The sequence below is a fragment of the Schistocerca gregaria genome, unplaced genomic scaffold, assembly GCF_023897955.1.
Source record: "Schistocerca gregaria isolate iqSchGreg1 unplaced genomic scaffold, iqSchGreg1.2 ptg000949l, whole genome shotgun sequence".
In the NCBI taxonomy this organism is placed as follows: domain Eukaryota; kingdom Metazoa; phylum Arthropoda; class Insecta; order Orthoptera; family Acrididae; genus Schistocerca; species Schistocerca gregaria.
The window spans coordinates 66,290-191,019 of NW_026062302.1; the positions used below are offsets into that span (position 1 = coordinate 66,290).

The following is a 124,730-nucleotide window of genomic DNA, read 5'->3' on the forward strand; positions in this document are numbered from 1 at the left end:
TTGTGTTTATGTATACATCATATACATGCTTACTGTAGTCTGGTAATGGCATTTCTTTTCCAGAAGCGCGCTTCTGAGACACTGTGTAGACAAAGGCCAGAACCTAGAACGACTGACTGCGCCAAATTTGACATACGATGTGTTGACCCTCGAAAATAGCAACCACTGTGCCTAGATATTTGAATTCACCGGCTAGGGCTGTATATTAGACACGTTGTTATTTTGTAACTTAACCAGAATACATGCTTTTCGTATTATCTGTATAGGTGTTTATGTCGTCGAACCAATCGAAGCCAATTCTTAACGGAATGTTCTTTACCTCTGAATGCGCTTTCTGTTTCATGCTGCTTCTGGGCCTCAAAGTTCCAGTTCAGACGATAACACTTTGCATATTCAAGATCCCTACTAACCTTGTCTCTTTTATCAAATACAAGCAAAACGAATTCTGGGTCATCTTTAAGCCACACAATCTTAGAAAGTGGGATTTTCGAATTCTGTTTTCTGCGGTACAATTACTCAATCAGTTCCTATTCAATTGTATGTTTATTTTTATATTTCCTCTGTTCGATTTTTCACGGATTCCGAAATTTGAAAAATCCGTCCATGGGCTGGGCACCATAATCTCGTTCCCTTACTAAAAATATCAGCGCTTATCTGAAATGCCAAGGCCTTTTTTTCAGCCGTTGTGCCTAAACTGCATATCGTACCTTTAATTTTTGGGCAAACTGAAATGGCTGCTTCCTTATATTTCAATGTTTTCTTAGCAGTATTGTGTTCAGCTGTGACGGCACGTCAACTTCATGCTCCCGCCCTTCAAATTGGCAACAGTACTTGATTTCCTGCCACCGAGTAGATATGTTGCTAATAGAGCGAGCTGAATCACCAGGTATTTATAATATTCTTCTATCATGGAAGACAGCTACAATTTCTCCAGAATGGTCCTGCAGAAAATCAGAGACTATTTATAGGCGCGCGTGACTTTCAAATTCGTGCCGATCTGCGGAACCGATTACATCCGCCAGTTTGCACAAGCTTTATGTCTCGAAGGAAAGCCGATTTTTTGACCAAAAAGAGGCGAGAAATTGCCGACAGAATATGCAGCTTCTCGATGCGAATATAGAGATGATATTGTTGTTTATATCCTAACGTCTATACATCATAACGTTCAACCGGATCGAGGCCCGTTGTTTTGAGACAAATCCAAGCAGGAAGAGCCCTTTTTGAATTTAAATGATTTCTTTCGACAGAAGAGTTGTCCGCATTTTGGTTCAAGCGAGTGTTTTTTTTTCTGAGCCGTAGACCCCCTCTTGATCTGTAGGCACAACACAATCAAAAACGATTAGATTTGTTGAAAAATGTGAATTTTTCATATTTTTTTTGTTTCTGTAGTCTGACATTTTTTTGAAAGTGCCAATGAAATGTATTGTATCTCTTTTTGATTCAGCCTTTTTTCTCGTATATTCAGTACCCAAAATTTATTCTAAAAGGCTGGCCTAGCTTTGCTGTCGAAAGCTTTTTGTCTTAGTTGCCTATGCAGCCATGCCCACTAGAATAAAGCTGAGGATATTTGAGGCAAGATGCCTTCCTGTTATGGGTTCCTCGAGTCGAAGCACCGACGCTTACGTTGAGGTACATTATTTTTTTTACAAAAATAGTGCCAGATTGTTTGTATTTTAGAAAGCTTGGTTCTTAATTCAAAGACATTTTTTTATAGATCAAGTTGTCGAATATCTTCAATGAGAAGACCGAAGTTATTCACAAATCTCTGGATCCAAAATGGGATCAAGCATTTTTGATCGAAGTGGCCCACGATCGAGATATACAGAAGCATCCTCTGGAACTCAAGTACGTATATTGGGGTAGCCTTCGTGGCTTCGACAAAGTTGGAGTCTTTCAAAAGTCCAGAGAGAAAAGGAAAAATACGAGTTTGGGCCGTGTGTGTGAGGCCTTATTGCCGTTTTTGTGTACACTTACTTACAACATAAAAACTGATAAACTGTGTATAGAGTTTGGGATAGAGATATTTTATCGAGCGATCAGCCAATTGGCGCGATATACTTGGACTTGAACAATTTGCTCGTCAAAGAGTCGACGAATATGTCCGGGTGGTTCCCTATTTTTGACACATTTCGGGGGGTGAGAGGAGAATTGCGAGTTTTTGTTTCGGTGGAGTTTTTTGGGAAGATGACAGGCGTTGGAAGTGAGACAACAGGGGCGGTCATTTTCATGCACTCTCACACCATCTATCAAAACATGGTTATAAAAGACGTGTATGGTTTTGTAGAGGAGTTGTTACTTGACGAGGATCCGGAATACGACTGGAAGGATTCGTTTCGCGCATCGAGAACGACTAATGACGCAAGGCAGTATTTGTTGTACAAGTTGTCTATGAAGCTTCGCAGACAGATAGGAGCTAAAGTGCGTGAAATGGATGGGAATGCGGTGGTGGGATATCATCAGCACATTGAGTTTGAGACTGAGGGCTGTGTGGTGGCTCGGGGATATGGTACGGCTGTTAGTTTGAAGCAAATTCGGCAGACGCATCCCCCTCTGCTCGGTTTACAGCACGACCTATCATTGAACAGTGGTGCTGTTGGAGTGAATGCATGTGGGTCAAATGAGGCGTCCTATTTTAGAAAGTTTTCTTCTGGACAGAATATGTATTCAGGAGGAACAGGTGGGAATTTCCTCAGCTTCGGGACGTCAATGGAGAGCGAGGGTACTGGCGGACAGCTATCAAATTCGTCCTACTCTGTAGTTTTAACGGTAGACACCAGTGAAGAAGATGAATCGATTCATTCTACGCTTCCTTCTAGCACGTCGCATCACTTGCACCAGTATTACCGCAGCAAGCTTAAAAAGAGTCACAAGGCGGCTAAAGAGTCTCACTTCTCCGTGCTGAACATGCATTCTACTAGCGTTCAGTTTTTGACGATGCATTCTCTGCCCTATCCAGTCGTGGTTCACGTTGCCAGTGTTTTGAGCTCGCGCTCTATCAAACTCATTCCAAAATCAAACAGAAACGAAGACAAAGACAGAACGGTACGAGATAAATGGTGGAGCGAGCTCAGACAAGAAATCAGAAACCACGCAGCATATCTTCAGTGTCATTATGTGCTGGGCTACCAAGAGACCACTACCATACACGATGACATTATCATTCTCACCGCTTGTGGAACAGCTGTAAATCTCAAGGTGCCGAAGAACGTTTGTCACTTACCAGCTCCAGCGGAAGCCGTTCATGAGAACACCTGCCCGAATACGTCTCCTAATCGTCGCTATTCGAAAGAATTAGCTATGCCCATTTCCAGCAATCGAACCAATAAATCCATACCTATCAGCAACAACAAAAAGCCCAACCGGCGAAACGATCATGCCGGCCATCCCTCTTCTTCGGAGTTTCCCGAAAAGCATTACTGTCAATTCAAGATTCTCAATGCGTGCGTTTTTTGTCATGTTCCGTACAAGCCCAGCAGAGCGCCCTTCCCCGTTCACCTTTCTAAGTGTCGACTCTGCGAAAGGAAATTGGTGCCAGAAATTCTATTGGCGACCATCGACCCACCTCCCGGCATTGCCATGATTGGACAGGGACAGCTCATCGAAGCGTGCGTCTGCAAGCTCAAGAAGCGTGGCGACCGAGAGTTTTCAGCCTGCCAGATTGCCGAGCTGATCCCGTTTCTTGAATATGACATTCACAAGCAAATTATCTTAAAGCTCAAGATTTTGGGCATGAACGCCTGCTTCAGACTACGAATTCAAATTCAGTTCAACGATACGATGATTTTCGGATACGCTCAAGGCACGGCTGTCCGCCTGGCCGCGCTTCCGAGGCCAAAGCCTATCTGCTATCGTGAGCAAGGATATTCACACAAACATCAAGCACTCTTGCAAAAACTCGTTCAGATCTCAGAAGAAAACACAAAATTGATTGACTCGCAAAATTTGTATATTTTTCAAGATAGCTATTTACCACCTGAAGCCTCCGTTCAGCTGTCTCTTCTCTGTCAAAAAGAGCATTCCGAGCATTCCAAAGAGGCTTCGCTTCACTCTAATCACAATTCCGAAGAGCTCTACGAGGACCTTACCTTCGACGAGCCTAGCCAACCAAAGTCCAACTCACTCAACCACCGCAGCTGCAATATAAATATTAACGACAAGTTGAACGACGACTTTCTGCATTCTCTCGTGACCGAGTTTGAAACCCCCAGATCGCCGGTGTTTACCAACACCCAACTGCCTCTCGTAGATTTCAATTACACGTACAAGATCATACAGAACATCGTTTCAATTCGCTTGGTCAACTTGATACCTACAAGGAGCCAGCTAAAGCTGAATCGAGCAATTGCCAAAATCTTTCGCTCATTCTACGCTTATTTGTGTTACCGCCTGAGCTCGTTTCTTGTCTCTCACGTCCTCGGCGTCAACTTGGACGTGCAAATTTCAGACGATGACTTGAAAATTTCCTTCATCGGGATGGCGCCTTATCGTACGCAGGACATGCAGTCCTCTTCCGAAAAGAACGAACATTGCTTCTCTTTCAACTCTTCTTCCGAGCAGCCCCTTTCAACGGACGGTTCTAAAAAAAAGAGCGGTTGCGCGTCGGAATTTTCGCTCTATCCTCAATCTCAAATGAAGCAGGACCTGTCAAAAGCACTCGCAAAAAAAATTTCAACCATTTCCAAGCACTACGTCAACATGAACCGCATCGAGACCAGGAAATTCTCGGCCGATAAACGAGATTCTAGACTATTGAAGCAAAAACTCTCAGATTCGAGCGCGGGTCGAGCTAACAACGCAGAGGATTCTTTTTCTTCTCTCAAATACTTTACGCATTCAACGCAAACTACCCTCTCGGACCGCAATCGACAGCCCTTTCTCTTTTTCACCAACAGCCATCCATACGTGGAGATCACCTCGTTGAATTGTACTCCTGGCAAAGTCGTCGACAAATTTTTAGGTACAATTCATCTTTCGTTTATTAAGGAAACGTCTGCTCTTAAAGAAATCGGTGGGATGCACGTATTTATACAAAACTTCATATTTGAAGTTCAAAAGATCGCCAAATCGCACGTCCTGGCGCTTGGCGGTAACGCTCTGACCAGTTTTGAGCTGGGCATCAGTCAAAAGTCAAGCAAGAATCGCGCCTATTGTTTAATGATTTTAACAGGAGATGCCTTGCTCGTCAGTTCTGGAGCCAAGCCGGACTAGGACGTCCTCGGTGCTTCGAAGTGTCCAGCGTACGAGAGAAGTAACTGCACTTGGTGCGGGCGTGCTTATTTTGGCACCTTTGCAGCTATAGTTTTGCCTTCAAAGATTGGAGCGGAGGTATCAGTTGTGGTTGAGGTCGCGTGGAGACTGGAGACGTTAGTTCGGTTTGGCGCGTAAGAAATGCGAGGTGTGCACTGGACTTGGCGTCTTTTTGAGATGGCCATTTTCAAGGAGACGTCGAACGCGTCGTGTCATTCAGCCGACATATTAGCGTAGGGACGGCTTTGGCGAAGGAACTACCTATTGGTCGACAGATACTGCTGAGAAAGCGCAGTCGTGTGTACTTAAAGCGGTATTGTTGTTCCGCGCGAGATAGTTGAAGTACAGGCACAAGACGAGAATGGCGAGCTGTTGGGCAGAGAATAAGACGTACGGAAGATAAATGAAAATCGGTTGTTTACTGATGGCCTGAAAAATAGCGATGATGACAGATCCGGCGATGCAGCTAAAAGTGGTTGTGAGGCTAAGAGAGCCGGTACCCTTTAGCTGGTAGGTAGTGATAATTTGCGGCATTGACTGCAAGAAGACGATAGTGATGCCGAGGATGTCGCAGACTTTTTTGATGGTTTTTACAATATTAGATGTGATTGAAAAGAGGTAGATACTACCGAAAGTTATACACAAGAAGAACAGTACTATAACATGGACGATGTGGAGGAGCGCGCGTGTGCTGCTTTGGTGTGGGTCTTTGTCAGAGTAGAAGTAGATTAGGATAAACCTGTGTCGAATAGCGATGTCAAAGGAAAAAATAGGGCATTAGCGTCGGTGGTGTAATTGAAAAATATTTGACTTTTGTCAGGGGTGTGTGCGATCCGCATACATATAGTAATAATTGATACTGTTCAAGAGTAGCTGAAGGAAGCCGATTAGGAATTGAATGCACTTCCAAGCGCCCTTTTTGAAAGCAAAGTCTGTATCAGAAAAGGCAGATTTTCCGGGACACATAACGAAATAGAGCTATAGTTTACAGTTTGACGGCAGCACCCGATGCATTCCCATATATGTATTAGATCGCCTAGCATGACAAATAGGCACCCGAGGAGTCCCACGGCGAAGTAGAAGATACAGACGCCTTCAGTAGATTTTCTAGAGATAATTTTGACAACCTTAGAGTTAGAAATCAGACGGTTAGGGTGCCGTTGTGTACAGAGAGTCAGCGAAAACTTGGTACAGTACTTGCGGAATGAATATGAGGACGATACCTATGATAATGACTGAGCACGGGTTGATTGTTATAGATAAGGTGCTGGTATTTGTAACTCTTTTAAATGTCCGGTTTGCGTACCTAGGCCGAACAAGAACTTGAAGCTGCTTGCTTCATTGAATTGTTCTATGCAGCTGTGCAGATCCATCTGAAGGATGCCCTCTCTTTTCTAAGTGTTTGGAGTGCGTTTTGGCTACTATCTTTGGAGCGGCCCTTGTCCAATAAAGCATTGAGAATGCTTGTGTGCATTAAGATTTTGTACTAAATAATTTGTCATGCGTGCGAAGAGGGCATAAAAAGTGAAAAGACGACAAGTTCGCGAAAACTCATAAATTGACGCAAGCGCATGATCCTCTCTCAGGTACAGAGGGCATGACGGGCAAGGTTTGAGAAGTTATCACAAGACGCAAGGCAGACGCTGAATTTCTGTGTAACATATAAGGAGGATACAGTGAGGCCTTTGCTTCTCAATGCTGACAAGAAAAGCAAGGCAGAGTTCAGACCACGGATTTTTTTGACAGGTATATCAAGCACGTAAATAGGTCTGTTCGTATCTGGTGTTATTAATAGTTTTTTACAATAGTTATTAGCACAGTGTTTGGTTTCATAGCAATTTCACGAATACAATTTGAATTGCACGAGTCCGTTTATTCTCGCCTCGAATAATAAGGGGTTTCAAAGCGACGCAGCACCGTTGCAAAGCGTCTTCACCGCGGCGCATCCCTTCTAGTAGGTAGGAAAGGTGCTGCCGATGGAAGGCAGAGGCGAATCGTTCAAGACGAACCCAGTCCGAATTTCGCGAAGGAGGGTATGGCGCCTCACAGCCGCGCCAGCAAATGGACAGCAGCTCGGGTAACCGACACGCCTTCTTCCAGAAACATTTTTTTTTAGTGCTGGTTTAAACAACCGAGAACTGCGGATGCGAATTATGGTTTGACGGGTCATGTTCGGCTTTTAACGAGAATAAGCCTATGTACCCGTCATACTTCAGAAGGTCCAATTTGGACAAAACAGAACATATCTGAATCTGCATTGCAGATAGGAGCAAGTAAAAAAGGGTCTATCTCGTTTACATGTGACTCAAAACCGAGCAAAAAATGACATGCTTTGAAGCTGTTTTAGGCTATACTAGAATAAGAAAAATTTTTTCTTTAATTTGTTTTCGAGGCTCGTCCATGATTATTACATGAGCACAGTTTTGAACGATGAATATGTCGACAAGATTTGGGTTTTCGTCACCGACCCTCCGAGGATTGACATCAACCTGTTTTCGTTATGGATAGAAGGCCTTTCTGGTGTGTGTGCGCATGTGTAATAGACTTGCCTCAAAAAAAGACTCTCTCTAGGGATTTTCCTCTATATTAATTTTCAGTCCTCTTGATCCCTCACGTATAGAGATTCAGGCTATGAAGTATCTGGGAATCACTCGGCCGCACAAGGCTGAGGACGAATTTTTATCATATTATGTGCGAGATCACTATATGTTGTTCTTCAATCTCATGCACTATCTCGAGAAGCCGTATCAGCTCCAAATGTGTGGCGTAGATGCTCACTCGGATGCGAGCTTGCTGCAGGAGCTCGTCATTAAATACTACAAGTTGGATACAGCGTTTGCTAGAGAGTTGTTCGGGAAACGGCTGCACGATAAAATACACAATTTTAGGGAATTGACAGTTAAAACAGGAATTTTGTGGCGTTCTTATCAACGTCAGTATCAGAATGTGTTGAGAATTTACAAGCGAATTGTAAAATGGCTGATGACTTCAGATGACCAGCTCTCCGATCCGCTGGTCGATATTTCATCCTCGTATCGTGGCAGGTACAGCGAGGAATGGTCGAGACGATATGAAGGGATCAAGATATCTATGGAAGAGGAGGAGGAGAGCGGGGAAAAGAGCTATTCGTCTGCATCCGGAAGCACACCGAAGGCATCTCCGACGGGTGTGCAGCCGTCTCGGTCTCAAAGCCGAGGACTGAATGGTTTGGTGAGGTTAACGCCCCGAAAGACTTTGACACGTTTGTGCGAAGAACTTCAATCGAAGTTTCAACTTCCGATATTGCTCGGTGAGCAATACTTCCGCTTCACCTATGCCTCTTATAACACGTTCGAGTTTAAAAAATATTTCAGCCATCTAGAGTATCAAGACCTTGATGCACTTGTCATGTTCATCATAGAACATTGGGGACTTTTTGACCTAGATTCCGCCACATGCACTTTGTGTACACAGACAGTTAATGCGGATGATTCGATATCGAGTCACAGCAACGAGACCAGTCACCTTTTTCCTAGTTCATCTATTCAAAATGGTATAAGTACCGAAAAAAACACCTTCTCTGCCAAGCCCAATGAAGACACCATGCTGCATCCCAAATGTCTATATACCAATATCTTGGTCATCAATCCCATTTTCTCGTCCGGACTTCGCGACTTGAAGACTTTAATTTTCAATAACAAGGGAGTGCTGGCAGCCTGGAGCGAGCGCGTCAAATCAAAGACGTGCCTGCCAAAGAGGACTCTCCTAGTCGCTTGGGAATCAAAGGTCTCCACCATTCTGAAGGCCATCTTCTCAATCAGTCAATCCACGCAACAACCAAAAGATTACAGAAAACTATTTTTTGAAATCATAAAGAAGATTGTCAATCCTTCTAAAAAAGCCAGACTAACCATGGAACAGCTCAGCATGCTCCTCAAAAATGCAGAGGCTGAAGGACAGGTTCTCATCCAAAATGCGAACTTGCCAGACAAAGAAACAAGACTTTCAAGTGTCTGGAGCGCCTATTTTGCGGGGCTATGCAAATGTGTTTTATATCTGAATAAAAAGAACACAATGGATTGACAAACTTTTTTATTTAACGGTCAATTTGGCTGTTGTTATTAAATAGATCGTATGAGTGAGTAATAACATGTAATTTCATTCTAACATATATACAGGACATGGGTGATGCTATTCTTCTTCTCTTCGCTCGATCTTTTTGTTGACCCAATTGTCCAAGTCTACTGTTCTCTCAAGCTTCTGATGCATTTGTCAGTTTTTTTTTCCGTCCCTAAAACAAATGGGGATGCGACTTGGTGAATTCCCCTACACTAAAATTCTTCACCCTCCAGATACATACTTTGACTTCTGCTTCTAAATCCCATCGATCTATCAAATCTTTTTCTTTAATAGGATGCTGTTTTGTGGTTGTGCTCATGCGGCTTACTTCTATCAGCTCACCCACAATCAAGGCTCCGAGCCCCACTACGATTACCATGGGAATACCAGCTCGGAAAATCGGGCTTCGGGCAGGTCTATTGTAATTTCGAAAAACGGTTTTCATGGAAGAGGGTCTTGTACATTTAAACTAGACATGTTTAAATTTGCCACTATTTTTGTTTTTTTTTTATTTTTTGTATATCACTTCCTTTTTTGAGGTGCTATTCACCTGCCGAATTCACCTTTTTCAATACTGCATCAAACATCATGGGAGACCGTTTCTCGAAGTTTCGTTGCGCTGTTTGATATTCCTTTTCTTCAGTGACCAATCTTATTCTTTTCAGTAGGCTGTTGGCCGCTGTCCGATCGTTGCATTGGGTCGCTCTATCTAGAAGTATTTTCAACGTGCCAAGTTTCGGCTCGGCACTGAGGCATTTCGTCAGCTTTTTGAGCAGATTTATAGTCCTTTCCATGGTACCATCTTCTTGCAGCCCTATCAAAATTTCGAAGTATTCCGGGTGGAGCCGGAATTTCTTGGTGAGCAACTTGATCACAGCGAAAGCCTTCGAATCCTGATTGATTTGCAGGTAGGCCTTGGCGATAGAAAGGTATGTGCTACGAGTGGCCTGACTGGAACTAGTGAGCCTTGAGGCCAGCCGATCGATAGAAGGTAAGTCGTTTGTAGACGCATAGAGTTTTAGAAGATGATCGTACACGTCAGTTGAAATATGTACATATCCTTTTCTCACAATTTCAAGATATTTTTCTACCATTGTTGTGTTTTTTTGTGAGCAAAAGTGGCACAGAATAATAGAGTAGAATTTTGAACTGGAGACAGGATATAAAGTGAATTTTTCGGCTTCTGAAAGTAGTTGGTCTATGGTGATTTGCTGATGCATCAGTTTCTGCTCAAGTATAACTAAGTGAATGAGGGGAGTTGGTTCTACCCTATACGCCTTCATAAGAGAAAAAATGTTTTTCGTTGGTTCCCATTTTTTGGCAGCTGCCTGAGCGCGCACCAAGTAGCAGAAGGCTGTCTCATTTGCTTGAAGGTTGTGCTTAGGGACAAGTTGTAAGACCTCATAGAATGTATCGAGGTCACCAATACGAGCCAGGATGTTCAGGCAGCTCAGAATGTGCTGGTATGTGGGTACGAGTTGTTTGGATTCCATGGTTTCTAACATTTGAAGGATTAGTTTGGAGGTAGAGAGAGGTTCGAGTGGTCCGGCATGTTGAGATAGACTGTCTAGTAAGATAGAGAAGATGTTGTCTGTGAGCTGTACGTGTTCTTCAACTTGGATATGCCTCTTCAAAAGTCTGTAAATACCGTCCATATCGCATGTATTACAATACATTTGAACACCGAGCTGGTATATGGAGGAGGCAGTGGGAATGTGGGTGCGAAAATACGAACTAGTCGAAGAGTACAAGTTCGTAGGTTCGGATTCGTACGGAATGGCTTCAGAAGATTTGCCCGCAAACTTGACTAGCGGGCTGATTTTTTCGTGGAGGTGTTTTGGAATAGGAGACAATAGATGATGTTTTTGGGGAGGAATGAGCATCAAAAGCCCCTCTTCAAATAGATCTGGTCGATCGTACAACGCACAATATTCGATGTACTTAGTCAATTTTTGTGCGGTAATGGCACAGTTGTGCCGTATCAGAGCTAATAGGATATTTCTCGCGCGGCTCAGGTGTCCAAATTTGGCTAGAAAGATCATTGATTTATTCCAGTGAGCTGCCATATAATTGCTGTACCCTTTATGCTCGTCTAACTCGAAGAGCTCATACACAGGTTCAGCCATTTTGTTGTACTGAAAAAACAAAGATAAGTCTTTCGAGAGTCCACTTGACACGTCTTTTTTTAGAAGATAAGGGACGAACTGCTTAGCCATGTCGAACCGTTTGAGGCATAGCATAGCTACTAGAACGTGAGTGAGACAACCCACCCAGAACGTGGGATGTGGCTCTAGAGTTTGCTGATTGGCAGCACCATACTTCAAGTACTGAGAGATGGTCAATTCCCATTCTTCCCTCCTGGAGAGACAGGAAAAAAGCTGCGCTAGGATTGAATTTTTTCGTTGTTCATAGGCAATTTGGTTTCCTGTGTGTTTGCGTGCCCTGTCAAGTAGGTAGTCTACCATTTCAAGACAGTGTTCTTTGCAAAGCGAATCCGAAAAGCAAATGTACAGATTCATCAATGTGTAATAGTCTACTTTATCGAGCCTCGTCCTGCATTTGATCCATAACGGCTGTATGGAATTGAGCATAGCATCGTGTGTGTGTTGGTTGTGTGGTACAAAGCTGGGAGGCTTTCCTCGATTCATCGAAGCTCTCAGTCGGAGCTTCTGCCTAGGAAATATCGGTGGTATTGCGCGAAGGCACAGCAAGATTAGACAGACTTCTGCTTCGACCCAGGGAGACACTTGGCACTTGCTCAGAGCATGACGCATAGTACAAGAAATGTTGTTCAGAGCGACCAATAATCCGCCTTTGGTGAACGAGCATTCTGCAGCTACCCTCCTATCACCTGCCCGCATCATTGTGCTACGGACAATCTCGTTTTTGTTCTGCTGGTGCAAATCGTGTTCCACGGTGCAATAACGAATCCAAAGGCTATTGTAAACGTAGTTGAACTCGTTGCTATGTGCCAAAATAGAGTCAAACAATTCAACCAGTAAATTTGGCTTTACCACACGAAGCAAAATCATGCCAATTCTTAATATCAATGCAATAGATTGTGAGGAAAGATAAGGTACCACTTTAGCGCCTGAAAATACTTCTTCATAATAATATTGTTTAAAACAAGAAATATTATATTGATAAGAAGCTACAGACGGCGCATGATTCGGACGTCGACTAACGTAAACCAACTTTCTTCCTTTAGTGAGATGATCAATGACCTCATTAACTCGACTCTCCATTTCTTCAAATTTATGTGACAATATTCCAAAGTCTAAATAATTGTACCATTTCTCAAGCTCCAAATCAACCTCGTCACCGTTTTTATCAGCCATTTTGAACTTTGAAAAATCAACGTCTTCACAAGACAGACCAGACTGCATCTCATGCTCTGTCGATTGTGACAATTCACAATCTTCAACTTCGCCTTCTGCTATAGCACAGCTCATTTCTAATTGTACGTCGCATTCTGTTCCTTTGCAACCTATCTCTTGTATCGCACCACCCCTCTGTAATACATTTGATGCCCCTTCGAGTAAACTCACTTCTCCAGCCTCAATTTCTCTCCTGTGGTGCTCGCAAAAAGACTAGAGTTTCAAGACAGATCAGTGTGTACATGCATACGTCTCTAAAAAAATTTTGCGCAATAAATCCGCCAGGTACGCCTGCATCTCGTCCACGTACCCTTTTCCCTGCTGGATTACATTTTAACGATTGGTTCCTCATTCTAGACGTAGGCGGTCTGCAACAACTCCATCTCGGTCGACAAAAGGCTCGATTGGCCATTTGAAGACCGAATTTGTTTCGCATATTTCTCAAGCTCTCGCTGCGGCCATTAGCACTTTTCCTGAAGGCGCATCGTAGTGTACACAGCATGCCGATGACCCCTCTTGTAGATCAGCTCGGCCAAGAAACCAACCTCTTTACCAGCTTCTCATCGGTCTAAGAGAATGTTTGCCGTTTTATACATAATATATATATATATATTTTTTTTTGATACAGCAGCTTCGGCCGAATCAAGTCTTCTTTTTTTGGCTTCGTTTCGAATGAGGAGTGTTTCAATTGTCTCGCAGCAGCTTGTACTTTCTTTTGTTGGTCGACTCTACTTCTCGAAGCACAGACACCTCTAACACAAACCTTCCCTAACAAAGCGTAAAACAGATCTCATCCGCAGCCGTCTCTCGTTTCGTCGACCACCTCATCGCGGTGTGCTCGCCATAGCTAATACTATTTTGGTTTTGGAACGATTTTCATAAACAGATATGTGAAAATAAAAGCTATCATGGCAAACAGGATAATCATCCAATATGTCCACATAGAAGTGCGTTGATACCGAATCAAGCCTCCGAGTGTAGATGATGCCTTCCCAGACAAAAATGTGTTGGTGTCAATCTTTGCGCGCATTTCGTTCCACCTTTCTGAATCGACTGAAAGTCTATGCCTCACAGACGAAGCAGATTCCTTGATCGATAATGCTAACTCAACCAATTCATCGCTAATCTCTTCTTGAACCCGTCTATCTTTTAACAGTAAATGATCGATGCTGGTTGAACTCTCTGTCGCGTCCTTCTGTCTAGAAGCCTGAAGAGAATCCCTGTCATCTCCTGATCGATTTTCGGTCGAAACAATTTTTTTCTTGGAAATCGAAGAATTTACGGCAGCGCCTTCGACCTCACGTCCTATCCTAAGACGACTTATCTTCGACTCTTCTGATCCTAAATTCGAAATCATGTATCAGCTATACGTATTATCAAGAGGCTCATAGCGCTTTTCTTCTCATACCTCGCTGTTCATCTGTCGCTTTTCTTACTGTTAGCTCATCATCGGCGCCTGCATCTATCAAAACCCTTCTAGCAGGTTTACCCTTGTAAAGGGTATCAAGCGCACGTTCTTGTCCTTTTGTTTGATCATACGCAGTTTTAGAATTCAAAAACTTCAACACACTATCTGAAGCTACCCCCTCGATACGATTGGATTCTTCCGGAAGGCAAGGAATGAGCGTTTCAATCTGTTCTAGTGATTCGATTCTCTTCCGACACTCTTTCAGCCACTCAGCAGAAAGTGATACCTTTTTCAGAAAAAAGTCAGCGCACCATGTCAGATTGACAGGTTACCTTATACACAAGTGTACATCATCATCTTTTCTCTTCGAACGTGCATCGAAGTCGTTCCCTTCCACAGTGCCAGAGTTACATTCTCTCTCCTGGTGTAGTTGATTCCATTGGGTATTTAGCTCGTTCAAGTACTTTGCGCGATATGGTGTCAGTCAGCCTCTTATTGGTGATCTGTTTTTAAACGCAGGAAAAAAAAATCTACTATTCTGAATTTGCTCATGTAAATGCGCAACAACGACCCATTTTTATCTTCAACGATGAGCGTAGAATGGTCGGTTAGTGTAGCAAGCTGCTTTATAGAAGACGCAAAATTTTCAGTGGACCTCAACATCCGCTTAAAATTGATAACTTTGCTTTTCACACCCATGAGGCTCAGAAGATATGAGCAAAGCCAAAGAAGAAAGGCGAGCTCTTAAGCAAAAAATAATGGCGAATTTTCAAAATATTTTAACGTCACCAACAATTGTGTTTCTAAATGAATTCTTTTACAAGGACACACCTTTGTACGGTGAATCAGCTGGCACTTTACTAGGGTCCAATCCAGATTGATGCATCATAATGGCTATTTCAAATAAGTAATCGTAGCACTCGCACATGGTTTTCGCTAATTCCCATGTTTGCCCCCATACATACACCCCATGCCGGCGTACAAGAACTGCATTTGAATCAGGATATTGATTCATTGCATCGGCCATTTGGTCTTTCAAGTCTTTTTCGTGTGGGGTATTCTCTATAATTGGTACGACTAGCATATCGTAGTAAGCAAAATTGGTAGTATTTGCCCCGCGTTTGATTCCCTTGATCATTTCTTGGTGAGTGATTCTAAACTCCTTTTGACAGATGAGTGTTGCCATAACAGCATGTTTCGAGTGTGTATGAATGACAGCACCTGCATTTCTCATCGTATAGGCGTTGAAAAACAAAGGTGTACACTGACTTGGCTTCAACTGCAGATTTTTCGGACAAGATATCAAGACATGTTCCGTAGAATAAACGAAGAGATCTTCTGGTTGAATCCTTTCTTTTTGCACGCCACTAGGCGCAATATAAATACGTTCTCTAAAAATCTCGCTCGAGTTATATTTCTGTTTTGATATACAACGACATTTGTGTTCAATGAATGCATTTCAGAATTAATTGTGCCACAATGCCGGGGATGTATACAAAAGTATGATCACCCTACTTGCATTCCAATGCATGCTTATCATTTCCGTTTGTCACATACCCTTGACGAATGCTGATTCCGCCTCCCGTTCCCGTCACCCATCCTTGGTGATACATCAGCCTGCATAGCTCTGGTATCAATATGCGCGGCAATTCCTCCTCACTCTCGTGAAAGACAAGGCTATTGCCGCACTCGCCGGCGACAGTATGGGACATCAAAAAGACAGCTTTGACCAGAGCGGTACAATTTTTTTTATTTTTTGTGCCGCTGTTCGTCTATCATTTGTATATGAACATATTCTTCAAAAAGCGAGTTTGTACTGGATGTACAATTTCTTTCACATGTATATATGACCACTGTTCCGAAATTCAGATTGACTGCCATATCTTCATGCGCAGGTTTTAGCGCCACAATAAGTCCAGGTACAAGTTGAAGTTCAAAAACTCGCCTTGAACCACAGTACTTGCAGCAAGGAATTGGCTTTGGTATTTGTTTCTCACAGCACCATAGGGGTTCATAGCCTCTCCAATATCTTAGGCATTGCTCTGGTGCCCTTTGCAAACGCTTCTGAAATCGATGAAAGGGTTTGTCGGATTTTTTGAAAGATGACTCATAAACTTCACCGGCCCACGAGCCGGGTTTGTCATAATCGGTAAGGTCGTATTTTTTAAGAATGTCCTTTTGCTTGAACTCAAACTCTTCGCGACTGGGCTCTCTGTCAAATTCAAGATAAAGTTGCAAAAACTCACAATTGCGTTTTGCTGCTTGACTGTTATTATCGGAGACCATATTTTTAGGGACTGAAAGTAAGTCTTGAGTTTCTGCATCTGAATTCTCGATTTTATCTGAGTCATTATTAGTATGGGCGTTTTTGGAATTTAGGGGCACTTGCTGACTTTCCAATTTGTGCAAATCGAAAGAAGTATCGGCCGAAATAGGTTGAAGGGGGGGGTCAAGTGTCAGCTCGTCTATTGGAATACTTGTATCGTCTTCGTGATGAGCTAAATTCTCGTTCTGAGAGGTATTCCAATTTGGTGCAGCGAACAAATTGGCAATTGAGTGCGTTTTTTGAACTGTATGAAAATGTAGAGAATTGGATACAGAAATCGGACGCTGATGATTTTTTGGATTGTCTGAGCAAAGAGGTTGGTAGCGATAGGCTGCCCAGCTTAGATGTGTAAAATTAAGGTGAGTCTAGTGGTACAAAAATTCGGTGAATTATAAAAATTCACATACATTCCTTTCCCTTTTTCACAGCACTCTTGCTTATTACAGGCAAACACAAGCAAAGTCCTAAGTTGATCATCGTCCGCGCCTTGAGGGTGATTTATGTGTGGAAGGAAACCTGGATTTTTGCCAAGTGCGGCTGACACCGATGAGGGTGATGTGGCTGGACACAAACTTTCCGGTGCATGCACTTGCACGACAAGGGTCAAGTCCTGACCGCAAGAAATGCATTTTTTGATTGGGCAGTTACACACGCGAGACAGATCATGAGCAGGGGTTTGCGGAAAAATACTTTCGTTAGCAGTGAAAATTTGTTTTTCACCCTTCTGCGAGCATAGGCCATGTTCCGCTTTATTCTTTAGCGAGGAGTCCAGATTCTCTTGCGTCGAACGGTAGATTCCGTGAGCCTGTCCACCGATTTTTGAAATATACATAGAGTCCTCGTCATCATTTTGAAAATGTTCTCCAGAAAAACCCAAATACATCGTATCATCAGGTTTCAGAAGTGAAATAAACTTTTTTGATAACAAATTTTTTTTGATTCTTCTAGTTCTTATTGTTTTTGTTTGCTTGCATTCCATACTTTCTAGCCAGTGTACGATATCCGGACCCTATACTATGCCATTCTGGGATGGTCCTAATCCATTGTATGTAGTCTCCCAATTCAATCTCTCAGGTGTGCGCCAAACTCTATATCTCTTTTCAGAGTTTGGTACATATTGCTTGGCGTACAAGCACGCATTCTGGTCTCTTGTAGCTATCGTCGCACTAGAAGTGCGCCAGTCACGTCGAGGGTGAATGAGAAGAAGGATAACCCACATTCGCGTTGGCTGTTTCTAACTTTATCTTAGTGGCAAAAAAAAGCCTCCTGTGACTCTGAAATTGAACAAGCGCCGTCATAAATATGACTCCGTTCAAGCACACTTGAAGAACATGCTTAAGGGAGAGCTGCTCCGAGTTGGAGACGATGCAAACATGCGGTATGCCAAAAATTAGAAAGTTGTTATTGCAGTGACTTGACCCCGATCAAGAGAATTAGTAATACGTATTTGCTGACGTGTTTCCTCCCGTTAAGTGAAGCGGTGCAATTGAAGGAAGGCGTTGTCTTAGAAGAATGGCTTTCTATGAATGGTATGAAAACTGATGAGGTGAGATGAAATTTACACTAACTTTTTTTTTATTAGTCATAGAAGCGCACAACACTCTTCTTCTTATATATGGGTTCATCTGTGAAGATTGTACGAAGGAGACATGCCCGATAATGAACGCCGGAAACAAATACCACTACCTTTGGCCAAATGAGAAGGAGGGTAAGGCGGAGTCCTTGAGCGCCCCAGTCTACATCGAAAAGCTTTTCGGTTGGGTCGCATCACAAATAGACGATGAATCTGTCTTCGCGACAAATGGTGTCTATTCAAAGGCGTTTATCCCAACGGTGAAAAAAATTGTCTCAAGAATGTTTCGCGTTTACGCTCATATATATTATGAACATTTGGATGCCATTAGGTCCAATAACGCAAGGCAGCATTTGGATAAATGTTTCAGGCTTTTTTACTACTTTGTCGACACGTTCAAGCTCATATCAGAAAAGGAACTCGTTCCACTTCAGCCGCTCATAGATCAGCTAAGCTGAGGAGAAGACGTACAGCCCTCTTCTCTGGCCCAAATGTGTCCTCCTCAACGCATTTCACAATTTTTTTTCTCTGGAGAAAAGCATTCGTGCAGCTGTGCGATATATATGTGTACACACCTTGTATTAGAAAGCGTTCTATATTTGTTCCATACACATTTTGTACAGAAAATGAATCCCCCGTTGTCAGCAGTGCCTACATTATACTATGTATGCAAGAGCACATTTTCTTCTCTGGTCATCTCCTCATGCGTGACGTATCTCATACGTGCTTCATATCCTTACTTGGCCTTCAGAATTAGGTTTTTGACAGACAGCCTCGTAGAACGATTTCCCATGAAAGACGCCTGTATGGCTTACGCCCTCAGATGGTGGAGTTCGACTCCCGAGAGTTTTGGAGAGTGCCGGGAACGCCTCTTCCGTAACGGAGAGTCTGTTGGCTGATATAATGGGACCCGGACCGACTTTGATCCAGTCGCTGTCGTAATTGACGGGTACCGTGGTTTTCTTAGAAGATGATATTTCTGGAAAAGATTCGGATTCTATTGAAGGGGGATCATAGTCTTCCAGATAGGCTATGCTTGTAGAATTTGCATAGGAGATAGGCGAACGGACTTGTTGTCTTCGACGGTTCAACCGCTCTTGTCGAGCTTTTTTTTTTTGAAAATTTCTCTTCTCTTCATTAAACCCTGTTAAATTATCATCTTTCAAGACGGAATCCATTTCTATCAGTGCGAACTTGACGACGCAATTAGATGGGAGGTGCCATAGATAGCCGTTCTTTCCGTAAAACTGGTAGTGCGTTTCTATGTCGACGACCCTCCCCTCAACTTTGACAGGAAGACTTTCTTTCTTCTCGTATTCCTTATAAAGCCACGAAAGACACATTTTGTGCAAAAAAATATACTGTCCATCATCGCACTGGTAGAAGAAATGATACGGCTTCTCTTCCTCAGTTTTAGCATGGGAAACATCAACTTGGTTTAAAGAGCAGGAGGGCAGCTGCTTGAAACGGTGCTTTGTACTGCTACTCGCGGTTTTCGAAGGATCGTCCGAGCTATGCTGGGTCAAAAGACGAAATGCTTCTTTGGCCATCACGTAATACGGTATGACACCATCGTCACTCGAGGCTTCCATTTCTCTGATGGCTCTATCTATGTTCTGTCCCTCTTCTTCTAGCAAACTGGCCAAATCCTTATCTGTCAACATCACCCGATTGAAGACAGAATCCTCTTCCTCCCATAATGGTAGGGAGTTCGGTGCATCTGTCTGGTGCGCTCCCTGATCCACTTTGTACACCCTCGTATTTCGAGATGCTCTCTTCAGCAGTTGAAACGTGATGGTGTCTCCAGGCGCGTAGTTCCTGACTCTCACCAACAACACCGGACGAAGGTCACGCAAAGGAATCGACTCCATCACACATACAGGACATGACCTCTCTCTCGAATCTTCGTGAAACGTGAAATAATGAAAAAGACAAGAGCAACAAAACATGTGGCCACATCGAGAAACGTTTGGGAATACTGGCATCGATAAGCAGATGTAGCAAGTGGGTTCTTCTGTGTATGAAAGGACTGCCAATAAAATAGAATCCCACGGTATATTGGCATCTGGATTCGATAAGTTGTTCTTGACATCCTTGCTGTTTGAAACGATGAGTCGGTATCTGAAACGGACCCAATAGGTTAATGGAGTGCGCGTAGCTTTCCCCTCAGGCACTTGCACCTGTGAAGCCAGAAAAAAACGCACGACAAAGGGGCGTGAAAAAAATATCACACTTGCGTACACAAAACTAATTTTACGCACCTTGACTGAACATATCTTTCCTTCCTTTGGGTTTGTTTTCTGCGTGTTCTGTACTGACTAGACAGGTGCTCTGGATTAAAATCATATTTGCCACTCGACCGGAAGTGATAGTCAAAAAGAAACTCAATTGGGCGTATCGATTTCTTACCGTGCTGCCGCTGATGCGAAGATCCCAAATGAGCGGTCAAACTTGCTGTACCCTGCGATAATTCGGCGGATTTATGCGTCGAGGTATCTGCACACTTTGCTTGTCGCGAAGCTCGATGATCCAGACGGTTGGCAGAACGGTTCGTACACACGTCTTTTTTGGTGTGTGTATTTGTATAGACGGTCTGACTAGCGTGACTTGAACTATTCTCAGACGCACGGCGACCATAATAAGTATCACCGGACTGAGGCCTGGTATTGGCATTCAGAAAGGTACCACCCTCATTAACTGTCGATGTGGTCGATTCTTTGTGACGAGTTTTCTTTACGCGGTACTTCGCCGCTTTAACAACCCTTTCTTCTTTGCAGCCACCATCGACTACGCGACCACCCCTATTATATTCAATGTCTGGAAGATGAATTGTTCGTGATACAACGTGCTTTTCATCATCTGGAACATTTGATTCATATTCATCCGCAACAGCACGACAGACAGCACTATTCTCTTCCATAGCGCCGAAACATGGTGGGCACCATTCAATCGTGTGATGCTTTGCTACCGAGCCTTCAGCGAAAGATTTAACTTCTTTTTTAGACTAGAACAATAACTGTTCTCAGCTATTTCTGCGTAAACATGGTTTTACGTTTTTTTTGTGTGAAGCAGATATTAAAATTTTCGATCTTTCTTACCATCATCTCAAAGTGCGGTTGAAGGCAAGAATGTGGGATGACACAAGAATTCTATTCCGACCTTATGTTAGATGAACAGCCTTACCCGTGGCTGAAGAATTGGCCACCCAAAAATTTCTCCTTTTTTTTTCAAGCGCAAAAAAATAGATTTTGTGTGTGCTGTAAGAATCTCCTCGAGGGAAAAGCTGTATGACAAAATGTGTTGGGAGATTGTGTGAATAAGGAGCGTGGATGACAGACGACCACTTGTATCGCTGCCTTGACAGCTCCTTCTAGAGAGGTATTTTGCGTCCAAGGGGTTGGGGCTGTTTGAATGTATGCGTACGCGAATTGTGACTTGCATAAAATTCAAAGCAAAGCGTATAGGCGTAGATCGCCCATCACAAAGTCATAATAAGTAAACAATACAATGTATATGAATGCCTAACATTTTTACGTAAATCTACAGTGACAAGAGTAGTATTAATTTCTGGATCCTAAAACCAACCTACGAAGGCGCGACATTTGTTTAGAGAGGCCTTCCCTATAAGAAGAGACTGTATTATCGTCCGTCGGTGAATTGGCTTCATTGATATTATTCAATTCTTTGTATGTGTTGACACGACATAAGAGATCTTTTGTCCACATATCGAGGTCTTCTTTGTTATTGCAACAGAATTCATATGACTTAGATCGGCTAACAATAGTGAACAAGAATCTACTTGATTCCGAATCAGGTTCGGACTCGCCAGTGGTGACAACCTCGTCAACCTCAGGTAAAGAAATTTTTTGTATAACTTTCTGTGGCTCAGCATCGCTACTATACACATACAATATTTCGTGTGTAAGTTTGACAGGTACCAATTTCCATGAGTGCTTGTAAAGAATATTAAGTTTTCCATTTGTCCCTGCGCGAATGTCATCATATTGACTCATCATCTTTTCACCAAGTTTTTGAGCTATGGTAAACCAGGCCTCTTTGATTTCTAGGGTGATGGAGTCGCCTAGTATCTCTTCCAATGTTTTAACCAGAGAAACACTGAAGGTAGTAAACTGTCGTTCACCTACTCCATATATAAGATGAACAATAGCAATATCGCGTAGAGGGACAACGTACTTGATTGGGTCAGTGATGCTGGAAATTACGAATTTTAGAATTTTCATGAGATTTTGTGCCCTTCTTTTCATAGGAAATTTTTGAAATAACCTACGGTTCAAGGAATCCATACTGAGAAAGTGGGAATAGAAGGTGTCAAAAAATCTTGTCATGTCTTTAGATTTCGTATCAGTCAATTTTATCCAAGAGTTCAGAATCTCTTCCCTCACTCCTTGGGAATATTTTAATACCATAGAACCAGTGTTGTCTAGCATAGCACTGCTACTGTACATGTTGTAGCTATGAATTTGGTGGTGGTCTACACTCTGACTACTTGATAAATCCGAGGAGCTTCGATGATTACTATTGTCTCTGCGTGTTATCAAATCTGAATACGGACACATTAGCTCACTAGAGAAATTGCCTCGATCAACGGCACCAGTGAAATTTCCAGATAAGGGACGATTCGCATTTTCCAGAATATACTTAGAGATACAAACTTCTAGAAACAAGGGAAGATTCAGGCGAGGCAGCTGATCCAAGGGTATTTCTTTAAGCTTTTCAGAATCCAAGATTAGATTTTTCGTGAAAGTTTCAACATAGGTATCTGAGTCTACTTGAGTCAAGTTTTGGTCATCGATAATTTGCTTGAGAAGGTCCCTAATAGGAATTGGTTTTTTATGTTCAATCATCGTGACCACAATTAGGTGGGGTATAACTAGATTAAAAACTGCCAATTTTTTTGTATTTTTCACAAAAAATTTATGCAGTGGTGCCGTCGGTATTCTTTTTTTAGAAGTATACCTCCTACTCACTATCATGGTCTTCATGTAATGTGTGTAAATAGGACCCCCCACTCATCAACTAAAGCAACTAGGTTTTGACCCCGGTAATTATTCTCGCTGTCCGTCTTGGTTAGGCAACAAAAAAATGCATCCATTTACTGTTCTCCTCAGCGCGTTTCAGGACGAAATACCAGTAGTTCACGAAAGACAACTTGTCGTCAACCATTGCAGCTTCCTCGCTCTGTCATAAGAGGTGCAACTAAACAGTGTTTTTTTCCATTCGGAATTCAAAACACGATATCCATAAAATACACAGTTTGTGTCACAAAAAGATGCCCGCCTTCTCATTTACAAAATTTTTTATTTTCATCTCGGCACAAAACTTATGAACAATCTTACTGATCTAAGGCGTGGCGAACCCGGTCAATAGCGCCACTGAAGCTCAAATCTGGACGAACATCTACGTAGATAGAGGGTCTCCCCTGAGTGTCCTTTGTGCTGCCTTGATAAAAGTCTATAATATATCTTTGTTCCTTTCCACATCGATCAATTATCCAGTCATGACGGTCGAATGGAAGGACATATCTAGAAAAAATATGTATATGAGAATATTAGGAAAAAAAAAGGGACAAATTATTCATACCCCATCCAGCTTCTCAGTCTAGCTTTTGGCGAATAACTTTCTGCCTTTCCTTGAAATCTCAATAGCTTGGGCAACGGGCATTCTCTGATTTTTGTTGGAGGGTTAACAGAGCGCTTCGACCAAACGTGTACTACAAAGTCCACTTTTTGCCACCGTACTTTAAATGGTACTTTTCGTATTCCATGACCTCGCGCCAGCATTTCTCATTTACCGTATTGTGGATACCCACGATGGCCTGCATATCCTCGACTCGAGGGTCATGCCCTTTTCTTTTCATAGCATTAAAAAAACGCTGCGGAGAAGGATATTGCCAATACTGTTGGCCATCGGACCCGCCTTTGGGTATATTGGACGCGACAGCAATATTTGAGAGGCGAGGATCCTGGCTGGGATAGTCGGTTTTTAGTCTGACTTTTTCCTGCATGGGATGGTCCACAGTCTCTTTGTTGTGCCACGTCGTCCCCTCACCCCCGTTCAATTCTAACTCGGCTAGGTTGGGCGCTACGCGAGGCTCATGCTGAAAGGGACAGCTGGAGTTATCTGGTAATCCGTCTTCATGGGACATGTTGTATGATGCGTCTCACACTCTGAATGTTTTTTCAAAAAAAAAAATGCGCCCTTTTCTCTCCATTTGGGCGAGATTCTTTTTGGAGTTAGGGAGCAGCGCAAAAAATCGATGTCCTTCGGTCAGACTCAAAAAAGGGTGAGATGGCCTTTGGATGATGGGGTTTCGAAACGAAAAACAGTAATTTTGAGTGATGAAGCTGCAAGGCAAATTCTGCGCAATAAATTTGTGTGTGGTTTAAGTTTAGTCTGTCCTTTGACAACACGCGTGTTAAAAAAAAGTACATTTTTCTTTTTTATCAACTAATTCTGTATTATTTTGTTTCTTGATAGAGCACGCATCACCATGTACTTGGTCAGGTATGATGTTGACCTTTTTTTCATTGGAAATATACGTTCTCACATGAGTCGATACCTTCCCTAGCTAGCTACTCTATATAAAATCGGGCTTAATGTTAATGTGCTGCTGCATTAGAGTGTAAGCTAGGCTTTCAGAATATAGATATTCGCCTAGATTCAATGACGCTTTTTTTTTAGCTTGATCTACAAAAATCAGTCAAACGCAGACTCATAACAAATTTTTTTTCTGCTAATGAATTTCCTTACACAATAACAAGAAATGAGTACGATCGAGGAGTCAACACGTTTTCTCCTGAGGGAAGGCTGTGGCAAATTGAGTATGCGATGGAGGCTATTCAGGTACGACAATCAGGGTAACAAGTTAGTCGGTTCTATGTACAAAACTTATGTTGTCAAATTTTGTTTTTCAGCTTGGATCAACAGCGGTGGGTATTCAGACACAAGATGGTATTGTTTTGGCTGCCGAGAGACGAATGACGTCCAGGTTGACGGAACCCTGGTCGGTACAGAAAGTATGTCTAATGGATCTAGTCTCTAAATCTCTAAAAAATTTTTGATTGATGAATTTTTCAAGATTTTAGAAATTGATTCGCATATAGCATGCGCACTGTCTGGACTAGTTCCAGATGCAAGGACACTGATTGACCATGCAAGAGTAGATGCACAGGTAAGATAACCAAAAATGTTTAAGCAATCAAAGAAAATGTGATAGTTTATCACTTACTGTTTTTTTAAGAACTACTCTTTCAACTATTCTGAGCCGATTCCCGTCGAATCCGTTATACAAAGCATTTGCGATTTAGCTCTACGCTTTGGAGAAAACAACGAAGATGAAGACGTCATGTCGAGGCCATTTGGCGTAGCTCTCTTAGTCGGGGGGGTCGACGAGAAAGGACCTTTTTTGTATCATACAGATCCTGCCGGAAACTACACACAATATCTGGCGAAGGCAATAGGAAATGGATCGGATACAGCCCAGACGCAGTTGGAACAGCATTACCATAGAACAATGTCCTTAGAAGAAGCTAAGACTCTCGCCTTAACAATTCTTAAGCAAGTGGTCGAAGAAAAGTTGACGGCCGTAAACATTGAAGTAGCTGTTGTACCGTTAGGGACAAAAAAAATGGAATATCTTCAAGCAGAGGAAATCGAGGTAGGTATTTCATCTATTCATTTTTGCCTTGGTCTGAGATTATTTACTAAGGTTTTTTTCAGAAAATCGTTGCCAACACCTCAAATTCCGACTTGGCGAAGAGCAAATAATTTGTCTAGATTATTGTCTATTGAGACAACACAATGTGTCTAAATTTTTTATGGGTAAAAGCTATATCTTCAACGGCTAAGAGTAGTCACGCATGTTTCTCGCCATATAAGCATTTCATTTCCTAGCAACATTTACATTCTGACCTCGTCTCATGGTGAGCGAATTTTCCCTCTTTTGTTTGCGTCCGGATCAATTCCGATGTCAAAACTTCCTTTAAAAAAACTCAGGTCTCACCATACTTTGTATCTGAAATTTTTTACAGTTTCAAATGCGTACCACTGTTTAGATAGGCACCCCTTATCGAGCGGCTAACCGGAATTTTGTCATTTGGGTCGCGCTGACTGTTAATCATAGCCACATACATAAATGGGTATGCATAGATCAGCAGGCCGATGGTTGTGATAGAAAGAATAAGTCTATTCTTTTTGAAATTCATATTGAGACCTGATATGGCACAAACATTATAAACTAGACAAAATTGAATAAAGCCTTTCACAAAAAAAAGTTGAGTTAAGTGTTTTTTGTTTGAAGCAGGTCTGATCGAACGCAACATAGAGTGTCGTTAGAGAAAACCGGGGAGGAATGATTTTCTACCTCGTTTAACTGTCATCCTGTGGTTTGACTTCATTAAATGAAAACATCACCCTCCTCGAAAAATCGAAATGACATTCCGACATGTTTTCAGTATTCAATAATCAAAAGTAGGGTTTTTTTTTTTTAAATAAAAAAATAAATCGGCGGTGGCACAGTTGTTGCCTGCCAGCTTGTTCTCAAGAAAGTTGTGGTCATCCCCTTGCCGAGCATACAGCAGCATCGCAAAGTCTTTCTCTGTATATGTATATATAGACGTACGGTCAACTATTTTACTTTAACGTATTCTAGTCGTGGTACGTACCTTTATTGATGACATACTGCAGGACTATATTAAATTAATTAAAGCGGTGCCTTAATTTATGAGTCGTATCATTTTTTGCTGTTTTATTAGCTTTATAAAGCGGCAGGCTTCTCGGTTTAACAGCTTCTTTTCCTCGCCAAAAAGTACCATGGGTTCATGCCTTTCCAGCGGTATCAGCAATGTCCCTCCAATTGAGTTAAATATTCATTCAGAGCCGAATGAAGAAGAGAAGGAAATACACGCAACTTTGACCAAATTGCTGTCTAAGCAGGGCAAACTCATCAAAAGGTTGAGCGAATATAGCGGTTGCGAGAAGTATATAAGAAACGTACGATAACTTGAAGTTGTGTATACACCCTCACGGATCGTGATTACAGTGTACCAGAAGGAAAGCCATTATGTACATCTTGAAAGAGACATTCTGTTAAAGCAAAACATAAGGAGGATGCAGTACAAAAATGACAAAAAAATGGAATCGGTGTGACTAGGAAGGAGAGCAGTCTTTTAAGAGAGAATACGCACACAATCTATAAAATTATGTGTGGACGTGTGTGCATGTGGTTTTGTCTTTCTCATTCAGGAATACTGGACGATTTATCTTTTGCTATTTCTTACACAATTTGAGGTGGTGTAGGCATTATCTGAACCGACGCCCGAGACGGAGGAAGAGGCTTGGAACGCTGTGGAAAAGTCGGTAGCCCTATTGTACAAATTCTATGTATACACTTTGCGGTTGGATGAGTCGCTTGAAGGTCTGTTGTTAAAACTGTGCGAAGAAGGTGAACCGGAACGGAGTGTGAGAAATCGTCAGGCGACTATTGGATGCTTGGCAGCTGTATTACGCTTTGCAATTAACTTTGACAGGTTGAAAATGTCTAAACCCTCTATTCAAAATGACTTCTCTTATTATCGACGTGCTCTGTCGAGAATGTGTACACTAAGAAACGAATCATCTGCATCCAAGATGAAGCTAGACCTCAAGGTTAATGAAGACGTGGCGAACAAGATGAGTTTTCATTTTGCTTACCCTGTACCTACCATGAAGGTCTTGTCCGATAGAGTCACTCAGTTAAAAAAAATCAATTATATACCAACGTTATCTTTGATAGCAAATCTGTGCTGCGTGATGGTGAATAATCAAAATTTGTCAAAAAGTGACAGGAAAAGTATACTAAGTTTGATGGCAGGCTGCATTATTTTTGTGGATCATATTGCTCCAGGCGGCGTGTTCAATCGAAAATCATCTGTCTATATTAAGCAATGTCTCAATGCTATTAGATACTATGGGGGTGCAGATAGGGATAGCCTATTTAACGAAATTAGGTTTGCATCTTTGCATCTAAAGGACGAGACTACGCCTGCGTATGTAACACGTTTTTTTGAATAGGAGAGCTGGCTGAATCTATCACCTCATATCGGTACTTGGTATTCAAGCTGATCATACTGGCATTTCATATCAAGAAAAAAGAAAAAAAAATCGTCGATTGAATGTGTGCATATCACAATTTTATCATTGATCGATCAAGCTGACATCACCCGAGTATAGAGGCATCCTGTTGTGATACCTACTTTTTTCTTTTACCATTCGATTCTCCTCCTAGCCAGATCGAGCTCAACATTCCTGTTTGGATATTGCGGCCCCTTCTTATAGGCTGCTAAATCTTGACGTATCGATTCACCCCCAAGTCGTCCCTCGCCCATCGAAAAAAACTTTTTGTGTCGAAATATTAAACAGTTATCCTGCAAACATCATATACACCTGTGCGTGTGTATGCTGCGGATAGTGAAAGACTTTTTTTACCTCTCTCCTCCGTGCGTGTCCTTGTTTATCGGCCTTATCTTTTCCTTCTAACTATCTAGAACAATACCCATTGCATCATCTGCAGACAGAAACTTTCAAACCAATTTTAAAATCACAATTTCAAACATACCAAAAAGGGAGGTCTTCGCTAATCTCTAGATAACCTGATTCTGCGTGCTCGAGCTGACACACTGGACAAATGGTATGCGTCCGATTTGCACTCTCCCTAGACATACCAAAGCGACGTATCTGACATTGTAGTGGTATTTCTAGGTGGCTCACGTCAAAACAGACAATTTTTTAAACCTTGTCGGTGCCAGCCTAAACTTTCTAATATTCTCGTACCTATGGACAGCATGTTCTGCGCATAGTAATGCTACACTGCAATCTTCTAAACCCAGCCAGAAGGGAATCAGCCCAGCCCATTTTGAAATTCTTTAGTCGATGCTCAAAAGTATATAGTATACAGGAATTGTAGTCTCCATTTTTTTTGCTAAACGTCCCTCCAATTGGAAACACTTGGGATATTCAAAAAGAAATATTTTCAAAACTAGGATCTTTATGTGTGTGACCCTCAAGAATGATGATGTCGTGGTCTCATTAAGGATGGATCCGAATCATTTTCTCAACGCCACGCAAACAGTATCTGTACTAAATGCATGTAATGTTCGAGTCTGGAACAATTTATGTCATCTTGTTATCGAGCTCGACAAGATTTTATAGTTATTCGGGCAAGTGGTTTTATTTGTGTTTTGCTAAAAAGGATGTACAATTATGCCATGTCTATAGCAAGACACCAAGCTCAAATTCCCACGCTCTGACAGACTATCCTGTTGACCGCTTGTATCGAACTCTGCTAATAATCCAATTTGCTCGCACAAATTTATATTGATTGTAGGGCTATACTGAAATTTCAGCTCTCAAATGAATGAATCTACTTTGTATCAAAAGCCCATCCCAATTTACCATGTCTCCGCCCTACGTGCAAATAGATATGTGGTACTGGACACATACATTCACGTCAATTTTCTAGGTTTAGACGAATGCTGAATATATAGGCATGCTCAAAATCGACTGGGACAAGATAAAAATGTGCTCGTTATCTCCCTCATTTTCTATTTTCGAGAAACAAAATGTGAATATTTTTATTGCGCTATTGAGAAAAAAAATGAAAGCCAATGTGTACCTCTAAAATCCCCATCGAAGTTATTTCTTCCCTCTGAACTGCATCCTGAAGATATTCAAAGAGATGCTGTCGAAAGAATCGCTCTGCCGAAAAATCTGAAAAGTTTGGTTAAATTGCAGGAAACTGTCGATGTATAAGAAAAAGTATTCGGTGCCGGTGTCATTGTCTGTACCTCTAGATTCACTGATAACAATGACTTCCTTATCTAAATATACAGACAAGATCAGTCATCTATGAATGGACTATTTTACGGTGTCTGTCTTTGATTTAAAGAACAGAAGAAACTTGGTCAATCAATGTGCATGAACGAACCATAAATGAGCAAATCGTAGAGATCCCTGCGTTCTTTAATCTTAGGATCTGTAAAGCCGGCAAGGTAGGTTCCCGTGAGTTTCAAATCGTGAATCTCTTCTTCTGAAAATGTCTGATAAATCAATTAGCCTGATGAGACACACAACAACCAAAAATCATATGTATGTATTTTCGTACAACATAGGGTCTCATATTATTCCACCCTTGCATACAAAAGGCGAATAGATAGAGCACGGGTATTAGCCTTAAACAAGAAGAAAGTCTCTCATTGTATAAGGCAATCCTTTTCTTCATAGTCCCAGTGCTCCATATGTAAACGGCATCATCCTTGAAGGAGTTAATTACATCTAGTAGGAGTTAAAACAAAAGAAATTAATTTTCATTATCTTCAATTCACAGATCACTTATCATAAAGTTAGTTGGCTATAGATCAAAAGTTACCTTTGATCGAAAAAAATCGGAAAGGATCTAATTTTTTGAATAATGTCAAGTCGTATCTCTCAACAGGGTATGCCTCAAGAAATTGCATCCATGCATCCAGAAGCTGAACTGTAGAGCCAGTGAGGTGATATATTTCGGCCAAGCACTTGCAGGCAGTGCCATATTTTTCTGGATAATATCTATTTGAAACAACCAATATACAAAATGAAACAATATTTTGAACAGCTGATTGATCCACATCAGCCGCAACTATCTGGTAAAGCCAGACTGAGCCGAATCTTGAAAAAATGGAACGGCATGGTGGATTTATGCTTTCTTTCAACCCAGACCTGTTAATAGAAACTGATTTGATAGATGATCCTAAGGTCGGATAGCACCTAGCCAAATAATATAAAAAGGGGAATAACAAAATATCAAAGATACACAAAAGGGGAGTACAACATTGATGTACAAAAAGAGGAACACAATATTAAATGATACACAAAATAATAAGAGTGAGTTTGTCCTTTCTCTCGATAGCATACCAATTGTGTCGAAATCAATTTACTTAACCTACCATACCACGAGCACATCTCCATTTTTGTCACGCTCAATAACTGCGACGGCTTGAAAGCTGAGGTCGGTACAGTTAAGTTCCATAGCGGAAAATATTAAATTTTTTATGCCAAAAAACAGTAACTGAAAAATCAGTTGGGTTCACTCTATTGCATAGATTGTATGCATGCCATTTACATCAGTTTCAAATCGCGTATGCGAGTCTGATATTATTAAATTTAGGCGCACCTGTGGAGATGGATTGCCTGACAAGGTCGTCATAAAGTTGTTAGAAGATTACGGATCAAAGGATGCAATAGCCCTAGGTCTCGATAAAACCTCGCATTCTGTTACAAAGAAGGATAATCAAGTCACAGAAGATGTATCTAGAGCAAAAAAGCCTTTGGAGCCAATTTACATGGACTCTTGCTATTTAACGGCTAATTCAACAACAAAAATACCTTGCCTAATTCCATTACAAGCACAAAATGCGACGTCCCTATCGAATGACAAGTATACGTCTTTTTCAGCCAAACGTCGCTGCGCTGATTTGCCAGTTTCCTCCCCGTCTTGTTTCTCATTTAATTCTTCAGATTGCGACTCGCTACTCGACATCCCTTCTATCACACAAACCGATCAAAGTACGCTTTCTCCTAACATCTCGATAATGACTATCGGTACAGATTCCGACGAAAATGAAGTAGAATTGGCGTCTGAACAGGAAGGCCCTCAAATGCTAGAAAATAGCTCTGATTATTCCTTTAATAGTAAAAGACTGATTAACTTGGACAATCAACTCGATTTGCTTTCAAACACAAAACAACATTCAGTTTCATATCGTGAGCCTCTTTTCGAAGACGTTTCGCTAGATTTTAGCATTAACACTGGGTATAACTGCTCAAATCTGCAGTTAGACGAGCTCTCTTCCACAGACCAGGACTCGCAACATTGCTATGATACACAGGATCCAGATAGTCAATGGATGTCTTTTGATGCTGTAGTTTCTCTAGAGCATTGGAATCGTCTGTATATGTGCCCTGGTACAGTTATCGACCGCAAATGGAGGAAAAAAAAAAAAGAAGATTGGCATCAAGAAGTGATTATGGTTGTGGATTCCTCACTACAAGATACAGATTTTGGTGCATCCATCTGTGATTATATGAAAAAGCATCATTTGTTTTACCGGTTCGAAAAGCTGGCGCAAAGAAATACGGTGTCTTGGAGGCGTATCAGCAAGGAGCAAAGCGTACAAATATATACGAAGCAGCCAACATTAGAGAATCCTTCTATGCACCCGGTGGAACTTTACGATGTTTCATTGGAACACGTTGTGGTCGTTTTGAAAGGCAGTGAGTTTGCAGAAATGATCATTGAAGATGAGTGTCATTTGCTCAAGCAAATCGAAAAGAATTGTTGTCGAAACGTGGTTTCGTTTTTAGTTTTGGATTTTGAAAATGCTCGTCAAAATCGAAATATTCATATTCAAAATCTTACAATTAGGTCACTGAATATACAGTTATCCAAACGGATAAATTCTATAGTCTGCTTTGCGCAATGCGACTACGAGGGGGCGGCAGACATGTTGGCAAAAATGACGAGGTCCTTTGCACACAGGCCCTACAGATACCCAAAGCAGGATGGTGCGTTTGTTAGTCAGTGCTTGGTGAGTCCTCACTCTAAAAGCTCGCACAAGGGTTCGCGCGAGATTTGGATTCAAGCGCTGAAAGACGTTGGTCTTACAACAGACCAGGCAACAGCAGTGGCTAATGTTTACCCCAGTGTGAGGGCGTTGATGGATGCTTTCGAGGAGCCGATGTTGAGCGTAGAGAGCAAAAAAGATTTACTAATGCGAGTTGTTTGCGGAGGCAAAAAAAAGGCTGTTAGGCAAGAGGTGTCGGGTGCATTGTTTGAGTACTGTAGTCGATGCAATATTACAGAGCCATATGTGCCGCTCATTAGGTTGAAGGCTAGGAGAGATGTGCGTTGAATCAATTTTTTGACAAGATAGTTGTGGCCTTGCGAATTAAGCTGGGAGTGAAGATAGCATAGAGGGACAAGCACGGTAAAGGACGATTTCTTCTTTAACGTGGATTTCAACACTCGTATCTTTGTAAATAATATAGCTACGCCCAGTCTTAAGTGGGTAGGAGTATCCTGGTGAGTGGCCGGGGAATCGAGTGAGAATTCCACTTCCTCGGTATACAAGCACAATACTGATGGCGGGTAGTGCAGGCAAGACGTATATATGAGATTCCTGATCTAAGCGCAATAGACCAACTTGGAATTCTGAAACAGGGGGCGCATATATTCGTTCGAAAGGGGAAAATAGAAAAGAGTCTTGGAGGTTTTCGCCTCGAAGGATTTTCGGACGTTCTGCTTTGTAGTTGACAGTGTTGATAACCATATCTATGTCTTTGTATTTTTGGGTGAGTCCAGCCCGAATGACATTATCGCTTGCAGCCATACATTCGATGCAATCACCAGAAATGTAAGCGTGGATTGTGTTGGGTTTCAAAAACAATGCTTCTCCTGGAGAGAGTTCGATGACGTTGAACAGGAATGCACAGAGCAGTCCGGCGTCTTCAAAAAAGTCTTCAAGAAGAGCCTGAAGTACTTTTTTTAGGGCGGAGTCGTTTGGTTGGAAGGAAGGCATCCTCTCTAGAAGTTTTCTATGTGCGCATGAGAGAGTGTATTTGTCTGCGCAGAGGAGTGCCGAAAACAGTCTTTTCAGTGGCTTGGTATGTGAGGAGGCAGGACTGGTATCACATACATAAAGAAACTCGTTTACGATGTTCTTATCGATGACCATTGTTAATTCTGGCGTTTGTCGAAGAAATTCTGCAATTTCGTTGAGAGGTCTGAATCCACACATAACCAATGTATTCGTGAGCGCGATGACGAGTTCTGGTTTGTGTTTAGAATCTTTGTATATTTCTGGGTATTGTTGGTGAAGTTTCTTTGCAAGCTTGGCGTCTGGGTGTGTTTGTATAGATAGAGCTGTTCGAATTGAGAGCACTTTGAATAAAAAGGGCAAATGTATAGAGTTTGCTAGTTTGACGTGATTTGTGTTCCCGATAGCTGCATCTGCGTCTTTGTAGAGATGTGCAGCCAGCGAGTTTAGCTCAGGGTGCTCTTTTTTAGAAAAAGGTATAACTTGAGAAGGTCCAGAAGGATGTGTTCCAAACCACAGCTCTGTGGGTCCATAAAAGATATAGGTCAATTTGAAGGAGTTAGTTCTACCTTGGACCAAGATATGTTTTCGTGATTATTTTTATAGCACGTGCATACCGGCATAATGATCATCACTGGTAGAATCGAGGAATAGAGAATTAACGGTGAGCTGGCGGACGAGACTGTTATTCCCACGCTTTCCCCATTTGTAATTCTTAACAGATCCAACTATTTCGAAGATGCGCTCATTGACTCGATCGCTTCCACACTGCATGATTGCTATTTCTAGTGACAATTTAAAATTTTTTGACGTTTTAATATTAGGAAGCAAAGATTGCTGTTTCGATCCTCTAAAAAAATATCTAATTATTGAGTTTCGGCTTTTGCTGTTATTGAAATTTAGAGCAGCATTATTTTTTTATCTGCCGTATTTAGAACGCGATCTCACTGTTGGTTTAGCTAAGCGGCCTCAGATCTATCATACCGAACACCATGAACCCTAAAGTAGTACTCGTCATTTTGATATACATGCAGATGTTGACGATTTTGACGTCTGAGAGTACGACTGGGTGTTGAAATTTTTGTGTGGAGAGGAAAAAATTAACAGTTTGCCTTCCTCTTGTATTAATTAATATAGAGATAGACACGAGTGGGCAGTGTCCGGTGGGTTTTTATGGTCAGGACTGTACATGCAGCTCCGAAGACCTTGCTAATGTTACCAAATACGAACTTAAGTGCAGCAATGGCACTTGGGAATTTGTACGCAAGGCTTTCTTTCCTCTCTTTGCTTTTATTTTATTTGACACGTCTTTTGTAGCATACCGATGTTCAATTTGATTCGACACCTCTGAACATCATGTATGATACGCTGTCTGTTGATGGCGAGCTCAGGTTTAGTCAGGCGAATTTAAACTTGTCGGTTTCTAATAGCGGTGGTTCTGAAAAAATTGGAAGGCTTTTCGCAAAGACCTTACACTTCGAAACCGAGTCACAGATTCAAGTTAATTTTGAGGGTCTGGTCAGTACAGGTGAGTTGGTCTTCGCGAAATACAACGAAAGTAATATCACGACAAAGGTGGGCTTTTCGTTCTTTGATAACCTAAAGTATTGCAGAGAGGTACAAGTCTCTGTTGCACATGATATTCCGGACAAAAATACTAAGATTAACACCAGCATCATAAATATGACTGTCAAAAAAGATCATTGCGGTGCCGAGAAAGAAAGTGCGGTCGTGCTATTGGTTACCTATTGTATTATCCTATTTTTGGATGTATTACTAGTGATTCTTGCAATTACAAGTTTTTATATCAAAAAGCTGAGGGCCTTGATTTGGTACCCGAAATTCCTCTGAGCTGGCTTCTGTGTTTTCGACTAGAAGATGCCTGTTGGTGCTTTCTTGAAAAAAATCCCGCGAAAGGAGAGAACTCGTCAGAGAAGGCGACAGGATTTATTATATGTGCGTGGTACAAGGTTAGCATTCTTGTATTTTTCGCATTACAATTGAGAGAATCATGCCGCTTATTTTTGAGTTCACCTTGTGGCTTCCGCGCGTTGGAGAGGGGGTTGACGTGGACATCAAGGCATCGAGCGACTGGAGGAGAGCGTTTGAGAGACGATCCTTTCGATTTGAACGACTTGATCCGTTTTTTTGTACCAGTGGAGTGTCAGAGAGGAGAAGATGACGGAGAGACTCGAGAGCGCCATGAAGATTCCGGCCAGGATTGGGGATAGCGTGATACCCAGGGGATAAAAGACACCGGCAGCGAGTGGGATCTCGACCAAGTTGTATCCCATTGCCCAGATGTAGTTGAATTGAATTTTTTGAAACGTTTTTTTTGACAGGTCCATAGCCGTTAAGAGGTCGACCAGATTGTTTTTGAGAAGGGCGATATTTACGGCTTCCGTGGACATGTTCGTGTTTTGTCCGGCGCCGATGATGATCCCGATGTCCGCTGCTTGGAGTGCGGGAAGGTCGTTGACGCCGTCGCCTACCATGCCGACGACAGAGCGGCCGCGAGAGGTCTGGATTTCTTTTATTTTTTCGGCCTTGTCGATTGGAAGAGCGGACGAAAGGACGTTTTGGATGCCGACTTGTTTTGCGGCCACGTCGACTACGAAGTTGGTGTCTCCGGAGAGGAGCCAGACGTCGATTCCTTGCTTGGAGAGTGCGTGGACGACAAAGGAGGCGTCGGGACGAAGGCGGTTGGTCAGACCGAAGATGGCGACAACGACTCGGTTTAGAGAGACCAGGACGCACGTCATTTGCTGTTCTAGGACGAGCAGTCTGAGCTGGACTGAATCGGGGAGGTGACACTTGAGCTCGTTCATGAGTCGTCGGTTGCCGATGGCCATTTCGTATTGGCCGAGAGCGAGACACTTGATGCCCAGTCCGTCGAGTACGACGACGTTTGAGAGGTGTTTTGGTTGGAAAGACGCGTTTGGTTCTCGCGAGCCGGGCGCGGGTTGTACGAATATTTGCGTGGAGAGGTAGTGAATGATGGCCTTGGATATGGGGTGTTTTACGTTTGACTCCGCGGTGCGGACGAGTTGGTGGAACATCTGAGGATCCAGAGTCGGAAAATACTTTTCGAGATCGAACAGTTCGTACAGGGCGACGTGGAGAGTTCCCAAGGTGAGTGTGCCCGTTTTGTCGAAGCATATGGAGGTGAGTCGGTGCGCCGTTTCCAGGTAGCGCCCGCCCTTGAAGATGATGCCGAGCTTGGCGCCTACGTCGGTGCCTACAGCGACGGCGGTGGGCGTCGCCAGGCCGAACGCGCACGGACAGGTGATGACCAGAACCGAAATGGCGCGAAGCAGAGCGAACTGGAACGAGGTGGTGTTGTTGGGGGGAACAAATACATGGAACGCGCCCAACAGGAACCACACTACGAACGCGATGGCAGACAGAGCCAAAACAGTTGGTATCATATACTCCGCGACGGTGTCGGCAAACCTTTCGATCGCGGCCTTTTCGCCTTGAGTGTCTCTCATGTATTGCATAATTTGCGCAGCTTGTGTGTTGTTGCCCACACTGACAGCTCGGACCAAAATTGTGTCTTCTTCATTGGTCGTTTGTGCGTACACATCGTCACCGACGCTTTTCACTACAGGAATTGACTCTCCCGTAAGCACGCTCTCGTTGATGGTGGACTCCCCGTCGACGATTTCTCCATCCACCGGTATTACGTTCCCTCGCAGAATTCTGATGACGTCTCCTCTCTGTATCAAGCGCGAGTCGATGACTCGGTCCGGTCCCGCTTCAACGAACCTTCCGTTTCGAAACTCGCCAGTCGTCAGCAGGTAAGTCTCTTGATTCGTCTTGGACAGACTGCGGATGGTTTTGCTGAGTTTTCCCTTCGCGACGCACTCCAAATACCTCCCCGTCAACACGATGGGAATCATCATGCCCGGCACGTCGAAAAAGGTCTCAGGATGCTCCCCGGACGACGGGTTGAACAAGTAGGACAGCATCACGAAGAAGGAATAGAAGTACGCGCACAGCGTCGCCAGCAATATCAGCATGTTCATGTTGGACCTCTTGTTCTTCAACGCCGTCCAACTAGACACGTAAAAGTGGTCCGCCACCCAAAACTGAATCACAGTCGCGCACGTGAACATGACCAAGTCTTCAATAGACAAGACGTAAACGCGCGGCTTCATCAGCGCCTCCGCGACTTCAGGGAACCACATTAACCCCATCAACAACGTCACCAATCCACCAAAAATAGCACATTGTACCATCTTTTTTTTGTACATGGCGAGTTCTTGTTCGGCGACAGGACTTTCTCGTTCGTCCGCGAGCGTGGTACCCAGCTTGTACTCCCCTGACACAATGGAGAGAATGTCGCGCGCGCCAATGTGCATGGAGTCGTACACCACTCGAATTCTGTTCTCCTCTTCTATTTTGACTTCTTTGATTCCTTTCTTCTCGCACAAGTCTCTCTTCAACTCATCCCCCGCAACCTCCAAGCTGCCGGACCAAACACTCAGCAACAGCACGTCTCTCCTCGTGACCAACACCTTAGCCGGATACCCCAATTTGACCAGTTCGAACCGTATGTTTTCAGGCGTCTGCAAATGTGTCACGTACCGAACCTCAACTTGGTTCACCAAAAACCCAACGTGGACGGACACGACTCCAGACAGCCCCCTCAAATGCTCTTCTATCTTGCTCGCGCACGACTTGCACGTCATGCCCCTCACATTGAAGACCACATAGTCAACTTTTGAAGGCGAAGAACCATCCTCTCTAAAAATAGAAATGTCTCTCAACTCTATGCCCTCGTTCGCCACGCCGTCGCCCAGTCTTTCTGGTGAATACCGCCCCAGGTCCACTCTATATCCTTCTGCGTCCCTCACTTCTAACGAGAGCACTTTATAACCTTTTCAAATTACGTTGAACTGTGTTAAACGCGGACACTATACTACGTTCCTGACACTTCTACGTGCACGCAACGCCCTGAGCAATACTCACCCCCCCCCCATCTGCACCACAACATGCACCACACATACAACCAACAGCACATAGACATGCACAGCTCTCCCCCTTTTTTCACGCGTATATGCACCTACCTAAACTTTCCACGGCCGACCTAACTTCCTCCAATCTTGCCTTTCCGTACACCGTGGCACGCTTTCGAGCAAGGTCCATCTGCACGCTATCCACGCCGTTCACCAGCTTGACGACATCCTCGATCTTTTCGCAACAGCGCCTTGAAACATTTACAACGTCAGCACGCGTCGCCTGTTTATTGACGTTATGCACAAAAATCAAATCCAGAGCTCCTTCGCCCTGTGCTAACGTATAACTACCTGCACTTCACGCCCTCAACCGCCACCTCTAATATTTCCATACTCTTTTCTCAGCCTCAAGACTAAAATTCATTATTGCAGGAAATTGAAATTTTCACCTCTAAAAATACTAAAAATGGATCTAATCTTCTGTACCCCTTCCCCAGCCTGAAAACAGACTATCGCTACGAGAAATAGAGCTCTTCACCCCTGAAACATACTAAAAATGGATAAACAGCCCTGATTGCAGTTCGGTGATGGAATTTTTTTTTTATTTATTGAAGCGTAGAAATAATATCAGACTCGCCTAGTACACAAAAAATGAATGTCAGCGAATTAAATGTGGCGATCCTTGTGACGAGAGAACCCTATTGTGGCAGCCATCGACATTTTTTTTTTGCGCGGCAGAAACTGCTTTGCAGTGTCCTAGAGTATTCTCAGAAGATGCCACACTCCTCGCACAGCACACACGCCTTAAGTCTAGTTGTCACAAAACGTACCAGGATCTACAACGACCATGCTCGACACGCGGTATTGCTTACCGGCTGCCGTCCCCAGACCAACGTTGTTTCCATTGTAATATAGAATGGCGCACTTGGACAGCATGGCGTAGTACTCAAGCTCGGATTTTCGAAGCGGAGGACAATTGTTTGCAATCACCAAAAGCTTGGCTAAAAAAAATTGTATTAGAGACGGCCCCGCGCTGACTCCCTTTCGGGGTGACTCAGCTGCACCATCAAATGAGTGTCAGCAGGACTTAAACAACCCGCGCGACGTACCGGCACCTGTTCGGATAACCTTCAAAGTGCTGTTGTACCCCAGCGAGCATTTTCCTGACTTGACGACCAATTGAAGCCGCGAATTGATGTTTTCTTGTGCACTTTTCTAAAAAGCAAGGTTAGCGCAATCAGGGATCCTCTTTCTTCCATAAAGCTCAGTAGTCGCGATGGGGATTATTTAAAAAAAGCGAAACCAAAAACGTTCAAGTCAAGCAACCACCGCAAAAACTATAACAATATAGGGCAAGCCTAAACCCTACCTGCTTCTTGATGGCCATCTTGTAAGAAATATGAGATAAGTTAAAAAAAAAAAATCAAGTCGTCGAAAAAAAAGGCCCACATAAATCTGTCTTATTCTCTCTTCGACAGAAAATCCTGTGGATCAATTTCCTGAATTCTATTCTTTCCGCAAAAAACCTATATGCAGACTGCACACAATGTTTAACTCAATGGTCTTAAACATGGCCACATTATATGTCCCGAAACACCTAAGAAAATTCAACTTTTTTCAAACGCGCGCACCTGAGCGCTTGTCCGAAACTGATGTCACTTGTGCTCACTTGCCGTCCGTCCCGCATGCGTTTATACACACGAACCCTTCCGCACGCCAATCATATAAGCTTCAGCCTCCCCTTTGGTCTATTAAGGAAAATTTTATAAATTCATCTATTTCCGCAGACTCGTTTAGTCCATCAATCGAAGATCTTAGAAAATATGCCAACATAGCGTATCTGAACCTGGAGGAAGAGACGCTATCAAAACTGTGCGCGCAACTAGGAAGCTTGTCCGCATTGTATAACACGGTCAACGACTTCAAGATTCAAAAACATGTTTCCCCACTCTTTACAACTTTAGAAGAATATCCTCTTAAACTCCGAGCAGACGATGTTTTATTAGACAAAGAAAACAATGAAACGGAGCCAAATTCCTCTGAACAACACATCCCACCGGTGCTGGAAAATGCAGCTGTAAGACACGAGTTCTTTTTTGTCGTGCCAAAACAAAAGCAGCCGTGGGAAGAAGACACGGCATACGAAGAAGAGGCCGAAGAAGAACTGTAGTTAAAATGCAACAACGCTGAATCTGTATGTAGTGATCAGCACGACTCCTGAAAATAGACGGCAGTGAGTTGAACCCAAAAGCTGCATGACATCGTAAAATAGGCGATATCGACCGGCCGGCACAGAGGCCGCATCTAATCTCTGGATTTGGCAACGTACAAAATGCGTCTATTCCTAAAAGTTGCTTTTTCAAAAAAAAAAAAAATACATAACACAGAGTCGCTCGACACGTACTGCGTTCAAACCAACAGGTATCGGACTTACGTGATTTGCAGATACTGATTCATACAAAGCTAGTAAACATCTAAAATATATACATGTAGTATAGAGGTGCATATTTAATCAATAACAACTAATTATGTTATCTGAATTTGGCAATATTAATAAATAGGCTAACTTAATGCAAGGCTGTGACTATGAGTATGATAATAGATCTTCATCAGATAATGTTGTTGGATATATGTATGCAAAACACTAATTCATGGCAATTTTATACATATATATATATCATAATATGTTTATTAGATGAATTTGTATTACTTATTTGTTAATGCATCATTGTATGTCACATTTGAACGAGGTGACCACATTAGATAGATAGATATGAACATCTGAAAGAATTATATGTATTGTCAATAGAATATATATATAATAACGGGGCTTAATAACGGTAGTAGCATATTATGTGCAATTTGAACGGATTTTAGAAATAATAAACTATTAAAATACATGCTAAATATAATAATGTGGTGTTATATATAATGGTTTCTATAATTTATACTAAATATAGACATTTATCTGATTCAGATATGCATAGAGATGATATTGCTAAGCAATATAAACAGTTGTACGGCATAATAATAACTATGCTACAATAATAGAATTATATGTAACACTACCAATGTAACGGAAAATGTGTCTGATAAAATACACGGTTGTATGGAATTTTTACGTGCATAACATGAAATATGTAATAGTATCGATAGTGACATACAAGTTACATATTGTTGATAGATAAGTATAGATTATGAAAGTAGGGTGAGTTTTAAAGTTTGAGGGTGGATAGCATGATATAGTGAAAGGAGTGTAAGGGCAATATGATGGTAGAATGGAACTGTGTGGATAATATAATATATTGAAGTGTAAATAATATGTAGGTACTACGATAACGAGGTAAAATAGGATAATGGAAAAAGATGTGTACGATATAATGTGAGAAGAATGCATAGATAGTATGGGTGATATAAGAATAGGTATAGATAATACGAGGAAAAATAAAAATTGAACGTCGAAATGAGACGGTTGTAAAAACAATCAGTAAAATTCTTTCATTTACAATTCAGAGGCTATAAATGACAGAGATGATGACACAGAAAGTAACTAACGTGAATAGTTTCATGTTGAAACTATCAAAATATTCACTTGACATTCCTATGCCTGAAGTGAACGATATAGTGTCTGTGGATTACAGACAAGAACTCATTCAAAACTGCACAGTGACCTCAGTAGAAGGCGAGAAAAAAATTACTGTAAAGAGTGATATACTTCCAGAAGAAATAGTAGTTGAACGTGATGATGTACGCGATCTGAAAGTGAGTGGAGAGATCAAGAGGCTTTGGGAAGAAACTCAGAACCAGGCTAATCCTGAAGGAGTAGTGTGGTCAGATTCAGCAGTAGATTCAACATTACATAGCCGATTGCTGAAGCATATAGAAGAGTTATGTACAAATGAACCAATTGATTACCACCCGGGTTCTGGAACAATAGTTCGAGATCTGGTACATCCGTCTTTGTATTGCTATGTAAAAGGGGTGAGTAAACTAAAGCGGCCGGCTCCGAAAATTACAGGTTTCCCAATAATCGTTAAAGATAATTGGGGAGGTGGTACTGCACATGATCGGTTTGGGCGCAGTTGGGAAGAGAGTAAGTTTCAATGGTTGCCGACCCCTTTTTTTGTGAAAGAAGATGGAAAAGTAGAAATTGAAGGATACATTAATAACTTGGACCGCAATAAATATCCTAATTTGTATGAAGATTTAGGTGAGCTATTCAGTTCAGCAATTCCGTTTTTTGAATGGTCACTTGGGTATCTAGAAAAAAAGGATTGGTTCAATCTAACTATTGAACAACCATCATATTTAGAAGATGAATGTAACCCAGAAGAAGAACATGAGGTCGTTCGTAAAAGTCTGTTAAATAGACGTTTACTAGTAATAACAAAAATCGCATCATATACTTTGAAGCCTAACGAAAGTCATGAGGGTGTATGGCATGTAGAAGGGATGAGCCATGAACATGTAGTTGCAACATGTTTATTTATATTGGAAAGAGATGAACGGCTAGAAAGAGAAAAGTTACTATTTCAAAGAGAATACACTCAAAGTGATGCTGGGTATATATATTGTAATACAATGCAGTACCCCCCAACTCAGATATACAAGATAGTGAGGAAAGGCGTTATCCCACTAGGTTCTCTTGATACTCCTCAGGGACGGCTGATAGTTTTTCCAAATTCTCATATTCATAAGTTAACGAACTTGAGGTTGTCTGAAACCCAGCATAGTTCAGCACGTAGAACGATAATAGTTTTTTGGTTAGTAGATCCTGATGTTGACGTGATTAGTACAGAGCATGTTGATCCTCAACAAAGTAGTATGTCTCATAGTGATGCTATGGCCCATCGCTTGGAGTTAATGGAAGAACGCAAAATGAATAAGCAAAAATGGAATCGTAGAATAGTTAATCTTTGCGAACATTAGGTTCGAATTGCGATCGGTGTAAAAAATATACTAGGTTTGAATAACGTAAAATAGTAGCAGTATTGGGTTAATATATAATGATAAGTAATTGAAAAATTATATACATAGTTACGAAGTCAATATTTTTATTGGTTTGATTAATAGTTGTAACCGTCGATGAAAAAGAATTAATATTGATACAATTACTCTTTTAGTAAAGAATAGAGTGTAAAGGCTTTAATAAATAGAATAAATAGATTTAAAAAGTATTAGGTAATATAAAAAGAAAGGATTATATAAGATGCTATATATCTGTGTTAAATATGTGTATGATACAATATGAGTAGATAGATGGAGACAGGAGATTGTGAACTACGAAGGATACATATACATTGTGTGAAGTATGAATGTACAGAAAAATATGTATAGATATGTAGACATAGAAAATAAAATGAGAGATTGAAGTGAATAAAACAGAGACACACATGATGGCATAAGAATTATAATACAGGGTGGTGTGATAATAAAATAGGATAGGGTAATAGAGTAAGGGGGATATGGAAAGGTATGATATATATAGTGAGAAATGTATGGGTAGTATGAAAGAGCTGTGGGTGTGTATGGATAGTATGATAGCATTTAAATGTGTGGGTAATATGCAGGTATCATGATGGAGAGAGGAGTGTGTAGATAGTTGTCGTAGATTGAAATGTGTATGGATATTATGAGTAAAACGAGATTATGGATTGGACAGAGTAGGTATAGATAACATGATATAAGGAAGATAGTGTAGGTAGTATGATAGAGATCGAAGACTTAGATGGTCAAATGTCACTTTCGCATATCGCCCGTCATCCATGCATTTTTCAAGGGCGCCCGTGGCATACCCTCTCTTTTTAAGAAATTCCAAAATGAAGGCTGGCCCCATTTCTAAAAAGCATTCGAGAGTACCTTTTAACCACATCTAGCGCGAGCAATCCACAATAAAGAGCTCCTAGAAAGTTGAAGCTGACTTCTCTTCAGCCATCAAAGCTGCCAAACAATGCGACACTTAAACTATCGAAACTTCAATACGGCATCCTGGTGAGTTTTAAGACGTGTTCTGCTGCGGAAGAAGCTATGTATTGACTATATTCATTATTTATTGATCTGAAGGCCCATTGCTTCGGTCGTCCTGAGCGCAAATTGAAAAGGTTAAAAAAAAGTTCCAAAACAGCAAAAAAACGAGTTTCAAGGCGTGAATACCTTCTCTAATTGCTGAGACGAGATTTCAGCAGTTTTAGAAACAGCTTCCCATTCGAAAGATATTGGGAACCCATCGATGATGGTGCCTTGTATAATGGCCTATACGCGAGTATCAAAGTCAGTTAAAAAATTTCAAACTGCTCTCTAATATAAAGTTAACTTGTACCACTTTTTCGGCGGAGCGGCGGTCTTCCATCTGAACGCGCGCTTGGGAGCATTCTAATGTAAGGTCAACAACTTGGCCATATTGCTTAAATATGCAGTGTTAATTTCGACGTTTCATACAGCTGTCTTCCAACGGAACGAAATACGTACTTGAAAATGCTTTTTGAGCCTATCCAAATCTTGAAGTTCGCTCGGGATGTTTTTCAAATAGAATGCCGTGGACCGTCTATCAATCACGAACATTCGGTGATCACGCTCTTTAGACTTATCAGAGCTGAGCGTCCAAACATTTTCTCGATGCTGAGCATTGCCACTACTCAAGTGACCCCAACTGTTTATCTTGTAAAAAGAATAGGTTAGAGCAGAGCTATGAATGCGCCATCGCATATTTGAAAAGTCATTTACTCACCTTCTGAGACGAGGCTGACACCTGGTGGTCAATTGGACCACTCCTCTCAGGTATATCTTTTGTACCTTCCGTCGACCTTTCATCAATCTGCGGCGAGTCGAACGAATCGGCGAAGGTGCTGGTAGGGGGTTCTTGGTGCGAGTCAGACTTAACACTGACAGTAGATAGAATAGATTCGTTGGTGCAGATTATGGTCTGGAGCTGATTTCTGAGAAGGTCGCATTTCTTCTCTAATTCTTGTCTTTGTGCTTCAGACAATGATGGATCTTTCAGTTGTACTTTGTATCGTGCCAAAAGTTGGAAATCCATGTCTGCCTTGGCTAGATTTCCTTTTAAATGATTGGTTCTTTCGGAGAGGTTCGATTTGGGTGCGGATGGTGAATTGTAACGCACGGCCATGTTTCGAGCCGGACGGTAGGAATAGGAGGGCACCAGAGTTGGCGGCAGCACTGGGCGACATGCCGTGTAAAATGATAAATGGCCGTCAGACTTGGGAGAACGCCTCTCTACGGCATGCTTTGCAGGCAATGGGGCGTGCAATTCAGTATTACCGCGATCACTGTGTGTGTGGTCAATTTCTGTCTTATTATTTGCCCAAAAGACTTTAACAAAACGATTGTTACAAATAGGCAATGAAGAAAAAATAGCGTTTTGAGCTTCTCGGTGAGTCTTGTATCTGATACGTGCACTATTTCGGTCCAAAAACGTTTCGATATTTATGATTTTACCGAATTGCTTGAAATGAGTGTTCAAGTTCTCGATGTTGTTAATGTATCTTGGGATATTGACAATGTCTAATACCGTGTTCTGCGGGTCCTTGCTTCCCCCACCGCTGCCAGAATCTGAATGAACGGAACCTCTGGCCGTCATTCGAGGAATGTTAGAAAACGAACCGTTTCCAAGTCGAGGTGAAAAACGCGCATGATGGTCATGAGATACTTTAGGGTGGCGAGACTTGTACGCATCGAATTCTGTATGCTGTGAATGGTGATTCTCGACCTGCTCTTGGCGATTCATAATACTAGCGGATATGACATATATATGCAACGGTCAGAGATGGTAAGTTAAGGTAAAAAGAGCAACTAATTCAACGATATGTAATTGTCACCCTTTTTGCAAAAAAATCGCTCGTAAAATTTGTCTCATACCTAGTATCTTTACCCATGCGATCGTATTTTCTGCCCTCGTAACTCATCAACTTAGACGATTCTCTGCAATATTTTTTGTCTAGTTCCTTCATGTCACCTCGATCCTTGTATGAGCACTCCTCGTTTTGTACCCAATCCTGCTGGTCGTAGCCATAATGAAAACCTGCTACTTCATCTTGTATATGTCGCTTATGGGTTTTTGTTTGCTCCTCTCTATCTGGTGGAGACAAGGATCGGACTTGCCTATTTAGAAGGTGAAGTTCGTTTAACAGCTTCTGTTCAAATATCGGAAGATTATCCAAATCTTCTAGCATCAAAAAGATACGATCTATAATTGACTTGTTATCTTAACAGTGTTTTCGCAACCCACTGAAAGTCAGACAAAATATCATCTCCGGCAGAACAAAAAAAGTCTCTTTGTGTTAATCTATAAACCCCTTCATATACCCCAATCCTTGCATTTTTACAGATAGGCGGCATTCCAACGAACCATTTTCTAAAAAAGGCGTCAACTCCTCCATGCACTTTTGCTTCAAATTGGGCCCTTCATTCTGTTCAATCAAAGATAGAGCATATTCTGCTAGTTCATTAGGTTCTGATAGCGTCCTGCATTTAAAAAAAAAAAAGAGTTAGGCGCGCCTGACGTCTATCTAAAAAGGCTGTGTAAGAGCCAAATAGATAGAGAGTAACTCAAACTTGTCGAGACGGAGTTCCCGCCAGCTAAAAAAAAACGTGAAAAAAACAGTCTTATAGTACAAAAGGCACTCAAAGTCTTGAATAACCGTCATACGCTGGGGTAAAAATGCGCTCAAGATAGTTTCGGAAAGGGGCTTTTACTTGCAGCGGTATTTTCATATTCAGCTGAGACCCTTTAGTAAATTGGTTTTGTTAAATTCTATAGGGACTAAAAAGATCGAAGTGTTAATTACAACCTTTCAGTGGTCTATAACACAATAAAGTCCCAACTAATTGTACATTTAAAAAATTTCAAACACCACTTGTATGGCCTGCGTGTATGCAAGGCTATTTTAATTTTTGCTTACATATTCTGCTAGTGTTCAAGATACTTCAAGAAGGCACAAGCAATTTATAAAAATTATAGTACTTTATTTGTAACGCAATCATGCCCAAGACAACGCGAAAAAGACAAGTGACTAAAAGATCTCCTATTTTCTTCTTAGGTGTGCCTAAACACGTATCTATTGTTACCCAGCACAATAGAACGCTGTTTTTTCAGAACTTCTGTCTGTGCTTTGTACATTCTTCTCTTGAATGGTCGGTCCTTACATATCAGAAGTATATTCAATACGGGTTTCCTGCACGAAAAATACCGAATTCTCTTTAAGCCGCATAATCTTGATCTCCAATAGAACCGGGAGACCGAAAACAATCATAAACTCCAATGCCCTCTTCTATAAATTTTGAGTACAACGTAGAAATGACAACCAAAAATTCAGAAAACAGAACAGAATCATCCGTCGCCGTTAATTCGGAGGCTTCGTGCAGCGGAATATCTAATCAAGCAGAAATCCTGCACTCCAGGGCTAATGCAGAGGATAACCATTTTGTCAATATCGGTATGACACAAAAAAAAACCTTTTTTTTCATGATCTTTTAACTTGCCCCTATGGGTTTTAATGCAGGATACGAAAATTGGCTTTCTGCAAACCGAGAATGGACTAAGAACACATATAATTCTAGAAGAAAGTTTAATGAAAAAAAAGTATGTCTTTTCTGTTGCTCATAACCATAAGTTAGTCCTAAAGACTAATACGCTTTTATTTAGAACCGCTCTCGAATTAGCACCAATCCAGTACGTCAAGAGGAAAACTCCACCTTCTCGGCAAAAAAACAGTGCACACAATTTTTTATAAAGCCACAAATACTGCTTTCATCGTGTACCAATGTCCTCACCACAGCATTTTAGCCTTATCATAACTTAAACGGCATCCCTCTTACTGAGGCGATAAAAGTAGTTATCCATGTTTGGGAGAAAGAGGACAATTGAAACACACAAACTACTAAAAGTCATTTGTGTTTCTTATAACGCTCCTAAATACGTCAAATGATGCATGCAAATCTGATGTAAAACGTGATGAAATGTATTGCACAATAGCATGAAGAAGCAGTTCAAAATAGTTTGATAATATTTCCAACCCAACAAAGAGTGTACATTCTATTGACATGTCTAAAGCCAATTCAAAGAGTAAAGGGCTCAATTTACACACTTTCCTGATTGTTTTCTCATAAGCTAAATGAGTGACTTTCTGATCAGTTTCTCTATAAATTTGATAGTTAATATAGCACGCCATCGGACTTTATAAAGTACATATGTACTTCAATACGAAGAATTCAATTAACTTACTAATATGCGGCTTGCTGATGCGCATCCCACTGAGTCTTCGCATGAGGGAAACATTCTGTGCAATAAACGCTTACATTTACGGCGAACGACCCTATCAAAGTTGGCAGAATAAGAAAGCCATCAAGATGTGTTGTATCAATTCGCTACAATCACACATTTTTCATGAGTTGAGGCGTCTCTGATGCTCTCTTGTACATGCCTCATGGAACCGCCAATCTACACACTTGAGCATACAGAACACATGCATTTCAGATGATAAAAACACTGCGATATATCCAAGCTTACCGTTGATGTACACGCAAAAAGTGACCTTTTATGTACGCAATGGCGCAGATTGGCGATTTGATACAAACTTTTAACGAGCTCGGAATTATATATTTTTTCACGTAATTGCGCAATTCTATGGAAAACATAACGAAGCAATCTAATGAAAGAGATAACCTTTATTATTTTTTATTGAAGGTTGCCGAGAGCGTGAAACGATGATGAAAATAGTTGATCGTGTAGATGAGGAGAACACGGTTCCTGCACATTAAGAGATAGTCTGTAGTGCCAAAATAGCAGGCCCGCTGTTTTCGGAAATTCATCGATATTAAAGAGAAACATATAAATTGAATGTATTCTAGAAAATATTCGATTGTAAGAGGAAAAAAATCTTGATGTCGACGATTTAGGCTTAACATAAATTAGCAACACTTGGGATATGATTTTTTTTTTTAATTTTTAAGAGTTCAGATTTTACTTTGCTTCAATTCGCGTCCACCAGTCCGGGAATTTGTTTTGTGCAGATGTGCATCGCGCGATTCCTCTTTGAACAAGATCAATGAATATTAGTGCAATTGCCGTAAGTTTAATGATATGTTGCACATAACTGCAGATAATTTTTTTTTAATTCTGACTCGACCGGAGATGATATCGATTGCGATGGTTTTAACTGATACATAGAAAACCGGGGATATTAGAGGCTTCGTTTTCAATGGGACTTGCAGTCCAGAATACACCCTTTTCTTTCAGCTAGGCGCCTTCGACGTTATAGCGCCACCGTGCATCCTCGCTTCAATGCACACAAGAACGATCAAAAAGGAGGAATCAACTCAGGTCCGGAAATGGTATTTTCTTTCAAGAAATCTTCAAGGTGGAAGAAAGAGGCTCGGAAACAAGATAGTGTTGATCGATATGCTAGACAATTCGAGGAGATTCTGCTGAAAAAGCTAAGTCAAAGCCAGGAAGACCAAGCTACAACAGATGATGCTAAGGAAAAAAATATTGGTGGTTCACCAAAAGTTAAGTCTATTCAGAAAAAACCTGTTAAAAAGAAAAAATACGTTTATTGGGTTCAAGGTGGTAATCGGGTTCGTATAAGTTGTCGCCTTCTAAAATTATTACGTAGTCAAGTTTTGCCGATGCTGAGCGACACCAGACTTCTTTCTTCACTTGGTGATTCTATCATCAAGCCCTCTCGTCCAGACATCGCCCCCGAGTCCATTTTTTATCAAAACAATGACAATTCTGATTTATCGCCGACGCAATTGAATTCGATAATTGATGAAATGGCAGTAACGAAAGTATACTATGCTCGTCGATCCAGCTTTTGGCTGGTTCTCTTATTTTTTCTCATCGGAGCTATCTATGAGATTTATTTACTTCTGTGCGAGCATTTTTATGCCGATCCAGAATTAGGCTTTATACGTTTGAGAACAGACTTCGAAAAACTTATGTATCCAATTCCTTTTGTAACTGACGAGTCGGCCTCTATTAGTCTGTCAAGCCTAATAAGATTACTAGGCTCGATGATCTTTTCAGTCGACCAACGTACAACCAAAGAACTGGTTAAAAAACTACGTGTAATGACTTTTATTTGGCAAACCAGATACCTGGTCGCTCATTCATACGACGCCCGGCTATGCCAACTATTTCTAAATCATTTAGATTTGAACCTAGCGGTATCGCCATACTTTCTAAAGTCGTGCAAGCGCCTGCTTTTTGAAATGTTTCAAGACGATATCAATGCTGAAACATGCATTCAAAACAACGCCGTGTCTATTTTGCTCCAAGCCATGCAGAATAGAAAACACGTCTTCAACAAAGAAACACAAGAAGATGACGTCTATGCTAAGCTTATTTTCATTTTACTTTCTTCAGAAAAGAGAGTCAGTCTATTTTTAAACCGAAAATTTGAAGACTTGGACGCTGATTTTGAAAACTTAGTCATATTCGCGGATCAATTTCCACAAACGGTTAGCTACATCCTTGCTTCAATGGCATCCTCACCTGATTTTAAACGTATCCTCAACTCATATAGAACTCAAATTGTCAATACGATCGTCGAATTTCTACTCAAAGACCATGACTATTCGACAAGTCAGCGCGCACAATTCGTCAAAGCACAATTGTACAGTGAAGAGTACACAAAATGGCCCTTTTTAAAATCAGAAGCAACTTGCACCTCGTTTACCTTGAAAAGAATCAATTGGTACCTCCTTCCGTTAGGAATTCCCTACCTATTCACGAGGTATTATTCCTTTGGTATGTGGAACAACTTTGGTGCCTTGCTACCACGTCAAAGGTTCTGGCATGTACTCCGCCGTACAGGAAAAGGTTTTTTGGCTATGACTTCGATTCTGGTACTCCAAGCGAAAACTGATTCAGTCGTGGACATTTGCATCGATCGAATCCGAAAACACCTGAGTTTGGCTCCGACAACTTCTTGGACGGACGGAGACAGAGACCTTATTACCACCGCCGATATGTCGTTCGCTATCAACGTCGCAAGTTGGACCGTCCAAACAGGCTTAATATATACCTGCCCCTTCATAATTGTACCTATTTTCATTGCGCATCTATAGAAAAAGAAGAGAGCTCATCTTCTCTGAAGCGGCAGTCAAGGCATCGGTTTTCACTTTCTGTATAACTACTCTGTACATGTCGAGCAACTAGCCGTTTGAAACAAAATTTTTTGAAAATGTACTCGCCAAATTCTACTGCCCAATTCGCGCACTACAAAACCTACCTGAAAAAACTTCAAATTGGTAGCTTGCTTCTCATGTCAATGCCTTAAGGAGTGACTCGAATGTTCGTGATACCTTGACCTGGATTCATGGTGCGGTGGACTCAATGAGTCACGGTCGCTGCTGTATTGTTGGTGTCTGAACTTCGACCTACGATGTGACAGGTCTGATGACGCGCGACTCTCATCATGCTCGGGGTCACAATATTCCTTGCTACTGGAGGGTCTATTGGTATTATTGCCATTCTCGGTGCGCAGATGGCGGTCTCTGTAATCATGTAAATGGCGACTCTTGTAATAGCGATGAGTATATTGCCTCTCATCTTCTCGATATCTCCTCTCTTCAAAATGCGATGTATGCCACCGATATTTTCTTTGATCATCGTACCTGCTCATTTGTTTTCGGCTTTCTCTATAATGCTCGTTGTGTGCAGGAAATTCACGTTCCCTCCCCGAATGCGCTATCTTTCTGCTGGTTTCCTTTTCTTGATAACTGGCTACCGAAGAAGACGAAGCCGCTACGTCCCTTCCGTCACCGATCATGTCGATGTCTGGGACCATTACGTTGGTGTCCGTCAGCCAATGTGGGTTGGAATCTCTGCCATCTTGATGCGCTAACGGACGAGAGCCGCTGTCACGATTGAGTTTCCTTGATGCTCCAATTGCCTGGCCATCACGTTGGTAAAAAGACGCGCGCTTGGTCGGCTTCAGGTTCATAAGCGGGTCGTCAGATTCCCGTTGAGGGCGAGAAAACTGCCTTTTCGGAGATGAATAAAATTCGTCCGGTAGGGAATAAGCTTGAGAAGAAGAATGATGGTCATCTTTTTCCTGGCAATGCGAGCCTGATTCTCTACCATCGGTCAGAGTATGTCTTCTGCACGAACGAATTTTTTCCTCAACCTTGGCCAGGCCTTGTTGAGCCTTCTGGTTATCGGGTTCTAGTTTCAGAATTCTCTTTATATATTTGTAAGCCTCTAGAAACAGACCTTTTTGATAATAAATCGTCGCAACGCCCATATATGCAGGAACACATTTAGGGTCTAAGTTCATGGCTTCTTTGTATACTTCAAGAGCTCGAGAATCCTTTTGATCGTAATAAGCCCTTCCCATCGAAACCAAATCCAAAGCCCAAAAAATAGATTGTTTAGAACGCAGTTCTTCAATACCCTGATCTTTAAAATCGCAAATTTCTAACAGAGATAAATCATCCCGAATTTTGTAATACTGAGTTATCGCCAACATAGAAGACGGATTGTGAAATGATTTGTCTTCTCTCAGCAGACTATTGTAGCTCTTATACTCGGATCTAAAAAGTATGCGAGACAAACGTGCGTTAGTTTTTTATCAATTCTCTTTAATCGACTCTTTTGTGTCTAAATCTTACGTCTCTCTCTCTTCCTCTTGGTTATATCCCTTTTTTTGTTTTTGCATGCAAAAGAAGAGGTGTGCACAAGCCACGTCAATTTATACTGGTTGGAAAAAAAAAAGTTTACAAACACGTTACCAGACAGTGCCTTCGAGATGTCCACGGAAGTCTGACCGAGTTCGTCGTAAATGACACCAAAATAGGCGATTTATGGTTTTCAGGTACCGACACCACCATAGCTTCGACAGAAACGGCCATGCGCAGCAAAACAAATCAGAACTTGGAACAGTATCAATAATTCTTAAAGCGTTCTATACTCTGTACCTCCCCTATCTAAAACCTACTTACCCTTTACAAATATACCTCCCCTGAATTTCTCGGATAGCGGATCATTCAGTCCATCGCTCAAAAACGCCTTTGGACATGTCGCCTTGATGTTCAGTAAATCCATATCTGAAAATATAATGCTTTTTTCTTCAAGCACACCCTTTACATCCATTGACCAATTGCCCTCTATAGAAACTGTCAAGTAGCCCATCAATATCATATTAGGCCTCAGGGTTTGGTAAATGTGCTTTCTCTTTGTGTCATCGTCGTATTCAAAAAAATGGTCATCGTTGTCTGCTGTCTCGACTACTAAATTTGGTACCGTCTTCGCAAACCCTGCATCCAAAAACTGGTGTTCAGAAAGCTTTTTTGGCTCATATAGTTTGATATGAGGAGCTGAATCATCTGTTACATAGGAAAAAATGCATCGCCTAAATCTTTCTATATATGCAGAATCTTGACATTTCATTCTTGCCCATTCCGAAAACTTTGTCTCAAACTTCAGCTGATCTACATATTTTGACAGAATGTTTAAAAAACAGTGTTTAATGTCCAAAAAAAAGAAATAATGTGCATACTCTCTCTAGCAACATTGAATCTAGAAGATTTTAGATGTGTAAGTGGTGGCTTTTCAATACCTTCAGCCATTACTCTTGGAGCGAATGGACAAAACCTTTTTAAAATCTGATTTTTTTTATAATTGCTAGGGCAATTACACAAAATGAATTATAAGAAAAGGGTTCTTTTGGGCGCGCAATACTGCTTTGCAAAAAACGTACAACACAAGTCAAGCATTCCAATTTACATTTTTTTCGCAAATGAATCAAACATATTGCCATCGTCTCATATTTTAGTTTTAATGCTATTGGAAGTATGAAGCCGGCAGGTAGAATCCTGAGAATTTTGTTGCAGCTAGTCACAAATCCATCTGAAAGATTTCAAAGCTAACAGTAAAGAATTTCTGTTATCAGCTAGCAACCCCACACATTAGTCTCAAGACTGTCACCTCCCTGCTCATCCAAGTCTTTTTGACATCCAGACTCTATCACTGTTGTTAATTTGGTGATGCCCACCGAATACGCCTAATAAAGCTCTTAACTGCGTCTTAGAGAGTATGTCTGCATTAGAACTTAGAGATGTGACAGCATGACACTCTCGATAGCCCAGTTTTTTGTAGAATTCTCGTTTAAATGTGGAAAGATATATAGATGACATCCGCTTTCTAACTTTCCCCAAAAGGTGATTGAGAATCCAATCAATCATATACGATTTTTAGAAAAATTATCTGTGAGCCTGGCACCAATGGTAATGCTCGTTTGATGATCTTTCTATTAGGTATTTATAGAAGACAACGTACTCAATGGCAATATGCTCTGCCTCCATCATGATAGCTTTCCCATATCCTTTACCCCTATAATTTTTATCTACAATAACTGGCAAATGTTCATTAATGACTAAAAATTAATACTAGGCAGCTTGCCATACAACCCCAAAATGTTCATAGTGTAACTAATTGAATTTAGCTGTTGCAAGTGTAAACAGAGATTGCGTTGTAAGCTCTCTCTTTAATTTTATGATCATTTGGTTCATTCTCTGTACCTGATTCAACTAAAACACCTTCTAGCTCACTATCCACTCTGGACATACGACAATGAGCAACGCATTGCTTATGCTCATTAACAAGAATAAGGTTGATCGGAAAATTGTTGTTCGATTTTTTCAAGCTTTCGAGCCTAAACCAATAGAAAGCAAAACGTCAAAAGATTGAGCCATACCATGAACACTACATGACGCCTTTGCCAAATTTATAAGCTATATATATACAGTAGGGCTATCTCACCTTGTTTTCCTATTGAATTTGGGCCATTCCTGACCTAATAGTGCGAGCACCTGATCGAGATAATCATCTAGGCAATCATGCAAAAATTCGACCTGGTAAAATAACCTTGTATCATTGGAATTGTCTAGGAAAATCAGACCTTCTTAGCACATTTCTTCTATGAGCGCGTTCATTAAGTTTGTTAATACCTAACATGCTAATGCGAAGTCTTTCTTTTAAACTACTTGTTTGCTCGAAAACGGTCAATTGAATGGGCTACAGCAAAAGAACTGTAATTGTGTTAAAAAAACTGCAAAACGCTGTAATGACCAACTAAAGAATAACATTCAAACAAACTTTACTGTCCTCGTAATGAAGACGATTTTTCTTGCATAGACTTCACAAAAAATTTGAAAAATTCAAATGTTAATAGACGGGTTGAATTGGCATTTTTCAAATGTTGTTAATAATGTAATTCAAACTCTGTTCAGGGTTTGACTCGAATATGAAGCGTACCTTCGTGTGACCTCGACTTAAGTTTTAGAAAACCAGCGACCAACCTTTTAAAAATCAGTAAAAATCAGGCTTATGGCCATTGATTCGCCATTTTGAGTTCCTAAGGTCTGAATGGGTAACTGTTACTTGGCTTCTCTAATTCACTTTTCATTTTATACATCTTTGTGAAAAGTATCAAAAATTAGTTCTCTAACAATTTATTTGCTAATGGAGTTAGTAACACGTTCAGTACAATCAAAAAACTTCAATTTCATATTATCTAGTGACTGACTAAATGTAATTCTGTTGTGTATATGCGGCTGGATTTAACAATAGACCACCAGTTAGCCAGCATAAAGTCCATTTGCAAGTTTAAATCAAGCCACATAAATTCGGTAATTCCGTATAGAACTGAAAATTAGAATATTGGTGGCGATAAAACTGCAATTGAGAATGCGTTCTAACGGTTGAATGATGTTGTAATAATCAATTACTGGCAGAATTCATCAGGCAGCTATCACGAATCTTTGCAGATTAGAATTTGGTATTTTCAAGAAGCACATTATTTCCGATGCTTGTAAAACATTACCTAATGTTGTACACTGGTGTGGATTTTGAATGCTCCTCATTTGCTATCCGTACTAGCAAAATTACATGAATTAGCGTATCAAATAACATTGATAACTATACAATGTTTCAAGAGCTAATTTGTTATATTGGCTTGGTTCTGTTAGGCAGCACAGCGGTTCTGTTTCAAAGGATTGAACAATTTTTTTAATGTATTGCGCACTTAGTCCGAAAAATGTTGTTTTAATACCAAATCTACAATGAATTAGACTCCGGCCACAAATCTGCATAAAGACCAAACTGTCATAATTTTTTGGTCTAACTATCCAATATCATCTAGGGTGCTGTGGTCATCAAAAACTAGACACCTGAAACAGATACTTTGCGGATGATCAAAATCGACGTCTGAAACCTTGTTGATCACAGGCATCTTCGTGTAGAAGGGTATGACATCAAGTCTGTACTAGCGGACAATGTTGAAGAAAATTGAATTAGAATTCTGAGTTTCATATGTTCAGCAAATTTTATCGTTTCACAGGAGGATACGCTGCCATAAAATGTTAAAGCGGTTACATCAAGTTCGAGGCGGCTTTGTAGATTTATAAGCGCTAGCTTAAACTTTGTTTAGTATCCCTTTTTTGGATAAATAGATTAAAGTTTCGCATTCTTTTGTCAGTTCTGTCATATGCGGTGCATATAGTTTTGGTTGGTTTCACTGCCAATCATTTGTATTAATCTCTATGGCATTGATAATGCAGGCATGGTTCATATTGTAATTAGCCTGATTTGACGACGTTCTTAAAAACCTGGTGTATTACTAGTTCAGGTGGCAACAGATAATCTGGCTCTGTAAAACAACTACAAATTCAAAAGGTGTATTGAAAAATCCCATCGAGTACGGGATATAGGCTTTATCAAAGCTGTTTTTATACTGACTATAAAGAATCTGCAGGACAACGCCTATCAACACAATAGCATTTCATATATCATTTTTTCAGAGAGTTGAACTATGGCCAAGTGCTAACGCGGTCGCTTGAGTTGCAGATATTTGAAATGGCGGTAGACCCTGAATTTTTATGTCAACAAAGCCAAGCTCAGAGGAGCACTATAACTGTTTCAAGCACAAGCCTCCTGATATCCTTTATCACAAGTTTGATTCTCATCATATTTTTCTTGATTATTCGCTTGGTCTTCAAAAAACTTTACGGGTCAAACGTCTACAGCACTTCATTTTGGGGATGGATTTATCCGGTCATATTTCGCTCAGATAGAGAAATACTGAGAAGCCATGGACTAGATGCAACGGTCTATTTGGTGTTTTCACGCGCCATTCTCCATGTTTCTCTTCTGCTATTGCTCATTACCATTCTCATCTTTGCTCCAGTTTATATAGACGACAGCTTGCGTCACTCCAGAAGCTTCAAAAGCCTTTTATTTCACACTCGTTGCGATTATCTCTATGGTTCCGATCAATCAGAATCCTCTGATACAGCATCTACCTCTAGACTTTATATCCTGTTTTTGTCTCTTTTACTGAACTCTTCTCTATGCTATTCCTACTTGGTAAAAGTCTATCTACAGTATGGGAGACTCAAACATGAATTTATGGAATACTATCCTTCGAATTGTACGAATGTTGTTCGGGGCATCCAGACATGCATCTCAGAGACTGAAATCAAAAAAATATATGAAAAGCTGTTCCCAAATCAAGTATTAAGAGTCTACAGAGTAGCCAATACACTTGCGCTGTCTTCAGCTATCTCAAAATACAACAGGCTGATCGAGAAGGTAGAACGACAAGAGATAAAATTTCACAATGGCGTTGACAAGTTGTCTCAATTTACCTGGTTCAGGTCCTATAAAAAATGGGCACTCAACAGAATTCAGAAAAGGCTCTTCGAGTATCGAAAGCAGCTGGTTTCACTTAATCACAAAATCAATTCGTTGAGAAGCAACATGACCTACACGGGGATTGTATTCGTGACCTTTAAGCAGCACTCGCCGGCGATAATGTGCCGACGGTTAAACATTAGATTAGATGGCGTTTTATGCTCATCTTCGCCAGCGCCCGATATAAGAGACATCAGGTGGAATTCGTTTTCATATACAAACCTGCATCGTTTTCTCCATAGGGGGATTACATTTGGATTGGTGTCGACATGTTGTCTACTTTGGTCTTTTGTCGTTACGTTCGCTCAAGGATTGAACAATTTAGGACGGCTATTGGAGTTAGATGCATTTTCATGGCTCAGATTTCTGTATGAAAAGTACCCATCTCAACTTAAAAACATTTTCGAGTTAATTCCTTCTTTGTTCTTATTCAGCTTACTATCTTTGCTGAGATATTTGCTACAAATCGTAGTCAGATTTGAACTCCCATTGACGCGTACTTCCAAGGAAAGATCGTACACATCCAAGTTGTACTACATTCTCATCATCAATGTTTTTTTGGGATCAGTTGCCGCCGGATCCGTAATTTCGATCACTGGGATGCAGTCTATAGCAGAGAGACCAATCGATACGATAAGACAGTTGGGACTATCTGTTCCAGCTCAAGCTGGGTTCTTTATCAATTACTTTGTCATCAACTCAGTGTTGTGGAATATTTCTATCGTTATACAGCCAGTTCGGCTTATGAAATGGATTTACTACAACTATATTAATACCACAGAAACACCTCAACGGACCAAGTGGCTGAAATCGCTGCCAAGATTTTATTTTTATATTGAATATAGTGAACAATTGCTTTATTTCAGCATTCTAATCACATTCTGTTCATTGGCACCTATCATTACACCTTTTGGCGTTTTATATTTTGGTTCAAAGTGGATTGCATCTCGATATTTCATCTTATTCCTTCATTGTAAGAGATACGAAGGATTTGCCTCTGCATGGCCTGATGTGTTCAATTGCGCTTGTCTGTCCATCCTCATCTATCAAATTATCATAGCTGGGTACTTTATGTTGTTCTCGGAGCTCACCATGGTCATCATGACATTTCTTTTCGCTGTTTTTACGATCTTCTATCGGTGGCTCGTCAACAGAATAGCATCCAGCATGATTAGCAGCAATCACATCGATTTTTATGGCGGGACGATGATCGAGCCTCAGCCTAACCACAGCGAACCGTACGAATATAAAATTCCGGACTGTAAATCCCTGAGCAGTCGTCATCAAGAATTGGTTTGATCTCAGACAAATTTGTGCCTCACGATTTTTACAGGGACCTCTCTACTCGCACCTAATTTGAGAATTCGCCCAGTTATATGCTACTCTCATGTATAGCGTGCGCTGCAAATACAATCAGGGCCAGCGCTATCAATTTTATTTTTTGTACTAGATTTTTGTCGCCCTTTGATATTTTGACACAAATCCCACTTCTTTCAAATCTTAACTTTTTACCTCCCAGCATGGTAATTTGTCTACTCGAAACAGTCCTGTATCGATTATCTGACGAGGTTGTAGGTACTTCTTTTTAATAAAAGAAAAAAAAGAATACAATTTGCCTCTCAGGTCCTCCGTGTTATTATCTGCACAGCCTTCTTTTCTCAATGGCCTCGGTTCAAGTTTAAACTTTGTGAGTGCATTGGTAACTTCGTTTTTTACATTGTCCGAGCTGTCATGTTTTTTCTTGACGCACCTTGATTTGTGATTTTGCGCGCTTTTTGTAAAACAATTGCTCACTATAACTTTGATTTCTCACGCACCCTCAAGCTAGAGTTCTGTTGACTCTGTCCCCCTGGGATTTCTAGTATTGTTCTACTCGAACTGGTCATCTATTTCTAGCTGGGTTAACGTGTTAGTTTGTATTGGGCTTCCTTTGCTCCTACCATAGCAGCGCTAGACCTTAATGTTCTCTATATCTCATTAAATTCGACAAAACACAAGACGTCCGATCCCTATAAGAATAACAGCACGTAAAGTTCTACTCTCTGATATATGAATGCCAGTTTGACCCCTCTCGAAGGCCTAGATAACAATACCTCATGCGACACGGCTCGAAGACTTTCTTCACCTGAACTCGACAACACAGCGGTGTCAAAAGCGAGGGGCGAGGGACTCTGTGGGTTTGACGAAGACTATTGGTCTGTCGGTTCTAGGGCAAAGAAGGTAGTGAAATTGCAGGCATATTTCCGCCGACTGCTTGCATGCCACCATTACCTCTTAATTTGTACGTCACACAGCTTGTGCCGGCTACCTCCAGTAGAATGGGCGATACGGAAATGAGGTTTGCGCACGGTTTTGGGACAAATGCGATCTCCGTGTGAAGGTGCGACGTGACGCAGAGTTTTCGTCACTTTGTACCTGAGTGCGAAAGGGGCGGGTTCGCGGCGGAGAAAGGGGTTCCTTTCGGAGGTCTTCACGGTGATATACGTAGAAAAAGGATATGTCGAAGGCGGCCCCGCATTTACTGTACCGTTTTTTTTGGCGTGTGGACACAATGGGGCCATTAGCTGCTTTTTCCTCTATGTATGCATGCGAAACAATTTTTGACATATGAATTTTTATTCCAGCCAAGCTCCAACAAAAGAGGGCGTGTGTTTTTGCAGAAATTTGGCACTCCGAGACGACTTATTTGGAGGGGCTGATGTGCTTGCTGCAGTTTTTCTACTATCCACTGATTAAGCAGTCAACTCAGCCGAACCGCGTTGCGACGTTTGAGCAGACCAATTTTTTGTTCGGGAACTTGATGGAGCTGATCGGGGCGTCCAAGTCGATGGTGTCTCAGTTCGCGCGCGCGTTGTCCGGCTTCAATTCGTCGACTAGGGTCGGGCACATCTTCATAGACAACTACGACATTTTGGTCAAGACGTTTACGGCTTACGTGGATACGTTCGAGGAGGCCAATAATCTTTTTCAGACGTTGAGGAAAAACGACAATTTCAAATCTTGGTTGCAGAATATCGAGTACAAACAGTGCGACTTGAGTTTTGAATCGTACTTGGTCATGCCTATCCAGCGCGTGACGAGGTATGTCATGTTGGTGAAGGAGCTCGTTCGCCAGACTTGGGTGGATCACAATGACTACGACACGTTGGTGCAGGCGTTGGGGGCGTTGGAGATGATGGCGAGACATGTAAATGAACACAAACAAAAGCTGATTAACGAGCACAAGGTCAAGTCGACGTTGGATCACATTGTAGGACTGCCTCCTCTGGAGAGCAACGTGGACCGTTTATACATCACGGAGGGTGCTGTGACAGACTTGCAAAACGACATTCCGGTGATGCATTACATTTTCTTGTTCAGCGACGTGATGATTTGGACTCAGCTCGTTAACAAAAAAAAGTTCGTTTTTCGAAAGCTGAATTGGCTGAAGGAGACGACGGCTGAGAGTGGCGTGATGACGAGCTTCTCTATCACTACGAAGGACTGGTCCACGACCGTGTTTACGAAGACCAAGGAAGAGCAAAATAAGTGGCTAGCTTACTTAGAAAATGACAACTTCATTCCACCTTCTCAGGCGCCCAAGCTAAGGCGTCCGGACATCGTCTTTTTGGACAAGGGTTGCATGAATCACGAAAAGCCCAAGAGCATCGCTCGAAGAAAGGCTGAGGTAGGACTTGCTAAGACACTGAAGAATACCAGCTTAAATCCCCCAAGCCGCGTTTCTCCGTCTGAACAAAATCACGAGAAATCGTTCGTTCTCAGCGCGATCAACCTATTCGAGGGCAGCTTGAAATTGAACGCGTCTTATTCCGAGACCCAGTCGTCGACCGAGACGAAGGAGCATCGCCGAGTTCCGAAAAACAATCCGCACACAGGAGGGTATTCTACCCTGAACTTCGAGCAGCTGTTCTCGAGTTCCTCCGACAAGCGCTCGCAACACAAGAAGAAGAAAGAAAAAAAGCGCTCCAAGCAAGAAAAAAAACCGATTTTGCCCGGGGATCTTTTATCTGAACTCAGGCATGCGAACGCGCTCGAGGGAGAAGAGAAGCAAAGATATTTGCGTAAGCTAACTGAGGAAAAGGACCTTCCGCCGAAAATCGGGTCGTCGAGTACCCAGGAATTGACAAGAGACGCCGTTGATAAAGGGGTATCTAGTCCGACCTTAAAGACGTCAAAGAACGGCGTTGTGTATAACACCATCAACCTAACACAGGTGCAGTCCAAGAGGCCTCAATCGGATAGGTCCAAGAAGGATGGAGGGAGTGGGAGCTTGAGGGGCTTTCTGAGGTCGCACAAAAAAGACAAGGGGGTGGTTTTGGATAAGCCAGAGACAGGGTGAAAAGCTGCGAGAACATGTAAAAAGGCTCTTCGCCAGAGGGGAAAAAAAAACGAAGCAACCCATAATATTTTTTTTTTAGATTGAGACAACTATTTAAGCGAAGACGAGACTGTTCTCATCATGGTAGCAACGCTGGCAGTGGGGGAAGCGTGCCTTTTTCGAAGCGTTCGCCCCTCATCGCGGGGGCGGTCGCGTTGTGTGTTCTGGGGAGTATTTCGCGTATTTCCTCGAACATGCGCGTGAGGTTCTAGACGACTTCCCGTCAGCTCACGTCACGTTCCTACCTATACAGACCCGACGTTTTTGCAGTTTCGAATTTTTTTAATGTTCGTAGTGTAGGAGCGGATGTCGGCACTGATATTCCTAACGCTCAACCGAGTGGCTCTTGCTACGATGAAGAGTGGGCCAAAACTTGTTAGTGACAATTTTTTTTTTTTTTTTCTTGGAGTTCAAGCCAGGTGAACACGTTCATGTTTTGCACAGCGCCTAGTTCGAGCAGCTTTTGGATCATTTCTTGGTTGCCGCCATCGGAGGCTATTTTTAGGGGGGTGACGCCGGAGTTGGTCATCGCGTTGACGTCTGCGCCGAGGCGCGAGAGCTTTTCTGCCCAGGAGACGTCGTTCAGAGAGGCGACGAAGTGGATGGGCGAGTACCCGTCGGAGGTTTTGGCGTGTGGATCTGCGCCGAGTTGTAGGAGGGTGTTGGCGAGGGGGAGCAGGCCTTCTTCGAGGGCGTAGTGGAGGGGCGTGATGTGGTCGTTGGTGGCCGCATTAACGTTCGCGCCGAGTTGCAGGAGTGTATCGACTAGGGGTAGTTGGCGAGTTTGAATGGCGATCATGAGAGGGGTGAGGTTGGAGGAGTCGGCGGCGTTGACGTTGGATCCCCACTGGATAAGTTGGTTGGCCATGTCGGATTTTGAGGCGGACAGGGCCAACATTAGCGCGCTGGATCCGTCTTGATTGACGCGGTGAAGGCTGGCGCCGCACTGGAGCAAGAATCGAGCGCAGTCTATGTGTCCGTTCTGGGAGGCCAGTAAAAATGGAGTCCAGCCTTCTTCATTGGAAACGTCTACGGCGGCTTTGTGTTTTTCGACCAGGAGCTTGCAGATGTCCAGGCAGCCTTCCAGACTTGCGAGGTGAAGCGGGGTGTTGGAGGAGTCGTCTGCGGGTTGAGACAAGGCGCCGGAAAGAAGAAGAAGCGAAGCTACATTTTTGTGTTTTCCTTTGACAGCTACGTGGAGCGGGGTTAGTCCGTGCACGTTCGGTCTGTTCACATCCACACGGTAGTCAATGAGGCACGAGACGACATCCAAGTGCCCTTGTTCCGAAGCTAGAAAGAGCGCGGTCTCTCCTGAGTTAGTAGGAAGGTCGATCCACTCTATTTTGCGCTCCGAAGCGAGTTTCAGTAACAACTTCGAGAGCGCGAGGTCGCCCAATTCCGCGGAGATGTGCAGACACGTCGCGCCTTCCTGGTCTGTCAGGGAGAGATTGGCGTGGCTTCGCAGCAGCAGGGCAACCACTTCCGGACTCGCGCGGTTGGCGACCGCTATGTGAAGCGCCGTGACTCCAGAATCGTCGCACTCGTTGACGCTTGCGCCGTGATCCAGCAAGAGAGAACAGCAGGGGGCGCTCGATCTGGCCGAGGCTATATGGAGCGGCGTCATTCGAGAACTATTGTACCGACGAACAAGTTCGGGATTGACCTCGAGAAAGTGGCGCACACAGTCTTCCCCTTCGAAATAGCAGCTTATGTGGAGCGGAGATTCCGAGGACTGCGTGGCGGCATTGTACCGGTCGCAAAGCAGAGCCAGACATTCGACATGCCGTCGGTCGATGGCGGACTTGAAGTCGGTACAACAGGTACAATCTAAATTTGACAGGTGTTCGAGAGAAAATTCTGGAGCGAAGTCGCGCGGTCGCAAAGAAGATCCAAGACTTGGCACCAACTCGAAGTTGGGCGAACCCTCGGTAGAGGGGGCTGTGGAACTGCTCTTCTGTAAACTGGCGGCTTGACTCGGGTGAGAACAGCCGACTTTCTCTCGGCTCGGCGGATCGCGGCGCATTCCAAAACTTTTTTTCGCGTCTAGACGTTTGCACAACAACCGCTCTTCTGAGGCCAAATCCCTCGCGCCAAATTCGCCGGCCTTCGCCCCCGGCATAAAGGGCTCCAGCGCGCAATCCTCCGGCACCGTCCTCTCGTCAGAATTTCCGGCGCGCTCTAGAACGGCCCTGATGGGGACAGAATTCTCCGAAATGTCAGAATTTTTGGAATCGGCGACGCGGACGTTCGCAAAATAGGTCCCGTCTTTTTTTTTGAATAGCTGGTCAAACGCCTCATGGTCCAATCCAACCGGCAGGTGCGACGGATTGGGCAGGTAGACGACCTGGCTCGGCTCGTCACTTTGCGCATCGTCTAAGCTCGCGGCGAGGCCGCGCTGAGCTCTTTCGTCCAGCATCCGCGCCACGTCGACCACCGCATCCTCCGAAGCGGGGCGGTCCGACGCCAGTGACAGCTCGAGCAGGCGGTCGATGCCTGAAGAACTCAGCTCGGATGCGCGAGGAAAAGCTCGCTTCTGGGCGGTCAGGGACCCCGTGATATCCCTCAGCAGATCCAAGCTGTCCAGGCTCGATACCAGCCTTCTGAGACCGCAAACGACGTTCCCACGACCCGCTGCGCCACTCAGGTATTCCGACTGAACCTCAGGATAGGACAGGCTCTTTTCGATGTAATTTCTCAGTATGTCGGGAATTTTTTGTCCGTCCTTCAGGTGTTTTTCAAATTTTTTGCCGAGCTGCGTCAGGCGACCGCCGCCGGTCCGAAAGTCGCCGGCCAGTTCGTCCTCGAGCTGCAGCAGGATTTTGTGGACGCGCCGGTTTTTCCGGAGTTTGAGTTTTCGCTTTTGCTGGGGGGACGGGGTCAGTTCCGCGCGCGGAGGTGGCTCCGGGGAGAAAGGGACTCGGGGCGGCGTACGCGAGAGGCGAGTGGGACGCGCGACGCGTGGTACGCGCGAACGCCGGAAAGCGGGGGCAGGCGCGCGTCTTCCGAGCGAGGGAGCACCCGAAAAAGAGGAGGAGGGACGAGGTTTGAGGCGGCGAGAAAAGACCGTATCATTTAAAAAACGGGATAAAATGATGCTTTTTTAACTAATAAGACAGGGAACCGTTAGAAAAATTCGCGTTTTTGTCAGAATTTGTTGTACCGTCGTTTGTGTTGTAATAGATGTTCGGCAAAGAAGTTGAGCTGCCCAAGACAAATTCGGAGACGGGGCTGATGGAGGTGGTGAACGAGTGGTAGTAGGAGTTGCCGCTTTCGGTGTAGGTAAGGTAGTCAAGGGAGTTTTGGAAGTTTGAGTTCGGGCGAAACAATTCCGACTGCTTTGAGTTAGCGGTGGAGGAGGGGTCCTGAGAGTCAGACTGGTAGGAGTCCGAGGGGATTGTGGAGTAGGTTGGTTCGGGAGAAGTTTTTTTTTTTTTTGGGTTGAGCACCAAACTAGCGGGAAGCTCGTTTTGGCGTTGAAGGATGAATTGAATTTTGGAGGTCAAGCCGCCGAACAGGCTCTTTTTTTTGTGCTTAGGTACGGCGGGGGGGGGGGAGGTTTGTTCTACCTCTTCGATTTTTTGTTTTAGCTGGGAGCGTGTGTTTCGGAGCAGCGCACAGCTGTACAGGATGCCTTTTTTGGCCCAAAGTTCGCGCTCTTGCAAGAAGCTCAAGAAAAGTTGCGTTTGCTTGAAATAGCTCATAAAATTTTTGATTTCGGAGGACTTGTACCGGATGAACCTGTCGTAGTTGAACGCCCAGTCGAAGTTGTTGGGCTCCCCAGAGAACAGGTCGATCCACTCCGGAGTGTTGATTTTGTTTCTGCCGGTCATGTGACCGTTTTCGTCCAGGCGCTCGAAGTATTTGTGGTAATGTTTAAAAATAGACACAAAAAATCGCAGGAAGCAGCGAGCGACGGAGATGGAGAAGAGCGCGTGTCTCCTGCCGCTGCGAATCACGAGGTTCAAATTTCTCACGAGCGAATCGGATATGGCGGTGGGCAGGAAGTCCGGCTGCGCCGAGGGAGGCCGCAGTATTTCCACGTTGTCCAGGTCGATCAGCAACACGTCCTCCTCCAGGAGGGAATAATCCAGTTCCGGCAGCGAGCTGGACAAAATGCCGATCAGGTACGGAATCGGCGCGTTCAAAATTTCGAGCATGCTGTGCGGCAAAATGGGAATGTAGACGTACTTCCACGTGAACGGGTATGCCAAGTTGAACATGGCGGCGAGGCAGCCGGAGAGCTTCTCGAGATCGCCTGACACCAAGATGACGTGTCTTTCCAACAAAATTGCTTTGAAAATCAGCATGAGGTAGTCGATGCCCATGACTCGAACTAGATCTTCGTAGGAGACGTATTCCAAGTACTCGTAATCTTCGCAGCTCCTGGTTATTCGAAAGGTCTGCGACTTTATTTCTTGGCCCTCGTCTTCCTCGCGCTCGGGCACCGAGAAAGTCTTTATCACGATCGTGTTGCCGGGATCCGGAAACGGCTGCGCCAGCACCGAATGAAGGAAATTGTACACGTTCCTGTCGCCCTCGGAGAACTTCAGTTCCACGATGTCCAACACCTGTGAAAACAGGCTGAACGACACGCTGCATCGCCGAACGCCGCAAGGTTAGAAAAGCCCTAAGTTCAATTTTTTTTTGTAGCATACCAATAACTTGACAAACAATAGCACTCAGGCCTTTCGGTATGATTTTTATACCAATACCTCCTGCAGTAGACCTGCTGCCTCGATCCATCCTCCATAGTTAGCACGAACGAAAACGTTTCGTAGTAATCGCGTTCGGGGACCTTGATGACCGGCTCTGGATAGCAAAATTTCGGAATCACCGCGGCGCTCCGCAACGAGGCTTCCTCTGGAAATCGAAAGAGAATTGTCGTCTCTAGACGGCCAGGAGGTGAGAAAGAAAACGTTCGTTCGGGGTGAGAGAGAAACGAGCCCTCGACGCTGGCTCGGCGAAACGAGACTACAGAGGACAGACACGCACGTGCACACGAGGGCTACTGGACAAGCCATTTGGCAACACAGAACACGACGCGCATGTTATACATGTCAAACAAAATTCGCCAGAACGACCGATCGTGCTATGCAAGAAAAACGCGATCAGTCGACGAGGCAAGAATTTAAGTTGGCACATTTTGAAAGCGCTCAAATTGTACCCCCCCTAAAAGTTAGGCGATAGCTCCTACCATTTGACTCGAGTAGCGAAACCCTCAAGAAACATTCGAACAATTCCTGTTCCTGTACCATAGGTGCCTTGCTGCTGCGTACACGCAGCCAGCTTATTGAAGCACAGTAGACGTGTGAAATGGCTGAGGGGGTGATTTTTTTGGCATAAATGTGTATACAAAAAAAAAGGCAAGCCGTGTCGCAGGCGTCTCGTTTGGTGGACGAAGTAGGGCTTTCGGAGGTGCTGAAGAGCTCAAGGGGGAACAGTGAAAAAGTCACACGCGTGCAGAGCGTCCAGGGAGCTCGAAGCTGTCGGGGCGCGGAGCGCGGGTGGAACGCTCAACGAGTTTTTGCCGTCTCGAGACCAGGAGGAGGTTGAGGTGGAGGCATTTTCGAGGCGGTGTTCGTTTGGAAGAACGAGCTATGAAAAAATGTGCGGGTGTGTCGCACGCACGCATTTACGATTGCCGTGAACAATTTGGCAGAATTTTCTCGCTGGGCACTGGGAGAGAGCGATTTGAGCCTTGAGCTGGCGCGTTAGTCGTGAACTTGTGGACCGGTCGCATCCAAAGGCAGAGAGGGAGTTTCGCAGGTTCGTGTAGATTGCTGACGAAAATGGAAAATGAATTGAAGGAGTCGCAGACGCGGGATTGGTTCCCGCCACAAGGCGAGTACAGAACAGGTAGGTAAGACGGAGGGCGCGGGCGAGGGCGTTCGGCTGACGCAGTTTCTATTTTTTGTCAGGGTTGCGCGTGTACAACAGCTTGACAAGGAAGAAAGACGAGTTCGTCCCGACGAAGGGGAAGCAGGTGAAGTGGTACGTGTGCGGCCCGACCGTGTACGATTCGGCGCACTTGGGCCACGCGAGAACCTACTTGGGGCTCGACATCATTAGGAGAATTTTAGAAGGATATTTCGGGTACGACATGCAGGTGTGTATGAACATTACGGACGTAGACGACAAGATCATTGCGAAGAGTCGGCGAGTGTACCTGTACGAGCAGTACGAGAGAGAGGGAAAGCGGGATGGAGATGCAGAGCTGCTGCTCGAGGCGATGAGAGGTAGAATAGAGGAGCTGAAGAAGCAGTGCGAGAGGTGCAAGGAGGACGTGAAGAGTGGCAGGCGAAACGAGAAGGAGGCGAAGCCGGAGTGGGAGTTCTACGAGGGGAGGCTGAAAAAGGTGATGGAGCTTGAAGAGAGACTGATAGAAACGAAGAAAATGGGGGCGGAGGCAGCTGAGGCGACGGACGGTTTGAGAAAAGAGGGACAAGACGTGCTGAGTGAACACCTCGACAAGTTGTACGGGCAGACGATATCTCACGTAAAGATGAAGGAGATTACGAGCAGGCACGCGAAGAAGTATGAGAGAGAGTTTATGAGAGACATGGAGTCGTTAGGCGTGAAAAGACCAGACGTTTTAACTCGCGTTTCTGAATACATGGATGAAATTATAGAAATGTGTTTGCGATTGATAGAAAAGGGTTTTGCATATGAGAGCGGAGGAAGCGTGTATTTCGACATTGCGGCTTACGAGTCGTCTCCGAGCCATGTGTATGCGAAGTTGATGCCGAGCGCGGTGGGAAATGACAGGTTGCTGGAGGAGGGAGAAGGGATGCTGGGATCGACCGGGAAAAAGAAGTCGACCAGGGATTTTGCTTTGTGGAAGAAGGCGAAGCCGGGCGAGCCTGGCTGGGAAAGTCCGTGGGGTCTGGGTCGTCCGGGGTGGCACATAGAATGCTCCGCCATGGCCAGCAAAATTTTAGGAGGTGTTTTGGACATTCATGCGGGAGGAGTGGATCTGATGTTTCCTCATCATGACAACGAGCTGGCTCAGAGCGAGGCCTATCACGGTCACGGGCAGTGGGTAAACTACTTTTTGCATGCTGGGCACCTTCATATTGACAACTTGAAGATGAGCAAGTCCTTGAAGAACTTCATTACGATAGAGGAGGTCTTATCGCAATATCCGGCAAGGCAGCTCCGAATGCTGTTTTTGATACAGCCATGGGATCATCCGATGAATTACCAAAGAGATGATCCAATGCGAGAGGTCAGGACGATCGAGAAGACGTTGAGGGAATTTTTCATGAAAGTTGAAGCCGTGGTAGATGTATGGGACTCGAACGAAGTGCAGCAAACATTGAACGACGAACCGGAGAAGGCTGGAATTCCGGAATTCTGGACATCCCGCGATTGGGAACTTAATCAAGCGATTTTAACTGCTCAAGAACTCGTTCACGCGTCTCTCTGCAACAACTTTGATACGCCGTCCGTTCTCCGTCACCTGCTGCATCTCATCAGTCAATGCAATATCTACCTGGAACAAAACGCTCAAAAGAAGGCCCTTTTGCTGACCAAGGCGGCGTCCTACGTCGTTCGTATTTTCTCTGTTCTTGGGATTGCGTTGGACCCGGGGAGTCTTGGTCGGGAGTCTGAACCTCAGCAACACGTCATCTCAAAGAAGCAACAGGAATCGATTGCTCGCCCCTATGTCGCCGCACTGGTCCAATTCCGAAAAAAAATTCGAAGTTTCGTTTTCGACCCTTCCTTCTCGTCCGTGGATCACGCTGCTCTGCGACGCAGCCTTCTCTCCATAACGGATGAGCTGCGCGACACCGTCATGCCGGAACTCAACGTAGAAATCGTCGACGACAAGGACTTTGACTTTTTTTTTGTGAGCAAGGAACAAGCACAAAATGAGCGTCAGTTAAAACAGCTCGAATCGCAATGTCTCAAGCTTTCTTCGCAGCTGTCCAAGCAGAAAAAGGAACTGGAAAAGCTCACCGAAATTTCCAAGCCGCTTTCCGAATGGTTCCAAGAGAAATATGGCCTGGCCATCGAAGAGCAAGGCAGCACATACAAATTACTTCAACCAGAGCTCGTCGACAAACTTTCTAAGAGCAAAAAAAAAGAAATGGACAAACTCGCCAAAAAGCACCAAGAAGCACATCAACGCTACTTAGAAAAATCGAGCGTAGAAGGGGATTTGCTGCAGAACCTTAGAGACTCGGTAGAAGCGCTCACTAAGCAACTAAACGACATCAGCACAAAAAAAGCACTTTGAACCAAGAACTGAAGGTTATTGCAACGCGCTGCCGGTGTCCTGTACTCAGTCAAATACACGACGCACTTGGTTACATTGCATAATAGCTAATTCGGCACCCATTTGAACACCATCAACATCTCATCGCGCAAATGATCAATTGGCATTCAGCTATAGAATGAAAATGACATCATGTCGCGGAAACAAAAAAATTGTCAAAAAAACTGACTAATGGACCAACACCACTCCGCGTGCCTCTAAATTCATTTTTTTTCCTTTGTATACATACACATATATATATATATATATAATTTGTGTACATATATGTATATATATATTTGGCTCGGAGCAGGGCAGCCATCATGTAATCTTCTCCCATGTTTTTTCCTTTAGTCAAGCAATCGTTTGATTGCGCTGCCATAAGAGCTGCTTGGCATCTTCGATTTTTTTCTGAAGTCTCTGACGAATTATCAAAACATGCCTGGCGTTGTCTTGCCCGCGGTGTGCCATGCCCAATGCGCGTTTTTGCCTCGTGCTCTCAACTTTCTTGGAACTTTATTAACAGCTCGTTCGTTTCTTGCCATACACTCTATCTTTTTCTCTTTCTGAGTCTCTCTTTTGCGCCCTCAACCTTCTCATCAGGAGGTGCTAGCCCACCATAAACAGCTGCGGGAACGGCCGCCTGCTCGATGAGGAATTCACTCGTAGTGCTGGGATTAGACACATGCGCGGAAACGTCTCGCTCTTCGCTGGTCAGTTGCTCGGCGTGAGCGGCCGGAAGCACGAGCGATTCGGCGTCGTCCATATCTAAGGTGATCTCTTCAGCATTCAGAGAGATATTGGCTGACTGAATGTCTTGAGACTCAGGAGGAGGTTCAGAAACAGAATTAGTAGAAGTGGCGCAATTGTCACCTGTTGAACTACTAACGGTGTTGTCTGCGGCGTTAAGGTTAGTGCCTTCGTTTAGCGCCTTGGCCTGTCGCAGTAACTGTTCACTGATTGCGAGGTTAATGGTATGTCCATATTGAGTCATGACGGATCGACGGATTCTCAGCATCTCTTTAAATGTGTCGGTATTGCCGTGGGTTTCTTCAAACTCTTTCCAAATCTGCCAATATTCAGTATCGGCTCTGGGATCGCAGAACTGAGCGCAGTGCATATAAATGGCCCGCGCTCGATTCAGCTCGCCCAGGCGGCGTTCCAGGGAGGCGTAGCGCAAACAGTAAGATCGAATGTCCTTGTCTGGAAATGTCTGGATGGCCATCTCGAAAATCTGTCTCACCCTCGCAATACCGAAAAATTGGGCCGCTTTTTTCAAAAAAATGTTCATTATCGAGCTTTTTTGAGAATCGGGTACGACTCGAATCGCCCGCTCGTAAGCGTACATAGTGTGGCGCGCCATCCCATATTCCTCCTCAAATTCTGCGTACATCAAGTACAGCGGCTTTGCATATTGCGGCGGCACATCTTGAATCGCTTGTTCACACACGCGAGACAGATGTTCCAAATACTGCCCGCGATTGCGTGCTATGAATTGCGACAAATAAGTCACCCACAAATCGAAAGCATGGGGAAACGGGAAGATATCCACGCCGCGCTCATACACCTTGTAGCTGTCTTCGAAGCAACAGTGTTCTTGTAGCCACTGAGCGTAGTTCAAAATTGTCAAGGGCGTCGCAATTCCTAGTTCTAATATTTTATCGTACACCGCTCGTGTTGACTCGAACGTTCCGTAGGATTCTTCGATGTCTGCATACAGATTCCAGAGGTTGATTTGGAGAAACAGGAGCCGCTTCGGAGAAAGCTCGACGTCAGAGAAGGACTCATCGCGCAACTGCTCTTTGTGCGACGAAAGTGTTGTACGGGATTTTCTCGACTGGCCTCCCTTTTTCTTGTCTCTGAGTTGCTTTATAATCATTTTGTGGTCAGGAGGGATGGCCGTTGCGCGCTGTATAAGCTCGCGAACGCGAGAGGTGTCCATTTGTTCATCTGGCGATTGCTGGTCAAGAAGCAACAATTCGAACTCCAGGTAGTCAACCCAAACCATTTCCAAGTGTTCGACCGACTTAAACGAGGCCTGGACGGCCTTTTCGTAAACCTTTCGAGCGCTATCAACTTGGCCGTGGTTGGCCCAGAAGCGAGCGAATCGAGTCCACAGAGTGTACGGCTTTCCGGTTGCCTGCAGGGGATCTAGAGTCGTCAGAGCACGCGTGAATTCGGCTACTTGTTTTTTTGGGTCATCGTGGTACAGGGAAACGCGTCGGTGCCATTCCATCGTGTTATGGCAGTTTTGTCGGAGAAGGACGTCCGAAAGCAAAAAAGGTTGGCGAGAAAGAAGATCCTCATAGCGAGCGAGGTGCAAAACAAAGTCGTCCGAGTTGAGCAAAGAAGATGCGGAAGGAGGAAGAGAGAGCGTGACGTCTGCATCCGTTGTTTTGGGTAGCCCTTGCTTGGAATGGTTTTCGTCGTCCAGATCCATTTGATTAGACGTCGATTTTTCTTCATTGGCCCTTGTACTTTCTTTTGCTGATTCCGCATCACTTGGTTGACTCGTCTCTTCCTCAGTGACGTTGTTCGCCAAACCCTCTTGTCCGGGCTTTACTTCCTCTGCCAGAACAGACTTCAACTTAAGCGATATCAACTTGTATTCAAATTCCGTGTATGCATCCCATACGATGGCAAAGTCCCTCATTGTCGAAATAGAACGCAGTGCTTCCCAGAAGATGCTGTAGGCCCTTGCGAACTCTCCCAGACCTATGTAGTATCCCAAGAGCAGGACCCACAGCCTGCCTACCTCGTGTTTGAATTTCTTGCATGCGGAATACATGATCGATTCTACCGGAACGGTTATTCTGTCTGGGTTTTGGCTTGCCACTTTGCAGAGTTTCATCCAAAGATCGTACTTCGTCTGCTTTTGTCGGGAGACGTAATGTTCGTCGTTTATCAGGTCAATGATGTACCGAGCCGCCTCGTCCGGCTGGTCGGCGACGTCGATCAAAAAGTCAATGTACGGCTCGGCCTCATGAGGCTCAAATTTCAAGTAGCGACGATAAACGCGAATAGTCGTTTCAATTGGAATGTGTTCTTGGCGGACGAATTCGACGTAAATTTTCCAAATCCGCTCGTGTTGGCTAACCGGCAAAGCCATCAACGCCTGGTCGAACGAGCGACGAGCCAACACAACCAGCTTGCGCTTGAAAGATAAGAATGTCAAGAACATGATCCATATTCGGACCATCTTGTGCATATACGCCAATGCGCGCTCGAACACGTGAATAAGCTGATCGAAATAAGGGTGAACCACAGGAAAGTTTTCCAGGGCGGCCTCGCGCTCCGCGAGGTAATGGTACCATAGCTTGTAAGATCCTGGAACCTCGGACAACGCTCGCTCATACAGCCAAAAGCGACGATTGGGATCCGACGAGTGCAGATTTTGGATGTATCGCCACCAGGACGGTACGCTATACGGATTGCTCAAGACGTCCTCCTCGAAGGGAAGGTCCTCGTGGTCCTGAAATGAGACGAATGGAAGACGGTCAAACGATGCGGAAACTAAAAAAAATTTTTTGCAGAAAATGATGGCTCTTGGCTGGAGGAAGAATAAGACGGGTCTCAAAGTTCAGCTGATTTTGTACCGAGCACGGGAGCTCTAAATTGGGGTTGGGACAGACGGACGACGTACGGGTTGAAAATCAAAAAACATAGTGCTTCATCGCGGGGAGGAGAGAGAAAATGAGTGTGCAGAAGAGACATGTAGAGGTTTCTATTTAAAAAAAAAATTTTCGCGCTCAAAGCAGAAAAAAGAGTGTATACTGCTAGGTTTGAGATGGTCGGCGTTTCGATGGAGTCGAGATACGGGTTAGGGAAACAAATGAGTATCTTTAATTGGCGAGGACTCAAGCGCACACGGAGAGCGTCAGGTTGAATCAACGAGAGCAAAACAAGAAGAATAGTTGGCTTGCTGAAAGTCCATGGGGTCGATGAATAAGTGCTTATGCCACTCGAGGCGATGAGCGCCAATCGTGCCTAGATCTTTTTTTGAAGATGTACGGGTACATATGTGTATGATGCATGTATGGTGATTGTAGGAAAGGCAGAACAGGATCTGTTGGTTCCACCAAGTGATGCCGGAGCAGAGTAGTTGGGTGAGGTCTTCGGATTTGTGACAGAAGGCGATGTAGAAGCGTCCTAGCGAGTCGATTAGGTGGTCTGGTTTAAAGTCGGGGGGGACAGAACGAAGGGAGAGCAAGGCGTCGGTGCTATAGGGGAGTTGGTTCCAGACGTGTATGAATTCATCTAGGGTCAGGAGGAATGGAGTGACCACCACATTTAGAGAGAGGTGGTAGGGCGGGCTGAAGTAGGGTATTGGAAGGCGTTTTTTCAAGAAAAGGGAAGATGACGATGCGGATAGAGAACGAGATAGGAGAGAGTTGAGTGAGCGAGTAGACGGATTGGCATTGGATGGTGGCGGAGGGATGAACGGGTCCTTTGAAGAGGGGTTTTTGGTGGTAGTCGAAGAAATAGGGTTTGACGCTGCCGTTTGAGATTGCGTGGATGGACAATTTAGGGATTATCGACCCGGTTATGTTGGTTAGTTTGACGTAGAGCGTGCAGCGCTTGGATTTGTTGTTGGGGACGCAGAACATCGTGATTGAGAAAGGGTCTGACGGAGAGCACAAGGAGGAAATGGTGGATGGGTTCGGTTTGGCCGATGTGGGGGGGCATCTGTCGACGAACGGCCAAAAGAAAGGGAAGAAGTTACGTTCGAGCAAGACCAGGTGGCTGACGGATGAGATGCCGTGGATTTGTGGGGTGTGTTGTGTATATTTGGCGTCAGAGAACGTCGAGCGATTTTTTGGATAGTAAAAGAAGTGCTTGGAGACAAGCAGGTGTCCGTGGTACGGAATGCTGAGATAGGAGACGGGAAGAAGCGGGATGCTTTGTAGGGAGGTGCAGCCGTGGATGATGTGTTCAAATGGGATAGAGGAGATGTCTAGCGAGTAGTTGTTGCAGTATTGTAGAAGGTGTTGGTGGATTTGTTCTGATAGCGCGCATTTGGTTTTAGAGGGGACGCCGGGGTTGAATTTGGATGGGGCGATCTTGAGGAAGGATTGAACGAATTCTTGTGGAAGCTCGGCACAGGAGTACAAATGGGTAAAATAAGACAGGGCGTCTGAGGTGGGGGGCAAGCATTCGCTGTGAATGACGTAAATGCATATCAAACAAGCCATGACCAATTCGTGTTTGTTGTTATCAATGTTTTGTTCGATGCTGAGTGAGACGAGTGCGGACATTAAGATAAGCAAGAGGCAAGTGATGTCTAGGCTTGATCTTTGGCTGAGTATAATGATGGGGGAATTGGGTGCGGAGCTGGCGCAGGAAATCGAGGACATGACGTTTTGTAACGTCTTTCGGTGTTCTGCAGAGAGCGACAAGGTTTGACTTTTAAAGGTGGCGCAGAGAATGCTCAAAAATCTTTTTTCTAGAACTTCCCACAATCGGTCCACAGATTTTTGAAGGAGCTTGTGAGGCACGTTTTTCAACAAGACGTAGGAAAAGTGCAAAATGATGGGTTCGAGTAGGAACGGGTCAAGGTTTCTGTCTAGAGCGAAGAATAGGTTGTAGACAAGGGTTACGTTTGAGGGGGATAGGTTGAGCATTTGAACGAGGTAATCGATCAGCTGCAGGTACATCTGGCCGCAGAACGTGAAGGTGTATGAGGACCAGTTCAAGGAAGTTATGAGAGATTTTGCGGCGATCTGCAAAATTTTTAGCCATTTTTCGATGGAAAGCTGGAGCCATACAGACTTGTCTTGGTCCTGATCGAGGGTCGGATTTTGTTGTTGTTTTTCAGTTTTGGGGGTCTGATTTGCAAGTGAGCGATCTTCGGAGCCGGGCGGTGAATTGTCGGCTCCTAGCCGGGGGTCGAGTTTCAGAAAGAGGAAGGGTGTCAATTTAAAGTTTCCCATCATTTGATTGGAGAAGGCCTCCAACAAGATTTTCAGCAACGTCCCAAACACCAAGTCCGAAAGTGAAGCTTGGGGCTTATCGATTAGCGTTTGGATCCAGGGGTGTTCGAAGAAGGACGATAAAAAGTTGGCCAACGAGTCTAGATAATTTGCTTTTGGGAATTTTTGCCTCTTGTTGTCTCTGTTCCGAGAGTCCGCGCCTGAGGGGGCAGCACCAGATGAATGCTCGACCTGGACGGCGCTGTGCGTGGCCGGTGAAAACTCAAATATTGACGGTGGGAAACCCAGTGCCAAGAAGACGTTTTGAAAAAGTCGATAGAGAAGCGTCGGCTGCGACGTAATTATCTGACAATGGTGTCCGCAGATTTTTTTTAAGACAAGAACGGACATAGGTATGATCAGATCGAGCGGTATCATGTACAGAGAGTCTATTACAGTTAGCAGGATTCTATAATAATCCGTTGACTGAAGCCATTTACGCGATGACAGATTCAACAGAGCTTCGCAGGCCGTCACGACCCAGCAGGCCTTGAAGTGCGAGCAACAGGATAGGTTGAGAATTCCTGTCGCGGTTTCGAATATCAGGGCTTCGTCTCCGCTCGACAAAAATGGAATGAAATGTTTTTCTACGACGTTGCTTATCAATTGCTGGAAGCTGGTCAGAAAGTGAATCTGTCTGTATTGAAAATTGGTGTAAAACGATTTGATGTTGATGTAGATCATGTGAACGACGATTGGCAAAATGAAAAGATATCGGGAATTTGGTTCCACGAGTTTAATGCGCTCTAGGAGCTCCAATGTGTGCGGCGCCAGTTTGACCATTAATATGTGGATGTGTTTATTCGTGTTGAGAAAAGGAGATTGAAAGGTCTCATCGGAGGCCTGGAAGTCCACGCCGCAGTGAAGAGTCTTGAAAACGTTGCTCAGAATCTCATAGATGTGCGACGCCCCCGGTATTTTCAGTGTCTGGTACAGTTCGGACACGTTGTCCATCGGTTTGATGCACCAGTCATCCATTAGTGCCGTGCTGCGACGACCTAGGTAAAACAGATCCGAATAAACCGCATTTATTGCTTCTAAAACTACTTTGAGCACTTTGGGACTGGAATCGTTCAGCGCTCTGTCTGCAAGCAATGACCAGCACGACATATTGAACGACGTTTTGAAGATCCGGTTGTCGCCATAGAGGAGCAAAGTCGAAATTGCCTGCAGCGCTGCGGCTCGAATGGTGATGTTTTCGGCGGTATCTTGACTTTGGTTTACGGGGCCCTGGGCCAGTTTGAGCAGGGTGATGTCCGGTCGGAGCAGCTTAACGGCAATGGGTCCGGGGATGCAGTTGAAGAGTCTGATAGCTGCCAGCTTCAATTCGCAGTTAGGGTTCGCTAGATCTTGACGAATGTACGGTACAATTTTTAGCCTAAAAAATCAAGGATTGTGTAAGAGGGTACAAATAATCAAGAAAGACTAATTGAATTTCAGACTAAAACGGCCTCTGAGCGGTATCTGACGAGACATTCCTCGTCTCTTGCTCAAAATTTATTGACACGAATTTTGCATTGCACAATGCGCCTGAAGGAGCGCGAACGCGGTCTTTGCGTAAAATAACCGGCGCATCTGTAGACATCACAGCGACTAGTTCTGTTTTTTTTTGGCGTACCATTGTTCAACTGTGAGTGACATACATCTGATCAAATTGTAAGCTAATACTTTAATATCCTGATTTGCGTCTATTAAGCAATGCTAGCAAGAAACATGTCAGACAGGAACAAGTCGCGCGGCCGTTTATTCACATATAGAACATAACGTTTCAGAATAGCGTATAGAGTCGCGCACCTGGGAACACGATGCGTTACCTTTTGTAAAAACTCTAAACAGAACGTCAAATCTTTGCCATTGATTTGGTAAAACAAGCACTTTTGGATCGTAGAAAGAGTTTTCAGTGGATCGCTTAGAAAGGCGGGCTCTTCAAGGGCTATCTCAGAGAGTAACTGGCATTGGAACTTGTTGTCTAGCGTGAAGTTGAGAGAGTACATTGTCTAACAGAAGGGAAAAGGAAGTCCGAATAGGCGAGCATGAGCTTGTCAGAAGTCGGTAGAGAACACCCTAAATTCAAAGATTGGGAAAGTTGGGAATGCGATATTTAGTATACAGCGTGATATTTGAGTACAGAATTATTTATAAAAAAATAGGTTGACTAGTTATTATCGTTATTATGTTGGCAGCCGACCGCGGCCTGTATCGTGAAATTCTCGAGGTCACGCGGATTGAGATGGCCCCGAATTGGAGGATATGTGAAAGAGAAGTGGCAGAGGGGTTATAGGCGAGGGCGGAATTTATGCGAGCCAAGTTCACAACGACGGCGATATAGATATAGTGCAAATTTTGTATAGATAAAGTTGTTGTCGAGACGGGGAGCTGTCTAAATACGCCGCAACGACAGCATGTGCAACATAGACCGTTATAGAGTGCCACAAAAGCGCGAGTTTGGATAAAAAATACACTAAGGGCCAATCAAATTCAGCCCTTGGGAGATTAGATTCGGATTTTGAAATTGGGCAGAAGGCTTCTCCGATAGGTGATTTACTCGGAAACGGACACGTTCTCTGTCTGGCGGTCAAGTCCCTTTTTAAATCACGAACAAAAGCCAGGCCTGAGTACGTAAATGACTCCGTTGTGAAACGAATCCATTTATTTAAGTTGTGGGACAAATCGAGACAAGGGCCATTGTGCTAGGCATAAGATAAAGTCACAAATAGGCTTGCCACGATCAAAAAAATGTACGACTATTTATGATAATTTTGAGAAGTTTTGCGCTGATTGTTTGTTACAAGATAGTACAACATCTGTTTATTTTTTCTGCTTGTGTCATAAAGGCCTTGGATTGCAAACTTAGGTGCTCGCTTTTTGCTGCGATGTTCTCTAGTTTTTCGCCGCGTTCCAAGAGACTGTCAATGGATTTTAACAGAATTTGTTTGGTTGCTTCCAAGTCCTTTTGAATTTTTAGTAATTTATCAACCTCTTCAGGTTTTTGATACTTGGTAAGTAGCTCGCTGAGTCCATCGACAACCATTTCTTTATCTTGTGTTACCTGTTTCCATTCGGAATCTGGCACGGTATTCAAGAAAAGAGTATATGCTTCATCAATGAGGGTGAATGCCACGCGGCCAGGATATTCTTCGTCGGATAGAACAGCAAGACAAAGGCCATTTGAATATGTGTGGACGTGACATAAATGTTCTTTGTGTGAAACTGAAACTACAACGCCGGGTTCTGTGCGAGCGACGACAGTACGCGAAACGAAGGAGGCGACCTCTTTGGCGCTACTCCGATACCAAAAGCCAATATCACTTAAGTCGTAAGCAGACGCCAGGAGTATAGGGTTGGCCCCGTTAGAGCGAAAAATGAGTAGCGATATGAGTTTCATAGAAAGGAATGTCAAAATATGACCGAGTATTGAGAAACGAAATACAAAAAAAAGGAGACGTCGAATACCCAGGGAAGTACGGTGTTTGTGAGACAAGCGACGAAAGACATTATTGCTTTATATGTGAAATATACAGGGATGTGGGATACGAGGGGAAGTGGTAGACTGCGAAAAAGGGGTGCAGCTGAGGTTTGCGATTGACATGCGTCAAGGAGGTATCCATGGAGTAGAAAAGTTACACTGAGAATTTGAAGCCAAAAACGGAGAAAAAAATTGCGTAAATTTTGTTTTTTTGCCGAAAAGGTAGACTAAATGGATATCTAATTTTTTCTATGTGTTAGACATAATTAGTTTATGTATGTCTTTTCTCAATACTATTGATTCAATCTATACGGAATATGGAAAAACATAACAACTGTATGCATGTTGATAGGGAAAGAACGGCTTGAAAAAAAGCCAGTTTCATCGTCCGATGGTCAGGTTTCGCTCTGCAAGAGTGAAGTGAGGCAAAAGTGACCCTAAGTGCTGGTTCTATTGCTCGTAGAGGGATATATAATTACTCAAACCGTGTCTTAAATTTAAAGCTGATAATCCTGCATTTACTAATACGACATATATTTTAATCTAGCCATCGAAATGACCATGGATGATTCCGCAGATTCCGAAAGTTCGGAAGAGAGAAGTTGGATCAAAGATTTTTGTTCCAGGCCAGAAAACGCATATTTTGTAGAAGTAGATGAAGGTTATATTATGAGCGATTTTAATATGTACAAGCTTCGTAAGAAGGTACCGAACTACTCGTATACACTGGCGCTAATCCTGAACCACTTGGAACAGTTTCAGCTGAAAATGCTGCAAAGAAAAAACATGTTAAATTCACTTCAAAAAGATGCGGAATTTCTGTTTGGGCTTATTCATGCTCGTTTTATATCGACCAAGCCGGGTCTATGCATGATTTACTCTAAATATAAAAACAGAGTTTATGGCACATGTCCAAGATACTATTGTAAAAAGCAGTGCTTACTACCACTTGGAATTACAGATCAGCCAAATGAAGAATCGGTGAAAACATATTGCATTTGTTGTCAGGATGTCTATCATACAGATTCTTTGTACAAGGGGGTCGATGGGGCCTTTTTCACGACTTCGCTTCCGCACATGTTCACTCAGATGTTTGCGGCGAATCTAGTGTTTCACCCAAAAATTACCTATGTACCGAGGATATTTGGCTTTAAAGTCCACGGAGGGAACCGAGAGGTGGTGCAGGCAAGGAGCAATCTGGTTGTGGGGAAAGATATGGAAAATGACGTTTTAGATAAACAGGAGTTAGAAACAAATTCACATGTATAAAAGCGAAAAAATGAATACTTGTCAGTTGCAGAGTTTTTTAATTCACAATGCTGTCGCAGAATTGCAGGCAAAAAAGATGCCGAGAGGAATGTACGAACGACTGCTAATGAACACCGAGATACCGGATTATCTCGCGGGTGAAGCTATTGAATTGAGGTGAAACGTATACACAGGTGACAATATCACATCTCTAGTTCAGCAGAGAAAGGCCAATAGCAAAATGCGCTGTTAGCGCCTTTGCAAATATTTACGAGGTTCGACAAATACCAAGTATCTGGGAGGCTTGACGGCAGCATCGTAACTATAATCTAATTTTAGAGCACATAACCGACGGTAAAGTGGTACATAGTATTTTAGGACAGTTCGAAGAAAGAGTGTAAAAAGAAAAATAAAAAATTGAGCAGTCAACTCAGCTTGTGTACTACAGAATGATGCACCTTAGGTGGAATTTATTATTAACGCGCTTACGTGTAGTGGGGTCTTCAAAACTAGGACGCATTTCTAGGATTTTTGCATAAGTGTGATCTCTTTTTTTTTTAAGATGAGCATCCACATTTTTTACAACAGAAAGGATGGAGCGCTTGTCGTATCCCCAAAAGGAGGGGAGAGGACATGGGATGGCGTACGGAGTGGAATGAATAGAAGAGGACATCCAGGGATGCGGTTTGATGTAGTTGATGTCAATTCGACGAGCGGGGTCGACTTCGAGCATGAGAAGAAGCAGATCTCGGCATGAGGGTGGAATCCAGTTTGGGATGAGGTAGCGACCTTTAGAAATATCATCGAAAAGAGCTAAGATATTGGAGTGGTTGGAGAAAGGATATTCCCCAACGATCATAATATACCTAAAACAAATTAAGAATTAGATCATAAAAAGCAGTAAACACAAGAGTTTTTTTCTTAATCTATGATCAGACAAGAAAATTACACACTATCCGAAAATTCATCAGTAATGATCAGTCCGCCCGTCGGAAAATGTCATCATGAGTATGAAGAGGGGGGTTTCGTTAGATACGAAGTTGGAAACGTACAGAATAACTCCGGCGGACCAAACGTCCGATTTGAAAATAAAGTCAGAGTTTTGACTAGAAGCTTGAGATGTGAGACTCGACACGGAGGTCAGTTCAGGGGCCTGAAAAGCTGGGGAGCCAATTCCGATGTAATGCGATGGCTTGACATGAAATTGGTGATGTTTGTCTGCTTTTATCACCTTGGCGACGCCAAAGTCTGAAATTTTAGCGTTGCCAGTACTTGTCAATAGTAGGTTGTCTGGCTTGATGTCACGATGAACTATTCGCTTCTTCTTTAGATACACAAGCCCGGATATTAGTCCGGAAAAAATATCGCGTGCTTGGGCGATCGGAAGTCGATGATTTGGCGCGGCCTCCAACAGTCGGCACAAACTCCCACATTGAACCCATTCGTACACGATGAAGATTTTGTTCTTATCCAGCACGAAGCTCGACAACACCTTGACGATGTTTTTGTGATTGCATGACTTATGTATGTTAATTTCCCTTTGAACCAACGCTTCTCCGTCATTCAGCCTCGCCAACAGCTTCCTCTTAAAGACCTTCACAGCCACTCGACTCTTGGTTTTGATGTCGATTGCTTCTCGAACATTAGCATAGGTGCCTAAAGTTGCAACTGCCTGTAAGTCAAAAAAAAAAAAACCATTATCGCATATATGCAATACACACGCATGATGTAACCACACATATACACTTTCACACACAAATATGTACTGTACATACGATACACGCACGCGCACAACATCTGATTACAAAACGGCTACAAATATCGGAGACCGCCCTAGACGGTCGATAGCACAAATATACCGCTTTGACATCGCACCGTTACGCGCGGCGCGTGGATTTAATTGAGCAGGAGCAGATTCTCGTCAAGTCCGAACACCGCGCTGCAAAAACGGGGCATACCTTCTCCAATCACCTTGCCAAAAATGTAGTGGCTAACAACCTTTATTTTCTCTTCTCGGAGTTTGAAGTCGGAAGAAGAGTTCACCTTATGACACCATGAACTTAGAAGACTATCTGTACAGCTCGTATTTACAGTATCGCTGAGCGTGTCAGACGGCTCTCGTTGGGAATGGTTACAGTGGCTCGAAAGTTGCGGAAACGGGTCGGGCGGCCGAGAAGTGGAGGCGAGACCAGAACTCCGAGTTTCTTCGTCGGTCACAGTGCTTCTAGAAGACGACGCCGAAGCACCCTCGTTGAAGGCAAGCTGTTCATCGCGATTATCAGCGGCTTTTTCAAGCAAATCCGCATTGTTGTTATATAGAAAAGAGGAGGAAGACAGTCCGTTAGTAGAAAGGGGTTGAGTATTTGATAGCGCCGGATCCCTGCAAATGTAGCGGTGCTTAGCTCTGTGGTCGTTGCTTGCTTCGTCGTGCAAATTAGTTAGTTTTTTATTTTTCTCAAATTTTACTTTCCTAGCTTTGTCGAAAAAATAGCTGTCATGTCGCAGAGAGTCATCGATCGACGGACGAAAAATAAGCGTGTCGCTATGTGACGCTTTGGAAGACGGATCGGTACAAGGCGTGCGGCGTAGAATGTCTGAAGATAGAATTTCAGGTTGGACCTCCAAATGACTCGCGCTATGTCTGCCTCTAGACTGATAAACGGAACCTAAAGAACCGGAGAAATGACAAAATTGAGTGGTTTTGTCAGCGGTAAAATTGGAATCAACGGAACACAGACGAGCTGTCAAATACCCATAATGTACGGTACCTTCATTAAAACGACTGGACATAAAGACATCGCCTGTGTTGGCACCCAGGTCAAAATTATCCCTGTCACCATCGTCATTTGTAACGACACCGCTAGAATTATTTTTACTTTCGTTGCCACCGCGGTTGGCCATAGTACTATTTCGGCCATCGCCTATGGTCTTATCTGTATTATCGCTGCCATTCATCGCACCGCTACAACCATCGTTGTCATTGCTAAAACTGTCATCACTATCACTGCTATCGTCGCCACCTCTTTTAGCGTTACCTATCTCGCTATTCGGCCTTTCGCTCGTTTTATTAATCTTAGTGCTACGATTTTCATCGCCTATTTTATCGCTGTTGCTATCTAACACCAAAACTGCACAATCTCTGTCACTTCTGCGTCTTCCACTGCCCTTCTTGGGCTTCCCGCTTTTTCTGATTTCTCTCTCATCCGCTCTGCTCTTCTCCCTGTTCGATTTTTTGTACTGACTTTTGTATTTTCGACCACGAATTCGGTGCTTCGCTACTTCTTCTGTTGAAATATTCGTCTCATCTCCCTTCACGAACATCGATGTTTCAAATTCCTATAGCCTCTTATTCTCTTGACTCTCTGCGCATATGTTGAGTATCCTCTGGATGGCTGCGTCGCCACCACTGTGGAATGTTCTAAAAGAGCTCAAGCTGGAAAGATTCAAAATGAGAAATTACATATGCGTATACACGACCGGAATACTTAAAAATAACAATGACGAGGCGTGACTGTTAAGAAGAGAGTCTAGTATGTGGATTGATTACGAAAAAAAACATCAAAAAAAAGAGCAATGCACTAATTGCTCTGCTGCGCTAGGAAAGATAAAAATAAGTATTGCCGACGCTTCAAAAAGAAACCACCATGCTGTAGAAGGCGCCATAAGCGAACGTACGAAACTACTGCACCGAATTGATCCGGGATGGAGACATTAGAGAGAGGTGCATGCGCACACATTTCAGTTCGTATCGAATAATAACGGTCAGCTACATATCATCTGTATATCATCCGTCATATGCACCAAGGTTGTGTGTAAGTGCTAAGGCTTTGGAAGGAAAGGGAATGATTCTGACTGGCTGTTGGGAATCAACAACGTGATTCAATGCATAGACTCAATCAGATCGTAGAACGGTCTCATTGAAACCGGCAAGTCGGCCCGCTTCTACAGGGGCTGAGCCCTGGCTACAGAACAAATCTCAATATTAATTTTTGAGAAAACAGCCGTCGAAACAGAAAGCTGTATTTCTGTCTTCAGAATACTGCAAACGCAACCAAAAACAGGACTTAAGTCTGATTTAGCCGTACCCTACCTGTCAAGAACACACCTGTACCTATCGAAAATTAGCTAGCGGTCAATAAAAAAAATACCCAAATTCTTGATGGCGGTTAGAGATCGGGTGATGACGATTAATCGCGCTCGCCTAGCTCAGGGTAATTCTTAGACTTCACAAAATGCAAAGTTCAGAGGAAAAAATGGCTATATTTTTTGACAAAGACTTGATTTTACATCCTTTTTATAGCATATTTTTGTGTATTTGCTTTGAATGTTGATAAAAAACAGATTTAGACAGCGACGTATCTTCTTTTCTATTCACATCTTCATGTTACGCGCCCCTCTCAGCTGCTTTACTTTTTGATACTGCTGACGCCGTCTTTGAGCCGAGACTTTGAATTTTCTGAATTTCTCAGCGGCGCATCCCAGGTTGCGTTCCGATAGGTGGCGGACTTTGCGTTGAGCTTCAAATCAGGATAGACAGAACTTGTACCCTTGAGGGTTAGCGAGTGGTAAGCGTTAGAATCGCGTAAAAAGGGATTTTTTCTAAGTAGGTCCTTCTGGTTATCAAGCACGGAAATACGCCTTGTGCACGCGTGCAACTGAGTCAGAATTTTGTCATATCGAGAATCTTTTTCGAAGCAGCGCTCGAGACGCGCCTTTAGGGCCGTACGTTCCTCGGCCTCTATTTGCAGCAATTTGTTGATTTTTTCGAGCAAAAGCTTGTCTTCAAGGTTTTTGTCTTGGATTTTGGCCAGCAGGTCCTTGATATAAAAGTTGAAGCTTTGCGTTTGAAACAGCGCCGCAACGAACTTGCGGTAGTGTCGAGGGAAGAGGGAGACCAGTTTTTCTGACTGCTCTCCAAAATTCTCTTCTGTTAGCTCCAGCTGGTTGTAGATTGTCACATCTCGAATCATGTTTGTCAGATCCTCAAGGTAGAAGTTAAACAGCTTGGCGGCGGACTTAACAGACGCCAGCTGAGCCGCCGTTGTTTTCAGCGGATTTTCCTTCAGCACGTTTAAATGACAGGTACACTCGAATATGTCGTAGTTGATTTCGCTGGGCTGTTTTTTTTTGCGGCCAGAAGAGTTAGATGCCTGGTTGCTGGACGGTGCCGGCTCTTGTATGTTTACTCTCGCGCCGGGACAAGGGGTTGGGACGTCTGAATTCGCTGGTCGAGAGCCCAAACTTTTTACCAGCTGCTCCAAGCCAACCACTAGATTCTGCGATTCCGGTAGAGGTATGAGTTGCGATACGGTCCACGAGATGCTATTGAACGGAAGAATCGATTTTGGCGTCGTTTTAGGAAGAATCACTGATTTTTGGTCTATATTGATTACCACAAAATCGTTCATGTTTCGGTTACTAGGCAGATGCGTCATTCCTACGACAAGGGGACAGGGCGCGTCGAGAATGTCACGCATGTTTGATGGCAAAATTGGGATAAAGGCGCCTTGCCAGACAAATGGGCGAAGCAAGGGAATCAGCGAAAGTGCTACGGCGGACAAAATGCCCAAATTATGGCATACCAACGCGATGCGCTGATCTAATACCATGGCATTGAAGTACGTCATTATGTTGGGCACAGATAGCACCCTCAAAAGGCACGCCACGCACCAGTCCGACAAGCTGGAGACATCATCTGGGGGCGGACAGACGAATTGAATAGTCCGGATTTCTCCAGGGATGGAAAACGATAACGTAGATCCCATTTTGGCTATTTCTTGGCGGCGATATGCTTCCAGGGTCTGGCGAATGAGGCCGCTCGCCACGTCAATGTTGTTTTCGCCGTAGTTCGCGGAAGATTCGAGTTGGGATTGGCGATACAATCGATCTCTGGCCAGTAAGGAGTACAAAACCGAAAAATGAAGCTGAAAAAACGGAAATCGACTCACGAATATATAGCATCGTCTGCTCGACGCGAACTTGACCACATTTTGCTTGATCTGTTTTTGTTGTCGCCTCTTTTCGGTAGTCGACAACGCGACCGGCCGGTGGTGGGCCATTTCGTTCCTAAACAAATGTCGACTCGATTCGCCCGTAGTAGATGAGTTCTGCGACGGTGGAATGATTATACCAGGATCGTTCATCAGCTCGTCGGTGTAAACGCACACGCCATACATGAGACACTCGGTCGTCATCACGAAAACAAAAGAATGATTCGGCTCTTCCAGGATTGCCGAACTCGCAAACAAAATGGATAAAACCTCATTCGAATTCCATTTCGAGACCGAGCTATATCGGACAGCAACGCCGTCCGGGAAGGCGAAAGAACAGACGTTCGGATCCACGTTCTGGCGCTGGTCGTCGGGGTAAGTGTAGAGAATTTTCGGTTCCAGTACGTTGAGACCTTCCACAAAGTCCGAAAAAAAATCCGGTACACCAACTACCACGAAGTACTCGTACAAACTACTGCCGAAGCAGGCGGGACTCAGAGCCGCGCCCAGTGTATAGGTATTTCTATTTAAAGCAGGGAGAAAAGAAGGTGTGATCAGTTAGAGCAATCCTCGAGCCCGTACACCTCGGTCAACTTGAATACGGCAAATAAGTAGACACAAACAAATAGGCACCCTTTAGGAATTGAAGAAACCTCTCCCATGAGAATCGGACATATAGACCGTATTGACTCGGCCTTTCGTGACGGACAGGCGCAGCAGCTAGAGGGAGAAGAAGCAGGTTGACTCTTGTTAGGAAGGAATTGCAAGTCGGAGGCGCATGAAGGCACGAAAAACAAGCACAAAGCAATCAGATACTTTTATATGTGTATATGATACACATGACGGACACGTCGTACGTAGAGAGAACGGACGTAATTCAAACAGGCATTATCCCTGACTTCAACTCTTTGGTAAGGTGAATACGCGAAGAGGTGAGGTACAGTAGCGTTCGCATATGAGCATAGAAAAGAGGGGCACACTACGAGTCACAATACGATTTAAACAAACATGGTCTTAGAGGCTGCGTTCGCGGAAGTGTACAAAGCGTGTCGGAGAGCGCGTTCGCTCGCACAAGAAAAGCAGCTCGCTGAAGAGAGACGGTATTAACGGAGCACTCGAAGCTACAAGGTTCGCGGGTAGCCATAGCTCAACGGCGCGAGCTCTGACAAGTTAAAGTACCTAAAGGAAAGCAAGTATGTCTCGATATGAAGTGGACAAGTTAAGAAGGGTAGGGAGGAAGAAGCATACAATCGCGGTTGTACAGTTGTGTAGCAGGAGGACGAGAAGTGAGATGTTTAGTTTTGAGGCAAAAAAAAAAAAGAGGCATATTTTTAAAAGATTGTGGGGCTTGTGATTCATTACACAGCACACATTATTGTACGGAGACGAGGCACAAAAATGGCCCTTTCCTAACAGTGTATTTATCGATGGCAAGCAAGTTTGTGCGAGGTACGCGTTCGGTCTCAAAGACGACGCGTTTTTGAAGGATGGTTTAAGCACATTGCAGGGAAGGGTGTGTGCGGCAATTTCTGGGTGGTAGTTGCTCTTACGCGTTCACGGGTGGCGGAGCGGCATCCATTGCAAACGGAACTGGAACAGCGCATAGTCACTCAGTAAAGCGAGGGGCGGCGTTTGAGCTATGATGACAGGGCGTGTGTGTGGCTTTCCTACGGCATGTGTGTGCTGTGTTTTTATATGGCAAATTCAGTATTACGTGCGAGTCGAGTCGAGTGTTTTTTTTTCTAAGACCAGCTGGATGATTTGGCGCAGATTTTTGACGTAGTGAGGCTGCAAATGCTGTCGAACTGGGTTTCGAGTGGTCTCCCAATCTTCCTGATTTTGAATTGGTAGGACGATGTGCTCGAATCTAGCTTGATGCGCTGCCAACGCTTTTTCGATGACGCCTCCAACTTTGAGAACGTATCCGTTGAGCGCGAGTTCGCCCGTCATGCACCAAGTCGACTTGAGCGGTACGCCGAGTGCCAGAGAGACGAGAGCGCACGCGATGGCGCACCCGGCCGACGGACCGTCTTTTTGTACGGAGGCGTGAGGTGCATGAAGGTGGATTGTAGATTGGTGAAGCACAACGTTGTGGGGGTCTAGACGTCGGACCAGGTTTTGAGCGCAGATGAGGGCGATGAGACTCGACTCCTGCATCGTCTTCAGAACGCTTCCCGTGAACAGAAGAGGAGGTAGTCGCGGGGAAGTTGATTGGGGATAGGAGTGGTGCAAATAATGTGTGTGTGGTGTGTGTGTAGGTGGTACGCGAATTGGATGAGTGCGGGCCTCTATGACGAGAACGAAGCCACATCCGAGCGTGGTTTTGACGAGTGACATGGAAACGCCCACGGGGAAGGGGAACTGTGACGTGTGGTAGTAAGAGCACATGGGCTGGGGTTCCGGAGCGCCCAGGAGAGGGCGTAAATCCGAACTTGAGATGCTGGTAGAGAAGGGTGATGTTGCCAGCATTTTCCGTCGCTTGTCATGACTGTCGCGCCGCGGTTCAACAGGGTTCAGAATTTCTGCCCTATCTCCTTCTCTTGGGGAGCTTGTTTGAAGTGCTTCACGGATCAGTTTGACGGCAACCTTCCGATAGAGTTTTTCTAGGCAAAGCTGCAGCTGGCGGACTCCAGATTCATGTCTGGTATAAGTTTGTACGAGATTTTCCAAGGCACTTGAACTGATAGAGACATTCGGGAGTCCAGTTTTTCTTTGGATGTCGGGTATCAGGTGCCTTTCGGCGATGTGGATTTTTTGGTCTTCGGAATAGGGGAGAACGTGAATCACGTGCAATCGGCTGAGAAGAGGCGCTGGAATAGATTCGGTGGAGTTGGCGGTGGCAATAAAGAGGCAGCGACTCAAGTCAAAAGGCAAATCTATGTAATGGTCCAAAAAAGAGTTGTTTTGTTCTCGGGACAGCAGCTCGAGCAAAACAGGGCCCACTGGCTTGAGGGTGTGCTGATCGTCTATTTTGTCGAGTTCGTCTAGGATGACGACGGGATTTCGGCATTGAGCGCGGCACAGCGAGGTCATCAACTTACCGGGGGCGCTGTTGACGTAGGTTCGACGGAAGCCGCGTAGGTCTGTGGACTCTGTCAAACCCGCTAGATGAACGACCCGGCGGCCAAGCGCTTCGGCGATCGAGAAGGCAACCGTGGTCTTGCCAGTGCCAGGCGGGCCGACCAGAAGGAGTGGCGTGGATTCGATGGAGCGGGTGCGAGTCGCATTGGCAACCAAATAAAGAATCGAGGTTTTGACGTGGTCTAAGCCAAAATGTTGAGAATCTAGTACAATTTTTGTGTGTTGAATATCGAGTACATCTGAGGTTTCTTCAGTCCAGGGGAGACGAGCTAGCCATTCGATGTAGTTCTTGGCCAGGGCGTATTCGGGGTTCGAGGGGTCTGCTTCGCTCATTGCGGAGAGTTCTTGGTCGATGCGCGACTGCACAGAAGCGGGCAGGTGCGAGATGCGCTTTGCTAGGGAGGCGGGAAGATCGTGTCGGCGCTTGGAGTTGAGGCGAGTTTGGAGGTGGCGGACGAGTTTAGCCTGGAAGAGCTGCGTTTGTTGGAGCTGCTCTGACTCGCGAATAGAGGAGAAGAGATCGAGGGCGACCAAAAGTTGGTCTTGAATCGAGTGGACGAGCTTGGCTTTTTGTAGCAAGTCGTTTTCGAAGTACGCGCTTTCGAGTTGAGCGAGGATTCCGAAAGGGTCTCGGGGTTGACCGCTGAAAAGGAGGAGTCGTTGACGAGTGGTTTCAGCGATGAACAGAGCTAGGCGGTTCAGGGCTAGGTCGGCGAGTAGGAGGTTAGAGCAGGAGTGATTGGCCAAGTCGCTCAAGATGGCCAGATACGAGGGACAGCTAGTCGAGAGTCTGAGGAGTGTTTCTTGAACAAGTTCTTCGAATTCGGACGAGGGGCTCGAATTCGTCGACAGGTTGAACGGGGTGATGGGTACAACTTCGCCGGGTGAAACAGATGTGGTTTGGACGCGGCGGATGAAGCGTCCCTGGACCTCCAAGTGATCTGAATGACGTACGAGGGACGATACAAAATAGAGAGCGCCCACGATGGGCGGGGAGGGAGAGAGGCCAGGAGCATAGAAAACGGCAATTGGCATTTTTGAACGCGCATGGTGTCGGATTGAAGAAACAGACGTGCGTATGAATTCTGTGAGGGGCCAGGTTGCGTTCAGGTCAAGAGAGAGCAATGGGACGAAGTCGGCGTGATGAAGAGAAAGGGCTCTTGGGGGAGTTGCTGGAGAGGTGGCATTAGAGACACAGTTAGTTGGATATATTGGCGTACGTGAAAACAAAAATGTACCAACGTTAAAAGCGTGTCGCGTCTTACCTTCTTCAAACAGGCGCGTTGAACACAGCACGTGTCATACTGGTTCAAAAAGCATGGGGGATTTATCTCCATTTGATGAGGTTCTCTCTCTATCTGCGCAGACGACAAATTGAAACTCAAAGACAGCGCACGTTCACACAAGGCACCGCGACACCCGTCAGATCTCTCCGCCTGACCTTCTCTGTGGCTGGCCGCGCGTTGCTCCGCGCGTTCAACGCGGAATATGCGCGGGAGTGGAGGAGGGAGTGAACGCGCAGAGCTCGACGACGTGGAACGTAATTAGACAGGTCCTGAGCGGCGACGTTGTTTTCTGGAGCAGCGAGGCCGTCGCTGCTTCGTGTGCTGAACCGGGTGGGTTGTGCGACGCCCGATGATAGATTTCGGTGGTGGTCGTGCCGTTTTGTGTTAGTTCCGCGCGAATCGAGCGTTTTGCGCGATCTGACTTTGTGCTTTGACAAAGTCACGTCATGTGCGCTGGCCGAGCGGCTCGAGCGTGGATTTGTCTGCCTCGCGAGGGGCACGCAGACGGGTTATGCGGGGGATAGAAACGTGCGCGTTTCGTCGCTCGGGCGAGTTTTCGCGCGCGGTGCCGAGAGATAGTGTACGAGAGGGGGGGATACACACACACGATCGAGATTTGCGACACGTCTCACACACACTTCGGATCCGTACAAAAGGACAGCCATTCGTTTCTCCACAGAGGGTCCAGACCCTGCTGCGTGGAGCGTTCTTGGCCTCGCGTTTTGTTTCGAGCGGGCATTGCTTTTTTCCCTGCGGTTCTGTTGGCTCTCCCTCTTCTGCCCGGTTTGCTCGATTGAACGTCCTCTGTCTGAAGTGCTCCCGAGTGAAGGGTTCGCCGCGATTTCAAGTGTGGGCGCGCGAGTTGGAGAGGGGGCTAGAGAAAGAAAGGTTTGCGGTTGAGGAGGTGCCCGGCGCGGTGTATTGCAGGCAAGAGTGGCTCTGTGTGTTCGTTTGGTGGGAGAGAGCGTCAGGGCGACGCCCCGAGGTGCGTACGTGTAGAGGGGCGGAGGGGGAGAGTAGGGGGGGCGTAGGCGCGCGGCGCGGGGGGCCCGAGACGAGCGAGGGACGCGCCTTTTGGAGATGGGGGGCGAGCAGAGAGGGCGCTAGGAATTGCATAAAGAGGTACGGGACGTGAAGCTGAGCGCAGGGAATAAAAAAACGTCACTGAATGTTATTTTTTGCGCGGAAGCGTTGATTTTTTTTTTTTGCAAAGCGAACTCGACGCGAACTCTCACTGCAAGAGGGGAGAGGTTTCGTGTGTGCAGGCGTGTGTGTGGTACGAGTGAGGATGTGGTTGGCCCTTTTTTCGAGTTTGGGGCCGTTCGAGCAGCAGAGCGGACGGCGAGCGGCCGCGGTTGCGCGCGTTTGAGTTGGATACGCGGAGGGGGGACGCACGCGGGTGGGGTGGTGGCGGGGCGAAGTCGAGGTGAGTGCCGCGTCGTTGAGCGGGGATGCGGAGAGAGCGGGTTGCCGCGGTTTTGGTTGGTGGCTGAGGGGGACACAGAGCGGTGCGGTCGGCAGCTCGATGGGGGGGGGGGGGACAGGCACGAACTCGGCGAATTCAGAGAAGTTTGAAAAATACATATGCCTCATATATGAAAAATATTTATTCAAATGGAGTCAAAATAGAAACGTTGTCTAGAGAACTGGGTTGCAAGAGGTACATTGTGTTACTCTTGTCATCGCGAATGGGAAGGATGAACTACCGAGACAGAGTGGTGATGAACGAGCGAGCTGTGGGAGAGAGCCAAGATGAATTGGGTCAGGAAGGCGAAGAGATAGCGAGTTCTTCAGTTCGGCGTGATGGGCCCAGATCGAGTGATTCGTGGAGCGACTGGGATGACAAAAATAGATGTTTGGATTACATATACAGCTTGTACATGAATGGCAAGGACGGGCCTACGGAGACGGCTATTTCGGCGGACGCGTTGGGTGGCGGTGAGCCGCGCGCGAGAGATGGGAACGGGGTACGTTTGAGTTCTGATTTGGTTAGCGTTGAGGGGAGCGGTGCTGGTCCACGTTGCGTGGGACATGACGAGGTCGTGGGGGCTCCTGAGGGGGGGAAGGAGTCCGCGATAGTGAAAGAAAGCGCGGTTTTGAAGGTGACAGGTGGAGATTTTGAGAGCGTTCGGGAGGCTGCCGACGCGACTGAAGAATCGACATTGGGTGGTGGAGGGGGGAGAGAGGTCGAAGAGTCGGGTTTTATCGGCACGGGCGGGGTGGTGGGTGCGAGTCGCAGTGGAAGTGGCGAGCTCGGACGTGCGGACGTGTCTTGTGCGTCTCGTGCGTCTCGTACGGATTTTGTGGGGCAGCGCGGGGCGAGAGGTGCCGAGGTGGACGGCTCTCACGCGTTGGGAAGAGCCGGAGAGAGTCCGAAGGAGGAGGAGGCGAAAAACGAGTTGGATTTTTTTAGCGACGATATCGAACAGATCTTGGCGCACGTTGAGCGGCTTTCGGACGACATGACTGCGACGCGCGCGACCGCCTCAACGGCTCACGTCGATTCGAAAGCAGGGGGCATGGAGGAAACGGGGGGAAGCGCGGTCAGCGGAGAGCACGAGAGCGGCAGCGACAAACTGGCGTCGCCGCAGACGCGAGAATCCAAAGCCACAGACGCTCAGTTTCTGCGGATCGAGCGGGAATTGAGCGGCCTCACTTTTCCGCTGAAGTCCGATAAATCAGACCTGTCTCACGAGAAGGAGACCGACCAGGCGCCTGACGTCGGCGGGCTCGACGGCCGCCTGACCACCGAGATCTCGAGCAACGACATAAAAAGGAATTTGAGCAGAGTCGAGGAAAAACTGGAATTTCTGGTCGAAGGTGAAGAGGCAGCGGAAGCGGCGAGACCCGGTCGTCCCAGTCAAGCTCTGCCGCGAGACGACGCCGCCGAGCTCGACGCCGGATCTAGCACTTCCGGCTCCGAAGTCGCGGAGGGCACGGCGAGGAACTCGGACGCCGTTTCGACCAGCAGGGTGTCCAGCATCGCGGACTTTCACCCCAGAAGCGACGTCAAAAGAGACGCTGAGACTCCAGCGAAGACGGGAGAGGAAGAAGCCCCAAAAAAACCTCCGGCTTTCGAAAGACCAAGAAACCAACTTCTCTCTAGGTCTGTGTCTCTGCGTCAGATGCCGGTTTCTGACACCACCCCGCACATCGTCAAGAACGTCTCCTTCAGGTCTAATCTGAACCTTTTGCTATCTCGCGGTCCCGCTCGTCCACCCATCGCGCGCAGCGGCACGGGATTGGGAGGCGGCGGCCAAGACGCGACAACCACCGCTGACCGGTCCGATGGCGGCGACCAAGGCGGCAAGTTGCAGCACCTGACCATCAGACGAGTGAAGAGCCGAAGGATCTGCAGAGCGCCGAGCAGCACGTTTCTCTCTTACCAGAGGTCCATCAGTAAGCGTGATTTACATATATAAATACAGCACGAAATCGTTGGTTCTGTGCAACCGCCACTGGGCCCTTAAAAAAAAAAAAAAAAATTGCCCTGGTAAAAAGCAAGAAAGAAAAAAACCGCTCTAGACCACCCCCCACCGATCACCTCTCTCTTCATTCCTGCATCTCTTTGTTTGCCTGCGCCATCCGCTCCATCTCCCGCAACTCGAACCCCAAGTCCTCCTTGGACACGGTCCGGTAAGTCTGCTTGATCATCCGCGTAATCGCCTTGATCTTGCGTGGCTCTGCCTTCTGAATCCACACCGCGTAGTCGTCCAGGTACAACTGCGTCAAGTACCTACCGCCCAGCTCCGCCATGTCGCACAAACGCTTCAATTCCAACAAGCAACACATCAGCGCACACCTGCCAAGCGAAAATATCTGTATGACATCTCTGCACACCTTCTGACACAGCACCCAGCTTCTGTACAGTGGATAGCACAACGCGCGCCGGTAGCTGCTCACGAGCACCTGCTGAACTGTGTAATGTAAGTCAAACCACGACAGCGTCGCGCTGAGCTTCGCCACGTTCCAGTACGATTCTGTCGAATTTTCTCCCTCGCATATTCGGTGGTTGAACGCGTACACAAAGACCAAGTCGATCAATGACAAGAAACACGCCCATTCCTCCGCGGGCGTGTATAGGTACTCTCGTCGCGGAAGACCGCGCAAGAGCTGCGCGTAAGTCGAGCTCTTCGAAAACAGCGAACTGAAGGGCGCCGGCGTCGTGTCGCCGTTGTGTGCAGGTCCCGAAGAATGCTGGCCCTCCGCGCCGAGCGGACCGGCGCTCGCAGTACCTACGCCGCCAACGTCACCGCTCTCGACGCTGCCCCTATTTTTCAGGCCCGCGCCCGTGTCTTCATTCCGCCCGCTTGTTGTACCAATACTGATAATTGTGTTGTCATTTACAGAAGAACTGTCATCGATTTGGCTTCCTCTCCCTGTGACGTCGCCGCTCCGAATACCCGCACCACCACCGCCACCGCGAGTGCTCGCCGCGCCCTCGTCCAACGCGCGGACGCCATCAGCCGACTCGGTATGGCGGCCGCCCACCGCGCTGTCGACGCTCACCTCGCGCCTCGCGTCGCTGCTTTCCATTCCCGCCGTATCGGTGGCAAAAACGCCCTCGCTCCCACTTTCGACTCTCATCGCGTCTCTGTCGCGTCCGCCCGTCGAACTCTGGTCGCTCCCCAGACCCTTCGTTCCCCTAGCCTTTCTGCGCCTCCACTCAACGTTCCACACGGTCTCGTACTCCATGACGCTCTTGAACTCCTCGTTTGGCTCGAAGAGATCGGCCAGATAGTGATCCACGTCGAACTCCAGATTCTCCTTCTCGATTCGAAGCTCGTGTCTCTGTTGAACGGTCAGGCCCTCCGGGTCCGGATTGTCTATGGCCTCCAACAGCCACCACTTGTATTCGTTCTCAGAAGACGTGCAAAAATCCTTAAAATAGCCGCGATACCTGCCCAAAAACCCATAGCCAAGCGAGGCGGAAGAAGTGCAGAACCAAACCCTCATCGCCTCGGGGTCGAACGAGAAATCGGAGGGACCCTCAGTCGCCTCGACGGCGCATCCAGGCTCGTCGTGAGTCTCGACGACTTCAATAGAAGGAGGCAGACGACGCACAAAAGATTCAGAAAAAATCGAGTGGAGCCGATTTGAACCGGCGTCAGAATCGCCGGACCTCGTCGCGTCGTGCTGCTGCTCGCGCGCTGCGCAACCATCGCCGTCGCTCTGCCCACGACGACCGCTAATGTTCGCGTCGCTTCCTGTCTCCACCCCCTCGCAGGTCGCATCATCCAGAGGCCTCAAACAGCTGTAAGGGGACAGCAAGCTGGACAAGAGGTCTAAATTTTTGAAATATTGTCCGTGAACTTTTTTTGAAATCTCCACTTTCAATTCCCCATTTTCGACATCGTAATGGGCCCTCTCAGTCCCGTCTTCCGCTATTTCGCAAGGAAATTCAAGCCTGCATCCGCGACGAGAGCACGGCGCCGCATATCCAGGCGAGTCGTATCTTAAGCGTTAGCAGAAGCACTCAGGACTTCGAACTGACGTCTCTCTCTCCGCGAAACATCGACCGCGACGCGTAACTCGCGCCGTACAACCGAACCGCGTGACCGAGAGGCAAAGCCTCCGTCAGGAAAAAATGCAGCTTAGGCGGTCTCGACCTACCTCAAAAAATAGGGCTTGCAATAAAACTTGAACAGGTTACATCCAACGTAGAATTCGCACTCTGAAGTCTTTAAAAATAAGCACTCTGCGAAGAACGGGGGTGAAAATACGTAAAATTTAGCCGTACTTTGATGCACTTGAGCTTCATCGTGATAACAATCTTTTCATCCGTCTGCGCGACATCGAAGCGCGGCGTAATCATCTGACCGACAAAAAGGCCAACCCACGGCTATGCATAAAAAAAAGTGGACCTTGTACGGGAAAACAAATTCATATGCTCTGTGACAATCACAATATACACACATAACTTGCGTTTTTTTAGCTATGCCGTCATCCGAAAAATTGGTTCGGCTCCAACAGCTAAACGCGCGCTTCGTTCCAACCGACAACCAAATCATCGCAAAGGTGACGAAAATACGAGGGGGCGACTTAGTCGACGTAGAAACGCCTACTAAAGAACACCTCTTGTGCGAAATTCCAAACATGTACAAGAAAAAAATATGGATCAAAAGGGGTACGACAGCGCCATTAGCGAACTTCCCGCTAATAGAGCTACTCGCGCAAGCGGCCATCGAGTGAGCGCACGTTTTGAAATGTAAGTGTCTTGTGACAAAACCGGTGATTTTCGAAATCGACTGCGGAGAGAGAGAAAGAGATGAGCGTGTGCGTTAAAACGATATGAAACTTACCAAAACCATCTGACGTTTCCAGGCAATTTTGTGGTTGTCGAGCTGTTTCCTGGGTCTGCTTCGAAAACCTCTAATAGCCAAAAAGTCACCGGAACCCTGGTTCACATTCTGTATGCGGATTCCATAAAAAACTTGCGGAATCAGGACAAATGGCCTGACGCGTGGCGATCCGACGAGGCGCTGTCAGGCAAATCAAACACAACATGCGGGGCAGTATCAGCCAAAGCCAATAAAGTAGTGGATTTCGGACCCGATGATGAAAATAGTGGCCTAAACGCCATCCCGCGCAATCTCAATCGGAGGATGCCAAAAGTCGAGCACAGTCAAGGAATGCCAGAAAATGATGAATAAAAAAATATATATATAGCGAATAACGTCACCTCACTCAAACGACTCTGATAATTGAACTTTTACTCTGGAGAAGAAGAACACATTTGTATCCCATCCCACACATCCAGAAATCCTTGTGTTCCCTTTCATCCCCTGTGTGCACCTGTCGAAAGCAGTCCGCGCGTAATGAGATCCCTTGCCATACACAAACTGTCGAGTTGTTCGGTTTCAGATAAAATGTGCATCTTTTACATTCCACTGAGCAGCATCATATGAGCGCACCCTCCTCTTCTACGCCAGCCATTTTCTCGACTCCGTTGAATAATATAATCGCCATTTTTATGTACACGCCCTCTCACACACATCAAATACATTGATACGTGAAAAACAAGCGCGGGCTATTTATGAGAACCGTGTAGTTCTTCTTTCAAAAGGTCGACGTGTTTTCGAATGCCTTCTAGATCTCTCTCATCTGTATTCTTCTTTAATATGTGTGGTCGAGAGTAAGACCTGTTCAGCCTCTCCTCCTCTTTCTGCAGCCTTTGAAGCTGTTCAAAAGTGAGTTTCTTAATTCAACGCGTCACCACGGTCTAGGGACACACCGCACGCATATTCAAGCACGCACCTCCTCCAGCTGAAGCCTCTTCCGAACTCGCTCCTCATGCTCTCTCACAGCCTGATTTTCTATGGCCCTCTCTTTTTCGCTCAGTTTGTCTACGCCTGCACCCAGTTTCTCTGTATGTACACCACGTTTGTGTGCACTTGCATTCCTGGAAGCACCTCGCGTCGTGCGAGCACCGGTAACAGCGCCTTTCGCGCGAAATAGACAGAGACTCATCTCGACCAAACACGGATGAAATTAAATGCTGCACAACTATGAAACCTGTTCTGTATCCAAACACAAAAATAAAGGGTTAAAAAATATATTATTTTCATATACAATAAGTTTTACTATATAATACCTCGTTCACGTTCGAACGTGAATGATTCTCACTTACCAACTGCTATACTATAAAGAAAACGCAGACCAACTTGGCTTTGAGGTATGGATAACACTCTATTTTTTTTTTTCGCCTGATGGAGCGAACGCCGAGCCGTTTATGCAGTGTGCATAGCCCGTATGCGTTATTTTTCTTTGTCTAGAACAACCACAATCAAGGAGTGCACTACTACCATCGAATTTCTCGGCGTGCGCGTCGTCGTATCTCATAGTGTGTCATATATTATTTGCGAACTCAGAGTCGTCCCCCGGTGCCCTGTAATCCACGGTCTATGTACTCCCTGTCGTGCTAAACAGTCGCAACCTCTATCCTCAAAGAGTCTCGCCAGGTACAGCCCTGTGTTGGAGGGGATTTTGGAAAGGAGCTCGTAGAGCAACGAACGAATTGGAGGCAAAAACTCATTTTCGTAGCGATAGACATGTCTGTTTTTATATACGTGGCATCTGACTGACTGGGGCGTCTAGATGTCAAGAAAGCGGGCTATCCCTGTCAGAACCCGCACAGCGTCCTTGTGGAGGCTAGTAATCCAGCTAGTCGACGTATTGTGATACAATTTTTTATCAAGGATTTATGGGAATGGTAGTCAGCGGAATGTGCATCCAGGCCGGCCAGAACTTGGCCTCACAAATGAGGTCTCGAAGAGAGAAGGCAGTTTGAATGCGAGGGACTGGGGACGATCGAATGCATGTGGTTTTACAGTTGTATACTTTTAGATATACACGTCAAACATGTAGCGGAGCAGAACACAGTCTATTTGATTCGTAGTTTGTGAGAAGTGTGGGTGTTGCTTGTTCTGTGAAGTTTACCATTGCTGTGGCCAGGCGAGTATGTGAATGGAGTGATGGCGAGACGTAGTTACGAGTGTGGCACAAGGATGGCAGGCAGGCTTGTCCGTTTTTTTTTTGCTTTTTTCGCTTCAGCAGTACACTTTGTTCAGAAACTAACATTTGTTTTGAAACACTGATACCTTACTCGTTGACTGAATCTTGGCCTGGCCTGATTTTTTTGCCCTTGGTGCTGTCGAATTTTGAATCCCGCTCTGCTACTCCTCGGACATGTATCTCTAGTGCTGATGACCAGTGGACTTTTTGTAGTCATTATCACTGTCTTCATTATCTTGTAGGATCGATCATACGGTGTCTGTCACTTGGCCGTGTGGGGTGAAAGTTCAACTGCTAAAAACCTATACGCGAAGAGAGTCCTATCGTGCTACACCTCTTCTCTTCCTAAATATGTCTCATACGATTGGCGACTCTATAGATAGCTCCGCAGACACATCTGAGAATTACAGCTCGGGTGCTTCCAAGGACGGTCACAGTGAAGACGATTCGAAAACTGGTGCCGCGTTGAGCGAATTAGATAGCGTTACATCTGCGTCCAGGTCTAGGTCTAAGGGCTTTTCGATATCAAGGGGTTCGCTGAAGATAGCCGGTCGTCATAAATTGAGCCAAAAGGTGTCGTCGAACAGCAAGGAGACGGGTGAGAAAGCTTCTAAGCCTGAAGTTAAACAGGATGCTTCCAAGTTGCTCGCTCATCAGAGTAGCCCGAGGGACCTAGGGAGTCGATCTGATACACAGGTTTCGAAGTTGCTGGATTTGGTGGACAAGGAGACTTATATCATGAATGAGTCCGAGGAGTCCGGCTCGCAGGAATTGCACGCTGCCACGCTGGAAACGCTTATATTTTTGTTGCCGTTTTTTAAGACACAAGAGATCAAGGCATTTTTGTATACATATCGCGCCGTGTGTACCCCTACAAAGCTGCTGAGTCTTATTTGCGAGGCGTGGGAGACGTGCGATCAGAACCTCGCCGACTCAAACACGCTTCAGGCGTACCGTCTGAGGACATTTAACGTACTTAGAACGTGGGTGATGATGTACACACAAGATTTTGATGCAGACATGTTTTGCCGTTTGCGCCAGTTTGTTGCATCCATTCCGTCTAGCCAATATTCGGAAAGCACAAAAAACTACATGATGGAGAAGATTGACCAGAGGTTCAGTGCCTGGAAGCAAGACAAATCTTACAGGAAGGAATCAGATGCAGTTTTTGAAGTATTGAAGGCGTTTGGCAAGAGAGGTGTGACGAACGAACACAGCCACTCTATTACAAGCCGCGTGCTTCGACAGAGTGCGGAGGCCGGCCAGCGTTCCGTGGGTAAGGACGTACAATTGGCGCCGTTGGCGTCTTACAATAGAATGGGCGGTGCGGGACAGAATCGAGAATTGGACATCAAAACAAGAAATAGCATGGCAGCGACCTATTCTTCTGCGACCAAGACGCAGACCCTTGGCGGAACCCTGTCGCAGCCGCTCGAGAAACAAGATGTTCCGTTGTCGAAGAAACAAAGGCATCCCAGGAGTGGTTCAAACAGTGCACCTCTGAAATCGCGCCTGTCACTTGGCTCCTCGTCGAGCAAGAAGGCGACGATCGTCGACAAGAAGCCGCATATCATGTCGTACTTGGAGGACTTGGTGACGGCGATATCTCCAAAATCTTTTGCTGAACAACTCACTCTAGTTAACCACAGCGTGTACAAATGTATCACTCCCAGCGAATGCATCAATCAGGCGTGGGCACGCGAGAATGGGAGATATCACGCTTTACACATACTTCGTTGCATTGATCTGTTTAACATCTTGTCGGTTTGGGTGACCAACCTTGTCATTTCCATTCCGTCCGTGGATCAACGCGCTGTGGCGCTTAATTGGGTTATCAAGTTGGGGTTCCATTTGCACGAGCTACGTAACTACCACTCGCTGACTGCCGTGATCGCGGCGTGCGAGTCCGCACCTATCGCGCGTTTGAAGAAGACCTGGTCGGCTGTCGAACCCTCGAGCATAAAAATGCTGGAATCGTTCAAGCAGACGATCAATTCCGAAGGCAGCTTCAAGAAGCTACGTCAACTGATGAAAACGGGAGCGATGCCTATAATGCCCTACATTGGTATCTACCTAGGGGATCTGACCTTTATTGAAGACGGAAATCCTGAGATAATAGACCACAACGGCAAACCCTTTGTAAATTTTACGAAAATGAAGCTGCTTGCCAGAGTCATTGACGATATTGTACTTTACCAAATGGAAGACTATAAGATAGAGTATGACCCTCACGTCATATCGCTGCTGGAAGACGAATTTAGCATGGAGTTTCCATCTGACAAAGAGCTATACGAGAAATCACTTCGACATGAGCCGCGAGAAGAATGAAAACTAGACTTCCGAAAGTGTGTATGGTGAGTTGGAACACCTGTAACGATAGCAAAGTTATTGTTTTGGCCCCCACGACGCCAGCCAGTATTGGGCCAGATTACGAGAGCCCTGTCACCAAGTTAGTAAAACGCAGCGAAAGGGGGAGATAACGCGGAGGGAGGAGGGGGGGCACCAGTCCGTTTGAGAGAGCAAAAGGTCTGTCAAATGGAAATGCAGAATTGCGTACACATTACACAACAAACATGCTTCTTGTGACGACGATTGGTCTGAAGAGAGAGAGAGAGGTACGAGTAGTGCGTGCGCACGAGAACATGTAGCAGAGGATGTGTTTGGACGTGCTTAGTGGACATTCTTTTGGTTAGTATTGAACGATAGTAGGTGTAACAATTTTTTATACTGGTTATGCGCGACTTCAAAAAGAGAGGGACCGAGCATGCCACTCAAGGTCTGCCCTTTGCAAAAAGGTCTCTCTTTCGACGGCGGTGGCCGACAGGTCTAATATAGTGAGAACAAAGAAATGGAAGTTATGTTCTAGGTATAGAGCGAGGTTGTGATCCATTGCTGTGATTTGTCGCATGTGTTCGAAAAAAAAAAATAGGGGGTCTAGCTGGGCGTCAGGGGCCGATTTGAAAGCAACGTTCGAGTAGGATTTTTAATACCCTGCGATTACAGTGTGAGGACGGTGACGCCGACTTGGGGGTGTTGGCTGAGTTTCTTCTGTTTCATTTCTTCAGATTTGTATGATTGTTTCAAAACTTTTTTTTCTTCTCTTCGTTTGCGTCGCTCTGATTTACAGTTTTTCTTTCTCAATTTGCGATCATTTGGGTCCTCTCCCTTTGGTCGAGCGACGCCCATGTTCGTTCCCTTGCTGGACGAGTCGAATTCAAGTACGGATTCCATTATTTGTTTCAGTTGGATTTTTCGCTGCTGCCGCTTTTTTTTTCTCCCGTGTTCCAGGACGTATTTCGGAATTCCTTGGCGGCTGAGACTGAATCGATGGGACAAGTACTGGGTCACGTCGACCAGGCGGGGCGCGAGAGATGAATTTTCGCCGAGGTCGGTCCACTCGACGTACTCGACGTCCGGGGGATTGTCGGTGTTGGCTGGGTCGCAGTGGGGAGGAGGACCGTGATCGACTCGGAGATCATCGCTTAGAGAGTCGGAGTCTGACGAGCGTTCGTAGCAACAGGAATTGGTGAGATACGCGTCATCACCTTGGCCGTCGTCATCTGGCGCCGTAGTGTGGTTGCTGTCATCTGTCATCGTACCGCTGCTGCTGTCCATTGCGGCGTCGCCAGATAAGCAGTTGTCTGAGGTGATGTTGTTGTTTTCTTCGTCGTTCGCGCTTTCCTTCGCGAGAACGCTTGTGCCCCCCTCTTGGTGCGTTTGCCGCATATGGCGGTCATCTGGGGGGGGCGCTGGTCTCGAGTTGTCGATTCTCCTGGACCTGGGGCCTTTTTGCTGAGTTTCGGGCTTCAGTCCCAACAGGGTGGCCTGGCTCAGGAAGTCGTCCAGCTCGCGCTCGTAGACGGAAATGTCCTGCAGCCCCAAAATTTCCTCGGAACTTTGAGAATTTTCGTAGTCGGCGAGAGTCGATAGGAAGCGGTTTTGGGCGATTTTTTTTTCGATAGGGAGGGAGGAGGTAGGAGCGGCGTCGGGGGCGGTCGCGGCGCGTAGGCAGGTAGAAGAGGGAGTGCGGTTGGAGTGAACGAGAGTCGCGCTGGAAGCTGTCGAATATCCTTTTTGGTGAGTTAGTCGTTGGAATTCGGTCATTGCTTGAAGACGGTTGTGCTCCGCCAAGTCGGGGTTCCAGGTTGGGTCATCGATGTCATCCAGGTCATCTAAGGAGGATTCGTTTTGTGGAGTGTGGAAGGACTTGAATGAGGTCGTAAGATCTGGACATTCGTCGTCGAAATCGGTTTTCGTCGAACGGTTTGCTTGTTGAACAAAGTCATCGTCCAAACCTGCATGGACCTTCTGGATGGAGACAGACAGGTTTTCGTCCAGCATAGTGACCTCTTCTTCGACCTCTCCGTTCTCTTCATCGCTTTCCAGCAGGTCGAGCACCTCTCGGTCTATTTCTTCTCCGCACGATTCGTTGTTTAAGAAGTTGACGCCGCTAGCTGACACCTCGGAGAGACGTCCCAAGTCGACAGAGACGGTATTGGACTCGCTCCCAATCACGCCCTTCATGAGATCGCCAACTCGCGAAACGACTCCGTCTCTCGACAGGAATATCGCGTTCGGGTCCTTTCCGCCCTCAATCAGGTGCTGTTCATAGTCGTAGTCATCCTCGCCGATGCACGTCCGGTCTTCCAAAAAGGTGCGAGCTAGAGACTCCTCGAGACTCAACGTGGCCTCGGCGACCTCGTCTGGACCAAGCAACGCGCCCACCTACATAACGGAAAAACATTTGTTGTTTGAAAAGTTTTGACGGCACCTGTCATAAATCACATACTCCGTCTCTATACACGCGCATCACATACAAAGTGTGTCGCCGATGTGCCTCTCTCTCCCCATTTTTTCCCCTGAGAGCCGCAACCGAACGACTACAACAAACGCAAGCGCTGTATGCCCTTTTTCACAAACACGACGCACGCCCCCGCACACTCCTGACAGAGAGCACTCACACCGGAATGGTCTCGCATCTTTCTTCATACATTCAACGAACTCTTTTTTTTCCAGCTTTTGGGCCTCTGATCTCTGACAAGCTTCAACGCTTTTTTGGGCGCACCATCCGCCGAGCTGAGTTCCCCGATGGGCACGTCTACCAGTTCGTACCTCACGCAGTATTTAGGATCTATCCATTTTTTGCCCTTTGGCTTGAGAAAATTATTGTGCAAAAGCAATGGATTTCGTCAGTGCCCACTCAATAGGGAGTCCTCCTCTTCGAGCCAGGCACGAAGACTGCGAATTCAGAGGTGGTCATCGTCGCCGACGCGACGCAGCCGGTGCAGCAGGAAATTCTCGGCGGGCGACCGCCCTACGGATTCGAGAACGCCCGCCGAGGCATCTAGACTCCGAAGGCCGGTTTCTCTCAAACGAACCATTTGAATCTAGGGTAGGTGGCGGATTCACGGCGAGGGAACTAGCGCGAGAAATACTTCGGCTAATAATTTTCTCTGCAAAAAAAAAAAAAAAATTACAGATGTAAACACGCTTTTTTCTGAGCACTACCTTTTTTTTTTTGAGCGCGAATTGAAGGAACGGCCGCACGCCCTTGAAAAAAGCTGAGCGCTCGTTGTTGTTGAAGCGTCCCGATTCGGCTCTAGAAACTGTGTTTTTTTTTTTTTTTTGCTTCCACGCGTCAAGCCTCGATTTCCCCACTACCCTTTCAAGTTCGACCAGCCATGATAGAATGCCACGGAGGTGACTCTGGTTTTCTGGTAAACAACTCCACCGAGTACACGGCTTCTGCCGGCGCTTACTCCGGGGGCCGCCAGCAGCACACGTCCTTAGTTCCCGTCACCATTCGGCAAATCCAACTTGCTCAAGTCGACACCGAAGACTACTTTTTGATAGACATGCAGAACGTGAGCCAAGTCCGCGTGATCGGCCAAATACTCAGCGTCCCCTTTGCCACGTCGAATTTAACTCATACGTACATCATTGACGACGGAACCGCTAAGATCGACGTCCGCGTGTGGCTTCACGAAGACGCCGATGGCGTCCTTGACTACCACGCCAGCAAAAAACACGAGTGGCGAGAAGGAGTGTACGTGGTAGTCTACGGATCCATCAAGTTGAACGCCAACAAGAGGTCTATTGTCGCGTCGCGTATGAAAACCATTACAGACTACAACGAAATCGCTCATCACTTCATCCAGATCATCTACGTTCACCTATACAACACCAAAAAGGCGGCCGGCACCCTCGATGCCGGCAACGCATCGAGCGCAGCTTCGAAGAAGGACTCCTACGAACAGTACGCGAATCCCTACAAGATACAGAAGCACTCAAACCGGCAGACGGAAGACGAGCAATTGTGCGGAGAGACCGAGAAAAAAATCATCAGCCTGTGCAAGAACTCACCTCAACACGGCATCAGCATCAAGCAGCTCTGTGACGCTTGTCCGAACGTGACCCAGAAAGAGATGGAGACCACCCTCGATAACCTGTCGAGAGTGGGGCTAGTTTTCTCGACGATCACCAATCACTGGAAGGCAGAATGAAAAAAAAAAAAAAAAAATCGCCCTTTGAATGCCATTTCGAAAACCTGCAATAAAACCGTTTCCGTTGGCGATGCCGCGAAGGGGGCACTCCACCGCCCCATTTCTCGGCACGGCCAGCCAATCTGCAATAATATTCATAGCTAGCGTATACAAATAAAGACCGCGTGAACGCGCGAGTCCACCACCACAAATTAGCTTTATTTCTATCAAAACGGGCCATAAGCTTTTTTTTTTTCCAAACTTTTGCACAAGTAAACAAGTTTGCACACACAAACATGACGAAGTTTGCACATGTATCATAGAGCGTCCAGCGCTCTTTTTGTTCTCCTTTTAAGTCCCGTTTCTAAAGTCTGTCGCCGCTATTCGAGCGCCTCCCTCCCCCTCCTTCCCACCACAAGCCCGTCCGTCACTTCTCCTCTACGTCTAAACTGTCAAAATCGTCTAGGAGCTCGTCTAAGCTTATTTCCGGCCACTTCTCCCCATCCTCCTCCGACGTGTGCTCGCACGCTTCCATCGTCTCTGCGTCGGACACCTCCATTTTTTGAGGGGCGTTGGAGCGAGCTTCTCCACCTGTTTTTTTGTACAGACAGACGTTCTTTCGCGCTTCTGCATCTTCTTCCAGCTCCTGCAAAAATTGCTCATAGTCCTCTTGCTCTTTTTCGCAGTCGCTCGCGTTCATGTTGCGCTCTACTTCGAACTCCTTCGCGAGCGACTTCAGCTTCCAATTTCTCCTCCCCCTTCTCGCAGAAGGACACCTCTTGACCAGTATGACGTCTGGACGGTCCTCGTCCGCGCGCTCGCTGCCCCGCCTCCTTTTTGAGTACTCCGGCACCTCGGACGCCCTGTTGATCGTCTCCAAGTCGTACCCAAGGACCTTTTGACCCGCTCGAATCCATCTTCCCAAATGTGACAAAACCTGAAACTGAGCATCGCTCCGGCCCAGGTCCGACATCCTTGCGACGGTGACGTAGCACAACTGGTGGTTTCTAGAAGAAGACGGTAATGGAGCGGACGCGAATTCTACATCCAAAACCAAAAATTCAGTCAGTTGAGCCTTGGTCGCTAACACGTGAAGCGGCTGAGCCCAAAACTGGCTCGGCTGCACCTCCCGCATCATCAACGTCGAGGGATCTATCAGGTGAATCACATTGGATATCTTGGCCACCAACAGCCACGGACTCATGCCGCCAAAGTTACGACGCTGCTTCGTCGACAAATACACCAAATCCTCTTTGCAAACCGGAACCAACTCGACCGGAATGCTCCACTTGTACTGGTACGTGTTGCTCTTGCAGTCGTGCGTCACAAGCTTCTTGTTCAGGCTGGAGCGCGCCGGCACGAACGCGTGCAAAAAGTCCACAAAGTGCTTCGCGTGTGTCAAAGACGAAAAATAAAAATCCAGTCCGTCTCGAATCACCTTGATCGACGATATATAGGAGTGAGCGGCATGTCGCAAAATCACTTGCTCCAGCCACAAAAAAGTACGCTTGTGAGCCACGCGCTGCCGAGCCTGAACCACGGCCGTCCACATGTTCTCGTCCCCGCCTGCTTCATATCTGTGACATTCAGGACAAAACAAACTCGAGACCAAATATTCAATCACAAACGTTTGCTCGAATATCATCGACTGATACACCTGCTTTTGGCACTGTAACTTCACCTTCAGGCGCTTCGAATGGGGCTCCGTGTACACAAACGAGGCGTCAACCAGCCTCACCTTGTTGAGATTTTTAATGCGCCTCAGGCAAAACATCAGCAGCTCCTTGCTCTCTAAACCACACTTCAACCAGCGATTCGGCGGCTCATGGTATCTTCCGCATCCCTTGCACCACTGAATGCTCAGCTGCTTCGAAATGCCCTCAGAGATGTCTACTTCGCAACGTAAACAACTCACACACATGTTCGCCGGGTTCGGAGGAGAAACCTGCCATTCGTAAGTTGTCAGTCCGCTCAACCGGCTCGCACATACAAACAGAGGATGCGCACACGACGCGTCTCTCGCTCTGCACCGCCCTTCCCTCGCGCTGGCCGGCCCCCTCTCACGTACCTGAGTTCCGCACACGCAACATGCTCTACACAAAAAAAAAATTTTAACACAGAGGCACAAGCACTGCCGTCAGCAAAATCGCACCGATTTCGGCATCGTCCTCTCACAAAAGCGCCTCAACCCCCGTCTTTCTCTCGGAGACGTCGTACTGCCTTAAAGCAGGCCCCGACAAGGGGATTGCAGGCACCTCTCTCGAACTGTACCGCCCCCGATTGCCCCTCCCCTTCGCACCCGTCGTCCAAAAGCCTGGAAGATCATACGTACACCGCGGCCACTGTCTGAGAACCCCAGTCATGCGTCTCCATCTCTGTTCATTCCGACTACCTCTGCGAGAAAAAAAAGCAGCAAAAACTCCTCGCGCAAATTTTTTTGCTGGATAAGTTCCAGATTCTTCTCTTTTCGCGTCTCAACGCGTCAATTCCCCTGCGCGTCGACCATCGGACTCCTCTCTCAAGGCGTCCACGCGCGGCGCCCAAATCCGCGCGGAGAATCTTTCGGCACGCATCCTCGAAGACCCGCGCAAAAGGGGCCGCGAGTCCGTTCAAGCGCTCGAGGTCTCTTGGCAGAGCCTGCCAGAAAAGAAACAGAAAAGTCCTGTAACGAGCGATTCGAGCGCCAGCAACGAGCGTCAAGCGCTCCCCGGTAAACGCCCAGAGGTGCCATTGGCGAGCACCGTGAGCTTACCCTCGGGGTCGGCGAACTAACGCCCTCTGGAGGAAAGAAAGCAACGAGAGAGGTGACAGCGAGCCGTCCTTCGCTCTCTCTCTGAGAGGCTGTACCTTGTGATTTGAAAAAAAATTTTTTTGTACGGACTTGTGTTTCGGTTAAAAGAAAAAACGCGTCAGGCTTGCGTATCAGGTTGCAGTCGGCGTACGAATTGAGCGACGCTGCTTCGTGGTGAAGCTGCCTAGAACCGGACGCGCGACGAGTACTCGCGGATGCGCTTCGAAGGCTATATTCCTGGCCCAGGAAGGAGAGGGACGTCCGTTCCTCGCTCGGCGATGGCACTGAAGAAAGCAAGTCAGAGGTGTTGCGAGCATGCGTTCTTAGAAGCGGTTCGCAGGCCTGAACGCCGCATGCCAAAAATGCTGGGTGGATTGGTCGGGAGAGCGATTCGAATACGTGCAATCAAGCATATCGGGGAGCTCTGCTGAGTTTGCGCATGAATGTCTAGCGCAACGAGAGCTCGGATGACGTCCCCTTCCACTAGATACTGTCTGTAGTTATTGAATTTTTTTAATATATCAATTCAAAGTGTGAAATTTTGCTATAAAAAAAAAACGTGAACTTTGGTGCAGCGCTGTGGATTCGACCAGCGCAAGGCGGGGGTGTCAATTAGAAAGGGCCCTAGTTCTGGGCTACGGGTTTAACCGGCGTAGACTTGTTGACGCGCGTTTAGTGTCACGATGTTCCGATGCAAAAATGATGGTGTTCACCAGTGTTTGGTTGCTTGGTCATCTCTGTTGGCGAATAGCGCCGCCGAATGGCTAAATCGGTGTTAGTCGAGGGGGGAGGGGAAGAAAAAAGGATGCGAGGGCACGTTTGGAACCCTCGTTGAGGGTTCTTTCGCGGTATAGAGCTTGTATCTTTTATCTTCTTTGCGGAAAAAGAAGAGAAGATGGAGCTGACATTCGGCCAATCAAGTTTTGCACAGAATGCAAGAAAATTTTGGAGCTCTAGTCGAAGCTAAAACCGGCAATTCTCCACGTTGCATCTCCGTATATAACTCGGTCCATTGTGCGTTTGGCTTCGGCCAGACCAGCGAGCGAAACGTCCGCAATTTTTTTCCTCTTGTCGTCATGGACGAAAAGCCGGGGTAGGCTGTCCAAGTTGAGTCGCGCGGCAATTTCGACTCCGTGTCCTTCCTGGACCTGGAAGGATTCAGATGTTTTGTCGCGTCGATAGTCCTTGGCGATAGCGTCCAGAATGTTTTGGGTGTGTGTGCTTGGATGAGGGTCGAGGATTGAGACGACGCACAATTTGGTCTGTTGTTGAAGGGTTTGAATGAGCTCGTCGGGCTGGATTTTTTTCCAAACGAGAGAAGAGTTGGAGTGATTAGATGACAAATTTTGTGGACGGTCGCTGGAAAAACTGGAGCGAACGAGACTTCCAATAGCTTCGACGAGAGACGACGCCGAGATCTTTCCGCCGTAAACGATGGCGTCTTGGTTATGGGGAGTCTTCACTGTCGAAGTTGGAGAGGAGTCGACGTGATGGCGTTCAGACAGCCGACCTTTATCGAAGATCTGATAAAATATGGCGTCGCCTTTGAAGCGCATGGCGAGCGACTTGCAGAGTGAAGAAACATCGCCACGGTCGGTAAGTAGGGCTACGACAAGCAGAGGGTTGGACTCGTCCAGAGCGGTCATCGATTGATCCGACGCGCTTGTTTGCAGGAGTTTGACACAATTTTCCATGCTGTTTATCAAAAAATTGACGATGGCCGAGGCAGTGCGCTGTCCGGCGTAATCCGTGGGAGACGGTGAGTCGGGAGAGAAGGGTTTGATCGTTGGGGGTAGCCAAGAATATTGAAGCGAGACGAAAGCGATTGCTCAACTGTCGCGTCTACCCTTGCGACGACGGAAATGCCCTCCAAATTGGAAGCGAGCTGCTCATAGACGGGAACGATTCGTTGACCTGCGTGTGTTCAAAGAAGCTTTTTTAGGCAATAGGATAGCGCTTATTAGCAAAAACGTTCATGCATCCTACCTCGATAACGCGTAGCTATTTTTTGCGTCCTCAATAGTAACGTCTGCGGCGCTTGAGTCGGCTGAATGATTTGCAGCAAGAGACGCGATTTTTCTCTAAATTTTACAAAGATATGCGAATTGTCTCTTGACGTGAAGCGCGCGGAGAGTATATTGATAGCAGAACGTTCGTCGAACGAATTCCACGAAACACTTTTTTTTTTTTGTCAAAGTCGGTGCTCCTTCAGCACTCCCTCTAACAAGCATCATGACGTGCTAGGCCCTGATTTTATATTTCCGCGCGAAACCGACATACATCAACCGCACCAGGGCGCGTAAAATTCGACGAGAACAGGAACCCTGCTCTTCAGCACGATTTGGTCGAAATTTGCGTCGCTCAACTCGACGACGTCACTTTTTGTTGAACACGACGCGAAGCAGAGCAGTGCAGACACGAAAATGTGGACGAGTTCCCATTATTGAAAACGACTGTTCTGAATTCTAAGCACGCGGATGATTTTTTTATCTTGACGGGTGGGCAAACAAAGAGCAATGTTTTTGTACAGAAAAAGATTAAAAAATTATCCAAAAGAGTCGGCCCTAAAAAATTACTTTTTACCTCTGTTGGCCACCACGGTTTTGTGCGTCGAGACCTGCTTTGAAAATAATACATGCAATTGGGTATTTCGCCTGCCTGTTCACATCCACAATCGACGCTTTGTGACGGATGTCCTGATTGTCGCAGCTTCCTTCCGTTCTCTGACAAAAAAAAGTAAAAAATAACTCCTTCAGTAGTTTGCCGACCATTAAAATCATACTATGTCGACGGCTACGCTGTTCACTGATCAATTCGAAATCAAACACGTTAACTATGGGGGCGTCTATTTTGATAAAGGCACGTCTTCATCGATAGCATGACAGGGCTGCCGGTCAACGATTCTGATGCTTCATCGAATGAAGCGTATCTTTGGTACTTAGAGTTTTTTGACTCATCTGTCGCGCATGCGTCCACCCCAAAATCTCTAGTGTCTCGGATAGATAGTCACAGCGAGACTTATGAGACCGAGCTGGTCGTCGATATCAACACCGAAATATATCCAGTAAAAGTGGGGGACAAGTTCACTCTGATGTTGGCCTCTACGCTTCACTTAGACGACACCCCGGACACCGGATACCACAGCCAAATCAAAGGTCCGAGCTTGATGGACAAATTCGAATACGTGATGCACGGAAAAATTTTCAGAATGAAGGAAGAACAAGGAGGGAGAATGTACGCCTACACAAAAAAAAAAAAAAAAAACGGGACCTTGACCACGCGACGGACGACCCGTTATCGGATTCTCTATTTTTGCGTAGCGCATCGCCAAAGCCATTTTAACGCGTCCTTTTTAGTACCGTATTTGCTAGTTATGGTGGCCTGCTGATGACTCTGAAAGGCGCACAACTAGACCTTTCAAAGATGCAACTAGATTCCATGATCTACTTTCTCATGCGCAAGATATGACCGCGCCCGTGTTTGGGCGGTAATCCGTACTCGCAAGTTTCGCGCGTATCCAGTCGCAGACAAGATAATGTACCAAGAGTTGCGACGCTAAAAAGGTGTAGAGAAAACCGATGCGTCATTTTTTTTTTTCATTACTCGCTTTGACGGCCGCCCAGCGCAGCGAGTCGCTTAGTGGTATCCTCGCTGTCTAAGCGGAGTTTTCCAGCGATTACGCGGTATAGCTTCGTCAGGTGTAGCAATCTCTGTAGATTAAATCGTGTAAAATATACAAGCGCATAACGAAAAATGCGAAATTTTTTTTTATGATGTTATCTTGCTAGGAACGCGTATTGTGTTGCATCTTACAACGGCCCACATTAGTGAGCGCGTTTATTGCCCAATTCGGCTGGCCGCGCAGATATTAATTGGGCTTTTTTTCATCTATCTGTTTAATAGATTCAAACACCTTGTCTTTGGATGCTTGTTCGAAAGCCTTTACTGCATCGAGAATAGCTGGATTGCTCAAGCCCAGAATCCTGGCTGCTAGTACCGCAGCGTTCTTCGAATTATCAATAGCCATGGTAGCAACCGGAATATCCGGTGGCATTTGGACGATGCTGAGCAATGAGTCGATTCCAAGAAGAGCCCTTGACTTGACAGGAACCCCTATGACCGGTACAGATGTCAAGGAGGAAACCATGCCCGGGAGGTGAGCAGCGCCCCCCGCGCCGGCAATGACAACCTTAATGCCCCTCTTCATGACGGATGATGCATATTCGTACAGTCTCTCTGGAGTACGGTGAGCAGAGACAATGGTCATTTCGAAGGGAATTTGCATGCTTGACAGCAACGATGATGCACCTGTCATAACTTCCAAATCAGAAATAGATCCCATGATGATGCTAACAAGAGGTTGATTATCAACAGCGTTATGTATTTTTGTAGCCCGCGAATTGGTGGCTTCCTCCCATCTAAGTAACGCTTCTTGGTCTAGAGTTTTCAAAAAGTCGTCTCCAAACCATTTGTATTTCATTACGTGAGACCAACCTTCCTTAATTGCTTCAAGAGTAGACCCTACTATATTGATGTGTCCCAATTTTCGACCTTCCATGAATTTCTTTCTATATGTATAGACATGAACATTTGCTGGCAATGTCTCTGATTTCTGAAAGCAATCTAACAGAGACTGGATGCCTAGTTTGGAATTTCCCAAGGCGTTGATCATCAATGCGTACTTTTCCCTCATAACCATGGGCTTCAGAGGAATAGAAAGAATACACCGTAGGTGTTGCTCAAATTGGGAAACAAGACAAGCATCCATAGTGTAGTGACCGGTGTTGTGAGGGCGGCAGCAAATTTCGTTAACAAAGAGTTTGAAATTAGGTTTGCTGCTCTCTTTATCTTCTTTAGTATCAAAAACCAAGAAGAGCTCAACGCCGAAGATCCCAGCAGTTGTGTCTTTGCCGTCTGGCCCGCGTTCAACGGGTAACGCCGCAATAGTTCTGCAGGCAAGCTCTTCGGCCTCCCTTTTGATAGACGGGTGTATATCGGCTGGTGCCTTTGAAACGTGCAGAATACCGTTGCAGTGGAACGATTCAGTGACAGGATAATTGAAGACTTCCACTTCATGTTTTACAAATCGAAAACCTGATTGATCAAAATCCGTTAAGTCAGGCGCATCTTTAACGGGGCAGCGACGTCTAGCAACTATCACTGAAAGCTCTTTATCGAAATTCACATATTCTTCAACATAATGGTTATCAAGTTCTTCCATTGCAGGCATTTCTGATTTGGAACCCACGAAAATTACGCCACGACCATCATAACTTCCGAAATTAGACTTGATAAGGAAGGGAAATACCCCCCTTTCATAGGTCTTCTGTATTGAACTAAATTGCGCAGTAGGGATGCCTTTCTCTTTAAAAAACGTCTTCTGTTTAAATTTATTTTGAATTATTGAAAGACATTCGACCGATGGGCAAATAATATATCCCGGTAAATTACGGCTCGCCCCACTAACATCTACGCCTTCGTAGTCGAACGTGACGACACTAGGAGGGGGGCTAAAGGTGCCTTAATATTAGAAAACTGTTTTTTTTAAAAAGCTTAGTTTCGTACTCGACCACTTACTCTAGCTCTTCAATTGCTTTGTTCCCCCAACTGGAAGAGAAATAAGATGGATCAAATAATGATAAATTAGTATCAATAAACGAGCATGGACAATCACTTTCCTTAGTCAGAACAGTCGTTTTTACACCTATTCGATTAGCAGCTTGAACCATCATCAAGGCGAGTTGGCCTCCGCCGACAATTGCGACATTGCCACCTGTACAATACTCCATAAAAGCGTCAACAGCAGACAATGCGAGCAGACGATACACAGGTGTATATCTCAAGAAAGGAAATAAATCAAACCCCACTTCAAAATATTTTAGAGCTCGACCTATAACGCAACAAATTCGAAGGCGCAATCATTATGCCTGTTTTCGACCAAAAAATGTAAGGGTAGCAGTTGTCTGGCGGTGACGTTTTGTGTTCACGTTCGTTACCGGTACGCAATCCTCTAGACCAGAATATATGTGTAGGCTAGGAGAATTGTCCATCAAGTTTGATTACTGCTGAAATTGAAATGTTGTCTGACGACACAGCGGGTTGTAATACGCCCATGTGGCTGAGGTAACGAAAACGTACACAATGACCTTTAGGGTCCTTCTGTAGATTGGTTTTTCAAACTCTTGGTGATAAAGGCTTTAAATTGAACAGAATTCATTCGGATGAAATTAGGATGCTTTGTATTGTAAGTTTTAGGTCGTAAGAAATAAGCTGTATTTTTTTTCGGTTTTCCCAGTCTTCTGTTCTCTTTTTCATGGGCGCAGACGGAGGTACAGTTCCTACTCGCAGTGACCAGGTCAAAGTTAAGAAACACTCGATTACCCTTGACCCATCTGAGGCACTCCGTATTCGTTGGTCCACTTGCGCGCTGTCTTCTCTCCCGCTTTCTCTGCCGATATGTTGCGATCCCTTCGGAAATTTGCTTAACCTAGAGGCCGTACTGGAAGCGCTGCTGAACAAATCTAAGGTTTTGAAAAGGCGACACGGAATCAGGTCCAAAAATGTACATCGTACAATCAATGTTTGTGTAGTTCTTCAACATCCACGGGTGTCGGATCGACAAGAGAGAAAAAAAGAGCTGCAGAGATTCGCGACCCATCACCATGTCGCGAAGCTTACACAGACGCGCAAAAGCGCCCTCGACCCGATAATCACCCGTGAATGCTCACATGACACACGTACAGAGTAACAGGACGACTTCTTTCGGCCAGCTGACCTGCTTTGCGTTCTATAACAGGACATCTTGAAGTTGAATATAACGGTTAATCCTAAATACGAAGAATCGCTTTCCAAGGTGAATTCTAGCAACGTCAAGTCCGGACTCACCGGCCCATTTATCTGTCCGATCTCAGGCCTCGAGTCTACTGGTAATATCAGGTTCGTCGCTCTCAAGCCCTGTGGCCATGTCCTTTCTGAACGTTCGCTCAAGAATACTTCCGCGGACCAATGTCCACAATGCCAGGTAAACATCGAGCAAGTCGTGACGCTGGTGCCTCCCCTGAATCAGGGACGTGTTGAAGCCACACATAACGAAAGGGCCGGTAACGATGTCAAGACGAAAAAAGTTAAACCCAATTAGGCGCCGCCTGTCAGCAGCTGTCCGACGAACAGAGGAAGTGAAGAAGAGCCTTAGCGAAAATGATTACCCCAACGGCGTGAACCGCTTCGATTAGCCAAAACATCTGAAAGGACCAATTTCCCTCGTTGCAGTTTACAGTCTTCAAGTTGTCGGTTGCCGCCCATCCAACGAACAGGAGACCGCTGCGTACAAACGACGATGAAGGTGCCAATTTGACATGGCACCACACAGGGTGCTGCTTATGCAAATTTAATCCGTACATATTGCTGTAGTCTGTGCTTCCTCAACAGAGAATTGTCTAGATTACAACGCAGTAGCTATTTGTAGTTGTTTTATTTCACTTCATTTGTTCGTTTTTCGTGCGTATTAGAAGAGTGTTTGTACAAACCACGCTTGCTTGGTCTGATGATGCGCGAAAAGGGTGATATACTTGGATCAAAAATGAAGCGAAGCATAACAGCCACCCAACTTTTGTGACTGTACAGATGGTCGTAGTACTCCGGCGCAATAGCCTTGAGATGGACCAGTCTAGAGCCCGGGACACGAGGGAAGTCGTGGTGCTCATAGTGGTAGCCGGCGTTGTAGGTGACTTTATTTAGGGGGCCGTAGTACGAATACGTCTCCTGTCCTTTGACCCATTCGTAGTGTTCTGATACGAAGTGACCGGCCATAGGATGCAACGACGAGCCAAAAAAGGTTGAGCATAACAAATAAATCAGCGATCGAATGCCAAAAAGATAAACAACAAGAAAGTCGAAGGTGAATTGGATGACCATTTGTAGGAGTTCTAAGTATGTGAATGGCAGGTACTGGTTCGCTAGCGGAACCAGCGTGTAGATCAGCGGCTGAGCGAACAAGAAGAGTGCCTTAGTACTGGCACTGTTAAAGAAGTACCCTTCCCAGGCCATGGGTAGGTCTGGGTCAATGTTGTATTGTCCCTATACGCAAAAAATCGGTTAGAGAGGAGCTGAAGATCTGAAAAAACAAGCTTCTATGCCACTCTTGGGCCAGAAATCACAAATACAGAACGGTGTGTGTGTAGTCAGCTTTGTACACACAGTTGTGCTAGTGTCATTCACAAAGATGGCATATACGGGTGTATTGAGACCGGGCACAAAAAATGCTCTTTTTGATGGTAATGAGAGGGTCGTTTGAAAGGGATTTGGGTACCGAGCGGTGCTGTGTGGCCCCATCGCGGTAACTTTGCTACAGCACAGAAAGGTGTTATAGGGACCAAAATCTTCTAGTCTGTATACCGAGGAATAATCCGCACTGTCAACTTGATGGTCAGAGATTCTGTACCTGATATTGGTGGTGCATCATATGGTACTTTTGAAACGTTCTATAGAGATGTCAAGCGAGTCAGAATGCATCCCACGAACATGCGAAACGAATGAAATTGAACAACGTTTTATGAACTGAGTGGATCCAGACAGCAATGGCAACATAGGTGCATTTCACGTACATTGAGTAGGGCACAGCTATAGGTAGATTGGCAAAAAAACTGAAGAAAGTGTTATGAATTGGTTTTGAGAACATCAGATTGTGAGACAACTCATGAATACCCAGCGACAGAGAATGGTTCAAGGTGCCTCCCCAGATGTATGACGTTATCAGTAGAAATGTCCATGACGCGTCTCTCATGAACACTGCCGTGAGCACTTGCAGAGATACTGTGAGTGTAATCCAATACTTGGACTTGGTGTCTATTCCAAACAAGCTGCGTATTTCAGGATGCTCTCGTAGAATCTCTCTCCTTCGAGTTGCATGAGGCTCTTCGTCATATACCCATGTAAACGTGTCTTTCAAGGGATCCTTTTTGTTATTCAATTCCATCTTCCTTAAACCAATACTGTTTATTGTTCTGTAATTTTAAATATTTCTTTTCTAGGGTAGACACAATAGTATCGTATCAACAAAAAATGTCATGCGTCCTAGCAGCATCAATGTATAAAATGTTGCAGTAATCCATTTTATTAGAGCAGTCGCGTTACACTTTTAGCGCAAACGAAGTATACAACTAGGTCTCAGCAGTTCTAATTCTCAAACTGATAAGGTCATACTGCGGTTTTACTGCGAGTAAATGGTAGCCGTTATCTATTCAGCCGATTAATTGACCTAAGGGCATACAGAGTATTTGAGGCCTTTAAAAAAAACACGGTATTTCACGAGTGCTACAGTTAATTTTGTTGTTGACTGCTGATCGACGAGCTTTGAGTTTTTTTCCCGTTGAGGCCCCAGTCAAACCTACTTGTTGCGGTTGATAGTGGGTTTACGAGAAAAGGATGTGCACATCCGAATTAACACAGGGTATCTCGATAAAGAAAGTTCAGAATTAAGGATGTAAGCGGAGCGTTCTGAAATACGCAAGAGAGTGAGTTTTTCCACGTCTGAACGCAAGACCAGAGCTGTACTGTTGGTTTTTATGTATATGTGGTTTGGCTAGGCGGTGTCATTCTTACATAACTCGGTGATGTTTGTTTGTTGAGGAAATGACAAATTTCCTTGGTACAACTCAACTCAGGGAGCGGGCAGCTTCTAGCGAGACTTGAGCAGCCGAGAAGTTATCTGTTGTCGCGCATCTCTCCGTAAAAGAGAAGTTGGTTGCACACCGAAGTGAAAGCCACGCCTTCTTGCAGATGCCAACAGGCTTGGAGGGCGCTCTCGTGGCCTTGGATAGTTCTGGATAGGCGAAATAGTGAAAACTTTCGACAAGGAAGGCGCAGATAGACCGTCGAGCACACGAACGAAAGACCAAAGCAGACAACTCGACCGACACCAAATCAGTTAATGGAATTTGATTAACAAATACACTCAATTCATGATCTTTGAAAACGTTTCTTTATACTACAGACAAAAAATTGAACCACACCACCGTCATTAGCTTGTTTTAATACGCTCGATAGACATATGTGAGCACCGATGATAGATATATCATGCATGTATAATATTGTTCTATACATGTGTCTATTTTTATTATTCTCAATTATTAATTATACACAAAATCAAATAATAACTGTTCTCGAGCATATCATCAAGATTCAGGTAGTCGACAACCATTACAACATATCTGTGTTATATACTCAGTGTCTACAATTGATTACGGTTTCGTCTCTGCAACATTATTTATCACATATTATTATTTTATTGTTATTGTTTGCTCTATGCAGGCTGATATACATACGCGTACATACGTCACTAACACAAATATCAATACGATTTTGAGTCTATTAGACATTCTTTACTACATTATACTATCCACATACACCTGCTATATCATATCGCCACACAGATTCCGTTTTAGCTATCTACACACTCTTGATCATATCACATTGTCCACATCTACTCTTCTATCATTTTGCTTTTACATGCGATGTTGGCGTTCGGGAGGAGAGAGTACTTTACACAAAAATATATGTTAAGCCAGAACAAAAGGAAGCACGAGGCGTGCCGAGTCGCATTATGCATGTACAGTTTAAAACGCCGCCTGCTTCGCAGTTTTCAACAACTTGACAAGGAAATGGGGCAATATGTCATTTCTTTCCCATGCCGACGTCATGGGAAGAGAAAAAGAAAGGAAGTGCAGGGTGACGTTATAAGAACAAAGCAATACTGATGCTCTCTACTCTGTCCGCCGTAAGAAGCAAGTTTTTGCCAAGAAATCTGAAGTCTGAGTGGGGAGAGTGAGAAATTTTGTTATGCCTAAAAGACGCGCAATACACAGACGATCTTCGAGGACAGCGGGGCGATTTGCCAGATTTTTGACCTAAGTAAACCGATAATATTTGACAAAATAGTTGGAAAGTGTCTGACAGGCCTGAAGGGCCTTCTTCGCGCCTAGGCTGCATTGGATCAGGGATGGCGAGGGGGGATTTGACCAAGAGGAGTCTTAGTGTCTTCTCTCAGCGAAATCCTGCATAGCGATATGGCAGTCGCGACCGATTAAAGCAAATCTGTAGCATGCATCATCTTTATACCTCTATCAGTAAGGATCGAGTGTAACTTTTGATATCGTTAGAATGGTATGTCTGCCCAATTAAGGCAATTTCATATGCAGAATATACGCCTATAACAATTTCGATAATAGATAGGATTTTTTGGAATATTTCATGGTGAAGAAAGCGTACAAGACTTGTAAGTGCTCATCGGACACGGTCGCCAAATCCATGGTAGGTATGCGAATTCATTTGCCAAATTATCAGTTTGAAAGTGTGCACTTCTTTTTCTGTGAATGTGTGGATTGAGAGGGAAGAGGCGCAACCCGCTCGGGGTTTAGAAGGGAATTCAAAAAAGTGATCGATATTAGTGTTTTGCGTAGAGGTTTGAGCAATGCTCTGTGCACGAGCACATTGAAATAATTTGCTTCTTGAAACTCCTTTTGGTCTGTATCGTGGCAGTGGTGTTCAGCTTCTAAAACACACGAAAACAGATGCCGGGAATTGTTCAATTCTGTAAATTTCGCTTCTTGAATTGTCGAGAACTTGACAAGGCTTGCACGCGGTGGCTTGTTGAATCACTCGATATTAAACAGTTAAATTTAAGCGCCTATTTGAGCCCGTTATTGGTCTCTCTTGGTCCAGGTGACGGGCGTTATGCGCTTAGCAGCTTTTCGGTGCCCGGTGAGTTATCGTACCATCAGCTGCAGAGCCATGAATCGGGCCGCGACATATTTGCGTCCTCTAATTGCGGCTGAGACTTACTCGGCTGTGTACACATAGGTGATGTAATTTTTAATCTATTACACCTCTTGCTGTGTATACTCGAGGAAATTCGTTACGTTCCTATCTGGCGTTGAGAGGCCCTTCGATTTGCCTTTCGCATTATCTGAAGCTTTCTTTGATGTACCTTAAAGCTCGCTTCATTGAAATGCATACATGTTATCACAGCGCAAAGAGCTGCTCCTTTTTGAGCATTTGAAGAAATGGCGTGACATATTTGGTACCACCTTTATGTCGAGAAACGGTGTTATCATCTTCCGACGAAGTTCAGAGCTCGATTGCTGCCATGTTTAGACCGATACAGTTCGACCCATGGCACTTTTGGAAATTTTCGAACACAGAAGACCCATTCATTCACTTATGTAACAAAATTTGCGACAGATCTGACAAGCTCACGCCTGTCTGTCTTCCTCTACATGTTTATTATCGATACATGGAGATTGTTTCTCCTTCGCACCGTTTGCTTACCAAGGTGTGTCCATTGCACTCGGTGCTGTCAAATGACTATTGTCCATACGGGGCGAGCTTCAGGCAGAGGCGTACGACCGATCTGTCTTGGTCGCCATCTCACGCCCCGCTTCCGTTGAATCACGCGCTGAACTTTGTGCATGACTTGTTTTTTTTTCTTCGATATATAGTCACCGCTTTCGATCCTTTCTCTTTTTTTGTTCTTTCTTTCGGACAGTTTTTCGCGCAAAGCCTTCGTCATTTTGAGTGTGTCTTCCGCAGATTCTTTTCTTTGCTTTTTTTCACTGATTTCGGATTGTACCTCGCGGTTTTTCTTGGACTTCTCTTCCTTGGGCGGAATAAACACTTGACCTTTTTCTTTTTGACGTTCCAACATGACCTGTTTCTGCTTTTCTTTGATCTTTTCCATCTTAGCGCGCTTTCGCTCTGCCTCCTTCATCCAATACTCCTCCAGACTCGAGCTCCAAATCCACCTTGCTGGGCACTGGCGGATCTGGGAACGGAGACTTGTTTTGGACTTGGTTTGAGGTTTTTCCTCTTGACGTTTTTCTTTTGAATTTAGGCAGGAATCGGTCCCAGTTTTCGTGCGTCAAGGCCGGATTTTTTAGCAGTTCTCGTCGGATCATCAGCTCCTTGATGTTATAAATAGGGTGGATGTTTTTCATGCAGTCTATGACAATCCGTCTGACCCACTTAAGACCTTGAAAGCTTCCCATTGCTGCCACGGTATTACCCTGAATCAGCACGTAGCACTTAGTCAGGAGTTCGATGGCCTTCAGTGTTGCCCCGTTGGGACCCAGTAACCGTTGGCGGCGACGCGCAAACCTCTCCTTGTTGCGCAAAATGTTGCCGATTTTGATGATGTCGCACGATACATCGTCTTGCATGATTTTGGACGCTTGAGCGACAGGCACGCTTCGCGCCAGCAGCTTAATGAAATCCCGTGCTTTAATGATTGCGTAAGGATCCCACGTCTTTCGTGTGGTTCGAACCGTCATAGAACCCTCGAACAGATTAAGCTCGCAGTCAATCCCATATTCCTTGAGCCGACTAGTCACCTACGTAAAATAAAGTCTGTGTCAACACCCTGTAGCCGCCCCGTGCGCTCGAGTGTCCAATAGCGTTGCTACGAGCCGTACCAGTGGCCAGACGCCTTGTAAATATTTTTCTCGGTATTTCGGAAAAGAGTCGAGAACGAGCTTTCTTCCAGAAGCGGGTGTGGCATATCGCCAGGCTTGAAGGGTTCTATTTGATACGGTTTGGCGGCTGCATTTCAGGTTAGTGAGGCGTCTCTCTAGACTCGAGAGTTTTTTTCTTGAAGGGTTTGGCGGGTACCAGTTTCATTTGAGGACTTCGTGTCGGTGCCCGGGCCCTTCCGCTTCCTCGCCTTTGTTTCCAGAGGACATGGTGTGAGTCGGTCGAACAAGCCCAAGTCAACAACGCGCCCACGTCAAGAAAATTAATCGCGTTCGCAAAAAAAAAATGAGTAAGTATCTTGTACAAGTTGGCAAACAATGTTGTTAATAATATTTCTGAATTTTCCTTTCGCCATTCTCTGCGTCAACACAGTAGGTCACCTGGGACTTCCTCGTCTGAAACTTCTTCTTCGCGCAAAATTCCTAGTTCCTCTGCTGTTCTCGCGTCGTTGTGGTCTCGCACCTGCCTCCATTTAGCACGTTGGCCGGCTCTAGGGTTTCAACGGACTAAATTTCGAAATGCAGGTTCTAGATGAGACGTCCCAGCACCCTTACCGCCTTGATTCTAACTCGAAGTGTCAGTCGTGGCTTAGTAGCACAGAGAGGCCGCAATCTTGCGCTGGTTCGAAGGGAGCGACGCCCCTTATCATCACCAAAAACTATGTCTTCAAATGCTTTCAAAAGGGTACATAGAAAATAGCCAGCGGGAAAAGGAGGCGGTGCGAACGTTCTAGACTTCGAGAGGGCGTAGGGAGTGCGTATTGTCGACTCGAAAGGCCCTGAGTTCGGTTGTGGGTAGTGTCGTTGACTTGGTCTTCCGCCCGTCTCGGGCGCTTCAAAAGCGAGGTCGCCTTTTGCTTCGCTTGCGTCTTTCCAGTACCTTTTTGTACTGTATTTTCAAAAAAAAAAAATTTTTTTTGCACCGTAGAGCGTATTTCTTTCGCCTCTCGTATATGCAGAGGTGATCGCCGAACGCGCGTTCTGTCCCGATGTGCGATGAAGCGCCCGGTCTGTTCGATTTGCCCCTATGAAGAGCTAACACGTTTCGTTTCAAGGCTTGGATTACTTTTGCATATCCGGGCTCGCTTCACCTGCCTCTCCTCCGCCGGAGGTCTTGACTGTTTCGCAGTCGGAGCCCGTCCACGGCATTTCCCTCTCCTCCGATGAGAAGACGCTCGCGGTTCTGCTCGGTTCCGAGTCCGTCTCGGCCGTCCGATATTACCCTCATCAGCTCTTCGAAGGCGACCCCTGTCGCCTCCGTTCCGTTCTCCCCGCCTGTTTCCAAGTTCTGCTGGAGCAGAACGCATCCGGACATGTACGCCACGCTCACTTCTGGAGAGCGTTCCTTCATATCGGTTTCGACTTTCAGCTCCTCTTCTCACGCATCGGCTCCTGTCTGATCTGTCTCGCGTGTGTGT

General features: G+C 45.1%; 28 protein-coding genes and 2 long non-coding RNA genes across 46 annotated transcripts; 11 read left to right on the forward strand and 19 right to left on the reverse strand.

Moving 5' to 3' along the window:
* Positions 1–7,630: 7,630 nt before the first annotated feature.
* LOC126325917 (uncharacterized) lies at positions 7,631–9,309 on the forward strand. Its single transcript, XM_049995410.1, has 2 exons — positions 7,631–7,767; positions 7,845–9,309. The coding sequence occupies exons 1-2, from the start codon at positions 7,748–7,750 to the stop codon at positions 9,307–9,309; spliced, it is 1,485 nt and encodes a 494-aa protein (XP_049851367.1). The 5' UTR covers positions 7,631–7,747.
* Positions 9,308–14,679, reverse strand: LOC126325910 (uncharacterized). 2 transcript variants are annotated; one of them, XM_049995398.1, is made up of 4 exons: positions 14,480–14,679; positions 14,131–14,416; positions 13,033–14,063; positions 9,308–12,935 (listed from the first exon to the last, which is right to left on the reverse strand). In XM_049995398.1, exons 3-4 carry the CDS (start codon positions 13,222–13,224, stop codon positions 9,888–9,890), a joined length of 3,240 nt encoding a protein of 1,079 aa, XP_049851355.1. In that variant the 5' UTR covers positions 13,225–14,063; positions 14,131–14,416; positions 14,480–14,679; the 3' UTR covers positions 9,308–9,887. The 2 variants fall into 2 exon arrangements, with proteins under 2 accessions (XP_049851355.1, XP_049851357.1); XM_049995400.1 differs by lacking the exons at positions 13,033–14,063; positions 14,131–14,416; positions 14,480–14,679 and having other exon boundaries at positions 9,335–9,486; positions 9,587–10,311; positions 10,381–11,106.
* Positions 14,680–14,907: 228 nt separating this feature from the next.
* LOC126325916 (methylthioribulose-1-phosphate dehydratase-like) lies at positions 14,908–17,435 on the reverse strand. 2 transcript variants are annotated; one of them, XM_049995409.1, is made up of 3 exons: positions 16,864–17,096; positions 15,688–16,795; positions 14,927–15,521 (listed from the first exon to the last, which is right to left on the reverse strand). In XM_049995409.1, exons 2-3 carry the CDS (start codon positions 15,840–15,842, stop codon positions 14,948–14,950), a joined length of 729 nt encoding a protein of 242 aa, XP_049851366.1. In that variant the 5' UTR covers positions 15,843–16,795; positions 16,864–17,096; the 3' UTR covers positions 14,927–14,947. The 2 variants fall into 2 exon arrangements, with proteins under 2 accessions (XP_049851365.1, XP_049851366.1); XM_049995408.1 differs by having other exon boundaries at positions 14,908–16,795; positions 16,864–17,435.
* On the forward strand, positions 17,403–18,487 carry LOC126325926 (MOB kinase activator-like 1 homolog C). The gene is made up of 4 exons (XM_049995424.1): positions 17,403–17,501; positions 17,706–17,834; positions 17,930–17,985; positions 18,039–18,487. The coding sequence occupies exons 1-4, from the start codon at positions 17,473–17,475 to the stop codon at positions 18,485–18,487; spliced, it is 663 nt and encodes a 220-aa protein (XP_049851381.1). The 5' UTR covers positions 17,403–17,472.
* Positions 18,016–21,469, reverse strand: LOC126325912 (RING finger protein 10-like). Of its 2 annotated transcripts, XM_049995403.1 has the most exons (5): positions 21,453–21,469; positions 21,128–21,178; positions 20,439–21,033; positions 20,291–20,347; positions 18,016–20,150 (listed from the first exon to the last, which is right to left on the reverse strand). In XM_049995403.1, the coding sequence occupies exons 2-5, from the start codon at positions 21,131–21,133 to the stop codon at positions 19,900–19,902; spliced, it is 909 nt and encodes a 302-aa protein (XP_049851360.1). In that variant the 5' UTR covers positions 21,134–21,178; positions 21,453–21,469; the 3' UTR covers positions 18,016–19,899. The 2 variants fall into 2 exon arrangements, with proteins under 2 accessions (XP_049851360.1, XP_049851359.1); XM_049995402.1 differs by having other exon boundaries at positions 18,314–20,150; positions 20,291–21,033.
* A 1,894-nt stretch (positions 21,470–23,363) lies between these two features.
* On the reverse strand, positions 23,364–24,217 carry LOC126325924 (probable holocytochrome-c-type synthase). Its single transcript, XM_049995420.1, has 3 exons — positions 23,789–24,217; positions 23,631–23,714; positions 23,364–23,572 (listed from the first exon to the last, which is right to left on the reverse strand). Exons 1-3 carry the CDS (start codon positions 24,193–24,195, stop codon positions 23,383–23,385), a joined length of 681 nt encoding a protein of 226 aa, XP_049851377.1. The 5' UTR covers positions 24,196–24,217; the 3' UTR covers positions 23,364–23,382.
* Positions 24,218–24,513: 296 nt separating this feature from the next.
* LOC126325922 (proteasome subunit alpha type-5-like) lies at positions 24,514–26,100 on the forward strand. The gene is made up of 6 exons (XM_049995418.1): positions 24,514–24,554; positions 24,812–24,893; positions 24,965–25,066; positions 25,129–25,221; positions 25,291–25,707; positions 25,770–26,100. Exons 1-6 carry the CDS (start codon positions 24,541–24,543, stop codon positions 25,815–25,817), a joined length of 756 nt encoding a protein of 251 aa, XP_049851375.1. The 5' UTR covers positions 24,514–24,540; the 3' UTR covers positions 25,818–26,100.
* Positions 26,101–26,595: 495 nt separating this feature from the next.
* LOC126325920 (CYFIP-related Rac1 interactor homolog) lies at positions 26,596–29,625 on the forward strand. Of its 3 annotated transcripts, none has more exons than XM_049995414.1 (4): positions 26,596–26,705; positions 26,858–27,041; positions 27,348–28,716; positions 28,788–29,625. In XM_049995414.1, the coding sequence occupies exons 2-3, from the start codon at positions 26,862–26,864 to the stop codon at positions 28,098–28,100; spliced, it is 933 nt and encodes a 310-aa protein (XP_049851371.1). In that variant the 5' UTR covers positions 26,596–26,705; positions 26,858–26,861; the 3' UTR covers positions 28,101–28,716; positions 28,788–29,625. The 3 variants fall into 3 exon arrangements, with proteins under 3 accessions (XP_049851371.1, XP_049851373.1, XP_049851370.1); XM_049995416.1 differs by having other exon boundaries at positions 26,603–26,666; XM_049995413.1 differs by lacking the exon at positions 26,596–26,705 and having other exon boundaries at positions 26,720–27,041.
* Positions 29,550–31,096, reverse strand: LOC126325921 (DENN domain-containing protein 10-like). Its single transcript, XM_049995417.1, has 7 exons — positions 31,010–31,096; positions 30,454–30,830; positions 30,190–30,359; positions 30,013–30,124; positions 29,873–29,905; positions 29,701–29,795; positions 29,550–29,629 (listed from the first exon to the last, which is right to left on the reverse strand). The coding sequence occupies exons 1-7, from the start codon at positions 31,090–31,092 to the stop codon at positions 29,579–29,581; spliced, it is 921 nt and encodes a 306-aa protein (XP_049851374.1). The 5' UTR covers positions 31,093–31,096; the 3' UTR covers positions 29,550–29,578.
* Positions 31,097–32,414: 1,318 nt separating this feature from the next.
* On the reverse strand, positions 32,415–34,439 carry LOC126325918 (uncharacterized). The gene is made up of 2 exons (XM_049995411.1): positions 34,276–34,439; positions 32,415–34,179 (listed from the first exon to the last, which is right to left on the reverse strand). Exons 1-2 carry the CDS (start codon positions 34,430–34,432, stop codon positions 33,011–33,013), a joined length of 1,326 nt encoding a protein of 441 aa, XP_049851368.1. The 5' UTR covers positions 34,433–34,439; the 3' UTR covers positions 32,415–33,010.
* A 182-nt stretch (positions 34,440–34,621) lies between these two features.
* Positions 34,622–35,063, forward strand: LOC126325928 (uncharacterized). Its single transcript, XR_007560419.1, has 3 exons — positions 34,622–34,717; positions 34,796–34,917; positions 34,976–35,063. It is a non-coding gene; the product is annotated as an uncharacterized LOC126325928 (long non-coding RNA).
* A 523-nt stretch (positions 35,064–35,586) lies between these two features.
* LOC126325911 (uncharacterized) lies at positions 35,587–39,040 on the reverse strand. The gene is made up of 3 exons (XM_049995401.1): positions 38,971–39,040; positions 38,731–38,870; positions 35,587–38,540 (listed from the first exon to the last, which is right to left on the reverse strand). Exons 1-3 carry the CDS (start codon positions 39,009–39,011, stop codon positions 35,734–35,736), a joined length of 2,988 nt encoding a protein of 995 aa, XP_049851358.1. The 5' UTR covers positions 39,012–39,040; the 3' UTR covers positions 35,587–35,733.
* A 4,899-nt stretch (positions 39,041–43,939) lies between these two features.
* LOC126325929 (uncharacterized) lies at positions 43,940–47,467 on the reverse strand. 4 transcript variants are annotated; one of them, XR_007560420.1, is made up of 8 exons: positions 47,285–47,467; positions 46,985–47,100; positions 46,495–46,840; positions 45,412–46,367; positions 45,088–45,276; positions 44,942–45,022; positions 44,773–44,871; positions 43,940–44,701 (listed from the first exon to the last, which is right to left on the reverse strand). XR_007560420.1 is itself a non-coding variant. In XM_049995426.1 (8 exons), exons 1-8 carry the CDS (start codon positions 47,347–47,349, stop codon positions 44,669–44,671), a joined length of 1,950 nt encoding a protein of 649 aa, XP_049851383.1. In that variant the 5' UTR covers positions 47,350–47,467; the 3' UTR covers positions 43,940–44,668. The 4 variants fall into 4 exon arrangements, 3 of the variants coding, with proteins under 3 accessions (XP_049851383.1, XP_049851382.1, XP_049851384.1); XM_049995426.1 differs by having other exon boundaries at positions 45,347–46,367; XM_049995425.1 differs by having other exon boundaries at positions 44,939–45,022; positions 45,347–46,367.
* A 78-nt stretch (positions 47,468–47,545) lies between these two features.
* On the forward strand, positions 47,546–48,613 carry LOC126325930 (uncharacterized). Its single transcript, XR_007560421.1, has 5 exons — positions 47,546–47,595; positions 47,676–48,071; positions 48,138–48,217; positions 48,281–48,307; positions 48,422–48,613. It is a non-coding gene; the product is annotated as an uncharacterized LOC126325930 (long non-coding RNA).
* Positions 48,614–50,689: 2,076 nt separating this feature from the next.
* Positions 50,690–54,218, reverse strand: LOC126325931 (uncharacterized). Its single transcript, XM_049995428.1, has 5 exons — positions 54,138–54,218; positions 53,581–54,069; positions 53,371–53,471; positions 53,251–53,279; positions 50,690–53,172 (listed from the first exon to the last, which is right to left on the reverse strand). Exons 1-5 carry the CDS (start codon positions 54,205–54,207, stop codon positions 51,906–51,908), a joined length of 1,956 nt encoding a protein of 651 aa, XP_049851385.1. The 5' UTR covers positions 54,208–54,218; the 3' UTR covers positions 50,690–51,905.
* A 196-nt stretch (positions 54,219–54,414) lies between these two features.
* Positions 54,415–55,604, reverse strand: LOC126325932 (N-alpha-acetyltransferase 80-like). The gene is made up of 5 exons (XM_049995429.1): positions 55,588–55,604; positions 55,400–55,523; positions 55,159–55,292; positions 54,917–54,992; positions 54,415–54,781 (listed from the first exon to the last, which is right to left on the reverse strand). Exons 1-5 carry the CDS (start codon positions 55,592–55,594, stop codon positions 54,574–54,576), a joined length of 549 nt encoding a protein of 182 aa, XP_049851386.1. The 5' UTR covers positions 55,595–55,604; the 3' UTR covers positions 54,415–54,573.
* Positions 55,605–57,103: 1,499 nt separating this feature from the next.
* LOC126325939 (uncharacterized) lies at positions 57,104–59,918 on the forward strand. 2 transcript variants are annotated; one of them, XM_049995439.1, is made up of 2 exons: positions 57,104–57,335; positions 57,485–59,918. In XM_049995439.1, the coding sequence occupies exon 2, from the start codon at positions 57,494–57,496 to the stop codon at positions 59,627–59,629; it is 2,136 nt and encodes a 711-aa protein (XP_049851396.1). In that variant the 5' UTR covers positions 57,104–57,335; positions 57,485–57,493; the 3' UTR covers positions 59,630–59,918. The 2 variants fall into 2 exon arrangements, with proteins under 2 accessions (XP_049851396.1, XP_049851397.1); XM_049995440.1 differs by having other exon boundaries at positions 57,104–57,313; positions 57,393–59,918.
* Positions 59,919–60,114: 196 nt separating this feature from the next.
* On the forward strand, positions 60,115–63,080 carry LOC126325941 (spermatogenesis-associated protein 13-like). Of its 2 annotated transcripts, none has more exons than XM_049995442.1 (2): positions 60,115–60,611; positions 60,955–63,080. In XM_049995442.1, exons 1-2 carry the CDS (start codon positions 60,380–60,382, stop codon positions 62,667–62,669), a joined length of 1,947 nt encoding a protein of 648 aa, XP_049851399.1. In that variant the 5' UTR covers positions 60,115–60,379; the 3' UTR covers positions 62,670–63,080. The 2 variants fall into 2 exon arrangements, with proteins under 2 accessions (XP_049851399.1, XP_049851400.1); XM_049995443.1 differs by lacking the exon at positions 60,115–60,611 and adding an exon at positions 60,653–60,710 and having other exon boundaries at positions 60,955–62,768.
* Positions 63,081–63,084: 4 nt separating this feature from the next.
* Positions 63,085–65,780, reverse strand: LOC126325906 (putative ankyrin repeat protein RF_0381). The gene is made up of 2 exons (XM_049995394.1): positions 65,640–65,780; positions 63,085–65,514 (listed from the first exon to the last, which is right to left on the reverse strand). The coding sequence occupies exons 1-2, from the start codon at positions 65,778–65,780 to the stop codon at positions 63,085–63,087; spliced, it is 2,571 nt and encodes an 856-aa protein (XP_049851351.1).
* LOC126325942 (DENN domain-containing protein 2C-like) lies at positions 65,780–68,022 on the reverse strand. Of its 2 annotated transcripts, none has more exons than XM_049995444.1 (3): positions 67,903–68,016; positions 67,364–67,595; positions 65,780–67,301 (listed from the first exon to the last, which is right to left on the reverse strand). In XM_049995444.1, the coding sequence occupies exons 1-3, from the start codon at positions 67,961–67,963 to the stop codon at positions 65,813–65,815; spliced, it is 1,782 nt and encodes a 593-aa protein (XP_049851401.1). In that variant the 5' UTR covers positions 67,964–68,016; the 3' UTR covers positions 65,780–65,812. The 2 variants fall into 2 exon arrangements, with proteins under 2 accessions (XP_049851401.1, XP_049851402.1); XM_049995445.1 differs by having other exon boundaries at positions 65,810–67,301; positions 67,364–67,797; positions 67,903–68,022.
* Positions 68,023–68,365: 343 nt separating this feature from the next.
* Positions 68,366–71,188, forward strand: LOC126325940 (cysteine--tRNA ligase, cytoplasmic-like). The gene is made up of 2 exons (XM_049995441.1): positions 68,366–68,564; positions 68,627–71,188. The coding sequence occupies exons 1-2, from the start codon at positions 68,498–68,500 to the stop codon at positions 70,945–70,947; spliced, it is 2,388 nt and encodes a 795-aa protein (XP_049851398.1). The 5' UTR covers positions 68,366–68,497; the 3' UTR covers positions 70,948–71,188.
* A 48-nt stretch (positions 71,189–71,236) lies between these two features.
* Positions 71,237–74,666, reverse strand: LOC126325943 (pre-mRNA-splicing factor syf1 homolog). Its single transcript, XM_049995447.1, has 2 exons — positions 74,609–74,666; positions 71,237–74,437 (listed from the first exon to the last, which is right to left on the reverse strand). The coding sequence occupies exons 1-2, from the start codon at positions 74,627–74,629 to the stop codon at positions 71,516–71,518; spliced, it is 2,943 nt and encodes a 980-aa protein (XP_049851404.1). The 5' UTR covers positions 74,630–74,666; the 3' UTR covers positions 71,237–71,515.
* A 7,412-nt stretch (positions 74,667–82,078) lies between these two features.
* LOC126325946 (serine/threonine-protein kinase STK11-like) lies at positions 82,079–88,941 on the reverse strand. Of its 4 annotated transcripts, XM_049995450.1 has the most exons (8): positions 88,818–88,941; positions 88,262–88,358; positions 85,734–88,161; positions 85,324–85,610; positions 84,417–85,235; positions 83,607–84,314; positions 82,701–83,304; positions 82,079–82,514 (listed from the first exon to the last, which is right to left on the reverse strand). In XM_049995450.1, the coding sequence occupies exons 5-8, from the start codon at positions 84,967–84,969 to the stop codon at positions 82,091–82,093; spliced, it is 2,289 nt and encodes a 762-aa protein (XP_049851407.1). In that variant the 5' UTR covers positions 84,970–85,235; positions 85,324–85,610; positions 85,734–88,161; positions 88,262–88,358; positions 88,818–88,941; the 3' UTR covers positions 82,079–82,090. The 4 variants fall into 4 exon arrangements, with proteins under 4 accessions (XP_049851407.1, XP_049851408.1, XP_049851409.1 ...); XM_049995451.1 differs by lacking the exons at positions 83,607–84,314; positions 84,417–85,235; positions 85,324–85,610; ... (1 more) ...; positions 88,262–88,358; positions 88,818–88,941 and adding an exon at positions 83,424–83,484; XM_049995452.1 differs by lacking the exons at positions 82,079–82,514; positions 82,701–83,304; positions 83,607–84,314; positions 84,417–85,235; positions 85,324–85,610 and having other exon boundaries at positions 85,889–88,161; positions 88,272–88,358.
* A 4,649-nt stretch (positions 88,942–93,590) lies between these two features.
* Positions 93,591–97,865, reverse strand: LOC126325935 (protein SHQ1 homolog). The gene is made up of 2 exons (XM_049995433.1): positions 97,746–97,865; positions 93,591–97,686 (listed from the first exon to the last, which is right to left on the reverse strand). The coding sequence occupies exon 2, from the start codon at positions 96,959–96,961 to the stop codon at positions 95,558–95,560; it is 1,404 nt and encodes a 467-aa protein (XP_049851390.1). The 5' UTR covers positions 96,962–97,686; positions 97,746–97,865; the 3' UTR covers positions 93,591–95,557.
* A 3,005-nt stretch (positions 97,866–100,870) lies between these two features.
* Positions 100,871–102,847, forward strand: LOC126325907 (ras guanine nucleotide exchange factor A-like). The gene has a single exon (XM_049995395.1). The coding sequence runs from the start codon at positions 100,871–100,873 to the stop codon at positions 102,845–102,847; it is 1,977 nt and encodes a 658-aa protein (XP_049851352.1).
* LOC126325947 (uncharacterized) lies at positions 101,621–105,939 on the reverse strand. Its single transcript, XM_049995454.1, has 4 exons — positions 105,898–105,939; positions 105,511–105,672; positions 103,077–105,244; positions 101,621–102,958 (listed from the first exon to the last, which is right to left on the reverse strand). The coding sequence occupies exons 1-3, from the start codon at positions 105,898–105,900 to the stop codon at positions 103,517–103,519; spliced, it is 1,893 nt and encodes a 630-aa protein (XP_049851411.1). The 5' UTR covers positions 105,901–105,939; the 3' UTR covers positions 101,621–102,958; positions 103,077–103,516.
* Positions 105,940–106,200: 261 nt separating this feature from the next.
* Positions 106,201–107,022, forward strand: LOC126325908 (uncharacterized). The gene has a single exon (XM_049995396.1). The coding sequence runs from the start codon at positions 106,201–106,203 to the stop codon at positions 107,020–107,022; it is 822 nt and encodes a 273-aa protein (XP_049851353.1).
* A 146-nt stretch (positions 107,023–107,168) lies between these two features.
* LOC126325948 (60S ribosomal export protein NMD3-like) lies at positions 107,169–109,412 on the reverse strand. The gene is made up of 3 exons (XM_049995456.1): positions 109,334–109,412; positions 109,070–109,094; positions 107,169–108,946 (listed from the first exon to the last, which is right to left on the reverse strand). Exons 1-3 carry the CDS (start codon positions 109,372–109,374, stop codon positions 107,429–107,431), a joined length of 1,584 nt encoding a protein of 527 aa, XP_049851413.1. The 5' UTR covers positions 109,375–109,412; the 3' UTR covers positions 107,169–107,428.
* A 3,689-nt stretch (positions 109,413–113,101) lies between these two features.
* On the reverse strand, positions 113,102–119,066 carry LOC126325953 (sphingolipid delta(4)-desaturase DES1-like). 3 transcript variants are annotated; one of them, XR_007560426.1, is made up of 5 exons: positions 118,396–119,066; positions 118,233–118,272; positions 116,534–117,868; positions 115,370–116,313; positions 113,554–115,302 (listed from the first exon to the last, which is right to left on the reverse strand). XR_007560426.1 is itself a non-coding variant. In XM_049995461.1 (3 exons), the coding sequence occupies exons 1-3, from the start codon at positions 118,764–118,766 to the stop codon at positions 117,263–117,265; spliced, it is 1,017 nt and encodes a 338-aa protein (XP_049851418.1). In that variant the 5' UTR covers positions 118,767–119,066; the 3' UTR covers positions 116,015–117,262. The 3 variants fall into 3 exon arrangements, 2 of the variants coding, with proteins under 2 accessions (XP_049851417.1, XP_049851418.1); XM_049995461.1 differs by lacking the exon at positions 113,554–115,302 and having other exon boundaries at positions 116,015–117,868; XM_049995460.1 differs by lacking the exons at positions 116,534–117,868; positions 118,233–118,272; positions 118,396–119,066 and having other exon boundaries at positions 113,102–115,302; positions 115,370–115,643.
* Positions 119,067–122,035: 2,969 nt separating this feature from the next.
* On the reverse strand, positions 122,036–123,570 carry LOC126325937 (uncharacterized). Its single transcript, XM_049995436.1, is given in 5 exon segments — positions 122,036–122,564; positions 122,566–123,174; positions 123,256–123,302; positions 123,305–123,382; positions 123,452–123,570. Coding segments are annotated over 4 exon segments (1,113 nt in total). The 5' UTR covers positions 123,342–123,382; positions 123,452–123,570; the 3' UTR covers positions 122,036–122,144.
* Between the last annotated feature and the right edge of the window lie 1,160 nt (positions 123,571–124,730).

Excerpts from the sequence above, each read along its gene's own strand:
- LOC126325917 (XM_049995410.1), top strand. The coding sequence starts at position 7,748 with ATGGATAGAAGGCCTTTCTG. Across the intron at positions 7,768-7,844 it reads ATGGATAGAAGGCCTTTCTG|TCCTCTTGATCCCTCACGTA; the intron begins GTGTGTGTGCGC and ends ATTAATTTTCAG.
- LOC126325910 (XM_049995398.1), bottom strand. The coding sequence starts at position 13,224 with ATGCTGTGTACACTACGATGCGCCTTCAGGAAAAGTGCTAATGGCCGC. Across the intron at positions 12,936-13,032 it reads GTAATCCAGCAGGGAAAAGG|TCTTTTTGCGAGCACCACAG; the intron begins GTACGTGGACGA and ends TTGAAACTCTAG.
- LOC126325916 (XM_049995408.1), bottom strand. The coding sequence starts at position 17,435 with ATGGAATGCAAGCAAACAAAAACAATAAGAACTAGAAGAATCAAAAAA. Across the intron at positions 16,796-16,863 it reads TGTGAAAAAGGGAAAGGAAT|CTGGGCAGCCTATCGCTACC; the intron begins GTATGTGAATTT and ends TACACATCTAAG.
- LOC126325926 (XM_049995424.1), top strand. The coding sequence starts at position 17,473 with ATGCCATTCTGGGATGGTCCTAATCCATT. Across the intron at positions 17,502-17,705 it reads TGGGATGGTCCTAATCCATT|TGGCAAAAAAAAGCCTCCTG; the intron begins GTATGTAGTCTC and ends ACTTTATCTTAG. Across the intron at positions 17,835-17,929 it reads GGAGACGATGCAAACATGCG|TGAAGCGGTGCAATTGAAGG; the intron begins GTATGCCAAAAA and ends CCTCCCGTTAAG.
- LOC126325912 (XM_049995402.1), bottom strand. Across the intron at positions 20,151-20,290 it reads GAAAGATATGTTCAGTCAAG|ATACCGACTCATCGTTTCAA; the intron begins GTGCGTAAAATT and ends GGTCCGTTTCAG.
- LOC126325924 (XM_049995420.1), bottom strand. The coding sequence starts at position 24,195 with ATGTCCCATGAAGACGGATTACCAGATAACTCCAGCTGTCCCTTTCAG. Across the intron at positions 23,715-23,788 it reads TACGAAAAGTACCATTTAAA|AGAATGCCCGTTGCCCAAGC; the intron begins GTACGGTGGCAA and ends AACAAAAATCAG. Across the intron at positions 23,573-23,630 it reads AGACTGAGAAGCTGGATGGG|ATATGTCCTTCCATTCGACC; the intron begins GTATGAATAATT and ends TATTTTTTCTAG.
- LOC126325922 (XM_049995418.1), top strand. Across the intron at positions 25,067-25,128 it reads AACCCTGGTCGGTACAGAAA|ATTTTAGAAATTGATTCGCA; the intron begins GTATGTCTAATG and ends GAATTTTTCAAG. Across the intron at positions 25,222-25,290 it reads ATGCAAGAGTAGATGCACAG|AACTACTCTTTCAACTATTC; the intron begins GTAAGATAACCA and ends TGTTTTTTTAAG.
- LOC126325920 (XM_049995413.1), top strand. The coding sequence starts at position 26,772 with ATGAGTCGTATCATTTTTTGCTGTTTTATTAGCTTTATAAAGCGGCAG. Across the intron at positions 27,042-27,347 it reads GCGAGAAGTATATAAGAAAC|GCATTATCTGAACCGACGCC; the intron begins GTACGATAACTT and ends GAGGTGGTGTAG.
- LOC126325921 (XM_049995417.1), bottom strand. The coding sequence starts at position 31,092 with ATGGAACTTAACTGTACCGACCTCAGCTTTCAAGCCGTCGCAGTTATT. Across the intron at positions 30,831-31,009 it reads GGAGATGTGCTCGTGGTATG|GTGCTATCCGACCTTAGGAT; the intron begins GTAGGTTAAGTA and ends TTATTTGGCTAG. Across the intron at positions 29,796-29,872 it reads TGTTATCAGTGAATCTAGAG|ATTTTTCGGCAGAGCGATTC; the intron begins GTACAGACAATG and ends CAAACTTTTCAG.
- LOC126325918 (XM_049995411.1), bottom strand. The coding sequence starts at position 34,432 with ATGCAGTGTGGAAGCGATCGAGTCAATGAGCGCATCTTCGAAATAGTT. Across the intron at positions 34,180-34,275 it reads CAGTGATGATCATTATGCCG|AGCTGTGGTTTGGAACACAT; the intron begins GTATGCACGTGC and ends ATGGACCCACAG.
- LOC126325911 (XM_049995401.1), bottom strand. The coding sequence starts at position 39,011 with ATGGAAATATTAGAGGTGGCGGTTGAGGGCGTGAAGTGCAG. Across the intron at positions 38,871-38,970 it reads GTTGAGGGCGTGAAGTGCAG|GCGCTGTTGCGAAAAGATCG; the intron begins GTAGTTATACGT and ends AAATGTTTCAAG. Across the intron at positions 38,541-38,730 it reads GTCGGCCGTGGAAAGTTTAG|GTTATAAAGTGCTCTCGTTA; the intron begins GTAGGTGCATAT and ends TAATTTGAAAAG.
- LOC126325929 (XM_049995425.1), bottom strand. The coding sequence starts at position 47,349 with ATGAAAATACCGCTGCAAGTAAAAGCCCCTTTCCGAAACTATCTTGAG. Across the intron at positions 47,101-47,284 it reads GAGCGCATTTTTACCCCAGC|GACGCTATCAGAACCTAATG; the intron begins GTATGACGGTTA and ends TTTTAAATGCAG. Across the intron at positions 46,368-46,494 it reads CGCATGGGTAAAGATACTAG|TATTATGAATCGCCAAGAGC; the intron begins GTATGAGACAAA and ends CATATCCGCTAG.
- LOC126325931 (XM_049995428.1), bottom strand. The coding sequence starts at position 54,207 with ATGGCTGAAGGTATTGAAAAGCCACCACTTACACATCTAAAATCTTCT. Across the intron at positions 54,070-54,137 it reads ATTCAATGTTGCTAGAGAGA|ATCAGCTGAAGTTTGAGACA; the intron begins GTATGCACATTA and ends CAAAATATGTAG. Across the intron at positions 53,472-53,580 it reads GGGAGGTATATTTGTAAAGG|CTATGGTGGTGTCGGTACCT; the intron begins GTAAGTAGGTTT and ends TTTCTGTCGAAG.
- LOC126325932 (XM_049995429.1), bottom strand. Across the intron at positions 55,293-55,399 it reads AAATTCAATAGGAAAACAAG|GCTCGAAAGCTTGAAAAAAT; the intron begins GTGAGATAGCCC and ends CTATTGGTTTAG. Across the intron at positions 54,993-55,158 it reads AGGTGTTTTAGTTGAATCAG|TTATTGTAGATAAAAATTAT; the intron begins GTACAGAGAATG and ends AACATTTGCCAG.
- LOC126325939 (XM_049995439.1), top strand. The coding sequence starts at position 57,494 with ATGGCGGTAGACCCTGAATTTTTATGTCAACAAAGCCAAGCTCAGAGG.
- LOC126325941 (XM_049995442.1), top strand. The coding sequence starts at position 60,380 with ATGAATGCCAGTTTGACCCCTCTCGAAGGCCTAGATAACAATACCTCA. Across the intron at positions 60,612-60,954 it reads CCACCATTACCTCTTAATTT|CCAAGCTCCAACAAAAGAGG; the intron begins GTACGTCACACA and ends TTTTTATTCCAG.
- LOC126325906 (XM_049995394.1), bottom strand. The coding sequence starts at position 65,780 with ATGATACGGTCTTTTCTCGCCGCCTCAAACCTCGTCCCTCCTCCTCTT. Across the intron at positions 65,515-65,639 it reads GCGTCCCACTCGCCTCTCGC|CTCGAGGACGAACTGGCCGG; the intron begins GTACGCCGCCCC and ends ATCCTGCTGCAG.
- LOC126325942 (XM_049995444.1), bottom strand. The coding sequence starts at position 67,963 with ATGGTACAGGAACAGGAATTGTTCGAATGTTTCTTGAGGGTTTCGCTA. Across the intron at positions 67,596-67,902 it reads TTCGCTACTCGAGTCAAATG|AGACGACAATTCTCTTTCGA; the intron begins GTAGGAGCTATC and ends CTGGCCGTCTAG. Across the intron at positions 67,302-67,363 it reads TATTGTTTGTCAAGTTATTG|CGTGTCGTTCAGCCTGTTTT; the intron begins GTATGCTACAAA and ends TCGGCGATGCAG.
- LOC126325940 (XM_049995441.1), top strand. The coding sequence starts at position 68,498 with ATGGAAAATGAATTGAAGGAGTCGCAGACGCGGGATTGGTTCCCGCCA. Across the intron at positions 68,565-68,626 it reads ACAAGGCGAGTACAGAACAG|GGTTGCGCGTGTACAACAGC; the intron begins GTAGGTAAGACG and ends ATTTTTTGTCAG.
- LOC126325943 (XM_049995447.1), bottom strand. The coding sequence starts at position 74,629 with ATGTTTTTTGATTTTCAACCC. Across the intron at positions 74,438-74,608 it reads TGTTTTTTGATTTTCAACCC|GACCACGAGGACCTTCCCTT; the intron begins GTACGTCGTCCG and ends GTCTCATTTCAG.
- LOC126325946 (XM_049995450.1), bottom strand. The coding sequence starts at position 84,969 with ATGTTCGTGAAGGGAGATGAGACGAATATTTCAACAGAAGAAGTAGCG. Across the intron at positions 84,315-84,416 it reads GTCCAGTCGTTTTAATGAAG|GTTCCGTTTATCAGTCTAGA; the intron begins GTACCGTACATT and ends CCGGTTCTTTAG. Across the intron at positions 82,515-82,700 it reads TGGTCCGCCGGAGTTATTCT|GTATATTATGATCGTTGGGG; the intron begins GTACGTTTCCAA and ends AATTTGTTTTAG.
- LOC126325935 (XM_049995433.1), bottom strand. The coding sequence starts at position 96,961 with ATGAGGGTTTGGTTCTGCACTTCTTCCGCCTCGCTTGGCTATGGGTTT.
- LOC126325907 (XM_049995395.1), top strand. The coding sequence starts at position 100,871 with ATGTCTCATACGATTGGCGACTCTATAGATAGCTCCGCAGACACATCT.
- LOC126325947 (XM_049995454.1), bottom strand. Across the intron at positions 105,245-105,510 it reads AAAAAAAGAGTTCGTTGAAT|GTGGGCGCGTTGCTTGGTCC; the intron begins GTATGAAGAAAG and ends TCCGTTATGTAG.
- LOC126325908 (XM_049995396.1), top strand. The coding sequence starts at position 106,201 with ATGATAGAATGCCACGGAGGTGACTCTGGTTTTCTGGTAAACAACTCC.
- LOC126325948 (XM_049995456.1), bottom strand. The coding sequence starts at position 109,374 with ATGGAGACGCATGACTGGGGTTCTCAGACAGTGGCCGCGGT. Across the intron at positions 109,095-109,333 it reads TCTCAGACAGTGGCCGCGGT|AGCATGTTGCGTGTGCGGAA; the intron begins GTACGTATGATC and ends TTTTTTGTGTAG. Across the intron at positions 108,947-109,069 it reads GTTGCGTGTGCGGAACTCAG|GTTTCTCCTCCGAACCCGGC; the intron begins GTACGTGAGAGG and ends TACGAATGGCAG.
- LOC126325953 (XM_049995460.1), bottom strand. The coding sequence starts at position 115,581 with ATGGAGTATTGTACAGGTGGCAATGTCGCAATTGTCGGCGGAGGCCAA. Across the intron at positions 115,303-115,369 it reads AAAGCAATTGAAGAGCTAGA|CCCCCCTCCTAGTGTCGTCA; the intron begins GTAAGTGGTCGA and ends AGGCACCTTTAG.